Source organism: Medicago sativa, chromosome 4, assembly GCF_051527215.1.
Source record: "Medicago sativa cultivar Bolivia chromosome 4, Bolivia_mono, whole genome shotgun sequence".
Taxonomy (NCBI): Eukaryota; Viridiplantae; Streptophyta; class Magnoliopsida; order Fabales; family Fabaceae; genus Medicago; species Medicago sativa.
In genome coordinates, this window is record NC_140752.1 from 86,573,974 (window position 1) to 86,716,914 (window position 142,941).

Sequence of the window (142,941 nt, forward strand, 5' to 3'; positions counted from 1 at the left end):
TTTGATATTTTTAATGAACTTAAGACTATACAAAAAATACAAATCATATGAATCAACGAATGCTAGCATATTTTTTCCCTTTTGTTTCCGCCTTTTTCTTTTATTTGAGGCTGTTTGACAGGTGCTGCTGCTGTTTTTATTTTTCTGTACTGTGTTTTGGCCTTTGTTTGTGGGCGTGTTTCTTTAGGTGTGTTGAGTGCCTTGTTTTGTTTTAGGCGTTCTTGGTATTTCTAGTGTTGTAGCCTTTTTGGCCTCTCTATTCCTATAGTCCTTCCCACCTTGCTTTGTGGGATGGCTTTCTAATAATATTTTGATGTTAAAAAAAATATGCTAGCATAAATTTGATATTTTTTAGTCATTGCTCATCTAAAGCTTGTATTTTTTATATTTTTTTTCAGTTTATCTAATGCTAATGTATAACCTGTATATGATGCGAAGACAATGATGCAAATAGTGAAGATAGTGATGCAACCATGAAATCACATAGTGATGATGAAGATAGTGAATCAAAACCTGATTCACCAAAAAACCTATTTTCCAAAAATATTAACTAACTTTTGAAGAAAATTTGGTAACTGATTGTGTATCTTTTTGTGTATGTACATCTACATTTGTGTTCATTTTGTCATTTTGGTTTTGTCCTTTGTTTGTTGGTTCTTTCTTTGGTTGTGAGCGTGTTTCATACTCAATTGCTTATTATTCTCTCTGTGACAAACAACACAAGATAATGGTTGTAATGGAATCAATCTGAACTCACATAGAATTTCTCTAGTACAAACCATTCAGAGATCTCACTCACATTTTCACCTTTCAACAGTAAAGGAACATGTACACCATACATTAATTAATGTTCTAAAATACCATCTGTTTTAAAGTTAGCATATATTTTTTGTTGTTTCTCATTATCAACTATATTATTTTATGTTTTTTGGACAGATCATGGCTCCTAAAGAAAACTGCAAGAAGTTCAAAGGTTCACAGATGAAAAAGCGGATGATTATGCCACATAAATTGAAACAAGCTACTAAGCATCTACATTCATCTGCTGCAAAGTCGCCTTTCAGTGATGACGCTACAACACCATGGCAGCGAGATGCAGATCAGCTGAATGACGGGGAGCGAGATGTCGAGCAGCTGGATGCAGGGCATATGGATGCAGGGCAGTCAGATACAGGGCAGTTGGATCCAAGGGTGTAACTAGATGCAATACCCTCATCTTCCCCTACCATTGATCCTTCCCCATCAGCACAGGGGTCACGGCAGACACCAGATCCGAACAATCAATCAAGTTCAGTGCATGCACACAGCAATGATGATAGGACACAACTATCAAGACACACTAATCATGATCCTGATAAAGCACCTGAAGGAAGACCATATATTTTTCCAGATGGGAAAGGGTACGTAATTAATTATTGTTAACTTATCAATTATTTGATTATGTGTATATAAGGTATTTTAGTATTTTGTTTATAACTTGTTTGTAGGTGGAACCCGTGTAGGGTGGCTTCGAAGGCCCTAACCTCAGTGATTCGATCTCAGTTTCACAGTGCATGGTCTAGATGGGGAGAGATCCCACCTAAGAGGGTGGAGCGCATGTTCTTAAAACTTGGAGTAAGTTTGTCACTTTTATTAGCCATTCAAAGTCGTGTAAATTTTTCACTTTGCTTAGCTATTCAAAGTTGTGTGAAGTTTTTCACTTTTATGTTTTTTTTTTGTTTGTGTTGGTTCTTATTGCAGAAAAAAGTTGCATGGCGGCGTGAGGATGAGTTTGAGCTTAAGATGATCTTCAAGAGCAAGGGATCAAAGCGCCTTTCTGAGATGTTAATGGAGGCAAGGAACAAGAATGAACGCCCATCTTGGATTGGTCCGCGTTCTTGGAAAGGACTTGAAAAGAAATGGCAATCTACAGATTATAAGGTGAAATCTGCCTGAAATAAGAATAATCGTGCTTCTGCCAAGGGTGGATCCGTCCATACAGGTGGATCCATATCCACAAATGAGTATTCATACGAATGGTATGTTTTTTTTTATGTTAAACACTTGATCTCTTAAAATTCAATTTGTAGGTTCAATATTTAATGTTTCTAACATTCATAAGTAATTTTTTATCATGTATAAGCGTCAAGAGATGGGTAGAGAGCCCACAGTTGATGAGGTCTTCTTATGGACTCATACGAAGAAGGAGGACAGATCTTTATGGGTGGACGAAAGATCCAAGAGGACATATGTAAGTGTCTATTGATGTTCAGTAGATGTAGTTTTTATTTTGGTGTTGCTGTTTTTGGGTGAAGCCACAACTCATAATCACATGTTTTGTAGTGTCCATAATATTCACAACTAGTACTATTTTGTGCTTGTTGCTTGGGATGATTTCAGATATATGTATAATATAGCTTATCGGTTTTATTGGTGCAAAAATTCACTAGTTGTTTCTTAATAAGAAATGAGAGAAAAATAGAGACAAAAAATACATAGGAAAAAGGGCTAAATGTGATCTTGTGCATCTCTCAGCGAATTTCTACTTGCTATGTTTATTGTAGAAGTGTGGGAAACAACAATTACTGATTGAACAGTAGATCGGCAATATTTATTACATATTAGTGAACTAAGTTATTGAAGGCTATATACCTACTGCAGTATGATGGAAAGTTATTGAAGGTTATATACCTACTGCAGTATGTATGCTTCAGTCATCATATAAAAATGTGTATGTTATATACTTTTGATTGCTAAGTAATTTCATATATCGTGTGACAACTTAAATGTAATATGTATGTTATATTGTTCTGTTGAGCAGGAAACATATAAGGAGAAGATGAAGAAGGCATCTGATAATGGCACCAAGGAGGTTGATCCTACAACTCAATTGAACTTATGGGCTGAATCAGCTGGGGGAAAGACTCGGGGACGTCTTTATGGTACAGGTGATATGGCAAAGCACTACAAGCTAGGTGTATCCTCCCTGACCCAACAGTCACATGTTTCTCCATATAGTAGCCAAGTTTCTGTCGGGAAGCAATTGAAGAGAGGGCAAATGCAGCAGAGGATGATGCTCGAGTTGCACGTGAGGAATGTCTCAAGGCTAATAAGCGTACACAGGATTTGGAGAGACAACTAAAGGAATTGGCTGAAAGTGTTGCTTCAATCAAAGGTGGCCGACAACGTCGCCATCCAGACTATGATGATGACTCTGACACTGATGCTGACTCTGTTGACAGCGTAGAGGATTGAATTATGCTTTAGTATTACTTTGACATCCACACTATGTTTTATTGAAGACTTGTTTTATCTTTTGTTTAACTTCATGTCAAACTGATTGCTATATTAATGTTTATTTCATTCTGAGAATTATGGATTGATAATGATTAAGACTTGTTTATGTTAAAATCCATTGTAGTTATGAAAGTTATTAAATTTTGATTTTATTTTAGCTTTTGTTGATTACATAAAGGCCAATGTGATATCTCTCTCTCTGTGTGTGTGGTTCTAAAAATATAGCAATCTAGAAGGCTATATATGAAACAAAAGAACCATCAATTGAATAGGGAAAAAATATTACATTACTGAAGGCTTAGCCGTGGGTATTAATGATTGAAGCTCAAAGCATACAAAAGAATTATCGACGGCTTATGTAATATTACTGACGGCCAAGCCGTGGGTAATATTACTGATGGTTAAGCCGTGGGTAATGTTACATACGGCTAAGCCGTGGGTAATGCTACCGACGGCTAAGCCATGGGTAATATATGACCAAAAATTTATTGTTGAAACCACGATTCCCACAAATTATCCATGGTGTGGCCGACGGTAGATACAGAGGGCTTACATGGCCGTGGGTAACGTTACAGAAGAGGCATTTTCCCACGGCCTCGGAACCCTCGGTAAGCTGTGGGTAATTAAGATTACCCACGGCTTTTTGCCCCTATAGACGGATTTTGTCCCTGGGTAATAAGAGATTTTCTTGTAGTGGCGATCTCTCAGCCTATTAACCCAGGGTCTTAGGGCCTAAATCTCCTCTGACTTCGGTAAAGCATATCGTTTATAGGGTTGAAACTATTGTGCTTCAAGTAAGTACAAATATTTAGTTGAAACAAAAAAAATATTATATTAAATGGAAAAGCGACTTACATTTGATATCTAATGGACCATATCAAGTTGTTATTTTGGTTAGGGGTGTACATCGGTTGGGTCAACCCAAAAAATGCGTCAAACCCATTCAAAAAAGCCAAAAAAAGGGTTGGGTTGGGTGATTGGGTGGATATGGTTTTAGAAAATGAAAAACCCATAAAAAATAACGGGTTTTGGGTAAAATAAGAGCCAGAACCAATAAACCAACTTAACCAATAATATCCATATTTTTATTTTCATATTCATAGGAAGTAGAATAACAAAGATTTTGATCATAAATCAAGTCTAATCTCTAAAATTGACACAACACATGCTTTGTATTGAAAATCAAAACATGTTAAGAGATACAAATTATGATGTTGCATTTTATAGTTAATTTGATGTTAAAGAAATTTTACGTCATCTAATTTTAGTTTGTTGCAAGTATTTTACAATAAAATTTATTATTTAATATTAAAATTTATTATTTTACGACGCTAAAATATAACAAAAATAGGGTACACAATTTCTTTAAGAAAATAAAAAGTTGAGCAATTTTTATAAAAAAAAATATGAGGACTCGTCATTTAGTCAATTAATATTAACAAAAAAAAATCGAAAAATAATTTGGTTAGTCCACTATCCAACCCAAACCAGACCAAAAATTAGTAAGTTTACCCAAACCCACCCATTAATATAACGAATAGATATTTTATCTCACCCAAACCGAAATACCTCATATGTTTCAGGTTTTAGGTTTGGTCAAACCCAACCCAACCTAACCCACGTACACCCTTATTTTAGTCTTGATTTATACTTTATAGAGAGGAAAGGATGTAACAAATTTGCTTTTCAAATAGGTGTGGCCTTGTTCAATTTCTTGAATTTGAAATGTGTTAAAAGTATCTATTTGTAACAAGTTTTGTATACTCATCGTACTTTCATAAATAAATTTAGTTTTAAAAAGTTTGTATAAGTGATATACGGTCACGATTTTCTTTTTCAGTTACATGCATGTACGGTCACGGTTTGGTGGCTGCTACGTAATGTGAGTGTGTTCTTTTTGTGTTAAAGAAGATATGTATCTTATCCGCATTTTATCGAATCTGTCCCTTTTTATTTCCTTCTCTTTTTCTCGTTTCTGTTTTTGTCTTTCCTACTATGAAGAAAATGTTACCTATATTCTTCCTTTTCCTTTCAGTTTTTTTCTTATAAGCAAATATATTTATGTTACACGCATCATACGAGATACTCCAGCTCTTATATAATTACACTATTTATATTTGGCAAGAGAAATTCAAAGGAAAGAAAGTTATGATGATAATATACATAAATTTCAATTAAATATAAAATTCCTTTTATTTTATTGCAATGAAAATATCTCTTATTAAAGAATGATAAAATGGGAAGTTTGAAATGGAAATCGAGTGATGGATATTGGTACTATTGATTACCACAAGTGCCTAATCAATATAACTTGTTTGTTGGGAGAGATAGCAATATTGAAAAGGTAAGCTAAGGCTGCAATACAAGTAAAGTCAAAATCCAAAGAGTATGCAATTGCAAAATTGCATACTCTACCTTTTACACTCTTTCTCCTAAATTTTGAAACAGAATCTGAATTGCTAGTTAAGGAGAGTATTACGTAGGACCCATTTTTTGTTGGGAGGTTTCTGGACAGATAAGTTGTTCCCTATCAGTGATGCACGGCACTTGTCTAAATATGCCACGTGGAATCATTTTATTATATGGTGTCACTAGTCTCACATGCCACGCAAGACAAAAATTTTAAGACGAGTATGTGCTAAGTGTCGCAAACACCATGCTCAGTTTCCTTTGTTCCATCCCTTTGTTGTTATTTTTTTCTTTCTTAAATTCAAATTAAAGATAAAAACGTATGCTATAATATTAGTATATTACAGCTGCTATTGCTTTTATGTGTGACTATAGTACATTTTTCCATCTCAGGTAAGGAAGGAATTACAGTTTGCATTCTTGTTTGAGACGCATTGCACTTTTTCTTTTGGATTAAAGCAAAATTTACTGAGGTAGGATGGACAAGGAATATTTTCATAACAAAATATAGTTTGAGAGTCCCATTAATGAAATTCATATGGGAGAAAAGCTAGGTTGAAGCACCAATTTCAATCTATAATCTTTCACTTCTCAACATTGAACCTTATTTTTCACAAAAATAATTTTAATTGAATAGAAAGAAGTAAAAGATTAATATTTCTCTCTCTTAATAATTAAAAAATGCTAGTAACAAATATCAATAAAACATTTTTATAAAATATAAAACGATAATCTTTACATATAAAAGTGTGTAACTATAATACCGTGAGTTTCACTCAGTTGGTAGGGATATTGCAAATTATATGTAGCTGTCGGAATTCGAACCCCAAACACCACATTTCTGCACATTTAAATGTGTGAGTTTTAACCATTAAACTAGAAAAAAAAATGTCTAACTATAACTTTGGTTAATGTTCTTTAAACAACGTCCTTAAACATTCGTTATCATAAATTTATCCATTATTGACAAATTTAATAAAAGTTAGTTGTCGTGATTTTTGGTTAGTGAGATCTTACATACTACTCCTATATACGAATAATTTGATAAGGATAGCCATCAAAATAGCGACTTAATGGGGTTATTTTGGGCACACCAATATGTGGCTGATGAACCTTTTATCTGTTGAGGTTGAAAGAGAAATCACGGGCAATAGTGTGGATTTGGTTTGGTCACGATTTTCTGGGTGCAAAAGGATAACCCTTTCATCCGAAATAGATTTTCTATATAGGTAGGGTTGACTACGTGCCACTATAATTGCCATTCATGATGGAGGCGCACACATTTTGCCATGCATGCACATACTTTTCAAATTCTATTGTTTTGTCCCCCCCACATATTTTTATACTTAATTAATAAATAATATTTTTATTTTTCATTAAGAATTTATTTCTGATACAATAATTCTGTGGTAAATATTTAGGACAATTAACAAAACATAAAATTATTGTGTTGAAAAGTTTAGGGTTTAACATTTTAGAAGTTTAAAATCGTAATTTTCAATACAAAATTACTATCTTGTATTGGAAAGCATTTGACTCTTCAATCTATTAACAAAATTAAATAGTTTCGGATTCGCTATAGAACCGTGTTTTAGTGATTTATTGATTTGTTTTTTTTAGATGTGGTGACAAATACGAGCTAAAACTAACATACACTATTACGAAGTTTCAGATTTGAATTTAAACGAAGGTGTTTCAACCTTGTGATATCGATATTGTAAGTTGAGTTAATTTTTAGAGACAATTTATAAATTTATTTCATGGTTGATTATATAGTACTATATTAAAAAATATCTAGCAGCGGAAATTAAAGACAGAAAAATTAAAATTGGTTGCTAATTCTTTTGTCTCTAATACTTAACAACAAAAATGTAGAGATATTTTATTTTTTTCCGTCCCTTTTTAGATTTTGGCAGTGGAAAATGCTACTTTTCAAGAAAAAAAGCTTCAAGAATTTTTCAAGAAATAGTTGGCAAATTTTAATTGGATGATTTATTTGTCCACTTCCTATTTTTCAGCCACACCTCCTTGAATTGTGGCAAATAGTGCATTGTGATTGACTATTCTTTATTCTTGAAGAATTCTTGATGTTATTTTTCTAGAAATATAGCATTGCTCGTAGTACTTTGATAGAAGAATTATGTGTACCATCATTTTTAATCAATAAAAATATCAACAACATAGTTGTGTCTCATTAAAAGTAGAAGTTTACAGTTATCTTTAGTTCTCGGTGTAGTCGGTTTAACAAAACTAAAAAAAGAAACATGAGTTAAGTTTTGAGACACTCGTAATATTTCTCTCTTATTTTTGTAATCGGTATCAATTAGGGTCACTGCCTCACTCATTAAGAGGAAGTATCGTGGGATTTTACTTCAAGTAAGTGTAGTGAGGTTAAAATTTCAAGTGAATTTTAAGTGTTTTTTTTTTTGAAGGTAGTGAATTTTAAGTGTTGATCTTAGATACACCATCCGGTCACTATTATAAGCAAAAAACAATTTTGTAGGTTCATTCATTTAATGATGTATAGACCACATACATCATTAAATGAATGAATCCAAAATGTTGATTTTTGCTTATAATAGTGACCGGAGGGTGTACCTACCAAAATGATATACAATACAATTTGCCAATTGCCCTATTTAATTAATTTGAGTTATGATTGCGTCCACGAATGCGGATGAGAATTGCAATTTGAGAGGAGGTTAGGATATTTTTTGAGTATGTGTATTGAATGTGACCATATGGTTGACGTACAAATATGTCAATCTCTTTCCTCATTCCGTACGCTGATCGATTCATTAAGAAATTTAAAAAAGATTAAACCAACCAAGTGAAGCAACAAAGATCACTTCATTTTTAAACCACTTCACGGTGCATGCCTTCGTTCGTATATATCTCAATATCACTAATGAAGTGATCAAGAGTTTGAAGTTTGAACTAGATCACAAATGCAGATGATGTTGCTTAAAGCATTTGCCAAATGCCACTTGTTCTCGTTAGGGACCCTCGTGACTGGTGCGAGCATGTGCACGTGATGCCTCTAAATGTAAGTTAAACGATAGTTTTGAGTATTTGAGTATTGGCTAAGATACATATTGCTTGTTTAACTAGTATTACATAACTTGTACTATTGATTAGTGTCATCACGTTTCTTTTTTAAAAGAAAATCCTACCATCACTTCAAACTTGTAACTCTATCGATCTTTGAAACGTTAGTTTTTCGCTTCCGGTTTTGAATAAAATTCTCTTGTTTGATTATAATAAAAAAAAAGAATTAAATAAAGGGATTGGGAGTGGGACAGATTAATTGGACAAAAAAAAATCTTAGTATTTGTTAATTATTTTGTTTGATATAAAAAAATACGCAATGATATGAAATTGATCATTGTCATCTCCTCTTTCATTTTAAAGGCGATAAGATGTTTTGTTTTGGATAAGTGGGCAACATGTTGATTTATGATAGAATATTATGTCATAATTTGATCCATGTAGCCGACTTCATTTAATAGGATAATACTTGGTGGTTGTTGTTGTCGTCCTAGGCAGGCAACATGCATTTATTAATCACTAAATTTATATAGTACAAATATATGATATTAGTTATTTTTTAGCGCTCGTTAAACTTTGATGCATATTCTGACCTAAGTGAGATTTCAGAGTTGAATTCTTATAAACATTTTTTTCATATAAAAAAAAGGATTAAAAGCTATTTTTATTAGTAAAATTTATTGAAGGAACTACAAAGGGGTATTCCAACCCTAGGCAATGAAACCAAATGTTTCAACCTTTTGACATTATTTTCATCAGTGTTCATAGCAGTTCATCAAACAACAGTTATTAACTCCTTCAGTCGAATATGGTTTTATGAAGAATTTTGGCTTATATAATCACCTGATCAATGTATTAGCCATTTTGTATATAGATAATATTTTTAGCTGTTTTAACTAGTGTCCCCGTGACGCTAGTTAAGTTAAATTGAAGAACTATCGCCGTGAGATGTATGAATAACAATTGAGTTGAGTCTACAAGTACAATGATCAATCTGAGCTAGATTAACGCGTGAGGTTGATCACGATTGTCCGTCTACATAGCGTGCAAGCGAAGACTTGTCAGTTCGTCATTGTATTGTAACATTTGTATTCGGGAACCGACCGTTTTACCCGCCATATAAGAAAATCAAAATTTACAGTAGTGTTTTTTTTTCACAGGGTAAAAACTTATTTAATTTCCTCCAATATATACATGCCCGTACGTCAGTGTGTATAACGTACGTATATCATTAATAATGGATAGTATACTTTTACCTACTCAAACGTATTCGTGAGTTTAAATTTGCTTTAGATTGAGATGAGATCAAAAGTACTAAAATTTATTATTACTGGCCGGTACAGCATGTGCTTCTTTTTGGTTTGAAAAGTTGCTGGGATGAGTACGCCACCAGATATTTCAGATTCTACGTATTGGCATTTACTACTTGGCAACCAAAATAGATATTTATTGTTCATTTCTTGTCTTTACTAAAAAGCAACTCATTTTTGGCAGTAAAGTGGTGAAAATATAACAACGTCTAGTCTAGATAATAAATTATGACATTTAATTTTCATTGAGCACTAATATAACAATTAATATACTAATATTTGGCTACCTAAGACAATTTGATAATTTATCTTCCCATTCATTAATAATGGGGTTGAATTGATCAATGGGAGAATCTGAAGTTGGATAAAGCATAGAAAATGGGACTTTCAGTTTTCTTGCCAATTCAGCTGATCAATTCTCACGGCATGACCGTGTAAGGAAGAAGTAAGTTGCTTTATGCCTCCCATTCGTGGGACAAACTATGCTTCAATTTCTACTTTACGTGCATGGTAAGTGAATTAACTAGTCCGTTTGTAGTAACTATACGAACGTACATGCGCAGGCAAATATTAACAAAGAAAAGCACCCCAAAACTAAACAAAATAATACCAATCATAATAAAATGGAACTAATAAAACAAAGGCTTAATAGCAGTTTTCGCCCTTTAACTTTCATGAAGTTGCAATTTTGGCCCTTAAGAAAAAAAACTATAAAACTGTCCCCTAAGGTTTGTAACTGTAGCAGTTTTGGCCCTCCAAGGCCAAAAATAAAAAATAAAAAAAATAACACGTGGCACATCACTTAGGGTGCCACGTCAGCGTAGACCGAGTCAAAATTTGCTTGGGGGCCAAAACTGCCATTGGTGTAAAACTTAGGAGGCGATTTTGTAGTTTTTTTTCTTTTTAGAGGGCCAAAATCACAACTTTAAGAAATTTAGGTGGATAAAACTGCTATTAAACCTAAAACAAATTGAGGTCCGAATAATGAACTGATCATTTGGAATAATCTGCTGGCTTCTACTATAGCATCCAGTGTTCAAAATCATTTATTTTTACTTTCTTGATGTTAGTATTACTCCCAAATCTCATATAATAATATTATTTTTTTATGAGAAAAATGAACTAATACAAAGTATAAGGGGTACTCTAAAGTCTAAACCCTTCAATAAAATTAAGAATGAGACTGCAAGCAGGAAACATGGGTGGCTGCTGCTCCACCAATATGAGAAAACCAAACCCGCACCTTTAGTGTTTCTACAATTGAACAACCCCACACCAATTTTTTTACATATATGGCGTAATGATAAGTGACAAATTTACCTAATTTTCAATGTCATTTATTAACTTGAACTTAATGAAAACATGAGACTTTCCCTATTTTATTGTATATAATTAGTATATAGAGTTTGATACATGAGAATCATAATAATTGCAACTATCATTGTTCTTATAGGTTAAATGGGAAGGAAACATCAAAGAGGACAACCATCAAAGCATTTTAAAGAACAAAACTAATTTTTTCAGAGAAATGATATTTGTACGACCATTTTGTGATAATTTTTCTGACAATTTTCTCTCGCATACTTACATTATGTTTTTAATTTGTCTCTATTGCATTGGTTTTTCGTGACAATACCTAATTTTATTTGTAAAATTATTGTTGTCCCAAATGTTGTCACACAAATAATTGTTCAAATAACACACCTCAAAAAATTATATGCTGTCAAAATGGCAAAGTCCCCAGAAAAATCGCTAAAAGATTTCATAATCGAGAAAAATGGCTAAGCGCTAATAAACGATTTAAGAAAAAGGGAAAATAAAAAAGGGGAAAAAAAAAGGAGAAAATCGCTAAGCGCTAAGATCAATCACTTAGCGGTTTTTTTTTAACAACAAATATTGTTAGAGTAAATTACACTTTCCTCACTTGAAAGTAAAATTTATACTCCCCTCCTCTATAAGATACTTGAATTGCAACCCTCTCCCTTAATAATTAAATATGCACTACACTTTAATTTATTTTAACATATATAAATATTTCATTGATATTTAATAATTCTGAACCACCATTTAAGAAAAATAAATTCATTTTTTTTATAACTTAGATGTCAATGATAATTAAAATTGGCTTTGAAACTATATGTTAATAAAATTGTGAATAAAAAATAGCAAAAAATATGTATTCATATTTTGATCATATTAAATAGGCCCGTAATATTATTTTTTTTCGAAGTGTGTTAGATTATTATATTTTGCTAGATTATTAGAAATATAAAAAAAAATATTGAGGGAGTAAAGTGTAGATTTTAAAATAAGAGGGGAGGGGAATGTAATTCAAGCTTCTAGGGGAGGGGAATGAAATGTTTTCTAATATATGTTTTGAATAAGAGGGGATGGAAGTGTATATTTTAATATAAGTGGGGAGGAGAGTGTAATTTAAACATCTTTGACGGAATGAGAGTGTAATTTACTCATATTATTAATCAAACTTCCCACAAGCATTGACAAAAGCGATATAATACCAAGATTACAAACAAATATTCTACATTACCCTTTAATGAATTGAGGATAATTATCTGTATCAAAGAAAAATTCTCTTTTCTTCATTTTTATTCTTACAATGATCGTTACCATTTTCTTTTAAAAAATATCAAACTTCATCATCTCCTTCATTCAACACGTGATCTACATAGGTATGTGTTGAAGTATAGCTGATATATACAAGCAGACACATATGTACATATAGTACATTGGGGGCAATTTCCCCCACTACTTTTTCTACTTTACTTGTTAAATCTTTGGTGTTTTAGTTGTTGCCCCCTCTTAAAAAAATATATTGTCCCCATTAAATGAAAATTTATACTATAAAAAGAGTTTTTTTTTCATGAATTTTATCAAATCAAATGTGTAAATGCATTTGAGATGAAATTTTAAATGATTTTTACCATACTTTTTAAATATAAAGACACGTAAATAATAATTTTAATTTGTAGATGTTAATGAGTCTTTAATTTTTCCAATATATAACAGTATAGTGTTTATAATGTCAAATATTTTGCTCAATGATAATAATGTTATTATTTTATCACTTTTGCATTGCTAAAAAAAATTTGTATAAATATTTTTCATATAAAATCTTGCCCTCGCAAGTCAAAATTTTTGGATCCGTCACTGTATACAAGACACTGAAGAAGGCAATGTGTTAAGACATATTTTACATGAGCAATTTGATGTATGTTATGGTCTACATATGTATGTGTTGAAGTATAGTTCAATCCATAGTTGCCATGTCAACAACTGAAGCTGAGTATATGGCAGCAACTGAAGCTGACAAAGATGCCTTAAGGCTTACATGTTTGGTGAGAGAATTGGGTGTTGAGCAAGATGGAGTTCAGTTGCATTTTGATAGTCAGAGTGTAATTTATTTGGCAAATAATCAGGTGTATCATACAAGGACCGATCATATTGATGTGAAGTTTCACAACATCAGATACTTACTTGCATTTGAACCTATATTACTTGAAAATGTTCACACTTCAGAGAATGCAGCTGATATGTTGTCCAAAACAGTTATTAGTGACAAGTTCAAGTATTATCTGGACTTGTTGCATGTTTCTCGGTGTTAAGCAGAAGGGAGTACCCCCAGTTGCTAGGATGTGATCGTCATGCAGGAAGCTTCATAAATGTTTGATATTCGCTAAGGTGGAGATTGTTGAAGTATGACTCATATATACAAGACACTGAAGAAAGGCAAGTTACGGTTCAAGGATAATGTTGTAAACCAAATCATAGTAGTAGTACTATATATATTGCTTGTAACACTGAACCCCTAATTCATCACAATAATAAAAATAGAACTACTGTAGCTCTATATTCACATAGGTAGGCACAATTGGCCGAACTTCGTTATAAATATCATGTGTTCATTGTCTTTATTTTTCATTCTCTTATTTCATCTTTTGTTACTAATTGTTGTTGTGACAGTATGATCAAAGAGATGCATGGTTGATATATAGGAAAAAACTCAAACACAATAAAAACAATTTTTGTAGCACAAAAATTAAAGCGGCTAATTCATAAACTTTAACGATTGATAAGAAATTTAGTCCTTTTGGTCCAAACCAAAGAAAAAGATAATTAGTCCCTTTTAGAGATGCAAATAAGATGTTCATGCAAAATGAACCTAGCTAGTCATAATGTTCCCGCAATATTTACGCTTTTTTCTTTATAAAGCGACAAGCAATATTGTTTGACTGTTTGAGCCAGTTCTCTTGAGCCACGTAGAAACATACTAACCTTTGAATTTGGATCTTATAAATTTTGCGATTGAAGCGAGCTATATATAGCAACACTATTTCTCATATCTTTGAGAAAAATTAGCAGAACAAATTATAGATAAGGTTAAGATGGCGAGTGAGTGGAAGACAATAATTGCAATATCCAAACCTCATCACCAGCCAGACCAGTCCATTAATTTTTGGTAGTGGGAGGGAATATTCATGTAGGTATAGCTATACTAGGTTGCAAGTTGCAACACATTTCTTCAACTAGGTCAAGAAGAAGGAAAACAAGCAACTTAAATCCAAAATAAAAGACAATTATAATTAACATGTATCACAAGTTTTTTTGACTGAAGCATCATGCATCACCATAGTTGTGTGAATACAACGCACCACTATTTATGCAAGACAATTTTAATACTTAACCTCACAAGTTTCAAAACATGCATATACTACTATATTGGTTTCCTTAACCAGTGTCTTAAGGACACTAGTTAGTATTTTTCTTTAATTTTCGTAAAAAATAATACGCATGTTTAGTATGTATACATGTACATGTTTATCTGGATTTTCTATCCTTGCCCATCTTATGTTTCGGAGAAATTTTGGTTATTATTTTAGGATAGTGAAATTTTTTGTCAAGTCGCGCATATATGTTTCAGTTTCATGCAATGAAAAAAAAAAGTTCCTGTTTAATTATGACAGTTCTTCGCACAGCTGGGGTAAGATAAAGAAAAGTTTCAAATATATAAAAAAATGAATTAAAATGGACTGCACAGTAGACATGACAATAAAGTGGGATTCGATTAGGCAAAGCTGGTTTTAGTGAAAAAAACAAAAGCTAAACTTTCACGTTTTTATACAGGATAAACAGGTTTTATATTAATTAATTGTACTCTCTGAGTAAAATAAATAAGTATGACATTTGCAAAAAATGTTTTGCAACGCATATTCGGTGACTAACCCTACCAAAAATACCGGGATTGGCGTGGTTTTGTAGATGCACTTTGCATAAACTTTGGTTAGTTTTGTTTCCCTTTTTCTATATGAATTTTATTCCTTGATGTTATGTTTGATGGCATGCCATCCTCTAGTTAAATTTAAAGTCAAGATTCATTGAATAAAAAAGGTCCCATGCCTCCAAATTCATGTTGTCATCTCTAATTATCTATCATTTTTCTACGGATTCTAACTGATTTTTATCTTATTATTTACATTTCTATTAATTATATGGGGTTTAACGTCAGTTTCAATTAACAAATTATGAGAGACGGTTACCTGTCACACTAAATTAGTACTATATAAGTACATAAATTTTTGAAAGGTAAAGTACATTAATTTTTAATCTGTTTCTTGTAAATTTTTCTGATACTCTTTCATTTTATGGGTCTAAATAAAAAAGCATGAACCTCTCAAAAGTATAAAAAAGCATGAAGATAAAGCAAAGTTCTCCGGATGATTCTAGAAAAGCTATATTCCCTGTACGTATATATACCATTTCTCTCTTATTCAAAAAGAAAACATCTAGTAAAAAAAAGGTATCTTACTGCCAATCAACAAATTTTTTAGGTGATGTAATTGGATATTATAGGAAAAATATCACTCTATTTTTATAGGAAAAATATAACTCTATTATAGGAAAAATATAACTCTATTTTTATAGGAAAAATATAACTCTATTATAGGAAAAATATAACTCTATTTATTTGAATGGAGTGAAAAAATTGTTCATTCTTAAACTTTGTGACACTATTTTTATAAATTTTAAAAGTTTTGAGAAAAATATAATAAAAATGATAATTTTAAAAGATTTCCGTAAACTTTAAAATTTCTAAAAGTTAAGTGACTAAAATAAAAAAAGTGAGATCAATTACAAAATTTAAGGGACCAAAGTGTAATTTTTTGAAAATTTAAAAAGACCAATTTGCAATCTTTAAAAATTATAGGGATCAATTTACAAAATTTGAAAAATAAATAGGAACTGATGTGTCCATTTCCTAAAACACATGATATAATTTAGTATTCAACCCCTCAACCCCTAATAAACACCCATTAAAAAGAAGTTGTTCCTAAATATACCCCTCTTTTTAATTTCTTAGATGCGTTTATTAAAAAATTTCTAAACATAATCCTAATAACTAATACTACTAATTTTTCATTTAAACATAAAAAGTCAATATTGAATACATTATAAATAAATGACAATTTAGTAATATTCTCAGACAAAATAAACACACTAACTATATTGTAAACATTTCTTAATACGTGTAAACTTTGCAATGAGGACTTACATTTAGAGACATATGAGGACTTCATAATTACAGTAAAATTTGTAGTAGTTTATAAACAACAACACACTTTTATATCCACTCAAACGTCTTTTACAAATGACAAATATGCAAGAGTATATATATGATACATCCATAACAAAGCCACATAAATGAGATGATGTGAACTTGCGGTTGTAAGGACTGCGCACAAGGTTGAGCTCGAACCTATGCCACTCTTGAGGGTAAACAAACCCTTTAACCCCTTAATTAGCAAGCATTCTCCTACACTCTTGAGGGTAAACAAACCCTTTAACCCCTTAATTAGCAAGCATTCTCCTATACCGAAAAGTTTTATATTACTTACAAATTTAGGTTAATAGTAGTTTATAGACAACTCTCGCACTCCTTTAAATGTAGTACTTTTACAAAAGATAAAATCTTAAAAACTCGTTATGATCTAAAACAGATAATACCTCGAAGAGACATTAATGTGATCTTTAGCGATCAAAAACAGAAATATCATGCAAAAATGAAACCAAAGTCACCGCAAATTCAGCATGTGCAATCAAATGTGAAACAGCAACTGGATATATATACAAAATTTTGTTTGCTGGCAAGATTGGGATCAAATCTAAGTAAATAGGACAAATCAGGAAAGAACCCGTGAGAATAATTAAGCTATAGTGATTGAGATGATTACAAATTTAAAAGTTACGAAACACACAATGGTTATATTAATAAAACATTGTGTCGGCTTCAAGTAACGTAAATTCATGTCATTCTCATTCCTGAATATGCTCTTTAAACTACAGTGGTACATATGATAACTAATTGGGATTTGCGAGATTTTAGCGTAACGAACCATAAATGGGATTCATGAGAGGGAACCAATGTTTGAGTTATATGATGTTGTTGCTTAAACGCATTTAACTTCTCATTTTGGGTCCCTTTCCTTCCTCGTATACTGAACAAATATCTCACTCACGTGCTGGACTACTGGCCCATGTTTTTGAGTAAGTTTCAAGTCATCTATGTAACATTCTCTGTTTTTTTCACTTCTAAGAATTAATTATTATATTAATATTATCTTCTCTTCACTCAAAACATTTTATTAATTTTATTATATTTACAAAAACTATTGTCTAAGTGAAATTGAAGTTAGATCCTTATCAATAGAATCCTTAAACAAGTATTTAGAGGTTAGATACCTAACTTTTGCGCATGAAGAAAATTCCATTGAGAGAGACGAGTCTATCATGTGTGTGTCTAACGAGTTCTTTAACTGAAATTAATCACAGTTAAACAAGTCTATCAAATTAAACAACATTAAAGAAATAACATAATAACTAAAATAATATCCCTTAAATTTTGTCTTGGGATCGAGTCTCGTGATTTGTAGAAAGACCTCACTCAAGATTGAACAACTAAATTTTTATATGAAGATTAGTCTCTTCTATTTCACACCAATTATTGTACTCTAATAAACATAAAATGAGGAAAAAAAATACATATAAATTGATGAAAAAAGGTTTGTGTGAGTGAGTTAGTCAAAAAGTCAAATAGGCAAAATTGGGTGATGGCTAGCTACCTAAACGCACTAATGCTTTTCTTTTTAACTGTCATCATTGATGGTCAATAGAGAATACTCCCTCCGTCCCGAATTAATTGACCTCTTGGCTCATTTCACACTTATTAAGAAAAATGTATAAATAAAGGGGAAAGTGAAATATATTGTATTGGGAATGATAAAAGTAGTATTATTTAGTGTTATATTGTATTGGGAATGATGAAAGTTGTATTGAAAATTGAAATGGGTCAATTATTTTGGGACACTTTTTTTTAGAAAATGGGTCAGTTATTCCGGGACGGAGGGAGTAATTTGATAATCGATTAAATTTTTGTAAAAGAATGAAAATCATAAAGGTGGATGATAATGAAGTGGTAAAAAGCATTTCAAATTGGATTTCTCTTTGGTACTGTATGTTTTACTATTAATTCGGAGGCGTCAACCAATTATTTCCACGAGTATAAGCAAGACTTTGAAGTTCGAAGTGAGAAACCAATGTGATGTGTTGTAAAATAAATTGCTTATTGCCGGCAATTCTTCAGACACCCTTTACGTGAATGGTAAGTGAAGTTAACCTCAGTTCAATAATCTTATCAAGCAAGTGTTAACAGCTGTTTTCTTTAAAAATAAAAGTTTAATTTACTTTTAATTTGTGGTTCACATTCATACTTAACGTAAGAAAACTTATTAGGCCGGTAATCACAATAGGTTTACTTTCAATTTTCTTTTTGGTTGTTTCCATTTGTCTTTGACTCAACTGATCGAGATAGTGTATACACCATCAGACAAATAGGTTGATTTACATTCCATTTATTAATTTTTATATCTTGATTAGTTGGTTCATGTAATTACTACTTTTTTTTTTCTTTCTACAATATGAGTAATCACCCACTTTGGCTTGTTAGTGTTAGACACGATCTAGTAAAGGGGTTAAGTAGTTCGACTGATTTTAGCTAAAGGATTAAAGGAAATGGAGAGTTAAAGACATAAAATGTACTTGTTGAATATATGACCAAGTCACCAGCTAAGCTGAACGGACGCAACAGCAACATCAGCCCATGCAATGTTTGATTCAACACCCCGCACATGTTCATAGAGTGTAACATTGATGCGTCTTTCTCTGTTCAATTCTCAACCGACCCATTTTATTTTACATTTTGTATGGTTTATTCACTCATTTCATTTTTTATGCCACATTATATACTACAAAAATATAATTGTATGCAAGTGTAAATAGATAATTTTGAAAAACCAACATATCAAGTGACATAAAAATAAATCGAGTGAATGAATCATAAAAAATATAAAGAAAAAAAAAATAGATTGGTTGGCCCTCAATAATGTTTAGCTCAATAACAAACGGGACGGGCCAATCTAGTTCATCTATATAGATGAGTCCCTCAAGCCAAATTGGATAGGGTCGGTCTATTTGATCGTTATTTTTTTTAATTAGTTTATTGGTTAGAATTCACTTTTTAAGATGAATAAATGGGTTATCCGAGGTTTGAACTTCGGCCTACATATAACAATGCATCGATTCTGCCAACTGATCTATGATTACGAGGATAATCCTTCTATCCAAAATGACGAAGGAGAGTCATTTCCCTATTTAATAACATACAGAAAAAATACATGATTTCTTTTTTGTTATAATTTTATTTCAATATTAAAAAACGAAAAAAATTAAATAGTTTTTATTTATTGACTTTGAATTTTATTGAATTTTTTTCCTTTTCTAATTTTATTGATACTTTGAATTATTAAAAAAAAGTGTATTTCGTCCTGATAATGTCAACGATTAATCAAGAAATGAAGCTAAATTTAAAAGGAAAATTAATTAAATATTCCTTTTTTGAACAAACTAAAATGAGAGATATTTTCTAAACAACAATGATTCACCCTGCACAAGTCGTGCAAAAGGTAAACCAACCAAGAATATTTACAAAAACAAGGTACCAAAATTATGAAAGCACCAACAAAACAGACAAAAAAGATTACACGTGTACACCCATGCAAAGGAGTGAATGTTTCCACCAGTCATGATAACTATAGCTAAACGTCCCCTGTTTTGATGTCAGCTACAAGAATAAGTTCAATTTAACTTTATCGACTATAATAGAAGAATCAGAAGCCGTATTTTGGAAGACACGATTATTCATTTCCTTTCAAAGCACCCAATCAGAAGCAAACCAAATTATTCTCAGGAATGAATGAGTGAATCTAGGCAAACCCGCCATATTAGTAAACTGAAGGAAATGATGTCGAATGTCACTTGAAGAAACCGAAGAAATACCCAACCAGTGCCACACTTGAGACCAAAGAGAACTGAATATTTCGCATCCTAAAAACAAATGTGTTGCCGTTTCGGAATCCCCACACCCTGACACACACGCCGCCGCGCCAAATTGTCTTTAGTAGGAACTCTGTTTTGAAGGAGGCGCTACACAAACAGAGACACCTTTGAAGCAATATGCTTATGTCAGACGTCGTCAACAAGAGTCCTATCCAATGGCTCGCCGATATTAGTAAGAAAGTGATATGTTTCCCACACGGAATATTAATTAAATATTCCTAATTGAAACAATTATAAAATGGTAGACGAAACACCAATTTTTAAGAAATATTCTGTCAAAAAAAAATTACAATGCTTAATACAATTGTTTATCTCCTCCCATGTCTGATCAATATTTTTTAGAGCTATAAAATAAATGGAGGATTTTTTTTATATATTATTCTGTCATCCCAGTCACTCATCTTCAATAGAGTATATTTATCTATTTAAAAAAAAAAGTATATTTATCATTACTAGTATACTTAATTTCAAAAGTCAAATCCCAAACTTGTAATAAAATTAAGCCCATCCTAAGCCATGCTGCCCATACGAATATACGGCTGGAACCAGTCTCATTATTATTTCACCAAAAATTAAAAGCTTATATTAATCCTGCTTGCCATAGAAATGCATCTAGAATGGTTACAATCATTTTGTCAAAAAAAAAAAGAAAAACCAGAAGATTACAATCACAATATATTTATGAAAGAGTTTTGTTTCTGTCATTTTTCATGACAACATGGGAACCCACGTCAGTATATAAAATAATGGATGACAAAGAAAAGAAGGCTGTGGCATGCTTAATTTCCAACCTTAACAACAACAAAAGGATAAAACAAAAGAAAACTACCACAAAGCTAAGAAATATATGAAGGCCTTTTCATTTTCATGTACATCATTAATATTATCATCATTTTAAAAAACAAATTAATGTCTGATCTGTATTGTTGCGTTGAGGTTTCAGTTGTTGTACCGTATACATGCATGAATCTTAACATGTTATACGTCATCACTGAAACTTACTCTCTATCTAACTAATTGCAATTACAAATCATTAGTCATTGTGGGTAGAATATAAATAGATAAATACAACTAACTTGTCTGCGACTAATTTAATTATTAACCAAATCAAATGTCTAAGTATATGCTTTTAAATTGATAAAAAATAAATAAAGAATAGAAAATTATGTAACACAAAAAACATTCATTTCTTTTTTCAACCACATCATTTGGAAGAAAGAGGCAAAAAACATGTGATTTATTTTTATGTAGTCAACTATGTGTGTGTTTGGTTCAGCTTTGAATATAATTGATTCTGACAAAATTGATTCTGATAGAATTGATTCTGACAGAATTGATTCTGAGAGAATTGATTTATGTTTGGATACAATTATGCAGAATTGATTAAACAAACTGAATGTTGTTTGGATGATTTTGATCAAAATTGCTTTTGAATGTATAATTACTAAAATAGACATAGAATTTAAACATAGTTGAATGTGTATGTAGATCAAAACTAAATGTAGATATATTATTTAATTTAAATAAATAAATTTTCTATATATTAATTTAAAAAATAATAAATACGATCATTAAACAAATTTTTTTACAAAAATATTTGTTCATATATTTTATATTTTTTTACAAAAATATTTGTTCATATATTTTATTTTTTTTGATAAATATATTTAAGTTAAACAATACTAGAGTTTGTTGCCAAAAATAATAAAGTTTTTTGATTACCACTTTCAAAAAAAAAGTTTTGAAAAAATTCGTTAATTTTTTTGATTACCACTTTCAAAAAAAAAGTTTTTTGATTACCATAAACTTTTTTTTAAGTTACAAAAATAATAAAAAAATTTCAAGTTACAAAAATATTCGTTAACTTTTTTTTAAGTTTCAAAAAAAAATAAACTTTCAAAAATAATAAAGTTTTTTTAAGTTACAAAAATATTTGTTAATTTTTTTGATTACCACTTTAAAAAAAAAGTTTTTTGATTACCATAAACGTTTTTTTTTCTTGTAAAAAAAAGTTTTTTGATTAAATTTGGTTCATCAAATTAAATTACAAACAAAAAGAAGGAGAATTGATAAAGGGCAATAAAGGAAAATAATAGGTTGTAATAATAAAATATAAAATTTATTGGAGAATTGATTCTAGAAAAGCTAGAAGCTAGGATTTGTAGCTTCAAGGATAATTGTTTTTGAGGGATAGAAGCAATTTTGAAAAGCCAAACCAAACACCATTGAAAATCCAGTTTTTCACTTTTGAGGCTCTAGAATTGCTTCTGGTCTTGGAATAAGCTGAACCAAACAGGCAGTATATAAAGAAAAAAAAGACCCTAAAAAAACTATATAAATAATCATCAGATAAAACAAATTAAAATAAACAATACAATATTGAATGTTTTAATTATTCATAATCATTTCAAAACAATGTTTTTATTTTACGCATATCAACATTCAAGATATGATTATTTATTGGGTATAATCCTCCCAATTTTATAAAATAAATATTATATTATTATCATTAAGAGTTAAATATGTTTTTTTTTTTGACCAACAGTTAAATATGTTCATAATTGCCATAAATTATATTTATTTTTTCGCACAAGCAAAACGAGAATAATTTTATAATTATAAACACAAGGACAGAAGTATTTCAAAGATGTACCCAAATCTGCAAAATTCTGCAGGTTTATATTTAGCTCCAATCATTAATCAAAATTACTCTAATTAAGCTATAGATTATATATCTTTCAAGTTTATTTAGTCACTACATTTTATAAAAGAGAGAGAAAAAAAGTAAGGTGTTTTAGTCCATTCAAGCACATGCTAAAAATGTAGAGGAGAAATGATACATATGCAATAATTTGGTGATAATTTTTGGACAACTTGCTCTTATACTCTGATTGTGTTCTCACTCTCTATTTTCCTCTTTCTTTCTAGTGTTTTGAAGTGATTTTTCTTTTTCTTTTAAGAAAATGCCTCTATATATACATAAGGTTCTCAAAATAATTGTTGTAAAATAGATGTTCAAATATAATTTCTCAAAAATGTATATGAACTTGTCAAAAAATGCTAAAAATAGTTTAAAAAATATATAATTTGTCAAAAAATAATTGTATATTTTCTATCCGTTAAAATACAAAATGTTTCAATGTGTTTTAGAAGGTTTTTAAGGGGTGTTTATGCCGTTCGGATTCTATAATCCAAATTGCATAGGGTGCGCGAGAAACTTATGAGATGAGAAAAGAAATAATTTGTCCATTTTGAGAGAGAATTTTATTGAGTGGGTTTTATGAGCAAGCAATAGATAATTGATCCACTTATTCTTTCTTTGGACAGAATAAGTCACCTGAATAAAAGAAATTAAAAAAACTTAAAGGAATTTAACTATCATCTTGTTAGTTTTGTTTATAATTGTTTTTTTTTTTATCGTAATTAGTTTTGTTTATAACTGAGTTTAGATGAAATATCTAAGTTCTTTTTTATCCTTTTTAACTTTATTGGTCTCCTCAAGATTTGAATTGAACTAACATCCTCAAAATGAACATTGTATGTTGAGTAGAAACAAATGTCCACTAATAAGGCTACCAAGAATTGCACCCATATCCAAAGACAAACCACGATAGAGCCTCTGACATTTTAGGTATAGTTGCCTAGTTGGGGCCATCATCATAGCAAATATGGGTTTGTGACCACTAAATGAAGAACAATTTACAAAATTGATTTTAGGTACATTCTTGTATTGCACTCACAAACTTTAAACTTATTGTTTATTCTCATTTGAATTTATTTCACGATCACATCTTAATAAAAGCTAGAAATCTCATACTTATATCTTCAGAAGCAATTAAAACTGCTCCCTTTTAGCATGTGATCGGTTTAATGAACCTTGTGAATGAATTTGAACTCAAAAAAACATAGTGATAAATGTTTGGGGCCAACATACCAAGAATTCAGACAAAATAATGTCAGCTTTTTTGTGGTTTTCTAATTTGCATTGCAGTTGGACATAAATGAATCAAATTAAAAGTTGTATAATTCAGAACTTAAGAGCAAGGACGCATTAGTTACTGAGAGTGTTGTTCTTTTTCCCACACAACACAAGTCAATGATGCTCTTTACTAGGAATGAACTTTGCTTCTTGACTCCGCAACAACAAAGGAATCCAAAAGGACCATGCAAATTGCAATGCATGAATTGAATGGAAATATATGACTCAATTTTAAGTGGATTTTTAAAAATAAATAGAACTTTTTATATTGTTTTAAAGAGCTTTAGTGGCGAAACTCGCACACATTAAATGTTGAGAAGTAGATAAGTGCAAATTTGAGCATGTACTTCAACATATTAAATGTCTCTATAGCCTTTTATCATGGGAGTCTTACTTTTGGGAGAAAATAATAGTTTAATTTAAATGCTCATGTTTAAATTGTTACCTTCATTTCAAGGATGAATAGTTTTCTTTAGACAAGAATGAATAGTTTTCTCAATTAGTGTATACTCCTATATAGTATAGTGCTTGCTACTTTATTTTATAATTAAGGATATTTGTAGCCAAAATATATAAATTTTGATGGAATTATTTGCTTTTCCTATATTATCCATAACTATATACCATTTCAATATTCTACCTATTTATTTACCAGCAATAAATACTTAAAAGTATAATTGAAAAAATAATAATTAAATGTTGTATTGAATTTTGAAAACGACAAATAAATAAAAACATAAATTTTCTACAAAAGTGACAAATAAAGAGTAACATAGGTATTCGTTAAGTGCAACTCAGTTGATAGTTGCAAGAGTTCATATGTAGATGTATGGGTTCGTACCCGAGATTGTCCACTTTTCCAGTCTTAAAGCGTGCGAGTCTATCCATTAAATTATTTGACAAAGAAAAAGCTAAGGGAGCATAGCATATGGATGCAAGAGAAGTGTTCTAAAAATTCACTCAAAATGAAAAATGCATAACCCTTTAGAAGAAGGAAAAAATTTGCAGAACCCACTTCGCAACATCAAATAGATGTCTTAAATTCTAAATTAAAAGTGTGTTTGTATCACATTATCGGACATACGACATAATTCTGCAAGAATGCTGATCAGAGTTAAATTTCTAAAAGAGACATAATTTTGTTTTAGCTATAAGAGCAGCACTAATTGCTAGCACATGGCTGCATGAAAAAAGTAGATATTACAATGCAACAGATCGAGAAATCACAATCATGGTCCCTTTATAAGCAATGCTATATTGCTAACTCCTGTCTATTATTTATAAAGCATTCTTATGGTATAGGTAGACCTCAAACATTTATTGATTGCAATAGCATATCTATCATTCTAACCACCATTTGCTTCCTTAAAAGAACTAGTTTCATTTCCACTCACCAAACTACATCTCCTGGTCGGTGTTTAACATGTTGAAGCAATAATTTGAGGATGACACATCAAATCTAATTGGACTTAATGCTTGATTTGTTATCAACTGCTGGCATTTTAGATTTTCAATTAAACTTTTTTATGATTATGAATGAAACTTGTTGTCTTAGGGTTTATGATACACATTTTGCATCAACCACTTATGTTAGATCTTCATGGCTAAATATTCAATTAAAAGCCACATAAAGGTGCATCATTTATTAACTAGTAAAGACTTGTATTTCCAAGATAAAGTTCCCTCAAAAAAAAATAATTCCAAGACAATGTTTCTTTTAATGGAATCCTTAACCATTACCCTTAGGGCACTGGTTAGCAAGACCCAAATAAGTATCATTGAAATGTTATATAATATTCAATGCCATTCATTAACCTTTTAAGGTGTGTTTGGATAAAGTGATAGAGATTGTTTTTCTTTTCTAGATTATGAGAGCTATAAAAAAAATTAGAATAAAGTAAAGTGTGGTTGAAATGTTACGACTTTTTTTTTCTCATCAATTTTATAAATTACAAATATATGCTAAAATATAGTTTTAACCTTCTAAAATCCATCAAAATAATTCATCCAAATCTACCCTTACGAACTAAATCATAAAATTATAATCTTAATTATTAAAAACATTACCAATAATGGATATCTTCAAATATAAACTTAATTTAAGTTAATGCGGCGTGTGTGAACTTGCAAAGAAGGGAAAAGATGATAGTTTAATAGATTTCTTCGGTATGGCCCATTGCATGTAATATGTGGATATATATGGTTTAGCTTTTAGTCTACTTAAGAATGACGCAAATGGAGATTATGATTTTGCTTTGCCTCATACATGAAAGATAAGAATGAAGTTGTGGCAAATCTTAGCGACATATTAACATTCGAATAGGATGCATTGATTTTTGGTTACTCGAGCCAATCATTCTGAGTCACAAATTTAATATTTTAATTAAGATGGTGTTTTCATTCGAGTTTAAAGACTACTGTATAAAATAATTGAAAAATGCTAACATGTACTCTTATAGCACAAGTTAAGAAAGCAAAAATATAAATAAAATTAGATTGAAAAATAGCACTTACTATTTTAGTTCGAAAAACCTATTTAGAGAATTTTCAAATATATTAAAGGAAATGATACAGTAATTACATCTAAACATATCTCTCCTTTTTCTTAACAGCCCTCCTTATAACCTCTGTGTGATTAAAAAAAAGTCTTTGCTGCAACTTGTGCCCTATTATCTTTACCATTTTACAAAATTGATTCCTCTATTTTAATTTTTGATGTTTTTGTTATGTCTATTAAATATTTAGTGTAAAATGTGGTGATATAACTTATTTTAATGATGTTTCAAAGAAAATTATCTTACAATTTCACGCTGTTTAAAACATATCACATCAAAACTTTTTTGTTAAAAAATGTGATGGAAGAACCAAAACAGGGGGTCAAATCCTTAAAATAGTGAAAATATGGAGATAAAATTGCAATTAAGCCAAAAAAAAAACCGTGTAAAATTAATTTGGAGCACAAATTTTATTTTCTAATACATCATCCTAAGAGTTTAATATTAGTAAAATCATTTTAAAAGTTCTTGGGGCACTAAAATGAGTGTTAAACTTAACGTTTTTTTATATATTTTCTTTTATCAATATTGTATTTAACTTATTTATATTTACGATCATCGCCAAAATTTTGTTAGTTTCTGTTAATTTATCTTGCAAAAACATACCGAGTATTTTATCGCAGTTTCGTCAAATATATTAGTGATTTTGTTGTAGTTGTTGATGTCAATTTAAATATTCTTAGCCTTCTTTTTCTATCCTACTGATTTTTCATGCGCACTGCATATTACGAATTATATAGTCCAAAAACCCTATAATATGTTAAAAAGACCCTACAAAATCTGCCATTTTTTCGAATTTTATATCCCGAAATAAGGTACATGAGAAAATTGGAGGGTGGTAAAAGACGCATTCAATATCCTTTCAGATTTGCCCTCTCACTCAATCAGTTTATTACAGCCCATCTACAATAAAAGCACAAATTTTAGGCACTCATAGGTCACTCGAGAGGATTTTCGGTTTACTATTCACACCGTTGTTTTAGCTAATACTATTCACACCGTTGTTTTAGCTAATAGACTCATTATAAGGTTTTTCATATGGAGTGGTATGTAATATGTTTCTTCGTAAATGTCCTTATTCCGCAGAAGCTAAGAAATTTGTCGTATAAATGTTCACGTCTGTACATTTTACAACTTTCAAAAGTGAATTTCCAAATTATTTTCCTGGTTATGTAACTCATTGGATTTATCTACAACCCTTATCCATAAGATATATTTTTGGAATGATGTTAAATACACCATAGCTATATAGTTCATCCACCACATATTTTAAAAATTATAATCCTAGATTATATCACATTAATGAATATATACCACTACATTTGTTTTAATTGCAGCATTTCAAATTCAATCACAACTCGCATTCGCAAGATATGTCTTATTTCTCACATTAATTTTTCTTTCCAGCTTTCCCTAACAACTCACATGCTTCTTAATCCAATGTACCTGATTTATATTTTCAAGTACAAAATAAAAACATTAGAAAAATATGTTCTCTAAAATTATGATAATTAAGACAGATTATATACACATACAATGGAAATTAATTTAAGAAAGAAATGCTGCTTCTTACTGGTGAGTCATTTGGATTTTCATAATACATAGTATTTGTTCATGCATAGTTGACCAATAAATCATAAACATTTTATGTTGGTGATGATGATGGTGTAATTGGTGACTTAATCAACTATGCATGAAAAAAATACTATGTATATAATATAACCTTAAATTTTGTTTATCTAAAACCTTATTTACCTCAGCCATGGATCGAACTTTCCTTCTGAAGCTAGACATGTACACAGAAGGGATGTTGCTGAATTGGTTAACTCTAGACCTGCTAGAAATGGTGCTCATTGACATTGAGCTTGATATGATAGTTTGATAAGATGATACAGCCATTGATAATAATTCCTTAATGTTACATTGCAAAACTTAAGAACTAAATAGAACAGTATATATTCTGAGGACTAGATTTGTAAGTCTCACTGCAATCTTTCTTAAGTTTGGTGGTGTACGAAGTGCCCAAACATCAATCTGTGTATTTTATGACCAATTGTTATCATTGTTGGCCACAGTTGGAATTTAATAAAGAGCGCCTTTTTTTTCCTACGGTATATATTTTTGCAAAAAAAAGTCAAAATCAAATGCAAAATTGTGTAGCAATTGAATTACCACAAAAGTGCTGAATATTTTCGTAGAGAATATAATTCTTTCTTATTTTGATGTAGTGCTGAATGTCTTTTCAAATGCCAAAGAAGTAGTTATCCATTTTGAATGACTAGCTTGTACGGCCTCCGCGAAAGCCTCCAGACGAATTTCGAACAGCTTTGAAGGCTACCCTTCTTCAAGATCTGTGTTACTATCGTCCGCTGCCGGAAACTCCATGTGAACTTCTCGGTAGCTTGAGTTCTGCTTTATCTTTCGTGTGTTTGTTGTTGTTTTTGTGTGTCATTTATGTTGTACTGTGTTTTGTGCTTCATGTACTGTGTTTTAGTATAGTTGGTTTTAAGCTTTTGCATAAACGAAGCCTGGATCGTAGGTATCACAAAGGGTATGTTGGCCTTTATGAGGACGAATCCAGTTTCACTACCTTTGGCCTTTATCAACTGATTTGTGTCCAGCGAGACAAAGTGAAAAAATCCGAGACCATGTGTAGTCGAAATGTGCGTGATAAGGCAGAAGAAATGATCCGTAATTGGATAGGAAAAAAGACTCTGGATTCTCACATCTCCTTTGTCAGCATTAGAAGATGGAAGTTGATGAATGAGTTATTAGGTTATGGAATTTGGTTTAAGCTCTCATGTTTGTCTTCAAAGCTTATGTGTACTGCAAATCCTGTTTTAATAGGTGTTTTCCCTTGTATTAACTCTTCAAATTTGTTGGGGAATACCCCTTCAATGGCTCCTTGTAATTCTCTCTTTATTATGAATTGTTAAAGCTTTTGTTTACCGTCAAAAAAAAATAATGTAAAAAATTTCAAACCCTAACGCTAATTTGACAAAAAAGGATAAATAACTTATGTCTGTTTTTCAGAAGAAAAAAACTAAAGTGTGCTTCAATCTCTCAATACTCACGTTGACATCATACGTTTTGGACGAAGCTCCACTTGCAGGTTACTATACCACAACAATGACTCGTTGAGTTATCAAACATGCCCTAAATTGAATCATTCACATAATTATTTTGATGAACAACGTTAGCAATACACTTTTTGCGATACACTCTCTAATTAATTGGTTTCTAAATGAGTCCCATTAAATTTATGTGAAACCTATATAATACAGTAGAACTCATTTAAATTTCATCCAAGTAGAGATGATATATTGAAAAAACTAGGTTTGAGAATGTATTGTTAATACATAACACAAGACTTGGTCCCCACTTTGAGAGCTTGCTTTATTTTCGGGTTCTTTGGCCTAGCCAAATGCAGCATGTGGTTCAATTTGGACAATTCACCAAATTAGGCAAATGACCTAATTGAGATCGAGTAGCCCATTTTATCATTCTACGCTATAATTAATAGGAGTTTTAAGTGCTTCACGCTACATTCACCATTATCTTTCTCTTTTCTATATTTGTAAAAAATCAAATTCAGTGCTATAAAAAACTGAGATGCCACAAAAGTGTTGAATACTTTCTCTATATTGCCAAAATTAACAATGCCCACTAAGAGCACCCACATCCATGCCACTCTACATGGGTAGTATAAATGGGTCCCACGTAATACTTTATACTATTACTTCACACTTTTCAATTATTTAAACAACCCAACTACATTTTCCAAATATCCATACTACTCTTACAAAACTTACAACGGGTCCCACTAATCTTACAATATACTCCAAATTTTACATTAATATATAAAATGTATCTCACAATATACTCAAAATGAATTAAAATAAGTTATAAGAAAATACAATAAAAAACACATAAACGTTAAAATAAACTACTAGCACAAAATAAAAATAAAAAAATACATAAACGTTAAAAAAAAATACATGAACGTTTAAAATAATTTTTAGTTGTGAATATTCTCATGCCCAAAACGTTCCCATATATGTTCTATTAAGTCTTGTTGAAGTTGTCGATGAACTTGCTTATCGCGAACATTGTGTCTTCTACGCAAGAACTCTTGAAAATCATTATTAGAATCATTTGGTGGTGCAGTCGGGCCATTGCCTAGATGATCATAAGAATAATCAAAGGTTCCACCATATGTGGCACGTTCATCTTCAACAATCATGTTGTGTAATATGATGCACGTATCCATTATACGTTTTAGTGCATCTAAGTGCCAAGATCAAGCTGGGTTACGTATGATCGCAAATCGGGATTGGAGAACTCCAAACGCTCGTTCGATATCTTTTCGAGCACCTTCTTGATGTTGGGCAAACAATTTTCTCTTATCCCCCTGTGGCATTGGGATGCTTTTCACAAATGTTGCCCATTCGGGATAAATGCCATCTGATAGATAATACCCCATGTTGTATTCTGTACGATTAACTGAAAAATGGACTTCAGGAGCTCGCCCTTGCATAACATCATTGAAGACATTAGATTGGTTCAACACATTGATATCGTTGTTTGAACCCGCTACCCCAAAGAATGCGTGCCAAATCCACAAATCTTGTGAAGCAACTGCTTCAAGCATAACAGTGGGTTTACCATGATCACCTCGAACATATTGCCCTTTCCATGCAACTGGGCAATTTTTCCATTCCCAATGCATACAATCAATACTCCCAAGCATACCTGGAAAACCACGTGCCTCCCCCATCTGCAGTAGGCGTTCAATATCTTCGGCGGTTGGCTTTCTCAAGTATTGTGGCCCAAATACACTAATCACACCTCTTGTAAACTTATCAACACATTTTAGTGTCGTGGATTCACCAATTCTCAAATAGTCATCCACACTATCAGCAGATGTTCCATATGCCAACATACGAATAATAGCAGTGCATTTTTGTAGCGATGAAATACCTGATCTACCAGTTGCATCAACCCTCAGTTGAAAATACTCATCATGTTGACCAAGAGCTTCAACTATGCGAAGGAAGACATGTTTACTCATTCGGTACCTTCGACAGAATTGCTCATCTGTGTACACTGGAGCTTCTGAAAAATAATCATTGAATAACCGATCATGTCCTTCTTCACGATTCCTCTCTATATTTCTTCTTTGACGTCTGGGCTTACTTGAGCTCGCATGTTGCTCTTGACTTTCAAAGTAAAGTCGCACAAGTTCTTCATCCATGTCGTCATTCATGTAATCCATGAACATTTTTGCAATATGGGAAGGATTGGAAGGATCCATGTGAAGAGAAGTTTGGTATTGATTGCGAATAAAATGTGCAAAAGAAAAAAATTAAAGAGATAAAATTAATAGTTCAAATTTAGACAATATAGAGATGGAAAATTATAATAGATTGAAATTTAGACTATGGTGCATTTTATAAGAAGTAAAAACAAGAAAATTTATTGCTATTGCCGTTGCAATTTAGCCGTTGTTCAACGGTAAAAATATTTAGGCTTCAGTTTTGAAAAGCAAGGTGAGAAAATAGCCAAATCAATTTTCAATTCATTATAATATTATTTAGAGGTGTATGAATTCTGAATTGCTACCGTTGCCAAAGTATACCACGTATCCATTTTATACCACTCTTAGAGCATCCACAATGGAGACTCTCATCTTTAAGGTCTTAAATGGGTCCCACATTGACACATCACTTTTTAATAATTTTTTAATAATAATACCTAATAGGTACTCAACCACTCCAATGGAGATCCTCTAACAAAAGGTCTAATTGGGTCCCACCAATATTATTTATTTAATACACTATCTATTTTAATACACTTTTTAATTATTATTTTAATAAAAAAGTGATGTGGGCCCATTTAAGAATGAGGTCTTAATTTAGACCTTGCATCTTTTAAGACACTCACTTTTTTTTCCCACAATGGGGGTACCTATTAGGTACCAGGTCTTAAATGGTGAAGACCTCACCATTGTAGATGCTCTTATCACATCAAATAGTGGTGTCTTTACTGACAAGCACTGTGGCATGGTTGAAAAAGCAACTTAAGCACCCCGCGATATTTGTGCTCTAACCTATCACCATTTTTATTTGTACAAGCTATTCACGACTTCCGCTTTTCTTCTTACTAAAAGCAGTTCATTCTTTCTATCTCCAGAAACATCAACTAAACTAAACTAAGATTGCAGCTATTACAGCAAATGAAACATCAACTGAGTAGCAGTTTTGATATTCCTTTTAAAAAAAAAAAAAAAACAGTTTCCATATATTTTATAATAATCATTACTCCATTTGGTGAATCTTGACTTTTTCTTGACCACATAATTAGGCAAATGAAACTTTGACCATTTTTTAAGAAAAAACTGACTATTTTGTTTGACTTTTCCATCAACGACTTTCCACCCCCATTTTGTTTTAAAGCAAGTTATTTATTTGCCACATGATAGAAGGTACGTTATTGAATCTTTCCTTTTTGTATATGAAAAACAAACAAATTTCTCTAAACATAGTTCAATTGTTAAGAACATGACATTAGTGATCGGATACTATTTAAATTTCTCACTTATTCATATGTTTCAAGTTGGATTTCTAGCCAACTTGGGAAAAAACAACAAAAAATGAAATCCTCAAAACAAAAAATGGAATAGAGGAAAATCGGATTCCATCAAAATGGGTGAAGTGAATGAAAAGAGTGAAATAGAAAAGGACAGACCCTACCTATATTCGTTGCCGGCTATTCAAATGGAAAAGTCCAAAAATCATAAAAAATAAAAGTAAAATAAGAAATTCCTCAAGCAGCCTCGTGTCATGAAACGAACAGTTCAAATTAAACATACGATCACCACCGTCCACCTATAAAATCTGACTCCACCGACAATCATGAAACGACATAAACCAAATCTATAATCACTAATCACGCCAAAAGTAAACAACAAAATTCAAATATAAAATTGTACTACTCCAGTATTATTAAAAGCTGTAAAAATTTGTAAAGGTACGACCGATACAATATCACTATTCCCTACAACAACAATGTTTGTATCATCACCACCATTCATTTTAGATCAAACTCTATCAAAGTATTGAAAAATCCGAAGCCATAATCAAAATAATTAAGGCTTAATTAACACTAACAGAAACGAGAATCATGAGTGGTACGATTATTACCCAAAGCAGGAATTTCAAAGTGCCAAAGCCTACCAACACCTTTCACCAAATTCTTCCTACAAAGAAACTCTTCTGCATAAACTTTCTCAACCTTCCGATCCACATCATGCAAAAACACGTGCGTCACACCGGAACCTTTTCTATTTCTCGCCATCACCGTCATTGAAAATATCGCCGCCATTCTCCCCGGCGCCTCCGCGAAATAACCTCTCGGCGCATCGATCATTATCAAATCCCACTCCGTTTCGTAAACCTCATCGGGAAGATTATGCAAAGCAAGCTTACATTCTTCGTTTCCTTTTAGCGTCGCCTTCGCCGGAGAACAAGAAGGTTCAGATTTATACGATTTGAGAAGCTCGTCTGCTTCTTGAAGCTGTGTACGGTAATGAACCGTGAATGCTTGTAACTCCGGTGCGTCTTTAAGAACGGTTTGAACCCATTTTGGATCTTCTTCGAGAAAGAGTGTTTTTCCCTGTGGGTTGAACCCGGCCCACATGAGTGAATCGTGACCTAGACCGAATACGAGGAAGTTGAAGGGTCGGTTTAAGGATTTGATGACGTTTAAGGTTACGGAGATTTCAGAGAAGGATTGTTGTGGGACAACATGGGAGGTTGCGTAGTGAAGAATAGCACGAAGCTGGATCGGTGTTGGGTTTTGGTTTTGGTTTGAGGTTTGGAGTTTGGTTCGGGTGAGAGAACAGAACAAGGTGTTGTCTGAGGTTTGGAAAATTGTTGTTATGAAAAGTAATGCTCCGATTATTCCTAAGATTGATAAAAGAACTACGGACCAACGTTTTTCAGTAACGAAATGGTAACGGTTCCTCGTTCTTTCATTGGCTTGCATATTGTGTTTGTTTGTGTGTGTTTTTGGGTGTGGAATGAGAATGTGGATGAAAGGGGTGATGATAACGTTGTGAGGGTTGAGAATTGAAATGAGGGATGAGGTGTAATAATAAAAGAATAAAGGATGAGGTTGGGTAGTGGTATTAAATATATAGGGTATTTAGACTAACACATTTGCTAATGCGGTAGCACGACTGCAAAAATTGTCATTGTGTTGTGTTGGCATTGGCTTAGAGTGATACATTTTTGAAATTTTCAAAATGTTGTCGTGATCGACATGTGTGTGGACTGTAGATATGGGTATTTTTTTTTTTTGAAGAAAGATATGGGTATTTTTGTCACGTTACAATTAAAATCATTGTAAAATAAAAAATAAAAAAAATACAATTAAAATCATTGTAAAAGAAAAAAAAGAAAATACAATTCATACAGGTATTTGACTTATTTTAATTTTCATATATTTTTCTTTAATCAATGTAAAAGAAAAAAAAGAAAATACATCGGTAATGCTTAACGAAATATTTTTATTCTTGCATTGCAATAAAAATATATTTTTTTAATGACAAATGTTATGTTATTCTTCTCTTTACTATGGCTTGAACATATCTTATCTTGGCTAAAATATTACAAATTTTGGCTGAAACGTCCATTCAATATTTATTTACTTTTACATAGAAAAGCTATACATATATCTTAGTACATTGTGTTATTATTTTTTTTATACCTTGTTTGTACTTTATAAAACCAAATTGAAAAATGGGAAAAAAATCTCCATATTCATATTAATTATTATTCATCAAACCATATGTTAGTTTTATATATTAAACTATTAAAATCATTGTTCCCATGAGCTTAACTAAGTCGGTAAGGACAATAGATAATTGGATAATATATACAAGGTCTGAGGTTCGAACCCCGGACATAAAAAAAAAAAAATAATATTAAAATCATTATCTTTAGTGCAGATTACTACACTGATTATTTAAAAGTTTTTCATTGGCTTGGAAAAAATAATTTGATGTACATGTCTCTTTTTTATTTTACTCTTCCATTTAATTATTTATAAGAAATAAAATTATATTAAAAAATGAATTACCCTCGTCATTTATTGAATATTAACTTACGATGAATATTAATCATTGAATACGAAGAATTTATTCATTTTGACCACAAAAAAAATATAAAGTCAAAGAAATTGAGTCAACAAAAAATAAATTCAAACTTGACCAAAATAATTCAATAAATATATTTTTTGAGAAGAAAAACAATTAAATATTTTTAGTCATTAGTTTTTCTTTTCTTTTCTTTTGAAAGGTATTTTATTTTAGTCAATAGTTAAACAGGGAAATACTTACTTGGGTTTAACGTCCCTAAATTAAAATTATTTAGACACAAACGCACAAATAAAAAAAAGAATTAATTTAATCATATCATTCATATTTTTTTTATATGTCTTAAAATAGTTTTAATTAGGATTGTGTCCAAGTAATACTCTCACCTCTAAAAAAAAGAGATTTTCTCAATTGAATATTAAATTTTTCTATAATATCATTTTTGACATCAAAAGAATATATGCTCTTTCCTTCAAATCAATCAATTTTTCCCATTAAAGAAATCAATCCATATACGCTCTTTCATTTTTGCATTCAAATTCCAATGGCTTTGCCCCTTGTACTACTTTTCACTCTCCAAATTTTTCCATGTTTTTAAGAGTGTGACTATGCAAGTTTTGAGATATTTTTTTATTATATTTATTATATTAGTTTTTAACTAGTGTTTTAGGATAATTTGTTAGCATTTTTCATAAATAAAAGTATCAATCAACCAAATTTTATTCAACAGTGCAGCATTTGTTATAGAATAAATAAATAAATATGAAGACTTGTATGTCCAATTTAATATTTTTTTACAATAAAGTAAGATATAATTTTTTTGATCAAATAGTTTAGTAGATAGAAATTCATTTTTTAATGTAAATAAGTGATGTGTTTAAGATCTATATTAAAACTTTGAAATTATTGACACGGTTTAAAAACATCTATAGAAATTAGGGTTAATTATGTTTCTAGTCCCTATAAAATAGCGACCTTGTAAGTTTAGTCCCTACTTAATTTTAATAGCATTTTTAGTCCCTATAAAAAAAAATTTACTTATAATTTTAGTCCCTGCTAAAACAAAGTTTGATTAATTATCCTTAAACTCTTAAATTTTTGAACGATTTTTTTGAGACAAGATTAGAACACTATGAAAGGTTCGTTTACTAAAATTTAGAATTTTCTGACATGAAATGAATTAAATATGAATTTTTTAAAACGACAAAAGTTAAAGATAAAAAGTAATAAAATCTGGATGTAGAAATCAAATTTTGCGATAATTTTTTGCGGACGAACTTTTAGTAATGTTCTAAACATGTCTGCAAAAAATTGTTCAAAAATTTAAGAGTTTAAGCATAAATTAAACAAATTTGAATTGAGTAGGGACTAATACTCAGTGCAGAAAAACAAAATTAGGGACTAAAAATGCTATTAAAATTAAGTAGGGACTAAACTTACAAGATCGCTATTTTATAGGGACTAGAAACATAATTAACCCTAGAAATTATGACGAACTAGAAAGTCACTTAACTTTGTTTTTTATTAAGGCAGGCACAGTACTTCAATATAACGTGCCATGTCATGCCAATATAATAGGTTAATGTGATCCACTGAATTGTATTGGTATCCTTTTTGCATATAAAATGAGTTTGGTTTTTTTGCATAAAAAATGAATGTACGACTCCTAGTATATCTTTAATGCATATTTTTCTTTGGTGGAGTTTCTCTTTCGAATATAAAATGAATGTACTGTATGAGAACTAGTACATGCACAGGAAAAAACTTGTATCTAAATCCATTACTGGGCACGAAATTTCTGCTTCTTAAATTAAAGGAAACGGTGGTATTGCATTTCAATTTTTTGGGGTCAATTAAATGTGTTTCATAAATACGTGTCCAACAGTCCAACAACTGTACCAATACACATGCTTCTATACTCATCTTTTATAGTAAAATAGTAAAAAGGTTGAAGAAGGTCCATCCCACGGAAAATGTACAACTACATTGATCTATCCTATTTATTATTGTTAATAGAAATGGAAAGTTCTACTAATAAAGAGTTCTATTAATTGAACTCTATATTTCTTTTAATAAATGGGGAAGATCTTTACTCATACAAGTTCGATTGAGTTTGTGATAAAGAAGATAATCTAAAAAGAAATGGAAACGTTATATAGAAGAGTAAATTAAAAAATGAATTTTTACCTAATAATAATAATAAATAACCGATATTTTACATTAACAAATTTAAATTTATTAATTAATTTTCATATATCTTACGGTAATTGATTACTTTATTTAAATAATATTTATAAACGAATTCGTATTTAATTACTTATCAAAAGAAAAAAAATGTCATTTTATATTTATCAGATAATTTAAAATTTTTGTTCATTCCATCCGAAATTTTGTCTATAGCTCTACTACTTATTGTTGTGATGATTTACGATCCAAAAGTGTTTCATACTTCACGTTCAGAATTTTGCATTTCAAAATCTACTTGAATTCTATAGTATGTAGTACTTGTTATTAGTTTGGTTATAAATTTCGTTAACTATATTATGGATATCTCTCCATGTTTGTAGATGTCTCTCCATTATTAATGTTAATTTGAACATTGGACACATGAGCAACAAAAACGTTAAAAATATATATGAAAAATCAAAAGATCTACATATACCTATAAACCTACACAAATAAATAGATCTACACATACCAAGTGAAGAAAAACGAGTGAAGATAGATGACATAGAGATCTAGACATACAAAGTGAAGATAAGCGACAACGAGATTTATACATACCAAATGAAGAGAGAAATTAGATGATGGCTTCTATACCAAATAAAGAGAGAGGAGATAATGAATATATAAGTTTAAATAAAAATATAAGTTGAAGTTTAAGACGTGTACAAGAGTATAACATGCTTCTTTAAAAAAAAGAAGTATAGCATGCTTAAACAATAGATGTGTCAATAAATAAATGATACATTTTAAAAAAAAAATTATAAAAGTATAGATATCAAAATTGTGCGTTCTACTTCTTAAAAATTAACATACTATGTTTTTCAATGTAAAATTGTTATTTTAGATTGTTTAACATGTGTTCTTTGCGTACAAGTTGGCATGACCCAAATAATATTAAGCCTTGATAACTTCTAAATAAACGATAATTTGATTAGATTGATAACTATGAAATAAATAAAATTGGCCACACTTTTTTTTGGAAAGAACTTTTAAACCTAATTGACAATTATATCCGGTTTAAAGTTAATTTTTTGAAAAAGATTACTTTATAAGTTACGCCTTAACATTATATCTAGTTTGTTGCCCACTTTACTCTCATTCATGTCTAATTTTTTTCTCTCTCTATCTATATACACACACACTAAGACACTAAAAAAAAAAAAACCAAACATTTATTGTTTATTTGGTAGTTGAATGTGTTTAAACTCCGACACTGCAGATTAACCATTTGATTGCTCTCATGAATAATACTGTACTATTGAATTTTCTTAGGTGGTTATTGGATCTATATGTCATAAACACGTAGAGTGATGGGAGCTGATAGATGAGATTTATCCTTCTTAAATGTCATGAAGAGCCAGCCTTAACCACAATGAAAACATCTTATTCCAATTTTGAACAAATGATTTGGTGTTTTTTCATATAAAACATGCAAGTATACTTAAAGTAGTGAGAGTGGTCTTAAGAAAAGAAACTATTAATCCAATTAATTGCGGACCATGTGCTGATTTCAAAACTTGCTAAAGTGCCTTTTATCAGCTTAGGTACCTTGGATTTCCAAAAGATTTTGTGTTGAAGGGTGGTGATTTCTACGTTCTACATCTAGCAACTAGACAGTTTCAAGTTCAGTTTGCAAAGGGAACTAAAATTAGAGCAAACTAAGGTACATCTAGAATTGAATTGATAAGGGTCATTTTGATTTCAGAAAAAAATTCTTTTCTTTCAGTTGGAATTATAACTATATCATCTCATTATTTTTTTAAGTCCCGTTTGCTAAACTTAGAATACAAACCAACAAAAAACTGTCTTTACTGAACATAAAAAAGTTTGAAAATAGAAGTGATGTTTTTGTTATTAAAAATTACTGTCATAAATATAATGAAAAGGGGATCCAAAGGGGATCTAAAATGTTCATAATTTCCACTTCACTTTAATATATTACAAAGAAAATGACCTTTGGTATGATCAGATTAAGCTTAACTATTCTGAAAATGCAGCTAACCGAATAGCATGCATAACTATTTCCAGAACTGCTTTTTGTTTCGATATGATACTACAAGAAAAGAGAGATAATAAACAGTCATTACAACAAAAATTTAGGTCCTACAAATCAGAAATCATGAGATGGAATCTAGCTTGCCTGTAAATTTGTTAGGTTTAAACTATCTGGGGTGAGACATTCATGTTAGTCCAACTGGTGAAAACACGACTCAAGGTTCTCAGAACATTGAAATTCTTGAAAATGATCGCTTTCTTCACAGTCTGAGTTTGAGATCCACATGCTGGAATCGACATATTGATCAAGAACACTGTGCCAATATTCTGATGAGGCTAGAGGCATACACTGACTCGTTGTGTGTGCTATGGCTTGAGCGGTACTGGTTGTACAATCTAAATGTTCTAGAGAAACGGATTTGGTCGCATATGAATCCCACGGACTGGTTGACAGAAGAGAGGAAGCACAGGTGAAGTCTTGTGTAGCATCTGTATCAGAGAAGCTAATGAAATCTTCTACACCTGCAAAAGGTATTCTACCAAATGAATAACACTGTGCAAGGGATATTATTACATACTTCAATACCATATTACTCTAATCAATTACACCTGGCAATATTTGCATGGTGGTAGCAATCAATATGGCCAAAATAAATAGATTATGTTTACATGATAAATGTAACAATCTAAACTTAGTAGAAAATCATGAGGCTTAATTTTAAAGTAAGACGTGAACTGACCTGCATTGATCCTCTTGGTTTCAAGGACTTTGGATGTAAAATGGACATCGGAATCATCAGATAGCATAGTTACAGTACTTGGTGTGCCAATGTTGTCGTTTATAGGCTTCAAGAGAAAATCTTTTGTTTGGGGGAGCTCGCTGTTTTGTATGTTTTGCAAGGCTAAATTTATAGCAGTCTTTGAATAAGCAAATGGGTTCATCTGTTGCTTCTCATCTGCAGAACTAAAATAGATTAGAAGATAAAAGAGAATGGTAAAATTTGCATCATTATCGTGAAATGAATGATTTGAAAGTAACTATAATAAACATAAATGAACTAAAATTGGCTACTCTTCGGTATAAGTTTTGACTAACAGCTTGAAGTTGAATTTTTATTACATGAGGTTTTAATGAATTTCATACTCACACCAATCTAGTTTTAGGAACATCATACTCGCGTTCAAGTCCAAACAATCACGATAACTGTTTTCTTGTGCCTTTAAGTAAATCCACTATACAGCCCACAACTCTAATAGCAATCCCTTCTAGCAACTCTAATATGACCATTACTCTGCATGGTTATTATGAAATTGATACTGCTAGAACTCTTGAACATGCTTTATCTTATTCGTGTCACAAAGGATTAAGCATCTTTATCTTTAGGATGTATGACAATTGAAAATCCAAAAAGATCCATGAAATAAATGAAAAATGACCAGTATTTACAAGAAGTTAAAAAGATAGAAAATTGTAGAAAATTAAGAAGTTTTGTCACATGACATTAGTGTCTATTGTAACTTGCAAGGTTACCTATAAAGTTAGTAAGCAGGAAAGCAAAGAAAAGAAAAGTGATGTCAAGTATTTAAGTTTTTCAAACAATCTTCATTCAGCAATGTTAATACTCAACTATAGCCTGCATAGCATGGTCTTAGACTTCTAGATTTTTTTTCCAGGTTTAACAACCTAAATCAAATAACAAGCAGAAACGGATATAAACTGGAAAAATAAAGAAAAATAAGTATTACCACAGGGTGACGAAGACAAAGATGATTGACTTGATTGGGCAGTTTTACAATAATGATTACGGCGCAATGCATTGTGTTGTGAAAGACGTCGTCTGCAGCTTTTCTTCTTTCCATCAAACTCAAACAGATCATGGAACCTTCAGCATTTTAAGCAAAGTGATCAATTCTAGAGCAATTTATTCAACACCATCCAAAAAAAAAAGCAAGTTTAATCAGATTGAGTAGTAATATTAACTTCTAATGATGTGCTAGCAAGAATTCATCATTCCAAAATAATACTATTATTTCCTATGTCAATTAGATCCAAACAATCATACCGTTGTTAAGAAGCTTTACCTGCTACATTGCTGGCAAAATCGTCGTTCCAAACCATCTATAACTACCATAGGAGATTTGGAATGATCTACACAAACTCTTCGTTTGCGATAATAATGTTTTGCCGATGAAAGGTCAAGGCCACAACCTTCAACCTGGCAGAGAGGCGGACATTGTAAGTTCTGAGCATTGGACTTACATTTCCTTCCAACAACTAAAGATGACGCGTCCTCGAATTTCATCCTTTTACCGAGTTTTAGATTGAGCAATGGTTCACTAGATACACAAGAAAGCATTGGTGCATTAGAAGCTTCAATAGGCCCTTCTTTAGGTAATTCAATTTTACCATTGGAATCATCATGGGAACTTTCAAATGCAAATTTACTGGTTTTGCTAATATCCCTAGTTGGTGATGAACTGATTGAATCTGATTTCGAACTCCCTGATGTAGAACCAAAAATTAGCTCAGAGCCAGAATAACCACTTCCAGTTGGCGTATCGAACAACCAGACATTATTTTCTCGGTCTAATTCGATACTCCAGTTTGGTGGTTGTAATTTTTTATTTTCAGTAGCTTTTGTATCGGGTAATGGTAGGCTATCCCATTCCCACCGTGAAGAGGGAGATTTTGCATCCAAATCCATCAGAAAAGCTCAGAAGTTAGGGAATCTAATCTGCAAAGTTAAAATCAAATGAGATTGCTAATACTAATTCTGTTGCTTTTCAGGAAACAAGAAAAATTATAACAAGGTTTTATAGACATTTTAACAACTCAACTGAAATAAAACCACTTATAAACAGCATAAATTATTCATAAAATGCAAAAGGCATCAAGAATATATTACCTATATGTATACATTAAAGAAATCATAAAAACACACATATTAGAAATATTTGAAACTTCATTGTTTTTAAAAAAAAAAAAAAATCAACACTATTACTAATTGTCAAGGAAAAACATGGATTAATATTTAATACCATAAAACACAACATCAACTTAACAGTTATTTATTTTTGCTGAATCAAAGACAAAATTTCATATTTTCAGCATAGAGGGATAGAAAAAAAAAAAAAACTCATGGAAACTTATCTATCTCAGAACATGATAAATCAAAAAAGATACAAACACATTTGAACGACAAAATCAAACACAAAAAAAAAAAAATTAAATCTTTTTTCATAAAGGGTTTTTCTAACATGTGCAAATTTGCACATAATAAGAAGTTTAAAGTAGTAAGTTTGTATAGGAACTTGTGCATTTTATATTAGATATATAACTTTTTAATAAATAAATGTGTTTTTCAATAAAAAGTTGCTACTTTTAATATCCTTAATTTGCACATGTTAGACAAACCCTTTCATAAAAAATCTGATCTTTACTTTCATTATTATTATGATGATTATCAAAGTGTTTGGAAAAACAGAAAATAGTAACATAGAGTCTACAACCATAAATGGGAATAAATAGTGCAAAGGTAACACAACCAAACACAGCACTACCAGTTGTAATCATGATTTGATAGTAGAGTGAGATTCATAACGGTTAAACTTGTTCACTTATTATTTTATCAACAATGATGAAATGAAATGAAATTGAGAAAAGAAGAAAAGATAGAGGAAAAAGAGAGAAACAGAAACATACTGGAATGGAAGGGTGAAGAGTGAGGGAATGTGGAATGGGAAAAAAGTGTTTCAACTTTTAATCCATTTTTTGGAATAAACAGAGAGAGTGGAAGTGTGGAACAGTGACAGGTGGACGGATAAACGACAAACAGCTAACGTTGTTTGTTTGAATGGAGAAAAAGCGTTTCAACCATTTGGATTGAGCGAGCAGAGTAGCAGAGAGACAGAGGACAGGTGGCCCAGAAACGACAAAATGAAGCAGGTTTCTTCTTCTCTCTGTCTCCATTCTCCCCACAGCAAACAACATATATTATGTGCATTTTAATTACAGCTAAGATCGATTAACTATCATATGATTGATTTTATGTACTAATTTGAATGTTATCAGACAAAAATTTGAAATAGTTATCTTAATTATCATAAAAATAAATACTTCCTTTGTCTCTGAATAATAGTCGTTTATGCACGACTATTAAAGAAATGATTAATTGTGTTGATTTTGATGGTAAAATTAGTGTCATTTACTAAAACACCCTTATTAATTGTAGTTAGTGGAGTAGTTAAGTTGGATGTAATTCAATAAATAAGGGTATAATAATGGAAAAAATAATAAATATTGTATTTGTATTTTAAAGTGACAATTATTTTGAGAAAAAGAAAAAATAGTAAAGAGACAATTATTGTGAGACGGAGGGAGTAAGTTTGTTTATACTCCCTCCATCTCTAATTACAAGACTATTTACAAAAAGAGTTTGTCCTTAGATATAAGACCGTCCACAAATTTTTAGATGCATTCATTACTCCCTTTTAACTATACCCCTTGGTAACTAGGAAGGTGCTATGCTTCAACTTTTAACATTGCACATGTGCCAGACGTTTGGACTTGACCGAGAGATTTATTTGATAGTCGTGAAGTGAATTGGTCTTTTATTTTTGTGTAAACTGTGTATATTCTACGCGCTATTGTAAAAACTAATCCCTCAAATAGGGTAGAATCATAATTGGCAGCATAACTCTCCCTCAAGAGATTTATAAGGGTCATTTATAAAAAGTTCAATGAGCATATACTCCGACATCAGATGAGAAACCACCATTTATCTATATCATGCTACTAATCACAAGACATCCTTACAATAGTGAGGTGATTGACAAAACAATAGATTTTCATTGGATGTTAGTGTAAAACTATTTTACACGCATATTTAAATCCCTTATATAAGGGTACAAACATTTGGAAACGGAAATGATATTTTTGTAATTCAAACTTGTATCATAAAATGAAAATAAAATCCAAATGGCTCTAAAATGTTCAAAACTACAACTGCACTTTGATATATGACAAAGAAAATGATTTTTTGTATGATCAGATTAAGCTCCACTATTGTGAAAAAGCATTTAACCTAATAGCATACAAAACTCTTTCCAGAAGTGCTTCCTGTTTCAATAAGATACCAAGAAAAGTGAGATAATAAACGTAGTTATTACAACGAAAATTTAGGTCCTACAAATAAGAAATCGTGAGATGAATCTTTGTTGCTTGTAAATTTGTTAGGTTGTAACTATTTGGGGTAAGAACATTCATGTTAACCCAGCTGGTGAAAACCATACTCATAAGGTTCTTTGAACAGTTGAAATTTCTGAAAGTGATTGCTATCTGCAGAGTTTGAGATCCACATGTTGGAATTGACATATTGATCATGATCACTACACCATGGCTCTGATGAAGCAAGAGGAATGCGCTGATTCATTGCATGAGTTATGGCTTGAAAAGCACTGGTCGAGCGATTAGAATGTTCTTCAGAAATGGATTTAGTCGCATATGAATCCCACTGATTGGTTGACAGAAGAGAGAGAGCACAAGTAAAGTCTTGTGTAGCATTTGTATCAGAAAAGTTCATGAAATCTTCTACACCTGCAAGAGTAAAAAAAAATCAGCACAAAAATGTGGCAATAAACGTGAAATAACCTGGATTGATACTCTTGGTTGGAAGGACTTTGGATGTAAAATGGAAATTGGAATCATGAGAAAGCATATTGACAGTACTTGGTGTGTCAATGTTGTCTTTTGCAGGCTTCAAGGGAAAATCTTTTGCTTGGGGGAGCTTGCTGTTGTGCATGTTTTGCCAGGCTAAATTTGTAGCAGTCTTGGAATTAGAAAATGGACTCATCTGTTGCTTCTCATCTGCAGAACCAAAATATATTAGAAGATAGAAGACAACAGTAAAATTTGAATCATTGAGAAATGAATGACTTGCAATTAACTATAATAAACCTATGAAACAACCAAAAGTGGATGTTCTTTGGTCTAAGTTTTGACTAACAGCAATTTGAAGTTGTATTTTTACTAAACCAGGTATTAACGAATGGCATACTCATACAAATCTAGTTAGTAAATACTTCGGCTTAGGAATGTTATACTCGCGCTCATGTCCAAACTCTAACAATCAGGATAATGATTTGTGTAATTCTGTAATCAAGAGTACGCTATGCCTTTAACTAAATCAACTATCTAGTCCACAACTCAAAAGTTTAATCATGTTTACCATCCAGATGTATGACGATTGAAAATCCAATAAGATCTATGAAATAAATGAAAAATGAACAGAACTTACAAGAGGTTAAAAGATAGGCAATTGTAGAAAATTAAGAAGTTCTGTTGCATTACATTTAATGTCTCGTGTAACTTGCAAGGCAAACTCTTGAGTAAATAAGCAGGACAGCAAAGAAGAGTGGTGTTAAGCATTTCAATTTTTCAAACAGTTTTCATTCAGCAATGTTAATAGTCAACTAAGGCATGCATAACATGGTCTTAGCCTCTTAGATTTCTACATTTCATTTTTTCAGCTTTAACAATCAAAAACAGATAACAAGCATGAACTGAGATAAACTGCAAAATCAGAGAAAAATAAGTATTACCATTGCGTGAATAAGATAAAGCTGATTGGCTTGATTGGACAGCTTGACGATGATATATACGGCGCCTTGCATTGTGATTTGAAAGTTGTCGTCTGCAGCTTTTCTTCTTTCCATCAAACTCAAACAGATCATGGAACCTTCAGCATTTTAAGAAAAGTGATCAATTCTAGAGCAATTTATTCAACACCAACAGCAAGTAGAATTAGATTGAGTAGTAATATTAGCTTTTAATGATGTGCTAACAAGAATTCATCATTCGAAAAAAATACTATTATTTTCTATGTCAATTAGATCTAAACAATTATACAGTTGTTAAGAAGCTTTACCTGCTACATTGCTGGCAAAATCGACGCTCCAAACCATCTATAACCACCATGGGAGATTTGGCATGACTTTCACAAACTCTTCGTTTGCGATGATAATCTTTTGCGGATGAAAGATCAAGAGCACAACCTTCAACCTGGCAGCGTGGTGGACATTGTAAGTTCTGACCATTGGACTTGCATTTCTTTTCAAGAATTGAAGATGACATGAGATCCCTTGAAAAAGAAAGATTTTTGGAATCACTTTCTGGACAAACTTCCTCAAAATACATCCTTTTACCAAGTCTTAGATTGAGCAATGGTTCACCAGATACACAAGAAAGGTTTGGTGGATTAAATGCTGAACCATGAATTAACTCAGAGCCAGAAGAACCACCTCCACCGGGTGTATCATACAACCCGAAATTGATTTCTCGGTCAAGTTCCATACTCCAGTTTGGTGGTTGTAATTTTGGGTTTTCAGTTGCTTTTGTATTAAGTAATGGTAGGTGATCCCATTCCAACTCCAACTGTGAAGAGGGAGATATTGCATTCAAGTCCATCAGAAAAGCATAGAAATTAGGTAATCTAATCTGCAAAGTATAAACCAAATGAGATTATCAATGCTAATGTTGTAGCTTTTCTAATCTAGAAACAAGGAAAAGTATAACAGGGTTTTATAGACACTTTAACAAGTTAAAGAAATGAAACTGCTTATAAACTGCATCAATGATTCACAAAATGCACAAAGAATATACATATATGTACACAGTAGAGAAATCATAAAAAACATCTAAAAAGTGTGAACCTTTTCATTTTTTTTAAAATAATCAACACCATTAATATTTGCCAAGGCAAGAAAAATGGATTAATCATACAAAAACAACTTCTACTCAACAGTTAGTGATTGTTATTGAATCAACACTATTTCTAATTGCAAATGAAAAAATGGATTAATATCATAAAACACAACATCAACTAAACAGTTACTGGCTGTTACTGAATCAAAGACACGATTACATAGTTACAGCATAGAGATATAGATAAAAAAACTGATGAAAACTTAACTATCTCAGAAAATGATAAGCCAAAAAAAGAAGACAAACACAACAAAATCACTTCTTTTTCATAAAAATGGATTAATATCATAAAACACAACATCAACTAAACAGTTACTGGCTGTTACTGAATCAAAGACACGATTACATAGTTACAGCATAGAGATATAGATAAAAAAACTGATGAAAACTTAACTATCTCAGAAAATGATAAGCCAAAAAAAGAAGACAAACACAACAAAATCACTTCTTTTTCATAAAAGTCCAGTCTTTACTTAAACTATTATTATCAAAGTCTTTGAAAAAGAGAAAATAGGAACATGAGTTTACCATAAATAGTAATTAATAGAGTGGTATTCTTAACAGTTAAAGTTGTTTATTTTTATTTTAACTGCAAATATAAAATTCAAAAAAGAAGAGAGGATAAAGGAAAAACAGAGAAAGAGGAACGTACCACTAGAATGGAAGGGTGAAGGAAGAGTGGGAGTGAGGGAGCATTGTTTGTTTGTTATAAAAATGATGTTTTGAATAGTGACAGGTGGTGGCAGAAGCGACAAACAGCTAGCTAGCTATAACGTTGTTTGTTGTTTGAATGGACAAAGCAGTGTTCCAACCATTTGGAATGAGCAGAGAAGCACAGTGGACAGGTGGCCCACCAGAAAAGACAAAACCATCCAGCCTTCTTCTTTACTACCCTCAGTAAGCTACTTCGTCCTTAAGTAGGCTAGTTCAATGTTCAACATTGCACGTTAATTAACATATCGAATTGACGGAAGGACTCATTTGATAAACGTTGAAGAAATTGAGATGAGACGATTTGATTATTTTTAAAAAATTAGTTATTAAGTTGACCGTTGGTCGGCTACAGGGCCGGCCCATAGCCCGTCGGGGCTGGGCTATGGCACCGGGCCTCCAATTTTTTGGGGCCCAAAATTTTTTTTTAAAATATGTAAGACACTAAATAATGGTTATATATCTATTAAAAGCCAATAATTTCAATATGTTTAGCGTGCTTCAGTGGCTAGGATAGTTTTTGTTGAGTGAGAGGTAATGGGTTCAAATCCCACCCACCAAAGTGTAATTTTTAATAATATTTTTTTTTTTAAAATGACTTATTTAATTTTTTTGGGCCCATAATTTAATTTTTTTTGCATCCCTTATAAAACTAAAACCGGGCCTATGAATTTGTTAAGACGGCCCTGGTCGGCTACATGGATAGAATTACACTATAATGTTCTATCATAAACTATATTGAGATCAAAACATATCTATTTTGTTTGCATGGGTTACTTTTGTTTTTCCATATTGTTGTTACTAAATAATATAGATTTGTCAAAATATATATAGTTTTAGAATATGTATATAGATTTGTTCTTTAGGTTTTAGAAAAGTAAGCAAAGGAATATAAAAATGCAGCGAACTAAGGGTATGGCAACTGGAAAAGAAAAGAAGAAGAAGAAGAAAGTTGAAAAGGGGCTACAATTGGCATTAGAACAGGACAGATATTAGATTATATAAATAACAGATGACAAGGGTTATTTTGGATTCAGAAAACATTTTTTATTTTCAGTTGGAATTATAAAAAGAGTTCAATGAGCTTCTACTCCGACATCCAATGAGAAACTACAATTTATCCATGTTGTACTACTAATTAATTTCAAAATATCCTTATAATCGTGAGGTGGCCAACAAAACAATAGGTTTTCATTGGATATCAATGTAAAACTATTTTACACTGACAATGTATATCCTTTAAATCCTTTATTGAAGGTTACCAACGTCTGGAAACAGAAATGATATGAAAATAATTCCAAACGGGCTCTAAAATGTTCAAAATTACCACTGCACTTTGACATATGACAAATAAAATGACTTTTAGTATGATCAGATTAAGCTCCCCTTTTTTGAAAATGCAGTTAAGTGAGTTAACTAAATCACAAGTAAAAATATTCCCAGAATTGTTTCGTGTTTCTCGCTATGATACCACGAGAAGAGAGAGATAATAAAAATAGTCATTACAACAAAAATTTAGGTCCTATAAATTTATTAGGTTGAGACTATTTGGAGTAAGAACATTTATGTTAATCAAACTAGTTAAAACCAGAAAAATAAGGTTCTCTGAACAGTTGAAATTCTTCACATTATGAGATCCACATGCTGGAATTGACATGTTGACCATGATTCTGATTAAACAAGAGGCACGCGCTGACTCATTGCATGAGTTACGGCTTGAACAGCACTGGTTGGACGATTAGAATGTTCTAGAGACATGGATTTAGTCGCATATGAATCCCATGGATTAGTTGACAGAAGAGAGAGAGCACAAGTAAAGTCTTGTTTATCATTTGTATCAGAAACGGTAATGAAATCTTCTACACCTGCAAAGTTATAACAAATCAGCACAAAAAATGTGGCAATAAACGTGAAATAACCTCAATTGGATACTTTTGGTTGCAAGAACTTTGGATGTAAAATGGACAACGGAATCATCAGAAAGCATAGTGACAGTACCTTGTGTGTTAGTGTTGTCTTTTGTTTGGAAGAGCTTGCGGCCGTTCATGTTTTGCCAGGCTAAATTTGTAGCAGTCTCTGAATTAGCAAATGGACTCATCTGTTGCTTTCCATCTGCGGAACCAAAATATATTAGAAGTTAGAAGAGAGCAGTAAAATTTGAATCATTGAGAAATAAACGACTTGCAATTAACTACAATAAACCTATAAAAAAACTACAATAAACCTATAAAAAACTAAAAGTGAATGTTCTTTGGTCTATGTTTCAACTAACAGCAAAATTTAAAGTTGTTTTTTTTACAAAATCAGGTTTTAAAGAATGGCATACTCATACAAATCTAGTTAGTAAAGACTTCAGCTTAGGCATGTCATAATCACACTCAAGTCCAAACAATCATGATAATTATTTGTATCATATGCCTTAATAAGGAGTACGCTACCTTAATTCTCTAAAGACTTAGGCTCTTAAATCTGCCTTTAACTATATCCAGTCCTCATCCCACAACTCTAAATATAGCAATATCCTTTCTGACAATAAGTAATTATCAAGAATAACATGACTGTTACTTTGCATGGTTATTATAAAATTGTTACAGCTAGAACTCTTGAACATGCTTAACTTATTCATGTTACAGAAGATTAAGCCTCTTTACCATCGAAACGTATGACAGTTGACAATCCAATAAGATCTATGAAACTAAAGAAAAAATGAGCAGAACTAAAAAGATAGGAAATTGTAGCAAATTAAGAAGTTCTGTCACATCACATTTAATGTCCATTGTAACTTGCAAGGTAAACTCTTACGCAAATAAGCAGGACAGCAAAGAAATGTGACGTTAAGCATGTCAAGTTTTAAAACATCTTTCATTCAGCAATGTTTATTGTCAACTAAGGTATGCATAACATGGTCTTGTGTTTCCACATTTCATCTTTTCAGCTTTAACACCCAAACATAGATAACAAGCAGAAACTGAGATAAACTGCAAAACTATTGAAAAATAAGTATTACCACAGCGTGAAGACAAAACTGATTGACTTGATTGGAGTGCTTCAGGCTGATGCTTACGTCGCCTTGCATTGTGACGTGAAAGTTGTTCTCTGCAGCTTCTTTTCTTTTCATCGAACTCAAACAGATCGTGGAACCTTCAGCATTCGAAGCAAATAATTCAACACCATTCAAAAAAGACAGCAAGTTTAATCAGACTGAGTAGTGATATTAGCTTATAATGATGTGCTAACAACATTTCGTCACTACCAAAAAAAAAAAAAAAAATTATTTCCTATGTCAATTACATTGAAACAATCATACATTTGTTAAGAAGCTTTACCTGCCACATTGCTGGCAAAATCGACGTTCCATACCATCTATAACCACCATAGGAGATTTGGAATGACTTTCACAAACTCTTCGTTTGCGATGATAATCTTTCGCTGATGAAAGGTCAAGGCCACAACCTTCAACCTGGCAGCGCGGAAATTGCAAGTTCTGACTATTGAACTTACATTTCTTTCCAATACTTAAAGATGACGCAAGATCCCTTGAAAAAGATAGGTTTTTGGAATTACTTTTCGGACATACATCCTCAATGTACACTCGTTTTCCGAGTAGAGTGAGCAATGGTTCACCAGAGACAGAAGAAAGCTCTGGTGTATGAGAATTTCCACAAGCAAAAATACATGTTTTGCTATTATCCCTATTTGACGATGAACTATTTGAAGCTGATTTTGAACTCCTTGATGCAGAGCCAAAAATATCACTTCCACCAGGTGTATCGAACAACCCGGCATTGATTTCTCGGTCTTGTTTGATGCTCCAGCTTGGTGGTTGTAATTTTGGATTTTCAGTTGCTTTTGTGTGGAAGAATGATTGGTGCTCCCAGTCCCACTGGGAAGAGGGAGATATTGCATTCAAGTCCATCAGAAAAGCTTAGAAATTAGGTAATCTAATCTGCAAAGTATAAACCAAATGAGATTATCAATTCTAATGTTGTTGCTTTTCAAGAAACAAGGAAAGGTATAACAAGGTTTTATAGACATTTTAACAAGTCAGAAATGAGTGTGTGTTTGTTTTGCAGTAACAAAAATTGATTCTATGAAATTGATTTTAGCTATGAATAAGTTAAGTTGAAAGTGATTTAGGTTCGGATATATCCATGTAAAAGTGGCCTAAACGATAAACTCAAGGCCAAAAATCAAGTTTAGAGGAAATAACTTCAAATTATAATCATTTTGGAGGGAAAATCAATTCTACTAAAGAACATCGAAACATGTAAAAATCAATTTTGGTATCTCTAAAAGTAGAGCCAAACATACCCTAAAGTAACCACTTATAAACTGCACCAATGATTCACTAAATGCAAAAGGAATCAAGAATATCTATAGGCATGTATTCGGTTGAGAAATCATAAAAACACACATATTAGGAATATTTGAAACATCTAAAAAGTGTGAGCCTGCTAAGTTTTCAAAAAAATATAAATAAATGAACACCAGTACTTTGCCAAGGAAAAAAATGGATTAATCTTACAAAACACAACTCAACTCAACAGTTAGCGATTGTTATTGAATCAAAGCACAGTTGCAGCATAGAGGGATAGGAAAACATTCATGAAAACTTATCTATCTCAGAAAATGATTAGTCAAAAAAGACAGAAACACATTTGAATGACAAAATCACTTCTTTTTCTCGTAAAAGTTCAGTCTTTACTTAAATAATTATTATAAGAGTCTTTTGAAAAGAGAAAATAGTAGTAACATGAATCTAAAACGATAAATGAGAATAAATAAATAGTGCAAAAGTAACACAACCAAATACAGCACTAGCAGTTGTGAGCATCATTTGATAACAGTAGTAATAATAGAGTGAGATTCTTAACAGTTAAGCTTCTTGTTCATTTTTATCTACAAAAATGAAATTCAGAGAGGAAAAACAGAGAAAGAGAAACATACTAGAATGTTGAAAGAAAGAAGTGGGAGTGTTGTTTGTTTGAACGGAAAAAAACGTTCCTACCATTTGGAATGAGCAGAGCAGAGCAGAGCAGAGGAGAGTGTGGAAGTGGAACAGTCATAGTGGACGCATAAACGACAAACACAAGCAGAACAGAACACATACTATTATGGTACGTGCATTTCATTCTTTCTTTTACTACTTTTTTTGTTTGTCTTTTTTCATAATCTTTTTTTTTTTTTTTTTGTTTTTTTCTCAGCCACCTTAATAAAGATAAAATCAAACAAGTACCCCTATCTTATTCTTATGTACTATTTAAATTTAAAATTTGAATCTTTTAAAAAAAATAAACATTTGAAATAGTTTTCTTCATTTAATATAATTATTAATTATGATTCAAAAACTAAATTTGTTCATTATTTCGCATGGGTTACTTCTTCTATTTTTATCTATTTTCAAATAAATTTTTATACAAAATTCAATTTGTATATTGTTGGTTGATAATATATATAGTTCTGAGAAAACCAAAATATGTACATTAGACTAAAATAATTGCAGTTATGTTATCTCCCTCTTAAAAATAATAATTTAAATTAAATAATAAATATATCAATAAAAAAATATTGTATTTTTTTTTTGTTGATAGATAGATTGTTCTATACAATAATAATTCCATAATATAGAAAAACCAGAATCACATGATATTAAAGATGGGTAGTGCTGGTCTATGAAATGGTAGGGCAATATGGTTGAGCAACAGTGTTGCGATGGCTGTATGATGGGTGTTCTCAGTCGTCTCTCAATCGCAAATGGTTTAGGGTTTGTGGGAGGAAAGAAGAATGAGAAGCGAAATAATATAAGAGGAATTTATTTGATCCAAAATAATGAAAGACTATTTTAGATCTATTTTGGAAGTTTCAAAATTCAAGAAATCAATGTGGGAGGGACTAATGTGTCCTCCTATCAATTTTTTCATAAACAAATTTGAATATTATTGTCAATAGGATTATGTCCAAATTATTGGAGTCTAAATTGGATGTTTAGCCTTAAATTATACATTTTATAGATAGGGTTAGGCCAATATTATTTTTGTGCGGTGACTTGTGAGAATAGTCTTTTTTGAGGGGTTGTGAGAATAGTACTTTTTTCATTTTATACCTTTATAAATTAACTCTAAATCAACACCAAACGATACGTGGAAGCAGTTTTATCGTTTTATTATACAAACAACTATTTCCTCTGTCAGTTTTAGACTGATCTCTTATCCTATTAAACCAAAACATATTTTAAAAAAATTGGGCAAGTCTTGATCTCTAGCGCCATTAATTAACCCCCAACATCTTTTTTTTTGTTGAAATTGCAAAAGAGAGGAGCATAAAATGGACACAGCAAAAAATAGAGTCGTTGGAAGGTGGTGGCAAGAGGCAAGAAATAAGTGCAACAAGATCCTCATTTTTCTTTCAAGTATTTGGGCGTTATCATCTAACATAAACAAGAATATTTTTTAGTCGAAAAGAAACATAATACAAGCAAAGTTTGCATAAATAATGATAATATCTCAGTTTAGCTCCCACCATCTCAAAACACTCAACTCAAAGATTACAAAAGTTAGCACAAGCAGATAAGGAAATTAATAGAGGTAAAAAAAAAAAAAAAAATCAAAAAAGTACAAAAGCAAAATTTCTTTGGCATAACTTAGATTCAGGATGGTTGCACAGCGAAGCACCTTGTCCAAACTAAAATAGCAATACCTATAGCAGATACTGCCTTGTAAGGTGGTTGAAAACTGAACAGCGATGCGTGTATCATGCAGCTTCTGATGGCAAGGTGCTTTGAATATTTGAAGGCATGAGGACGTTGAATCCATCTGCTGCAGTACATACTATCATTCCAGGAATCTGTGTGTGCCAATGCAGTTCTTTGGGGTCTTTTTGTCCCTGTTTCAAGTTAAAGGAAATAAGAGGATAAATATTAAATATATCTAATCAAGGAGTTCTATCATGGTAAGCAGCTAACTTAAACACATATAAGCTTTTGTATAATGAAAGAAGGAATGTAGTAAAAATCTTTTCATAAAAGTTTTTTTTTAATCAGTTTTCATAACCTAGCTTATACTCAAATAGGCTGAAAATAGTTTATACAGATGAAATAAACTTACTTTTCATAACTTATTTCAAACACTTAAACATGTGTTTATGTCATAAGTTCAACTAAGCTGTATATAAGTGTTCCCAAACGTACTCATTGTTGAGCAAAGTGATTCAAATTACCTGGTGAATAAACAATAGTTGGGGAGGCAGATCTTCAGGAGCGTTTACTTGTTCTTGGGTTTTAGCTCTAAATTCAGCCTCCTCTTCCTCGTCCTTTTCCAAAGAAAGGTCCCATATTCTGTGGCAAAGGATTACTAAACTTGTTAAAATCCAAAGTAAGAAAAATAAGGCAGTTTGGTAAATATAAAGCTCAAGTTATTTGCAGAGTCCATGAAAGGGTAAAACCCAAAGATAATATGAGAGAAACAGAATAAATCCCTGAAATTTATTAGGAATTCGTCCAACAATTCTGTGGATGGTGTATTGCTTTCAATACCGTATTTACTTACGTAAGTTGATTATCAGCGGATGAAACAGCCAATGAAGAAGCTTCGTGTGGACTCCACTCAATGGATGTGATTGGATGCTTATGGTATTCAAAATGCGCTACCACGGAATCTCCTTCCTATTCAAAAAATAATGAACTTTCACATCATTAATAATAACAAAAACAAAATAGTCGGCGGAAGAAATTAGACAATAAGAAAGTTTCTTTTAAAATCTAGTTCATGTCATGATAGTTCTTCACCAAGTGCATCTAGAAGTTCCTTCAAAAATGCATTTCTGGGTACTTGATTCAAATGCACTAAATGAAAGATACAAGTATACAGTAATGAGATAATTGCAAAGAAAGTCTGCTCAGATAAATTTAAATTAATGATGTAATATGCTATTAGGACATAAGGAACTTTTTATCGGAAAATGGAAACCAGATAAGACAATTAAAGCATCATTGACATTATTCTACTAAAAAAAAAAAGCATCATTGACATTAGATAGCATTGTACCTATACAGTAATTTTGCTGTTATAAATGAAGAAAGTTTACAATTTTGTATGGTTTTTCTATATGGGCAAAGGGGAATATTCACCAACATACCTTAAGCAGTCTGAGATCACGAATAGATATAGTCCCATCATCACTACCCGACGCCAACATACAACTAGCCAACCTACTCAGTACAATGAAATACAACAGATATGAGGAGATATAGAATGAAAATTGAGTCGATGGAACACCAAAAGTCAATGCTGAATACCTGTTCCATGACAATACATTCACATCAGCCTTGTGTGCTTGAAAAGACGCAGCTGGTGACCTCCCCAAACGAGTATCCCATATTGCAATGCTTTTATCCACGGAGCAAGAAGCAAAAACATGAGGTTCTGTAGGGCTCCACTGCAAGGGTTCATTGAACAACAGAACGCTTATTATACATATAAGTAAAGTAAAAAAATAATTATGTTAGAGACTGAACACTGAAATGTTCCGAAAAAGGTATTGCTTGGCGGATGAGTACATACTTGCAGATCTTCAACACTGTCAGTATGTCCAGTAAAAGGAGTTTTTTCAATATTCCATGTTGCAGCAGATGTAGGCTCCCACAGATAAATACTATTATTGCAATCCCCTACAAACATGAAGATCAACATCAAGCCTTATATCTACTTTGACAATGAAACATGAAGAAATGCTAGAAACAAATATATCTAAAAAATAAGCCCAATGATTACCGGATACAAGCCTCCCTGGAACAAGAGGACTCCAGTCTATAGCATAGCCTTCATCTTTGTGCTTAAATTTTTGTAGTGGAGCCTGAACTGCATCAACTCCTTGGACACCTTCGGTTTCTGTCTCTGCTAGACCATTAAGATGAGAGCTCATGTCCCAGATCTACAAATTTATTACGCAGAATCAGATTTGAACAAAAATATACAACTCGGTGAGAATGAAGTAGAGTTTAACTTCTTTGATAGAAAGAGATGGTGCAGAGAAATATAAATTGCAACCCTTAACAACCTTAGCTGCCGCTAAAATTTAAGAACCTTAAAAAATTTCAATATGTTGCAATTGCAATACTTAGGACTGAGTAACCTCATTTGTACCCAAGGGCAAAAATTATACCTGGAACAGAATAATTTATCCTATCAAATCAAACGAGATACTAGCTTTGAACTTTGTCAAAATTTCAATATGTTGCAATTGCAATACTTAGGACTGAGTAACCTCATTTGTACCCAAGGGCAAAAATTATACCTGGAACAGAATAATTTATCCTATCAAATCAAACGAGATACTAGCTCTGAACTTTGTCGGAGGTATTATCTCCCGACCTGTTGTGGAACCGCAGAAATATTATCTATACTAATGTTGGTAGGTTCACAAGTCAGGTCGTGGGATAGCAACTTTGATCTATACAACTGTTATAGTACTAAACAAACTATGGGCCATATTTCAAAGATTAACTTATAAGGTTTTGTGATTCCATTTTATACATATGTTTCACAATTAATGTCTGCATGGTTTGTAAAAGCAAGACCATAACAAAAACAATAAAGTCCAACCACAATCATGTAGCTAAATTTATTAGTGCCACTTCAATCTTATACATTCTACCAGCAAACTTCAACTCATTAGAATCAAAATGACAAAATATGTGTGGCTTTTATGTCTTATCAATCAAAATACATCCAAATCGAGTCCTCAGTTACAATTCCAAGCTCTCAAATACTCACTTTACTAGAAAATTTTCAATCATTCAACTGTTAATGTGGGGGTCTCTGTCTTCACTCTTTACTTCTTAGTAGAACATTGTCAAAGGGATGCTTGGGTAATGACAAAATCTGGGACATCAGCCCATGGCAAAATAACAACATTCAAACCAAAACAATCAGTGCAATTTGCTGAAAAGAACTTGACAATTTTAATAGTATCTTCCCTCTATTCCCATTGTGAATCCTTTGTGCTATTCAGCCACAACATTGAAACAAGAAAAAACCCTCTGATCCAATAGAAATAACTTGGTTCAAGAGAAATCATAAAATCTAAAATGATAAAATAAAGTTAGTTAGTAGTTCGAGCCACTAATAGCATGTAGGAAAGATTTGATACGACAGAAAAGTTGAAGGGTGCCAAATAATGGCTCATTTACTACACCACTAACATAGTATGAAATATGAATTCATCACTGATTAAACTATGAGCAACTTTTTGGTTGCACAAATCAATAACTAAATATGATCCGTCGATTAAAAAAATTAACTCTGCACACTAGCTTGCTTTAACCAAACATTTACTTGGCTAAGGACCAGTCATAGGGTTTTTAAAACTAACCTGCACATGACCAGATTCTGCCCAAGATGCACATATATGGGGATTTTGTGCCATGGAGCGTATCCGGTTAATACAACCTTCGTGAGTTACCTTCCGCAACTGTAGGTGTGAACAGAACCAAAATGTCAGTAAGATCAACTTCAACACAGTCAAGAGGTGATTAAGTGAAAAAGTAAAAATTCATATGAAGAGGGTGTTACCTGCAAAGTAGGACCACCGGCACCACCTTCTTCTTCGTCTTCACTATCATCCTCGCTATCACTATCCTCACCATCCATTTCAGAGTCATCAGTTTCACGTTTAGGCACCAGCTCACGTCTCTTCCCAGAAATATTGGATACTTTAAAAATCCCAATAGAATTCCAAGAAGATTTCTCAGCCTGGGGCACATGCAACATATTATCAACGAGGTTGTTAATCAAAGCAAAAGACACAAGAAACAAAGCTAGTAAAACATGACTAGGAAATGCTAGATGTTATTCTTTAAAGTCATAGACTAAAAGTCACTAGTTATGATAGACTAATAGTCACTAGCAGATAGCATCACAAGGAGATTCTATGTGTTGCGTCACAAAATAAAGTGAATTAAAAACTCAAAAGTCCATTAAAGGACAAAAAATTCTACTAGATATTCGTCTACAAAGCCCAATATCAACTTTTCCGTTACCCCATTTGATCGGTAATGAACAGTAAACGCCTTCAAGATGATTCATGAGACATCCTATAAAAGAAAACACACAAGAAAGAAATAAAGCTAACCTGTGTCCCTGTAATGAAATACACTGTGTGTGGAAATTCTGTTCGAACTAAACCCATGGTGTCACGTAAAATATCGAAGCTGTCAAAATCCCCAAACAAAAAATAAATCATGACATGTAAATCTCAGATATACTAAATAGAAATTAAAGCAAACGCACAAAAATTGTGGCATAGATTCTCCTCTTGAACTCTAAATACCGACACTTCTGATTGAAGGTGTGTGCCAGTGTACTACACCGACACAAGTGACTACGGGTAGCACTTGAGTGACATAGAATTGGTAACATTGGCCAATCACAATGTCATAATTCTTGTGAAAGAGGAGAAAAAAGCCGCTTGTGACATTGTGATCGGCCAATGTTACCAATGTCACCAATTCTATGTCACCCAAGTGCTACCCAAGTGACTACATTGAATTATGTCATTTTCTCAAATTATTATCGATGTCAATGTGTCTGTCATGTGATTGTGTTTATGCTTCATAGCTCTTGAATTGCAATGGTGATGCAAAAATGAATTTAAGAACTGTATTGTGTAACTTTTACCATTTAACAGTGATAACTCCAGCAAAATAATGGGTTTTATTTATACTTTAAAAAAATATATATAGCAGAAAGCTTTGTTCTTTACCTAAGACAAGGCCATCCAATATGAAAAGCATGGAGAGAATTGTAAGCAGAAGGATCACACTGAAGCTCTTCATCTTCTTCCAACTTATCCACACCAGGTTGCCACACTTTTACCGGAACCTGTGGCGCCGCCGCCGCCGAAGATGATTCACTCCGTTTCTTCAATTTTTTCAAAAATACACAAAAATTAGAAGTGCCCACAGAAAATAAAAAGCAGAATAAAGTGCGAGATCAAAAGGGTTGTTGAATGAGCAATAAAAATGATACCTTGTTCTTGCTCTTTGCCTTTTGACGATGTTTTATGCCGCGAGTCATCTTCAATTAGTTCACAGTCTTCAGAAACTCAAAATACCAAATGAATCAGAAATATTATCAAACATAACTCATAATAATAACACGTTTATGAATGTTTATTAGTTAAGTTGTAATCTAAGCTTAACAGATTGAACCTTTGACAAACCTGTGAGTGGCTTGTTGTTGGTGACGGAGAAGAGAGAGAACTAGGTTACGCAGATTGTAGGGTTTTTACGTTTTAGGGGTTTTTGTTGTAAAATAAATTAATTAGAAAAATAGAAGAAAAAAATGTTTCAATTTTTATTAAAATTAAAATAAAAAAAATAGGAACTAAGTGTAAAAAAAAATTGTCTACAAAAAAAAAAAGTGCAAAATAATTTTAGAAAAGTCCACAAATCTTAACAAAAAAGCACAATTGTTGCTCAACAGATTTACTTGGATATGTATGTGAACTTTCAATGACTATTGTTTCCCAAGATAAAAATGTAATCCGAGGTTTGATCACGAAGTAAGTACAGTGTGGTCAAGAATCGTTCCACACACAAATTAAATTTGAGTTCTCTCGAACGATTTGTCATTTGATGAAGTTCATTAACCATTTGAGTTCAATCACTTAGCTCAATGAATTTTTTAATCACTTAGTCCGTTGGATTTTTTAATAAAAAATGTTAGTATGTTAATTGTCATTTTAATGTGTTCTTTTATTATTTTTTTTAAAGTAGTCTAGTGGTTAGAATTCACCCTTTTCAAGGTGAATAAGTGGGGTGTCCGGGGTTCGAACTTCGACCCATGCATATAACAATGCATGTCTCTGCTAATTGAGTTATGCTCACGGGGACTGTGTTCTCTATTACCATGATTCAAACTTTGAACATTTAACTATTTTATTCAAATTGATATATTTTATGTTATATGTCGATGATGCGATAAGAATATAGATAAAGGGGTTTGTTAGGATACACCCACTAGTTTTTATTAAGGTGTGTTTTAGCAAAGATATAACTAAAAAGTTGTTAAATACACCTCAAGGTGAATGTTGTTAAAACACTCATTCTGAAAAATAAGTGGGTGTACGTTAGCAACTCCTATAGGCATTTGCTATAATACACCCACTTATTTTTTAGAATGTGTGTTTTAGCAAGTTATAACTAAAAAGTAGTTAAATACACCTTAAGGTGTAGCTTGCTAAAACACTCTCACATAAAAATTAGTGGGGTGCGTTCTAGGAAATCCCATAGATAAATATGAGTTTATGTGAATGAAGTGTGTTTAAGCATCATTATTGATCCTGTTCAAAAAAAGCATCATTGTTGATAATATTACATTAAAAATGTGTATTTTGCCTAGGGATGTCAATTTCATCCAAAAAATGGTGTTCATGTAGGGATTGTCCCGTTTGAAGAAAGTCTCACCAAGAGTAGTTTAGAGATAGAGACGAACATCATATCCCCGCTTGTGGGGATCCCGTTCTCGAGCAATTTATTACTCCCTCCGTTTCAAAATACATGTCCAAGTCAATCACTTTACACATGCCAATGCACAATTTTGACTGTTAATATCTTTAATTATCTAAAGTAAAAAATTATAAAAATTTAATATTTTGAAAATATTTATCGAGACAAATCAAACAACATCTTACATGCTAATATTTGTATTTATAGATTACTTAAAAAATATGGTCAAAGTAAGTCAAGTGAATAGTGCACGTTGCAAAAAATGGACATGTATTTTGAAACGGAGGGAGTAAAATACGTTTCATATGGATATGTACAAATATTTAATGTTATACTTTTTTTATTGGGACGACATTATATTTTTCTTTTGAGAGAAAAGATTTCTTTTATATTTTTTGATGTGAACCGGGTATCCTCCGCGTGCAACTTTGGAGACTAATCCCTCGAACATTATGGAATTTAAATGGACGGCAAGCTCCGCCTAAGTGTATTAACATTGGTGCCTACCCAAGGTTGGATTTGAACCTAGGACCTTTGTTAAGTTAGAAGAGACTCGTTTCATTTCATCTAAGCGTTTTTGGGTAAAATTTCTTTTATATATAATGCTCACAATAATATAATTTCGTTTCCCTAAAAAATATATTTCCTTTGTATTATATTTGTTTAATAATTAATTAATTTATTTATTATTATTTGTTTGAATAATTAAATTTATTTTTTGTTTTCAACCTAATTGACTAAAATTAATAGAATTTTTTATTTTTATGTTTATACGGATCCGTGAGAACCGTGGAGACGGACGTAGATGACAAACTTCCCATTGCCAAGAAATGGAGACAAAGTTGGGATAAGTTGAGTGGCGGGATGGGAGACATACTTTCCGCTCACGTCCTTGCCCCCATTTACATCACTACTTCTGCCGAAGAGAAAATCTTGTGTGGTCCTGGTCCACACAAGTGGTCTTTGGTCACACAAAGAGAAAAAAGAGAAGAGAGAGAAGAGAGAGAAAATGGAGAAGAGAGAAGAGAAGAGAGAGAAGGAAAACACTTGTGTGTGTGACCAAACCAAAATTCTTTGGTCCTGGTCCACACAAGTGTTTCTCTCTGCCGAATCACTCGACTACATTTCCATTTGATATGACATGGAAAAATAATTAATTAATTAGATGTCAAAATTAATTTACACTTTGATAAAAAAGGATTATTGTGGTGGCGATGATGCATGATATTTGCTCTTTTGAACCTCCAAAATACGCAAAACATTCGGAAGATTACTCCTAAACAATATTTTTTGTGTTTTTTTTCCTTCAATTTTCTTTTTGTGTTTTTAAATATTTGGAACGAAGGTTATTAAATCTAACTTGTGTCCTTAAAACACATGAGTTAACTGTAAAAAAAAAATTATTAGAACCTGTATATTGAATTTAATATTTTAACTTTTAATTACTTTTTTTCACAAAACTTTTAATTACTTGAATGCATAAATATTAAAGAAATATTTTCTATTGTTGGGTTCCTTAACATGTTAGGATTTGGTCCGCTTTTCAAATTTAAGTAGGTGTGTATCTGTAATCAGAAAGAATGAAGTCGGTGAACGAGAGAAGAGGGACCGCATAGCAAAGGCGGAAGGCGGAGAGAGTTGCATAGGGTTGTTGAAGCTTCACCATCTTCTGTTCTGGTATTCTTTTTTTTTTTTTGACAAGTTTTGGTACCTTTCTTATTTTTCTCTTTTTTCAATGCAATTTTTAGGTTAATCCTTTTTTTTTTGGTACAAAGGTTAATCCTTTTTAAACATGTTTTCAGTCACAAACAGATGTTGTTGTGTTTTTTATCTGCACTCTAATATTATTATTTTTTGTTTCTTTGTCGTTTTCATACTCACAAACAAGAGTACTTCGATAAAAAAAATTAGTGTCTATCAATTTCAGTTTATTTTGTTATTAAGAATTTAATTGCGATGATCACGAAGAACGCGATCATTCTTATACATTAATTGTTCCGTTTAACAAACTCTTGTTTTATTTGAATATCTGTGACAATCAATATTGGATAAGCAACATTTTTTTTTTCTTCTGGATTTCTTGTTTTATTTGAATATCTGTGACAATCAATATTGGATAAGCAGCATTTTTTTTTCTTCTGGATTTTGTTCATTATTTTCTGTCATGCGTGTAATATGAAGCAACCTCTCTTTACTACCTTCCTTAACGTTCAAGTTATATAATCTTTAAAAAAAAAAATTGGGGAAGAAACTTTTTTAGTATTAGTTAAAGTGACACGATCATTTTGCAACCGTTTTTTGAGCGGATTTGAAGTTTGTACCTTGAGGTTACAAGGCTAGGTTCTAATCATTGAGCTAGCACCACAAGTGTACCACATAAAAAAATTGTCTCTAGTTATATAATTGAATATATATCTTCTTCATCCTTGAAATGTATGTTAATTCTTATTTTGGACTCGAATGTCAACTTGTGTATCATTATATGTCTATTAATTACGCCTTTTTCGATATGAAGTATGTCGGTCTTTCTATGCTTGTTATGTTCCATGTCTTCATAGTAGGGAGTATATGAAAATTTTGGTAATCTTTTCGCAGATAATAGTATTCGTTGACATTGATGTTAACACTTTTGTTGCCTTTTAATGGTAGCTGGAAAGTCTGGAGTTTTTAGTTTGATGGTCGACGAGATACGAAGATGGGAAAATCATTTAGAATGTCCTGTATTGCTGAATTTATGGAACCAGAAATTTGGGGGAAATTTCCTGAAGATCTATTTGAGTTTGTGCTCGCACGACTTCCAATTGCCATAATTTTTCGCTTTCGCATTGTATGTCGTCAGTGGAATAATTTGCTAACCACTCAAAGGTTTTATCAGCATTTTGATCAAGTCTCACAAGAAAATCCATGGTTTTATACAACTTTTGGAATTAACAATTATGGAGCTATCTATGACCCTTTTATGAAACGATGGCATTGTTCTACTGTAACAGAAGAAGTGCCTGTTTTACCAGTTTCTTCTGCAGGGGGTCTAGTTTGTTTTCGTGACAAGTCCTATCAAGATTTGTATGTTTGCAATCCACTAAATCAATCCTTCAAGAAGTTGCCGACTGGGTCAATTAAGATATGTTTTCATCTAGGGATGACAACAAATGAGAGTGCTGGCTACAAGGTACTACGATTAGGTTGTAATAGAGATTATGAAATTTATGATTCAATAACTAAGTTTTGGGGCCATCTAGGACAGATACCTGCAAGTATTGAGCTGCTAGGCTTTTCTAATTTCAACCCTATTGCCATCGGCAACACACTTTACTTCATGAATACAGTTCATGAAGGGATTGTTTCTTGCGACACGTCAACTGGGGTTTGGGCACACCACTTGATCCCAGCACCATTGCTATCATCTGACTTAAAATTGGTCCAGTGTGATGAGCGGATCATGCTTGTGGGGATGGTCAAGGAGAATGATGTTGCATATGTATGCATATGGGAGTTGGAGAAAATGACTTTCTTATTCAAGGAGGTTGATAGAATGCCGTGCTTAGAATTTCACAGGGGATCGGTTTATCTGACTTGCTTGGGAGACAAAGGTTTGATCATGTTATACTTGAAATCATGTTATAATGATATGCATCTTATGTTTACTTACAACATAGCAACTAGGGAATGGTTGAAGGTTCCTGTGCCATATGGAATAAAACTGCATAAGAAGAAACTATGTGGTACTGCATTTCAACCAAGTCTGACTGCAATGCCTTGATCTACATTATATGATACAAGAAATGGCCTGTAAAATTACCTCAAACCATGAGGTTCTTTACACCTTGCTAGTCGTTGGGACACTGATATTGTAATGATAATATCCTTTGTTGGGTTACCATTTAGGATGTCTCAACCTCAACCACTCATATTAGGACTATCAGGTCTGTTAAAGTTAATTATTCTATTCAATTAGTTATGCTACTTTCTACTTTGCTATTTGCTGTCAAAAAAAAAAAAAACTTTGCAATTTGTGTTTTTCTATTTCAATCACCAAAATAAGTTATGATGCATTGACGGTGTAAAATATATTTGCATTGACGGTGTATAGGTGTATATGAATTAAATTCGTTATAATTTTTTTTATTTTAGGTTTGAGGAAATCAATTGCTTAATTTATTTATTTTTGACGAAAAGAGGCTTATATTTCATTCAAAACAAAGTCATCAATATATTGTGGTGTGTAATTCTAATCTAATGGACTAGCATGATAATGAGATGTCTTTGGAGAGGAATAAACGACTCTATTAACTTGTCTCTTAATGTAATTCTCATGTGCTTAATTTTTTGCTATATGCTTCTTAATACATTTCCTTTGCAGAGTGTTACAAGGATCATTCCTCAAACACATAACCCTTGTGATACACTCATATTCCCACAATTGTTACCGGCACCTCTCATTCACACAACAAATTGCATACAACTTATAGTTATAGCCCGAACCTACAACCATTTGTTGCACAACATCAATTGTTCATGATTAATCGTGAGGGATTAATCGTCCCTCACGATTACACAACATCAATTGTCACATTCATAATTCATAGCTTTCATAACTAACTACTAAAATCAATTGGTCGCATTACGTAATATTAAATAGAAGAGGTGCAATCATGACCAAAAAAAATAGAAAAGGTGCAAAAATTTTAAAAATCCTTAAAATTTCATATAAACACGAACAGGAACTAAGTACTGTCCAAGTACATGTATAAAAGTATAGTCGTACTTTCTACAAGGCTAAGAAAGAGAAGATGTCACGGTCCAACTCAAAGCTCCATTGCATGCCTCTACTCGTTGCTGTTCTGATTATCTGAAAGAGAGCTGTGCAATAAAAGCATGGAAACATGCCAATGAAACTATACAATATAGGCTTTGAAAATGCTAATGGAACAAAGGTAATCACATACATCTAGTACACTCCAAATCATATATTATCTATGAAGCACGAATGCAAACTCCGCCAACATACACGACACGAACATGTTGACACTGATAATTTTTTTTAAAATGACATAATTCAATATAATCACATGTGTTAGTGTCTTGTTAATATCGAACAATACATATGTTGATAAGAAGGTACTTAAAACTTTAGCTCAACTGGCAACAGTTCCCTTTGACTTCCGGTTGAGTGCATATTTGTTCAACAACAAGACTTGCCATCCAAATGTTTTTCACTTCTTTTGGCAAAGGGAAATGAAAAATACAATTCAACTCAGAGAGAATTAGAGATGTGCAGTGTTCTTGTTAAACCACTAATGTGTTGGACATATGGGAATACAAAACGTACAACTATTCATCAAGCAATGATAACAAAATGAAATAAGGATTGCTTGCTTTCTCATGGCTGGTGAGTATTGCTCTCTTTATTGATCCTTGATTAGTCAAACATTTATGGTACCCAACCAAGTTCTCATAATGAAATAATGTTTGCAATTTTATTTCAAAAACTAAATTGAAAATCAGCCAAACGAAAAATCAAACAAAAAATGAAACGAGGGAGTGAGGAACGAGTTTGCAGAGGGCACAACAAATTTACACTAGAGGGAGAGGGCCGGTCTTAGGATTTATTATTACAAGTACTGATGTTTTGTGACTTTTAAATTGTAACAAATAATGTTTATCTTTTATCAATAATATATCAAATGTAATAAAAATTATTTCTTTGTCAATTACACCAACAATATAATAATGATATAGATTAGAGTTGTATCATACGAATTATTTAAAAAATAAAGATATATCATAAGATCAGTTTATTTTTTTTTGTGTTTAATGGTGGTGGGTTAACGGTCCAATCAAAACATTTTAAATCGTCACATTAATTAATTGGCTTTTAATTTATGTGGCAATTCGAAATGTTTTGATTGGTTGTGTGTGCAAAGTTGTTTTGGACTCTCAACCCATCATCATTAAAAAAAAAAATCTTTCCTAAATTTAAAGTAGGTATATTCCGTTAGATTTTTTTGGAAATTTAAGTGAGTATACTAATAGAGTGAAAAATAGGGTTCACTATTTTGCTGAGTTGTTGAGGAGCCTGCCCTCATCGCACGCACTCTTTCAGTGGCCTCTTCAGGTCCGTTTCTCCTATTTCTATTTTTTCATGCAATTTTTTTGAAAAAGCTTTTCTTTTCTTTCTTGGGTACAATTTCGGTTAAAACTTTTAAACATGGACATGTGCTGTTATTTTATACTCCCTCCGTCCCGTAATAATTGAGTCATTTGTAAAAAAAAATATTGTCCCATGAATCTTGACTCATTTCAGTTTTCAATACAACATTAATTACCTTTTTCCGATTATAACTCTAATTAATAATACTTTCACCACTCCCAATTCAATACATTCTACTTTACATTTATGATAAAGAAGAATGCACCAATACTTGTCAAAGACACTCAAAACCATTTTTCTCTTTCTTTCATTTATACACTTTTCTTAATCTGTGTGAAAAGCTAAACTAGCTCAGTTAAATTGGGACGGAGGGAGTATCTAAACTATATTTTTGTATCGACCGTAATCGTATCCTACAATTAAAAAGAAAACCACTTCAATATAGGTTTGGTTGCTTTGTTGTATGTTTCAAATTCCTTTTATTTCGTTATTAAAAAACTTATTGTGTCCCTATAATCTTAGCTCATTTGGTAAGGGACAATAGGTTAATTGAACCAAAAAAAAACTTATTGTGTTGATCAGCCATAACATTGTTCCGTCTTCTCTTCTGTTGTTGCCTTGCATAGAACTTTGGCCATTTAAAGTGCTTGCAAGGGGTGGCCTTGAGCATAGGCGAGATGGGCGGTCGTGCCATGTCACCAAATTTTTTATTATTACTTAGTAGTTTTTTTAAGTAATTTTTCTGAGCACACTACTTAAAAATCGGTTTGATTAGCTCTATTGTAAATATATTTTTAGAAAACCTCGATTATTGATAAATCTTTTACAACAAAGAATGTAAGAAAAAACACATTCGAAACCGCCCTAGGCAACAAAAATCTTAGAACCGATTGTGAGTGTATTAGGTTTTTTATAGCTAGTATAACTCATCTTTACAAAATTGGTTTGTAAGATGAGTGAAGTCGCTCTTTAAAACTCTAATCACGCCTTATTTTTTTTATTGAATGGGAGGCTTAAGTTTTTCTCAATAGGGGGAACCGTGATTTTTTATCCAACCCACCTCCATACCAAACATGTACATAACATTCTCAGTGTGTGATTTGAGTGGGTTTAAATTGAACTTTTTGTTTCCTTAAAAGAAAAGTTTAATTTTTTGTTACCTAAAAAAAAATTGAGAAAGGGAAACAATGGATTGGATTTAGACACAAAATAGAAAGTTTCACTTATTAACCATGATGATTTAGAATTACCATGTAGAAAAAAAGCTTGAAAGAAGGGATAATATAGTCACCTTTTATTCGATTTTATGCAATGCATAATCATATTTTAAATGTTTCTGACATGTATATATTGGATAAGCAACATTTTTCTGGATTTTGTGCATTATTTGTATGTCAGTGTGTAGTATGAAGGAAAAAATTTCTATTTGTTTGATTTTATGTAATGCATAATCATATTTTGAATGTTTCTGACACATAATATTGCCATTTTCCTCAACAACATTCCTTTAATCCTTTCTTTATGTGTTCAAGTTATATAAAAAGGACAACCCGGTGCATTAAAGCTCCCGCATACACAGAGTCCGGGAAGGGGTCCCATCATTTTTGGTGTATTGTACGCAACCTTACCCTGTTTGTTTTTTTTTATACAAGAGGCTGTTTTCAGGACTTGAACCCGTGGCCTTTCTTGATCCTCAAGTAACTCGGTCTAGATTTTAACTCGAATGTCAAATTGTATTATATGGTCTATTAATTATGCCTTTTTCGATTTGAATTATGTTGGTCTTTCTATGCTTGTTGTGTTCCGTGTCTTCATAGTACGAGGTATATGAATATTTTTGTTTCTTTTTGACATTGATGTTAAACACTTTTGTGGCCTTTTAATGGAAGCTGGAAAGTCTGAAGTTTTCTGTTTTATGGAGCCTTTATGCACTAAGAAGCCTCGACGAGGTAGGAGCATGGGAAAATCATCTAGAACGTCTTCTATGAATGAAGTTATGAAACCACAAATTTGGGAAAAAATTCCCGAAGATCTACTTCAGGAAGTGCTTGCAAGACTTCCCTTCACCATAATTCTTCGCTTTCGCACTGTATGTCGACAATGGAATAACTTGCTAAGCTCTATAAGTTTTTTTCAACATTGTACTCAAGTCCCACAAGCACATGAACATCCATGGTTTTACATAACTTTTGGAAATAATAATTACGAAGCCATGTATGACCCTTTAATGAAAAGATGGTATTGTTCTATTGCAAAACTGCCAAAACTGCCAATCTGTGGTTTACCGGTTTCTTCTGTAGGGGGTTTAGTTTGTTTACAAGACACTTTTCTAAATATGTATATTTGTAATCCACTTACTCAATCCTTCAAGATTTTACCGAAGTCAAATAAAAACTGGCTTCATTCGGGGATGACAATGAATGAGAGTGGAGGCTACAGAGTCCTACAATTTGGTGGTAGAGAATATGAAATCTATGATTCGGTAACAAAGTGTTGGAGCCATGTAAGAAAAATACCTGCTACGGTGACATGTCATTGTGTTTCCAATTCTATTTCCATTGACACAACACTTTACATCAGGCGTGTGTATCCGGATGGGATTGTTTCATGTGACACGTCAACTGGGGTTTTGGACTAATCGCTTATTCCCAAATCATTGAATATATATGAGAATGAGGTAACATTGGCCGAGTCTAATGGACGAATAATGTTTGTGGGTCTGCTAAGGAAGAATGATGCTACATGTGTGTGCATATGTGAGCTTCTGGAAACAAGTTTGTTATTGAAAGAGGTTGATCGAATATCGTGCTCAGAGTTCTACAAGAAGCGAGTTAAGCTTACTTGTTTGGTAAACAAAGGGTTGCTCATGTTGCACTTGAAATCAGATTATATTTATCATATTTTTACTTACAACAGAGCAACTAGGAAATGGCTGAAGGTTCCTGTGCCAATTGGAAGAAAACTACACGAGAGAAGAACCATGTATATGGTACTGCATTTCAACCATGCCTGAGCAATTTCTTGATCTAGTTTATATATAAGCTAGCAATGGTCTGTAGTATTTACCTCCAATCATGAGGTTCTTTACAACTTGCTAGTTGTTGGGACTGATACAATAATGATAATATCATTTTTTTAGGTTTCTATTTTGGATGTCTCACCCTTAGCCTATGAATCTATTATGATTCTATCAGATCTGTTAAAGTTATTCTATTTAGTTAGTTATGCTACTTTCTTCGTTATAATTTGAGATTGCTTATGCTTGTCTCTTTTCTATTTCCTCCACCAATGTAATTATAACTAAAATCTAATGTTTTTTATCTAACAATTATGATTAATTGACAATGCATATGAATTAAATTCATTATGATGTTCTTTTTTATTGTATGTTTTACAAAACTATTTTTATTTGGATAAAACTTACATGTAATTTCATACGAGCAACTCTTAATGTAACTTGCAACTTGCAGGTGCATAATTCAGTGTTGAGAGTGTTTGAACAGATCATTCCACTAACACAACGCCCTTGTGGCACGCTCGTATCCCCACAATTGCAACTGACAACTCTCACTCAAACAATAAATTGGATACAACGATAAAATCCAATTCCAACGTGATTCTTTTGCTTTTGTTCCTCCATCAGTAGTTTTGTGTGTGGTGGCCTAACCTAAAGTGTTTCACTACCATTCCCATTTTCTTAGAGACCACCTCCATAAACCAATTCGCCTCGTCCCAGAACCCCACCTATACCGTGGATATCCCTCCACCACATGACTCAAATTGAATTTCTATTGAAAACGTTTTTTCAAAGAAATGCCATTAGAGTTTATTATTAATTATTTCAAATAATTAATACTGTAGCATATAGTTTTCCGAGTTTGAATAGAGAATCCAAAATCTCATGAACAACTTGTTTCTGTTAGTCTTTGTGGGTTCTATGACATTATCTATAGTGACTCAATTGATGGCATGGTGATGAAACATGGAGAAGATGGTGTTTTCTATTATTTATACATGGATTTGGTTCAGAGGGAAAAAAAACACATCAGGGTGGGTGGGTTGGTCCGTATTGCCATCCCTAGTTTTATACACTTATAATCCCTTTAAATTTCTCTTAACTAGAACTATACAAGACTCGTTAACAACTTGCCATTTATACCATGACTAATCCCTCGTTACCATTTATACCATGACTAATCTCACGATTACACAATATCAATTGTCATATTCATAACTAACTACTAAAATCAATCTGTCGCATTATGTAAAATTAAACAAAAGAGGTGCAATAGTTGTATAATTAAAATTTTAAAATTCCTTAAAACTTCATCAAAACATGAACAGGAACTGGGTATAGTCCAAGTACATGTAGAAAAGTATAGTCATATTTTCTACAGGGCTAAGAAAGAGAAGATAATACAGTCCAACTCAAAGCTCCATTATGCCATGCCTCCACTCGTTGCTGTCCTGATTATATGAAAGAGAACTGTGCAATAAAAGCATGCAAACATGCCAATGAAATTATGAAAATATACAACATATCCCGTGAAAATGCTAATGGCAGAAAGGCAAACACATACAATCTAGTATACTCCAAATCACATATGATTTACGAAGCATGAATGCAAGCACCGACAATACACATGACACGAATATGTCGACACGGATAAATTGTTTGAGAAAATGACATAATTCAATGTAATCACATATGTCGTTGTGTGTCAGTATCGAACAATGACACATGTCAGATACTGAATACGTTGACAATCAAAAGTGTCAACGTAATATCATCCTAATCCATAAGGAGGTACATAAAATTTAGCTCAAGTGGCAACAGCTCCCTTTGACTTCCACTTGAGTGCATATTTTTTTTTTTGGTTACACTTGAGTGCATATTTGATTCAACATGGAGACTTGCAATCCAAATTTTTTTTTCACTTCTTTTTTAAAATATAATTCAACTTAGTGTAATAGACTATGTGCTCAAGTACTTTGTGTTGGAAGATTTTAATATTATTTAATTATATTTCAATGTCAATACGTGGACAAATATCTTTATAATAATTATATTAGATATTTATCATTTGAAGCCTTAATTGTTTAGTGAACAAAGTAAGTAATAAGGCTAATTAGATTTCTATTTCGATAATTAATTATTAATTATTTTATATATGGATTCAATATGAGTGGACGTCTCGATGACCTATTAACAAAATAACGGGAAACCCTAATGGCCATCACACTATAAGAGGTTGTGATCCCAAATACACCGTACATGACAATACTCTCTTTTATCCCCACCCGAAGAGAACTTGAGGCATACATGTACCGGTTGAGAAAGAACCAAATCAACCGTTGCTAACCGTTTATTGCGCGTTTTAATATTAGATCATCGTTTCATTGTTGTTGAGAGGGTGTCTTGAAAATTTTACCAGGTATTCTTAATACCTGATTATTAATATCCTTGATAAATCAAACATGTTATAGATCTGATCATGTTCATGCTCAAGGTTTTAATTGCTTCCGCTAAAGATTTCTATTTTTGTCTTGTATTGAGCATGTCTTGTGAAATTGATCTATTTAGAAATAATTCCAACAAGTGGTGTCATAGCCTAGTTAGGCTCGGTGGGGGAGCAGGAGTGGGATCCTAATGTGAATCTGACTAGAGATGTGGGTGACTGACTCACACCTGAGAGAGATGGTTGGAAACTTTTTTTTGTGTGTCCAGGTTGGAACCTCATACCTTGCATATTATGCATTGTCTGTTTTTTGGTGGTGGCCGGGGTTTGAACCCGGACCTTGCATATTTTATGCATTGTCCTACCAATTGAGCTAAGCTCACGAGGACATATTATGCATTGTCTTTACCAACTGAGCTAACTCTAACTAAATAAAAAGCAAATTGTTTTATGGTTTTGTTATTTTTATAAGATAAAATAAAATAAAACCTAAACAAATATTTTTATTTTTTTAGGATTAGAAAGAAAAGAAATAATGAAATGACACTGCTAAAAATAAAAACAATAACTACAAATACAAATCAGATCTTTTATTTATTTTTGAAACATACATGGATTATTATTTATTTTTGAAACATACAACGATTAGAAAGAAAAAAAAATAAAGAAATGACACTACTTCCCTCAAGAAAAAAAAAATGATACTACTAAAAAGTAAAAACAACTAACTACAAATAATCCCTAAAAAAAAAACTAACTACAAATAAAAATCAATTCTTATTTAAAAAAATCTTTTATTTATTTATTTTTTAGGGGAAAAATCAATTATTTTATTTATTTTTGAAATATACTATACAAAAATAAAATAAAATCAAATAAACTAAAAATAAAACAAATAAGTTAAGCAAATTGTTTCTGTGAAAGAAAAAAAAAAGGTTAAGCAAATTGTCTTGTTGTAACTAACTTGTAAAGATCAACATCAAGTGAGTATTTGTATTTAAAGAGTGGGGGAAAAAAAATCAAAAGGTAAATAAGGTTCGCAAATTTTCTGAGTTGTTGGCACGTTATCGCACTCTTTCTTACATTTGTTTTCTTCTTCAGGTCCCTTTCTCTTCCTCTATAACTATTTTTCAATGCAATTTTTCGTTTAATACTTTTTAAACATGATTTCAGTCATCGACATGTGCTTGTTATGTTTAATCTAAACCAATACTATATTTTGTTTTTTAGTCGTTTTCCTATAATAATCTATTGTAACTCGTAATTTTATTTTTTTTTAGAATAGAAGGGACGTAACTTTTATTTATTTTTTGACAAACGAAGGGGTATAACCTTGTTATTTAGGGTGTGTTTGATAAAAATAAGCTATAAGCTAGCTGATAGCTGATAGCTGAAAGCTTATAGCTGAAAAGCTTGCTGATTTAAATTAAAGTGTTTGGTATAATTACCTTTTGAAGTTGCTATTAAATATAAAATGACTTAAAAGTATATATATGTTTAATATATTATTAATTTAATTTATAAAAAAATTTAACTTTTTTTTACCCCTAAAAAATTTAACTTTTTTTTACCCCTAAATATTATAAAAAAATTTAACTTTTTTTTACCCCTAAAAAATTTAACTTTTTTTTACCCCTAAATATTTTAACTAAGAATTTATCTTTTTTTTTTTTGTCAGGTAGCCTCCTAATGGCTAGAATTCACCTTATAAGGTGAATAAGTAGGGTGTCCGGGGTTTGAACCCCGGCCCCTGCATATAATAATGCATTGTCCTACCAATCGAGCTAAGCTCACGGGACGACACTAAGAATTTATCTTAATAATTTTAATTTATTTCAAAATATTTTTATGGAAAATTATTTCTTTTGATTTATATTGGTAAATATGTTCAAAGAAAAAATAATGATAATATATTTTTTTGAAGGAATAGATAAATATTTAGATATGAATTTGATAGAAAGAGATCGTATAAACAAAATCAAATCTAGAAGAATATTTTAACCAACAGGAACAAAAAAAAAATCAAATAGAAATAACGTAAGGCAAAGTGCAAACCGTAAGAAATATTAAGCACCACGTGGGTAGTTTTTTCTTTTACGTGGGGTAGTTTTTTTTAATAAAAAAATAATATTAAAGGTTAAAAATGGAATAAAATGTGAAAAGCTACAAGCTATAAGCTCAAAAGCTATTTGGATTAGCTTCTTAAAAAACGTTATAAGCTAGTGAGAAAAGTTTTTTACCAAACACATCTCATTCTATCAAAACAAGTTTATATGCTAATTCAACAAGCTATAAGCTAGCTTATCTATGTTACCAAACACAGCCTTATTTTCTTTAAAAAAAAAAAAAAAAACTTGTGATTTATTTAATTTAGAATTACCATGCAGAGAAAGGCATGAAACATGGAATAATATAGCTATCTTTTATTATATTTAGGTTAAGGGTACACAAAATATTCATCATCAGAGAGGCAATATGTTATGTTTGTATTTACTCGGTCTCTAATTTCTATTTGTTTGAATTTATGTCATGCATAATCACTTATTCAAGCAACATATTTGTGGATTTTTTGTGCATTGTTTCTTTGTCATGGTGTGTATAGTATGAAGGGGAAAAATGTCATTAGCAACATAGCACCTTTCCTTACTTGCATATTCCTTGTGATTCAAGTTACATAATTGAATATATTTTCTTGATCCTTGAAATGTACAACAACTCAATCTAAGTTTAGAATTGAATGCCATTATGTCAACCGTGTGTATCGTTATATGGTCTGTTAAATATGCTCTTTTCGATATGAATTATGTAGTCTTTATTTGCATGTTCTGTTCATTGTCTTCATATTCATAGTAGGAAGCATATGAGTATTTTTGGTAATCTTTTCCTAGATAATAGTTCTTTAATTTGACATTGGTGTTAACACTTTTTTGGCCTTTTCATGGCAGCTAGAAAGTCCGGAGGTTTCAGTTTGATCGAGCATCCAAGAGTTAAGAGCATGAGAAAATCATCTAGAGTATCCTCAGAGTCTGAAGTTATGAAACCCCAAATTTGGGAAAAATTTCCTGAAGATCTATTTGAGATTGTGCTTGCCCGACTATCCCTTGCTTCAATTTTTTGCTTCCGAACTGCTGTATGTGGGCAATGGAATAACTTTCTAACCTCCCAAAGTTTTTTTCAGCATTTTGATCAAGTCACAAGTAAATCCATGGTTTTACACAACTTTTGGAAATAACAATTATGTAGCCGTCTACGACCCTTTTATGAAAAGATGGTATTGTCCTTCTGTAATACAAACACCGGAAAGGCCTGTTTTACCGGTTTCTTCTACAGGGGGTCTAGTTTGTTTTTATGATATCACGATCTGTGTGTTTGTAATCCACTAACTCGATCCTTCAAGATTTTGCCGACTGGATCAATCGCGAGCTAAGTTTTTTCGGGGATGACAATGAATGGAGGTGCAGGTTACAAGGTCCTATGATTGGGTATTGACGGTGAATATGAAATCTATGACTCAGTAACAAAGTACTGGAGCCTAGGACAAATACATGCAGGTATTATGATCCCGCAATTATTTCCTTCTTTTTCCAAACCTGTTGCCATAGGCACAACACTTTACATCAGGCATATGTATCCAGAAGGGATTCTTTCCTGCGACACGTCAACTGGCATTTGGACACAGCGCTTATTTCCAGCGCCACTGAATACTTCTTACATAACATTGGTTGAGTCTGATGGACAAATCATGTATGTGGGTTTGCTAACAGACAATGATGCTACATATATATGCATATGGGAGCTTTCAAAAACGAGTTTGTCATTGAAGGAGGTTGATAGAATGCATTGCTTAGAATTTCACAAGAAGCTGGTTGACCTGACTTGTTTCGAAAACAAAGGGTGGCTCATGTTGCACTTGCAATCACATAATATGTATCATATGTTTACTTACAACATAGCAACTAGGGAATGGCTGAAGGTTTTTGTGCCATTTGAAATAAAATTGCGCAGTTACAACCATGTTTGACTGCAATGCCTTGATCTTGTTTATATGTTACAAGCAATGGTCTGGTAATATTTACCTCAAATTATCTACTATTTCTTTACAACTTGCTAGCTGTTGGGACTGATGCAGTATATAATGTTAGGAAAATGCTAGATATCAAGAATGGATTTTCTTGATGAATTCAAGAATGACATGGCAGAATAATCACCCTTAGATTTTAATCTTATTTATTAAAGTTTCATAAAAAAAAAAATATATAACACCCATTCTTTGGTGAGTTTCCGTTTTGGATTTCGCACCCTTAACCACTCATATTAAATCTTAGTTATGAGTCAATTATGATTCTATTAGGTCTGTTAGACATTTAGAGTTAGTTATTCTATTCAGTTAGGTATGTTGCTTTTTTCATTGGAATTTGATCTTTCTTATTTATGCTTGTCCCTTTTTAGTTTCTTTCACCAAAGTAATTATCATTCAAATCAAATGTTTTTTTTATCATCTACCAGTTATGATTGATTGTCAGTGTAAAAAGTATTTACATTGACGCTCTATATGAATTGAATTGATTATGAAATTCTCTTTATTTATTTTTTACGAACAATAATGAGATGTACTCATAATCTAAGTAGCATGATAACGAGATGCTCTTGCAAGAGAATGATCCACTCAATTAGCTTGTCTCCTAATGTAAATCTAAGGTGCTTTATTTTTTGTTATCTACTTTTTAAAACATTTTCAGTGGAGAGTGTTACAACATATCATTCCTCTAACACGGCACCCTTGTGGTACGCTCATATCCCTACGATCGCCACCGAAACCTCTCATTCGCGTAACAAATTGCATACAACCCATAATTATAGACAAAACCTACAACATTTGTTGCAATTATTTAGCGGATTTTGGTTGCACCACATGGGTTAAGAATATATCCCAAACAACAACAACAACAACAACGCCTTATCCCACTAAGTGGGGTCGGCTACATGGATCAAATGCCGCCATAATGTTCTATCAAAGACCATATTTGGATCCAACTCATTGACCTCTAAATCTTTTCTAATGGTTGGCGATGCAGCGGCCCTTGCTCATTTGACACTGTACTCGAGCCATACAGCGCGTTGCTTCCGGGCAACGACCTAGCATTCACACTATTTCGTATTTGGTCCATGTCATAGAGATTCGACAAAGTTTTACGTTGGCTGTCGAGGCCTAACACAACCCTCTCCATTTTACCCGGGCTTGGGATCGGCCTTGGCAGGATTCAAATATATCCCAAACAAATTTAAAAAAATGGTGAATGTTTGAGGAGAATTGGATTGAATCTAATGTTTTTATCCCTCTATGAGCAGTGTTGTGCGTGGTGGCCTACGTCTAGAATTCTGCTCTTCTCTCCCAACAAAAATTGCTCGCTCCCAACTAAACTTTCGAAAATTCTCCTGCGTGACTTAACTCACACACTCATGCAGGGTTTATAAGTTAACTCACGCAAGGGTATTTTCGAAAGTTTGGTTGGGAGCGAGCAATTTTTGATGGAAGAAGAGCAGAATTCCTACCTCTATTTGATGCTACAATGATGCTTCTCCGGTACAAGGGCGATCCTGCTAGGTTTGATTGAATAGGGCCCTTTTTTCAGGGTATCAAAAATTTTGTTTGCCCTTTTATAATCACGTAAAAATTGTATTTTATTTGATAGTTGGATGTACTCCTTGGTTCTCCTTGTTTGCAACCTAGAAATTTGATTTTAAGGATATTATTTTATGTGGAATCTCGTTTTGAATCCAAGTCACCACATTCTCCCTCCTTGTGTGCATTGGCGGCCAATAGCAACAAAAAAAAATGTACTTAGTAGTCATAGGATACATTTTAAATAATTTGACTTTGTTTTCTACTGAAAATGAATTTTCAAAGGAATGTCGATGCATATTATTAATGATTTTGTAATGAAAAAAAAAGAATACTAATAAGTATGCTATTTATATAATTGTGTATTCAAATAGAGCACCGAAAAGCTCATTTACGACCTTCTTTAGGTTAGTGTTGGTTCTACGACATTGTCTACGGAGATATAAGGATGGGGAAGATGGTGCTTTCTATTATTCATGGGGAAAGTGCAAGGATTTGGTGTAGAGAGAACAAACTGATATCATAAAACTCTAGATCTACCATTCACCTATGAAGGAGATCCAGAGTAGCCTTCACCCCAAAAAATGGAAATAAAGACGACGTGTTATGGATTAAAAGAAGTCAAGTTGCGGCTTCTAGGTTTCAAGACAAATTGAACATTTTGGTATTTAAAAGCTCCCAACAAAATGGGTATATTTTGCTGGTGGGATTTAGTATGGGAAAGGGAAGTTGTTTCCCACCATGGGAAAGTTGATGTTTATGGTTAGATTAAAGAGGATCACTGGTCTTATTATAGTCTTGCACACACTATATCTTTCCACACTTTAGCACAAGTTGATGCTTGGGGTAAAAAATGGTTGAGTGGATACGTTCCATCTGTTTATTTCACTAAATCCTATTTCGAATTCTGTTTAACAAAAATACAGTTGAAATACATATCCCCATTCCATCGTATTTTAGATGCTATATATACAATATCAAATAATTTCTCATTGCTAATATCCTTTTACAAATGTTTTGCACTCAATGAAAAAACTAGTTTTATTAACCCTTATAGTCCTGGTCTTTAAAGTTCTCTTAACTAGAATTATGTAGGGTCCAAATTTGGCTGGGGCAGAAAAATCGCAGTGACTGGGTTTATTTCTCTCCTATATTACTCGTTCATCTTATTTATCATTTTTCTCTCGTCTTTTGGTCACAATAACTTTCCTACCACAAAATCACGGAATTCGAATCCAAATTATGTGAGACTCGTTACCATTTATACGATGACTAATCCCTCACGATTACACAGCATCAATTGTCATATTCATAACTAACTACTAAAATCAATCTGTCGCATTATGTAAAATTAAACAAAAGAGGTGCAATAGTTGTATAATTAAAATTTTAAAAATCCTTAAAACTTCATCAAAACATGAACAGGAACTGGGTATAGTCCAAGTACATGTAGAAAAGTATAGTCATATTTTCTACAGGGCTAAGAAAAAGATAATACAGTCCAACTCAAAGCTCCATTATGCCATGCCTCCACTCGTTGCTGTCCTGATTATCTGAAAGAGAGCTGTACAATAAAAGCATGCAAACATGTCAGATGAAACTGTACAACATAGATTATGAAAATGATAATGAAACTACAAAACATAGCTCATGAAAATGCTATCGAAGAAAAGTAAATATAGCTCATGAAAATGCTATGGAAGAAACAAAACATAGTTGTAAATATAGCTCATTATCCTTAAAATGATAATGAAACTACAAAACATAGCTCATGAACATGCTATGGAAGAAAGGTAAATATATCATCCTAATCCTTGAGAAGGTATATCAAACATTTGATCACGGAGCACCAATTCCATAGGGAATTGTTAAATCCCTTTGACCATTACCCATTACCCTTTCCCTCTCTGCACTATAATACGATTCTTAAATATAAAACGCACACAAAAAGAATATTTTAGTTGCGAATGCATATTTGATTCAACAAGAATTGCAATCTAAATAAATAATTTTCAATTCAATTCAAGGCCCGAGAATAAATTATGTACTCAGGTACTTGTTATACAGATGTGCAATGTTCTTGTTAACTATGTTAATGTGTTTCAAATTGGAATACAAAACATATTCATCAAGCAATGAAACATATTTTATTTTTCAAGAAATTTGTTTTTGTTTGGCCTATTAGGGGGTAAATCAAAACAAAAAATTTGTACAGGGGTAAATAAAAAAAAAATTACAGGGGGAAAACCATAAATGACCTATATTACAGAGGGTAAAGACTTATTAACCCCACAACAATATTTCAAAAATTGAATCGGACATTGAATCCACAAGACCTCAAATAGTTCAACAGCTTGAACCAAACAAAACAACGATTGAACCTCTCAAATATCCGAATTAACAATAGTTCAGCTCTGGCTCAACCGATTTTAACTATCGGTTCAGTTTTTAAAACATTAGTTAGCAATGCATACCAAATAAATCACACAAACAATAAACATTCCCAATTCATCACAAGAATTAGGAATATGATTCGAATGAAAACAAAAATTAGTAAAACACATAAGGAGGACAACATTGAAAGGGCAATCTTACATGATCCAATGACAACAAAGACGAAGAAACCAAGCAAAACGGGGCCAACAGGATAGTCATTTCCTTTCTTAACAGTTGTTTCTGGCACACTTCCTCTTTTTGTGATATTTTTCTCGAACTTCTCAACCTTCCTAACTGCAAGGCGCTTTGATGTAGTCTACACACACAAAAAAAAACCACCAAAATTCCAAATCTCAATTTCATTCAACATCACAAAACCAAATTCAATCAAAATTTAACAATTCAAAATCACATTGATCAGATCAGAACAAATTATTTCAGATCCATAAGCTGAAAATCAATGTAACACACATAGATCCATAAGCTACATAAAATTTGACCTAATTTTGATAAATTTCTGATTTCAATTATGAATTTGCATAAATACAACGAGATTTGCATCAATTCAATTTCAAAACAAAAATTCGGATTAATTTTTCAAAAAATTCAGTAGAATCATGACAAAAACAAGGTAAAAAAAACTAATAGATCTAAACGAAGAGTGAAAATTAACGAAACTGAAGAATGCAAGAAATAGAAGAGAGGAAAAAAAACGAACCATGATTGATTTGTAGGATAATGGATCGCCGGTGGAAAAACGAAGAGAACGCCGGAAAATTGAAAGACGGTGGTGATGTTCTTTTCCGGCAGTGACTCTCTCCGAGGTTTTATTTAGAGATTTCTGAATATCTGTGAACGGTGATCGTTGTTACCGGTTATTTATTTCCAACTTTTTTATTTATTTATTTATCCACTTACCTAATATGCCTAATTTTGTTGAATTTAATAATGGATACCCGAGGATACCGTCACGGCTTATTCGCGATTGGACAGAGGTGTTAAACGTGTACACGTGGTGTTTGGATATTGGATGAGAGTTAATTTACTACGTGAATAAGTCGTACGTAAAATTTATTGTCAAAAAACAAAAACAGTCTTACATAATTTGTTAGTTTTTTTATTTATTTTTTTATGTAAAAGTTGTTGGATAATTTATTTTTTAAGTATTTTAAGACAAGTGTATTGATGGCCCTTTGAATGATGAGTTGTCATTGTAAGGAGAAAACCATTTGTAATATAGCCCATAGAAAAATGATGATTTGTCATCATCGTAGAAATTAAAAAAGTGAATAATATGTGCACTTCATACCAAAATATAAATAAAAATAAGTTTAAAAAAATAGACTTAAATTCGAGCTTAACTCAGTTGGCAATTAGGGTGTAAAGGTTCGGCTTGGATCGGTTTTTGGTAAAAAAATGTCTGAACCAATGAAAAAAGAAACCGATCCAAACTAGTTTGGTTCAGTTTGGATCGGTTCGGTTTAGCGATTTGTTTATTTTCACAAATTTGTATTTCATGCATACGACATACTCAAATATTTCATGAAACTTTTTTTTTCCCATGTTCTTAGTTTTTCAAACAACTATGTGTAACTAACATGAAAAACTAACAGAGATGAACAATCACAACGGCAATGACGAACAATATGTTAGGTGTGGTTGGCGGCTAGTGTTCTTTCTTAGTAGAAATGAAATAGAGTCAAGGTGATGAGATGAGATGATGATAGGATAAAGTGATGGATTAAGGAATATTTTATGTTGGACTTTAATTTTGAGTTTAATAGTGTGTTTGGTGAGGGATAATATTAGTAAAACGGGGAGTGAGTTGACATCGGTTCAGTTCATCGGTTCACCAGATATCAAAATAAAAAACCAAGAACCAAACCAGATCGGTTTAGGTTGGTTCGGTTCAATTTTAAACCGAACCAAACAAGATCGGATACTTTTTTGGTTTGGATTTTCGGTTTCATCGGTTTTGTCTGAACCGCTTACACCTCTAGTTGGCAGAGATATTGTGTTGGAACAAAATGTGTTTAACAATAAACCTTAAAGAGTTTTGATGATAACAAGGTATTAAAAATTGTAAATTGGACTAGCTAATATTTGTTCAAGTGTACAGGACCACAATTAAAAAGGTTACATCATTTATTGGTTCTGAATGAGCAAATAAAGAGCAAAAGGAATCAACATAAAATGAAGCTTAGTGCTTCTGAAGGCAACTCGCTCCTGAAGAGAAAAGCGCTCCTGAAGTAAAGCCGCTCCTGAAGTTAGTAAAGTGCTCCTGAAGACAAGAGGTCCAGAAGCCACATCATCAGAAGCTGCGTTATCAGAAGCTGTATCATTCAAAAGCTGCATCATCAGAAGCTATGTTATCAAGCTGCCTCATCAGAAGTCATTTCACTAGAAGCTGAATATCAACTAGATTTGCAAAGATTCAAGAATTGAAGAATCATCACTGCAAAAGCTGTCTATTGGATTCGAAAACACAACAAAAGATTAGTGGAATTTTGCAACGGTCATTTCAAAGGTGTTTGAAGGCATGTGCTTGCAATTTGGACGAAAGCGTTGACATGTCAGTTTAACGTATTATGTTATCCACGTCAGGGGGATACGGGAGGTTCTCGACCTAAGGGGAACGGTTCAAACCGCAAGGGACCCGCACGACACCGAGGGAGTCTGATGTACGTACATCGGTCATGTATGGGATTGTTCTCGGGGTTACTCCACCCGGGGCTCTCCGTAAAATGAACCAAGATAAGAATGTTTGTTCAACGCTAACATAATGAATAATGAACTTAGACGCGATTATGTATGGTATGTTTATGATCACGAATGTACTCATGTATGTTTATGTTAAGTACAAGTCATGACTAGGACAAGTAAAGAATGATGTACCGATGGCGATCTTAGGATTCCCCTAATCGTCTGGTTTAGATTAGTGTCATGATATGTTATGTTTAGGCCTCGATACGTAGAGCGTAATCTTGGCAATGCGGTTTTAGATTCCCCCTCGACCGCCATGACACGTATAGGAAGTGAAGCCTATAACAAGTAAGATGATTTTTATGACGGTCCTAGTATGCACAACCGTCTAAGTATGCAAGCCTCCACACACGTATAATCAACCGTCAGGTTGTAAAGTAGACACGTGGCGACCGTAGGTTTCCCTTGAGGTTGCCTATAGCCTAGGATTAGGTGGAACTCACTGAGACATTATGTCTCATCCCAATCCTTATTTGTTTCAGATAAATAGGTTGGACGTCAAGTCAGTTGTCGGATGGATATTTCAGCAAATGCTCGTTCGTATACGCTGCGGAATGGACATGAATTTTCAAAGATGTATTGGTTATTATATTAAACAAAAGGTGTTGTATCTTTTTGTACGAGCGTGTATTGATGTATAATATTCATTCGAAGTTTTTATAGTTGTAAATTTTAATGTATCCAGTACTAAATTATCACACTTGCCAGACTTTCTAGATACGTCTAGTATGGGTGTTACATTTGGTATCAGAGCAGGTCGATTCAGACTGTGCCTTGGGTCATTAAGTTGCAACTAAGGTAGTGGGAACATTGGGTTCTGGGTAAATGTTTTAATTGTCGTTGTTAGTTGAGCCTGATCAACTCAATTTAGCATTCGACGATTAGGATGGATGCCTGAGAGCTGAATAGGACCCAGGAGGAACGAAGTATGTGATGAGGATGACTTGAGAAGGTAGAACTCGGAGTAAGAATGGTAAGAGTCTAACTGTGCCAGATGGTGGCCGGTGAACTAATCCGGTTAAGTTTGATTTCTCCGGGAATGCAAGGTCATGTTAAGATGGATTAATCCGACAACGTTTGGGAAGTTATTAAATATATTTTTGTATAACCGTAAATGAAGATTTTGGAAATTTCTAAAAGTGACCGGGAGATTCGGTAAGAGTCGTTGTTGGAGCAAGACTGTGTTATGGAAAGGAAATAAATATTTTGGAATGTAAGTACGAGATTGCAAGATAAGAAGAAGTCGACATATGTTGATGAAATGTGGAAGTTCTCAGGGTTAAAGGTATGTGAATGAAGCCAAAGATTTGAATGCCCAGATAGGATAAGGCTCTAATGTTGGAGTGCCGAGCGAGTCGACAGAGAAACAAGACAAACCGTTCGCAGCAGATTAAGTTAAAATTTTATGTGGATATTTTATGATATCAGGATTAAGGCGTTCATTTCTGATGAGCCGACAATCGTACCAAATGAAGTTAAAGTTTGTCATGCATATGTTATAGAGTATTTTAACGATGTTAAAGATGGATGATGTTCATTGGATTGCTTGAGAATATAAGGTTTTTATGAAAAACACGTTTTCCAGAAAACTAAGTTGAGGAAACTCGCCAATAGCAAAATTATCGCCATTAGCGGAATTACTCCAGAGGATTTCGCTGATAGCGAACCTGGGACGACATTTTTACTTTTCGAAAACTGTTAGTTCGTCTCAAGGGTCCGTAGTGACTATTGGAGAGTTGTCTTCATAACCTTTTTGCAATAAATACTTTTATAACATCAAGTGATGAATGCACATTACAACTTAAGGTTTTTAAAGGAAAAAAGAGCATGAACAACCATTAACGGAATCGATTCAGTTTAAGGTAACTTTGGAGATTAACGTGTCAAGAGTTTAAAGGAGTTTAGACCTAATGTTTAGAGATTCCTGTATATGGAACGGACATGAAGTAAGAAGTTAAGGTGGTGACGAGTTATGTTAGATCACAAGATTCTCAGATTTTGTGGAGTATTAATTACCCCTCGAATCTATGATTTGCTTAATTAATTTACTAAGGCTCATCCCCATGACGAATTTAATATTTGCAAAGTTTATAAGATTTTAGAAAAGATATATGCATATGAGTGATCGGAGTTGGTGTTCATAAATTTTAAATGGAATTATGTAGGTACCGGTCGGTTACGATTTATGTAAAATAATTTAAAACACTTGGAACAAGATTTGATGGCATTTTTGTGTTATCAACTCGTTCCATGAATTTTATGGTAACGACTGGGACCCAAAATTCAATATTTTATATATAATAAAGAAACATCAACACCAATGATTCGTGTGCAAATCTATGAAGTTTCACTCGAAGAAAATTAACGAGCTAGCATTGGTAAGATTAAGCAAAGCATGGTATGAGAGAAACGAAGATGCCAAGTAGGATGTTCAAGAAAAGTATGCACGATGAGCAATATGAGCAAGCTATGGAAATTTGAGATTTGCTCAGGGATTAATTAAAGAATGGTAAAGGTACGACAGAAGGTAAGTCTACTAGTGATTATGTAAAGTATAACCACAGGAAGGTAATATGAGAATATGGTAAGTCTATTATGAGATTCTATCAAACACGGCCTTATGAAGAGCAAGTTGCGGCATTGAATGCCACATGGATGGTCTTGAGAAGTTTCACTCGTCTCGATAGAATAGAGTATTAGTTAAAACCAACCGGTGGGAATCAGAGAAGCGCAACGGAAGTGGACCGGTTAAGTTGATAATTATAAAGAAGCCTAATGAGAAGCACTAAGAGACGAGCGAACAGTTCTTGAAACATTAATTAAGTAACCAGACTTATGCAGTCAGGGATGGATGAGGTAAAGATATATGGATGTGTTTTCATCTAATTAAATTGGAGAGGTTGGAGTCACTATAATGGAGTAATCAGGTTATTTAATGGTGATGTCGAGCACATACAAGAATTGCTAATCAGATAGAAAGGGTACGTGTTCTGACAAGAGAAAATACATGTAAGATTTAGAAAGTTCTTTCTTGTGATTCAAAGTGATGATCAAGGCATCATGTGATGTGATCGGTATCAGAAGAATAAGTGCCATACGGGTGAAGGTAACAATACCCAAGCAATGTTTGAATATGATGTTCTGAAGAATCCAGTTCAGTATTAGGGAAATAAGGGGGTTAAATATTGATATGTGGATCAAGGATCCTACATGGTATAAGTTATACATAAATATGTGTCTGAAGCATACATATAATTAAGAAGGAATAGAAAAGAATCCACTTTCGAAGTTTAAGAATTTTATCACGGAAGGAATTACGATTTATGAGTTATGTATGATGAGATTCATACTCTCCGATGCCATGATTGTTAAATGATGACGATACTTGCTTGAATGGTGCCAAACTAGGGTTTTTCAACTTTTAAAGTGAAAATGGGTATTAAGGGACTTGGAAACGAATTATTCTAAGAACATGATATTTTTATTTTCTGAAACTGATGACACACGCCATAAGTGAGTAAGTTCACTTAAGACGTGAGGACTTCCAGACCAACTCGTCAGTTGCGAGCTTGGGCGAGATTCAACCTTTTTCCAAACATAGAAACTCGTCCTATGGTTCTGCAGTACCGTTATCGGTTTGATTTCAAAATGTTTTCTTTAAAGGAAATACATATATTCATTCCAAGGATCCGTATACCAATGTTTATAAGATTTCTTAAAGCAAAATGATAGAACAAGTATCGTTATTATCTAACAGTATGTTGCATTTGAAAGTATGTAATGCACAATGGAAAATAAAGTTTGATGAAATGGATAACAATGTTTTTAATAAGGACATCTGAGACGTATAAGTATATGTTAAGGATATTCAAGTACAAATGGTTTTAGTCGGGAAGTTTAAGAGTGTATGAACCAGGAGACTGGCTATCGAATGTCAAGTATAAAGGCAAAATTTAACGTCGTTATCCATGCTAAGTTATATGAGTTACCAATGGATTTGGGTGCAATGAGATCATATTGAGGTCGGAAGATTTTCCTAAAACTCTGAAAGGAGATTCGTGGAATCGTTTGGTATGTAATGTAAGTAAGAGATAGGTGTCTCAAGTTGCATAAGATAGATTATGTATGAGCTAAGTGTCTACACAATGAGATGTTTATGATGCAATTGAGCGCTGTAGGGCAAACCTGGATTCTGGTGAGGCTCCAATTGAAAGGCAAGTCCTGAGTGTTCTAGTTAATGACAAGTTACCTATATGAATGATTCACCCCAAGCAGGTGAGCTATGGACCCGATGTATCTGGTCCAATATGTTGTAAGAATAAGTTTTGATCATGATGTTTTAGGTTAAGTTAAGACTATGAGAAGAATGATTCTGACGATGCAAGGATTATTTCAAGATGATAGGTTTGAACTCGTTACATGTTAAGTGATTTCTAAATTTCGAGGACGAATTTTTTTTTAAGGGGGGTAGAATGTAATATCCCGCCTGTCAGTATCGGAATATTATCAGTCGAACGTGTCTGAGGATTAAAGTTTATGCTCAATAAGCGTATTAGAAAATATTTATTATGTGATGTCAGCTCATTACGTAATTAATATCAGAGTCGGATTTAACACGTTTAAAGGCAAGGGCATAATGGTAATTTCATACAAAAGGATATTTATATGTTTTTGGGCCAAGATATTTTCATTATTTCTTGTCCTTTCTCTCTCTAGTTGGTTGGCAAAGATTTTCTCCTCCCTCTCTCTAGGAAGCTCTCGCCCCATCTCTCTTCTCTTCCACCAATCCTTCCTAAAGCTTCATCTTTTCTTGGTAAGCTTTTAGACTATGTTTCTTCATGGTCTCACAAGCTTAAGGAAGCTTAGATTTTGTTTAATTTCTCAACTTCTCCTCCCCTCCATTAAATTAGGGTTTGGTTCTTGATTAAGGAGCTAAGGTTTTGGTTGCTTGAACATGGAAGCTTGGTTTGGATTGTTATTGTTTCTCTTTCTCTTCACTAAGATAATCACAAGAAGTTAGGGTTTTGGTAAGATGGGAGTTGAAGCATGAAGTTGTGCAAGAAGTGGTTCCTTCATGATCAAAGAAGATGAATAGAGGTTGGGTTGAAGAACTAAAGTGAGGATTGTGATTCTTGAAACTTTGGAAGCAAGGAAGCAAGTTAGGGTTTTGTTATGTGAAATTATGTTGATGCTTGGAAGCTAGAGGATCAAGTGCTTATGTTAGGTGAGTTCCTAGTTAGATCCCACCTTTGGGAATTCATGTTTATGCTTGTGAGAAAATTATATTTCTAGGGTTATGTACATGGATATGATTCACCCCTTTTCATGCCAAGCTTATTATACTTGCAAATACTTGTGCTATGATTGTTTTACAGGTTTCCTATGATTACTAGAGACACTATATGCCTTGGGTTACTTTGTGATGGAGATTTTTGGCTTAAAACAGGTTTTGTGCATGTGCTGAACTGCACTAACTCGCCACTGCGAGTACAGAGCTCGCGAGGCGAGCATGAGGAGCCGAATGAGGGGGGTTGCTCGCCCCCAAGCTCGCCAAGGCGAGTAGCTACTCGCCACTGCGGGTAAGCTCACTCGCGAGGCGAGTGAATGGTGGCATTCTGCCCTGTTCGCTCGTCTCATCCCTTTTGTCTTACCTTGGTTCGGTTCTTCGCTCCTGCAAACTCTTATAAATGTGAACCCTTTATAACTAGTCCCCAAGGCATAGGTTTTCTTAAAATAGTCTTTAGTAAGGTGAAGCAAGTATTTGTTTGTATAGTAAAGCATGGCATGTTAGAGATATATCAAATCTTGAACGGGTAGCAAGTTATACTTCAAGTAAGGGAATGAACTAGAGCCTCGACTAGTTGTCGAGAATTAGATAGTTAATCATGTATGTTTATGTAAGTTAAAATGCGAAGAATATTTCTACGTCCACGAATAAGTATGATCAAGTATGAGTTTACCTTTAATCGGATCGATCAAGGTTCCGAGGTAACTCGCATGTATGATTAGGTTTAATCTTTCACGACGTTAAGACTAAGATTATAACCGCATGGCGGTGTTCGTGTCTCTTGTTATCCACGTCAGGGGGATACGGGAGGTTCTCGACCTAAGGGGAACGGTTCAAGCCGCAAGGGACCCGCACGACACCGAGGGAGTCCGATGTACGTACATCGGTCATGTATGGGATTGTTCTCGGGGTTACTCCACCCGGGGCTCTCCGTAAAATGAACCAAGATAAGAATGTTTGTTCAACGCTAACATAATGAATAATGAACTTAGACGCGATTATGTATGGTATGTTTATGATCACGAATGTACTCATGTATGTTTATGTTAAGTACAAGTCATGACTAGGACAAGTAAAGAATGATGTACCGATGACGATCTTAGGATTCCCCTAATCGTCCGGTTTAGATTAGTGTCATGATATGTTATGTTTAGGCCTCGATACGTAGAGCGTAATCTTGGCAATGCGGTTTTAGATTCCCCCTCGACCGCCATGACACGTATAGGAAGTGAAGCCTATAACAAGTAAGATGATTTTTATGACGGTCCTAGTATGCACAACCGTCTAAGTATGCAAGTCCCCACACACGTATAATCAACCGTCAAGTTGTAAAGTAGACACGTGGCGACAGTAGGTTTCCCTTGAGGTTGCCTATAGCCTAGGATTAGGTGGAACTCACTGAGACATTATGTCTCATCCCAATCCTTATTTGTTTCAGATAAACAGGTTGGACGTCAAGTCAGTTGCCGGATGGATATTTCAGCAAATGCTCGTTCGTATACGCTGCGGAATGGACATGAATTTTCAAAGATGTATTGGTTATTATATTAAACAAAAGGTGTTGTATCTTTTTGTACGAACGTGTATTGATGTATAATATTTATTCGAAGTTTTTATAGTTGTAAATTTTAATGTATCCAATACTAAATTATCACACTTGCTAGACTTTCTAGATACGTCTAGTATGAGTGTTACAGATATTATATGCAGGGTCCGAAGTTCTAACTCCGGTCACCCCACTTCTCCATATTTAATATGTGTGAGCTCTAATCACTAGAATACTTGATAAAAAAAATTGACTTAAATACAATTTTGATACTCTTATTTTTATTTTTCTAAAGTTTTGGTTTCTTATTTTAAAATTCAATTTTTTCGTTTATTCTTTCAATTTTAGCGACTTTTGATTTCCTATCTCATCTTGGGATCAAATTTGATAACGTGTCCAATTCATTAATGGCGTGATAAAACCCTTGCGAACAAGTCGTTAAATTTTGATATTTTCACATATGCTTTGTCATATCATCGGTGACTTGGATATGTCATGGAAGTTGACCTCAAAATAGAATGAGGCTCGAAAGTTATAAAAAATTGTAAGAAGGAGAAAAAAAAACTGAATTTTAAAATAATGATATCAAAACTTCAAGGAGAAGGAAAAGCATAGGTATTTAAAGTGCATTTAAGCAATTTTAGTTTTATAAAAAGATGAAAAACAGTTTGTGTAACGTGAATTTGAAGTCGTAACTGTCCTCTTTTTACACTTAATATGTGAAAGAACAATATTAGTTCAAAAATGCAAATAATCCCATGTTGTACTTTAAAATATTAGGGATTTTGTTCACTAATATGATGTTTATAAATGTTTTATACAATTATCATATTCTTTCCTGTGAAGGTTGGCTTAATTATAAAATCTATATAATATAAATTTACGGCCTATTCCATAGCCCTTTATGGAAATGTTTTTCTTCTCTTCTATTCTTGACATGTGTCACTAGATTTCAAGGTTTTAAAGTTTCATTCAACTAGCAACATGTGACATTCTAATGTTGCTCCATTCTCAAGCATTTGTGTATTAATTTTTCTATGGAACCATGTGTTTTTTATTTTTGGAAGACCAATTATATTGTATTATTATTTGATGGTGCAACACACACGCATTAACGTTAATTAACATCGTTGAAGTTAACTTAAATTCAGGTTAAGTAGGTACATGCAAACTTAGTTTACATGACCTACTTAAACTGAGTTTACAGTTTACACGTACATACTTAAAATAACATTACACAGAATCATTAAACAAGGTTGAAGAGTTTAAAGCAAAATTTAACTTTTAATATGCACACTTAAACTCAGTTTACATGACCTACTTAAACTGAGTTTAAGATTAAATTACAATAGAATCAAGTCTTCTCCATCGTTAACGCACGTCCTTTTTTTTTCCTTTAAGTTTTGTTTCACTCAATTTCAATTACAGTAGAATAAAGTCTTCTCCATCGAAGGGAGAAATCTTGCTTGGAGAAGTATGATTTTGGAAGAGGAAAGAAGGAAGAGGCATTTTCTGGATGTTGGAAGAAGAAAGAAGGAAGAGGCCTTAGTTTTTTTTTGGATGAATTTGAAAATTAAATTTTATTTAAAGGTAACTTTATCATGTTGGGGTGTAGCCATGAATATATGGGGTGTAATTAGAAATATTCTTAATTTAATTATGGTCTAATTACCATTAAACACTAACTAATAATGAGTTATTTGACTGTGCTCTATTTTTTAATGAATCATGATGAGTTCAAGCATTCAGTAAAACTCAACGAGAGATAACAACCGGTGGCGAATTAAAGGGGGTGCCAAAAATGTATATGATATATATATATATATATATATATATATATATATATATATATATATATTAAACCATTCCAAGCTGTATCTGTGAATAATCAATGATTCAGTGATTGTGTTATTTTGATCACAGTGTTGGGTAGTTGGTACAACTCTTCAAAGGAACATTTTTTTGAATAAAATACAGACTTGAATAAAATACATAAAAAATATTAAAATTAAGAGTGTTAGGAATCGAACCCATGTCATTTCATCTACAGATTGGCACCCTCTTCCATTGCAACCAAGGAAACCTTGTTGCTTATTTTTAAGCCTAATATGATATATATACCAATCTTAGGGGATACCATGGCCTCTGTCATTCCCCAAAGAGACCCGCCCCGGTAACGACCTTCAATTATTTAACTATTTAAACGTTATCTCATCCAACCTTACACATATGGTGAAAACCTAACATATGAATCTAAACAACGATTCAATCCTCTCATACTTGCTCTCTAATCAACTATCTCCATAATCCTAAATTCTAAAAATATGTCGTTCGTGATCTATCTTTTTTACTATAGATAGATATGCTATAATTTATATTTATGATTCATTAGATACATAGTTAAATTCCAAAAATCCAACATGTTTTCGAGGTTAAAACAAGGATGATTATTAACTTCAACTTTTGCGAGTCGACATCTATTGTTGTTTGATTTTCTTACAAATTCCAAGTGAAGATTGATGACGGATAAGGTCCACCACATAACTTGTCAATTTTAAATATAGAACTTTCAAGAATAAAATTGCTCAAATTTTTGACATGTGACAATCATTTTCATTATGTCCTAATCACTACGTGGCCACTTCTTGATTAAAGGGCCATATATTCTAGCTCCTGCTTGCTTTCCACCTAAAATAGCATTTTTTTTTCCCCCTCCTTATTTGGATGCTCCCCAACCACTTTGGCCCTTTCACTTGTTTAACCATCACAAATCACAATATTGTCCCTGAGCTCCTAGTCAATTTACGCCCACATACCCAAATCCTTGTCAAACTTTTGCTTCTTGTTGCCTCCTATGAGGTAAACATATCTACCCGGATTTCACTCCTTGGTTAGAAGAAGTGTTTGTTACGACATAGTTGTGATATTTATGTATTACTATGATAGCCTATTGATGAATTTACATACGACATAGTTGTGATATTTTTGACCTTTATTACTTTGGAGGCGTTTTAAACCTTCCTATTGGTGGGAATTGCTTTCAATTTCATATATAAAATAACATTCAAGACATGCTTATAAAAGCAACTTAATCAATTGTATAAAGAGTAGTGATATTTTGACAACCATTTTGGTACAACTTTGAGACAATTTTGTTGTTCTCTCTTCTCATTGGTCAAAAATAATAGAGAGAGAAAAATGAAGAGAGAGAATAAAAACATAATGTAAGTATAAGAGAGAAAGTTGTACAAAAGTTGTATCAAAATAATTGTACTAATATCATTTCTCTTGTATAAAATAGGTGTTTATCCCATAAGTTTTAAAAATAAAATAAAGTCAAATTATTATACAAGTTGATTTTCGTAGCCTATTGATTCGGATTTGAATCCAAGACTTCAAGCTCTGTATCCTTTAACACAGTTGAACTTACCAATCCCACTATATAATTCATCTTCTCAATTTAGTTTATCTTAATGGGACCCAACCATTCTTCTGCACATAAATAAACCGATCCAAGTAGACCTAAGTAGTTTTTTAGTGGTATATTAACATATCCTTCCATTTGCGTAGCTGGAAAGCTAAAACAATTACTAATAAAAAAAGAGAACATGTTCCAATTCCAATTAATAAATTAATAAAGTGGTGACAAATACATAAAAATCTCTCTCATTCTCCCTCGTGTTGGACCAGTTAAACTTAATATATATGTTAATTTATCAGTTAGATAGCTAAGTTTTGTGTCTGATTACAGTGTAAAGTTAAACAATGAAACTATAGAGAAGAAAAATAACACCTTGAGTCGAGAATTTCTCATCATGAATACTTTTTTGACCCTCGCTGTTATCCATGGCCAATGGCAATTTTGGTAAAGTATATACTGAGAGCATCTACTAAAAAGGTGATGCTTATTCTTGAAATTTTGGTTCCATGCAGGGGTACTTTTGGCAATAAAAAGTACAGCAAACCAAACATACGCACGTACGCACATAGCTAAGCGGGTGGCACTTTGGTGACATTAATGTCACCGTGCCATTGCATCTGGACCACACATTGTCATTGCCATTGCATCTGAACCACACAACACGTCTAATGTCACTCAATGTGTGGTCCAGATTTAATGTCACCGTGACATTAATGTCACACAAGTATTTCCCTAGCTAAGCAAGCTAACTAACGAGTAACGACTATGCGTGAAGAAGTTGTCTACTGAAGTGGACGAATACTAGGGATGTGAACAGTCACAAAGTAAAGAAAAGTTGCTGTTTTTGCTGAGTGGAACCATACCTTTCTCTTCTCTACATTATTAACTGTACCATGCTAAATATATAATATATAATACTATATAACAAACTTTTTCATGTCAATGATTATTTCGTTTTAAAACAATATAATATATTTTCTCAACTGGACATTTTGGACAGAGTCACAGAGACAATGGCTTATAATATTGAAAATATTTTTGCTTGCATATTCTTATCCTCTCTCTTTTGCAAATTCTCTCATCTCAATTCTCAACTACATGAACTCATTATAATTATCTTTTTGCAGTGTGTATAGCTTCTACTAGAAGAGAGAGACAGAGAGTCAAACCTTGAACACTCGCGTGGTTCTGTTGTTCTTATTTTTGGTATATAGAATACGACCCTGCAGTTAGTTCATGCTAGAGTTTCTGTGTAGAATGATGATATATTTCGAATCTTTTGTAGCTTTCCTATTGGCCCCTCCTTTTGGTAGCTGCTACCTGACAACATAATAACAAATAGTATCAATTTCTGTTGAGAGTTAGGAACCAGAATCTTATCATTCCTTTATTTTATTTTATAAGGGTGTGTTAGTTTCTTATTATTTGTCACAAATTCTAGTGTTGATTTGCATTTCTTAAATTTAATCTATTTGGTTGGATAAGACAGCATCTTATTATCAAGGTCACATCCTTAATTATTTCTCTTTTTCTTTTCATTTTTCACTTTAACTTGCTTAATAGTTACCAGTTAGTAGTAGAAAATTGGTAGATTTTGTGCAATTCATTTTTCACAACATTTTTTAGTGATTAGGTGTTGTAAGTATTCATTAAGTGGAGTCACATATACAAAGATGTGGCTGAAATGGTGGGAGAAGATTTTAGGGAATGGTTACAAAATCAATCAACAGTACTGTCAGTATATTGGGTCAAAGAGAGTGAAGAGAGAGTTGTGGAGAAAGCTTTTGTTGACATGGGTATTGGGTTGGACTGTAGTGTCTTTGTGGATCTTCTGCTTTATGAGTTTACAAGCTACTGAGAAGAGGAAAGAAACTCTTGCTAGCATGTGTGATGAAAGGGCTAGGATTGTTCAGGATCAGTTTAATGTTAGTATGAACCATATTCAAGCTATGTCTATTTTGATCTCAACTTTTCATCATGCTAAGAGTCCCTCAGCCATTGATCAGGTACTTATTTTCATTATGTGTAATATTTTTTTTTTTGTTCTAACCCTTTGATCAAAGATTGTTCTAGGCAAGGTTCGAAAGCCGGTACTCCCGATCAATTCGACTCTTGCAGATCAGGACTAATGATATCTCTAATCTTACAACTCTGTCACACATGGTTACATTCAATTAATTTATTTTCTCAAACTATTGCCCGTGTTGACGTGTCAGTGTCGTGTACGATGTCATATTGGTGCTACGTACTCTTATTATTAAAATCTTAATTGTTTGATTGGGATAGCAATCTGACTTGTAAAACATGCAGAGAACTTTTGCTAGCTACACAGAAAGAACAGCTTTTGAGAGGCCTCTAACAAGTGGTGTGGCATATGCTGTAAGAGTGCTTCATTATGAAAGGGAACAATTTGAGAAGCAACAAGGTTGGATTATTAAGAGAATGGATACTCTAGAGCAGAATCCAGTTCATAAGAACGACTATGCTGTAGAGGAATTGGAGCCATCCCCTCTTCAGGAAGAATATGCTCCTGTCATATTTGCACAAGATACAATTTCACATGTCATTTCTGTTGATATGCTTTCTGGAAAGGTAGGTTTATGTCGTAAGTTTCTTGTTAAATTTTTTAAGGACCAAAGTTTTCAGCTGAACTAGTATACCTAATGGATATTTAAACCATAGAATAGATAAATCATCTGCGAAAATGCTATACAATAGACTTAAATGTCCTGGTGATAATCTGAATCCGTTCACTCTTTGCTCAAGCTTTAGGGAAAAATGCTTTTTGTGTCTCTATATACATGTATCCTTGTGTACAACTGTAGAGACAAATTCATCGAGTCAGATAGGACTATATGGACGACAAAACTCTCTTTTAAGAATTAGACATTTGTTATATTCACTTGTTCATCAACAGGAAGACCGTGATAATGTGTTGCGTGCAAGAGAATCAGGCAAAGGGGTTTTAACTGCACCCTTCAGGCTTCTCAAATCAAATCGGTTAGGAGTTATCCTTACATTTGCCGTCTACAAGAGATATCTTCCATCAAATGCAACTCCAAATGAAAGGATTCAAGCAACTAATGGGTATGCATATATTTTTGAATTTGATTAATTTCTCATGCCATTAGTTTGTTCTTTGTTCATTGATATAGTTTAGCTTACGCCTCTGGTTTATCTAAAGTTCTGAAGTAATTAGTCTACCAAGCAACTAAACACTCCATTCACATTTGATGGGAAAAATTCACGAACAGTTGAACATAATTAGGCCATGTTTGGATTGACGTATTTGAGCTTATCTATTGACATAAGCACCTGTGAATCGTGATACTGTTTGGGAGAGCTTATGGGAACAACTTATGACATGGTCATAGATTGTTTTCACTTTATTTCCATGAGCTATCCAGGACAGCTTATAAAAAATAGCTTATAGCTTATATGAAAACAATTTAACTTTATTTTATCTTTTGTTATAGAAATAGGTTATGCATGAGCACTTATATCATTATATGATTAGCGCTTATGCTATAAGTGCTTAATTAAGTTGTTTACCCAAACTATACCATAATGTAAGAAGAGTGAACAATAATCTAGCTCTTCCCTTGTGATAGTTAAGGTCTTGAAGTTACTACTTATTAACCTACTCTGAAATTCAATAGTTCATGTAATTTTTGGAGAGAAAAAAATTCATGAATACAATCTAGTTTTTGAAGTAGCCTTTTAATTTCTTGTATATTGCTAAACAGGTATCTTGGTGGGGTATTTGATGTTGAGTCATTAGTGGAGAAATTACTTGAGCAACTTGCTAGCAAGCAAAGTGTAATTGTTAATGTATATGACACTACAAATCATACTCATCCAATTGCCATGTATGGCTCAAATATATCAGGGGATGTGTTCAATCATGTCAGCACTCTTAACTTTGGTGACCCTTTCAGGAAACATGAGATGCATTGCAGGTATTAGTAATGCTTCACACCTCTGTCCTTCTTAATGTTCAGCATAGTTTGTAATAAATGAATGACATTTAAGTCCGATTCTTACCCAGGTTCAAACAGAAACCGCCTTTGCCATGTGCTGCAATATTAACTTCAATTGGCATTCTTGTTATTGCTCTCCTTGTTGGACATATTTTCTATGCCACCGTGAATCGAATTGCAAAAGTAGAAGATGATTACCATGAAATGATGGAGCTTAAAAAACGTGCGGAGGCAGCAGATGTTGCAAAATCCCAGGTATGCATCTACCTTTTTAATTTGTTTAATAAATTGGCTTAACCTGCACTAATTACACGGACTTGACCAATTATAATTGCAGTTTCTTGCCACTGTTTCCCATGAAATCAGAACACCGATGAATGGTGTTTTAGGTGAGTTCTCTAATGTCTATGGTTTAGTATATAGTGTCTGATTTTCAACTATTTAGGAAAGATTCCCTAAACCATAACTTTGTTCTATAATGCATTTTCAGGGATGATGCATATGCTTATGGACACAGATTTAGATGTAACTCAACAGGAATATGTCAGAACAGCACAGGAAAGTGGAAAAGCTCTAGTGTCACTTATAAATGAGGTTTTGGATCAGGCAAAGATTGAATTTGGTAAGCTAGAGCTTGAGGCAGTGCTTTTTGACATACGTTCGATTTTGGATGATGTATTGTCACTATTTTCTGATAAGTCCCAAGGAAAAGGAGTCGAGGTAATATATTTTTCATTTCTTGGTGCCCTTTGATCATCGTGAAATTTTCAAAACATGCATGTCTAATTATAGTTCATTCCTTTTCATGATTTAATTGTTTGGCAATCACAGTTGGCAGCTTATGTGTCAGATCAAGTTCCTAAACTGCTAATAGGTGATCCTGGAAGGTTTCGGCAAATAATTACTAATCTCATGGGCAACTCAATTAAGGTAAGAACCTTATTAATCATGCATGTCACTTAGGCAATGTTTGGATAGATAACTTATTTAAGCATCTATAGCATGAGAGCCTATCATGTAAGTGCTTATGTAAAAACTATTGCCATTACAAAATATAAAATAAAGTCGAATTGTTTTCATTGAAGCTATAAGTTGTTTTCATAAGCTATCCTAGAGAGTTTATGGACATGTCATAAGCTGTTTTCATAAGATCTCTCAAACAATTTCACAAGTCCTTATGCTAGCAGATAAACTCAAGTAAGTCAAACCAAACAGGCTTTTAGTCAGATATCAGTGTTACAGCAAAGAATGACTAGTAGTATAGTAAAATTGATGTGTATTTTGTAAAGAATAAGTATCATGAAAATTGATTCCGTAATTGTTTTGCAGTTCACAGACAAAGGACACATTTTTGTGACTATCCATCTTGTTGAGGAGATTGTTCATTCTATAGAGGTTGACAATGAATCAAATCCAGAAAATACATTGAGTGGTTTCCCTGTTGTGAAAAGTTGCCTGAGTTGGAAAGGATTCAAGGCTTTCAGTCAAGATGGACCACTTGGTTCTTTCTCTTCCATCTCTAGTGATCTCATCAATTTGATTGTATCTGTTGAAGATACAGGTGACGGTATTCCTAGAGAATCTCAACCTCTCATCTTCACTCCATTCATGCAAGTAGGTTCGTCGATCTCCCGAAAACATGGAGGAACTGGTATTGGACTAAGCATTAGCAAGTGTTTGGTTGGCCTCATGAATGGCGAAATTGGATTTGCAAGTGAACCAAAAACTGGTTCCACTTTTACTTTTACTGCTGTCTTCGCCAATGGACTCCTCAGTTCTAATGAGTGTAAAATACGGCAAATCAACGACCAAACAAAACCTGCATATTCAGAATTTGAGGGTATGAATGCATTGGTTATTGATCCAAGACCTATTAGAGCAAAAGTGTCTCAATATCACATCCAACGCCTTGGCATTCACGTTGAAACGGTTTCAGATTTGAACCAAGGGGTGTCAACCATAAACAAAGGGAATGCAGTTATCAACATGGTCTTGATTGAGCAGGAAGTTTGGTATAGAGATTCAAGCATGTCGTCTCATTTTTTCGATAGCACAAGGAAAATCAGCCACGGTTTTCCTCCAAAGTTGTTCATTCTTGTTAATTCTAGCAACTCTTCTAAAACTAGCAGTGTAACGTCAGATGTTGATAATCCTACTATCATCACAAAACCACTCAGGGCAAGCATGCTTGCTGCGTCACTACAGCGAGAGATGAATGTTAGGAACAAGAGAACTCTAAATAGGGACCTTCAAAATTTGTCTCTTAGCCATCTTCTTGTTGGGAGGAAAATTCTAATTGTTGATGATAATGGCGTGAATCGTGCAGTAGCAGCTGGTGCTTTGAAAAAGTATGGAGCAGATGTGGTTTGTGTTAGCAGTGGAAAAGATGCTATCTCATCGCTGAAGCCACCTCATCAGTTCGACGCATGTTTCATGGATATTCAAATGCCAGAAATGGATGGGTATGCAATAAGATTTATTGTTTTTTCCAAAATTTGATGATTTATAGTTTGGAGTTAAATTTGAAATTTCCACATAAAAAATGTGGAGAAGATTTTCTTAGAAGTTTTTTGTCGACATAACAGAAAAATTGAAAACATTTTACTTAACAGTTTATATAAAAGGAAAAGCTTTGCATTAAGTTGATTAATTGTAAAAACAGTCTAATAGTAATCTACATAGAAGACACACAAGGTGTTCAAACTCTAACTTCTTGCCACAGAAATACCACAATTTATGTAATTATCAATTCTAAAAATACAATCATCATTGTGTTAGAAGTTGGTAATATCTGCTATTCTTTTTCAACAGTTTTGAAGCTACAGGTAGAATCAGAGAGATGGAACAGAATGTAAACACAGAAGTATCTATAAACTGGCATGTGCCGATTTTAGCGATGACTGCAGATGTAATTCAGGCTACACATGAGAAATGCCTAAGGTGTGGAATGGATGGGTATGTTTCAAAACCATTTGAAGCCGAACAACTTTATCGGGAAGTTTCTCGGTTTTTCCTGTCATCTTGAAAAGAAACAGAAAAGTTTTGGTATTTCTGTGAAGAATGTTATCTATCTCATCGTCTCACAAAAGGGAGGAAATATTGAACTGGTTCATTATTTACCTTTTTGACTCAAATCATTTTAAATTTTGTGCTGTTTATGAAAGATCCCTGGTTTAGAATATTGTTTTTGTGATAGGGAGTGTGCATAGTAGGATCCAAGTTGTAGTTGGTAGTAAAAGCATCTAAACCCATTGATTCTTCCATGTAAAGTCAGTCTCTCAGTTGTGTATGTTACATGTAAAGTTGTGTAGTCTAGGTATGTAATAGTTACTTATAGGTATGTATTAGGTTGATTGAAGTGAAATAAAGGAAAGTAGGTTCTTGGAAACAAAGGTACCATCAACCATGTATATATTATATGACTCAATAAAAGTAAGTACTACATTAGTTTCACTTCCTTGTGTTCTTAAAAGTGCCGGAATTTGGCTTTCAAATATTGTAACTGATATGTACTCCACATAGATAAATTATACTATAGTATAGTGTAAGAGTGGTCTACCATTTATTTGGCCAATCAGTAGATTTTTGAAGTTCTTGATTTATCGTTGCTTTGCCTTGTCATGCCAATGCAAATATTCTTTTAGTTGGGATCTCAAAAGCAGCCTAGTCCAGCAAAATTCATGTGCAGGGATGTAAACTTCCATCTCTACATGGGATTCCATCCAGCTGAGATTATGAAATGAATGTTTAGAAAGATGTGTTATGATTTGGTCAAGTGTACTTTTGCTAATATAAACCAAGCAGATCCAACCCAATTCACTAGTATGTAAACATAGGGGCAAGGTGAATTGATTGGTTTACTTTTGAATGATTAGGGAAATTGCTCATCAAAATTTTTAGATCGATCAAAATAGTCCTTTTATAAACTTTTGCCGTTATAGACTATGACCATGATACACTAATTGAATTTGCGACTCCTTCGTGTTGATCACACATCAATGCTACTACTACATCAAGTACTAATTTGTGTAGGAAGGGCTACTCACTAGTAATCAATCCTTGTGTTATTGGCATCACTAACAAATTTGTTTCCGAGATGCTAATTAGTTTTTCTAGTGAGGTGATATATAGGTGGGGTCAACATGCAATGTGAAATGTCAGTTTAACGTATTATATTATAGCCTCTAACGACATAGGTAGGGGTGTTAATAGAGCAGAATTGAAGCTGAGAGAGTATTTTTCCAACATACAAAAATGGTCTCCGTCCTCGTTTCAATTCACCGTCTCGGGGAGTATCCTCTCTCCATCCTTGATTTCAGTCGGGACCACATCAATATTAAAAAAAGTATCAAATATTTATTATTTTCAATCAAATTAGAACAAATTAGTAAAAAAATTAAAGTTTAATCATAAAATAAATAAAAAATTATGACATTATTGTGAGTCTTGTAACAACAATAAATACCACGTTATACATCTTGTGTGAGCCTTGGGGATTTTCTCCTCCATCCCCAACCTCACGAGGAATTTTTTTTCTATCTTCAATCCCTAAACAAGGTAGTCCTTCTTACATGGATCCTCATTTATGGATATAAATTGCATTCCTAGACCCAAGTTTACATAGAAACCATTTCAAATGATATTTTATAATTTTTATTTTAATTTTAAGAATGTGTTTATCAATTTGAAAAACTAATGAGACACTATTTTGGTCAATGCTTACCGTTTAAAGAGCCAAATTGCTAATTTACTAGTTTTTTTTTTGGCAAATGTTAACTTATGCCTTCAAGGGCACATGTTAAGGAACTTATTATAGAAATATATGTATCAAAAGTCGTGCAGTCAACTTCTTAAAAGTTAAATTATCATGTTTTCCAATGCAAAGTTACTCATTTTGTGTTCCTTAACATGTGCCCTTAGGGCACAAGTTAACATGACCCTTTTTTTATACGACCCAATTCAACCCAACCTAATATGTGTTTTTTTTTATTTATTTATGTTTTCCAATAAAAAAATGGAAATTGATTACTCCACTGTTATTTAGACAAAATAAAGATTCTATTAGGAAAAAAAAGACAAAAAGAAAGATTCTATGAATAAAAAATGATAAAGAAAAAAAATGATTGAAGAATCAAATTCCAAACAACATGATATAAAGAGAGTAATTAATACATATATAAAATTCCTCTAAAAACAAATACATATGTATGATTTTTGTCAAAAAAAAATACATATGTATATTGTAGTGTTAAGTGAAAAAAATATTGCCAAACATATATGAACATATGAAATTGTAAAGTGTTGGTCAAAATAGTTTTTTTCTATTATAAAATTTTACCTTGACAGTAATTGAATTTTTCATCCTTCCATTCCATGTTGATCACACATCAATGCTACTACAATAGAATCTAATTTGTTTATGTAGGGTTAAGTTGCTAGTAATAAATCCTTTGCACAAATGTAATTAGTGACAAATTTGTTTACGAGATGACATAAATTTTATAGAAAAGTTAGTCCTTTGTAAAGTGATATTAACAAGGGCTCAACACACAAGGTTAAATATGCACTTAATGTTCCCTAAAAAAAAATGCACTTAATGTGTCAGATCATAGTCTTCTAACAACACTAAGTTAACAAATCGATCATTTCAAATTATATTCATAATTTTAGAATTATATTTGACAATTTACAAAAATGATAGATTAATTTTATCAATATTTACAATTTTGTGAACATATATGCTAATTCACTATTTATTTTTGGATCCAATCCATTGTAAGTTTATGCATTCTCATTCTCATTAAAACAAATAAGAAACAATTTTATTATGGATGTTAAATACCATTAGATGGGTTACTTTTTATTGGCATTGGAAGCACATTACATTATGGCAGTGTAATGTTTCACAATGTAATGAATCTTCTACCTATTTGATGGGATGGTTAAGAGATTATCTATGGTTAAATTCTTCAGAACTTATCAATGGATATAACCCTTTTGGTATGAATAGTTTATCAGTCTGGGCGTGGATGTTCTTATTTGGACATCTTGTTTGGGCTGCTGGATTTATGTTCTTAATCTCATGGCGCGAATATTGGCAGGAATTCATACGAGATATTCTTGCATGAACTCTTACCTAAGAGATTATTCATACGAGATATTCTTGCATGAACTCTTACCTAAGAGATTATTCTTACACCCAACCAATAAAAATATGACACATGCTATTAACTTTAAAAAAAATGTGATTTTAATTAAGGAAATGGAAACATAAATGGTGGTGGGTAGTTTTTGTTGGTTAAAGAAAGTGGAAAAAGGAGAGAGAAATATTAAAAATAATGAGAAAAAATTATGATATTAATTATTTTTATTATTTTAATGAGATGTTTGATTTTAATTGGTTGGGTGTAAGAATGATCTCTTAGGTAAGAGTTCATGTAAGGATTTCTCATAGTAAAAATATAGATTTATCACTCGAATGATTCAAATTTGAGCCTACTTTAAAAAGATTTTTAAATACTTGGCTTAAATATATTTGTCATCACTTATCATTTCAAAAAGATTGTGTTTTAGTCTTTTTAATAAACCAAAATAAATGAAGTAAAGACTAAAATATCACTCTTTTAAAAAGATAATCGATTAAAACAATTTTAAAATAAAAAATAAATGATCAAAACAAATTTTAATATTAATAAAAATAAAAGACGAAAAATATATTTAAGTCTAGTACTTTTGCAAGTGTTGTTAAAAAAAATTGGGAATCAAATTCGAAAGACGATCGATATATAGAGGGGGCAGAAGAGAAGGGTAGCGTAGAGAGAGATGGATCCAGACGCGTTGGCAAAGGCATTCGTGGAGCACTACTACTCAACATTCGACAACAACCGTGGTGGACTCGCCACTCTTTACCAAGAAGGTTCCATGCTCACTTTCGAAGGTCAGAAGATTCAAGGTTCCCCCAACATCGTCGCCAAACTTACTTCCCTTCCTTTCCAGCAGTGTCATCACTCCATCACCACCGTTGATTGTCAACCTTCCGGTGCCAACGGCGGCATGCTCGTCTTCGTCAGCGGTAATCTCCAACTCGCTGGTGAACAACACGCCCTCAAATTCAGCCAGGTCAGATTTTTTGATGATTTTTATTATGATTATGAGATTATGTTAGGTTATTGCATGATAAGATTATAATTGTATTAATTTTTATTTGATCGAAACATTTGTTACCGTGATTGAAATTTAGGGTAATTTGCAACTAGAATTGCACAAGGGGATGAAGTTCTGATGAATATTCAATTCTCTATAAGCATCATGTATTAAATTATTATTACATGATTATAGATTTTTTTCATTTCAAATTGTATTTTCTAGTTCAAGATCAAGCTTCAAATCCTACATTTTTTTATTACCAAAATTATTGAGTGAAACAACAAATTCTCCCTCACTTTGTAGACCGCTCTCGAATAGGTCCTTAGATTTGAAAATGTCATTGATTATGTCAATTTTTACTCATTTTAGTCCTTTTGGGAGTCAGGGAGGGACTAAAGTGATTATAAGTTTAGGGACCAGACTGGTAGTAAGTGGTTGAAATCTATGAAGCACATACACTCCTCAAATTAGGTGTGTCCCGGTGTCGGACATGCATCGGCGTCCGACACCAACACGAAGCCAACACAAGTGATTACACTGAATTATGTCATTTTCTCAAATTATCGGTGCTGGTGTGTCGGTGTCCGTGTCATTGCTTCATAGGTTGAAATATAAGGACTAAATTGACAGTAAGTAGTAAAACATGGGGACCAACTTGATAGTTTAATAAAGTCTAGGAATTTTTTGAGATATCCTAATTTCAAGGACCTATTCAAGAGCCCGCAAAGTCAGAGACTAGTTTGGTGGTTTACTCCAAATTTATTTCTCTAAAAAGCGGCAATCCTTACTAGAACAAACAACCAGAACTTGGCAGCTAGGTTTGGATGTCGAAGTTAACATTGACGAGGTTGAGTAAGGAGAGATTGTAACCCACTTGGGTTTGCCTGGCGGTGTTGGCTTGAGACCTTGCAGTGTGCTCCTTTCAAGGTCTCAAGTTCGATTTTCCACGGTGCCAATTTCGGTGGGCCAGTTCATACAGAGCACTCTGGCTTTAAATGGGCCCTCCTGCAAGTGAACGGTGGGATTGAACCCCTTGGATTAGCCGGTCTATGGGCTGGATACCGAGTTTTTTAGAAAGAAAAAAAAAAAAAAGTAAGGAGAGATTGTGTGAGTGATAGTCCATTAGTTAGAGATAGAGAGGAAATGGAAAAGTTGTAGGTTAAACAATTGAGGATTTAGATAGTGATCTGTCATTAGACATGGTTTATGATGATCATTAGATCCATCTGATTGACCTCGTCTGTAAGGTAAAAGCTTTTGTTGTGTTAAATTGTTTAATGATGATTTATCTTTTACCCATCCATTATTGTCCAATCCATCCTTTCTTTATCGTTAGTTCAGAGGGGCTGTTCTCCAACTGAGAGATTTATGATATTGATTGATTGGTTTTCTTGATAACGAAACATCCAAAGATAAGGATCAAATTTGTGGTGATAAATGAAGGTGGTTTTGATTACAGATAACATAAAGAAATATTTTATGTGATTGTGACAATTTATGTCTTGATGGAACTTTAAAGAAGTGGTGTTTTATGTCTGCTTTCTGTAATAGTATGAAATATGGACTTGGTAATATTGAGAAGCTGGTATAGTAATTAACTATTGGTGTCATTTTTATTCTCAGAACGCTGCTTCAAATTACTTGAAGATAGTGTCTGTATATGGTTATTTGGTGAAATGATGGGATTTCCAAGTCGTATCATTTCACTGAAATGGTGCTTACATTTTGAAATTTTCTGGTGTACTTCTGTATGGTACATTTTTATTTCTGGTTGCTACGCAGATACATATACACGTGCTCTGATATTGTTGATAGTATAATTTTGTTTCCTGTATAGTTAAAATTATTTATGGCACTCTGTTGACCTTCCGATTTTTTTCACCTGGTCTCATTCATAGTTTCTTTTATTGACTAAATTATAACTTTCTGTTTTCAGATGTTCCATTTGATGCCAACACCGCAAGGAAGCTATTATGTGCTGAATGACATATTTCGTTTGAACTATGCCTAAAGATAGACCATCAAATATATGACCTGAAAGGCCACAAAAGATGTTTTGTAACTGTTTCAGATTTCAGATTTGAAAATTGATTCATTTTCGTTGGTTGTGTTGAATGCTTAATTGTGCATGTTGTGTTTAGAAGTTTCTGTTGTGATTTGTCAGAAAACGGCTTCAAGGATAAATTTCCTAAATATTTACTGGGTATGGGTGATTTAAAACCCAAATATATTTCTGATTGGGACCCGTTCATCTCTATTCAGTTTACCTCTCAACAAATTGGTTATGCAAGTTATCACAATATTTTCTGTGTTTGTTTCCTGAATGAAGGTTTGTTATTTTCAGCAGCAGGGCTAAGCTTGCAATCGACTGTTCTTAGCTGCACAAGGAAACCAAATTATCTTGGTTTTTCTTCCTTTAAAATGATAATCACGGTTTATATAAAAGAGTGTGGTTAAAATGATGGTTTTGCATAAGCAAAACAGTCTTGTACCATGCACAATTTTTTTTACCATTGGATTAATAAGTTCTATTATCTCATTTGATTGAATGACAAAATTTATTTATCACATGGTGAAAACTAGCCTATGCCAATGACTAGATTTGAGGAATATGTTGATATTACTCGTAACTATTTACTTTTTTATATCAGTGTGTTGGTTTATTACTATTTGTTGGTACTACGAGTGTGTAAACAATGGGTAGCACTTGGGTGACATTGTGGTTGGTGACATTGGCCAACCATAATGTCAGAAGTGTAAAAAAAAACAAAGGGTCATGTTAACTTGTGCCCTAAGGGCACAAATTAAGGATCTAAAAAAAGAATTAAAACATGTGTGTTGCATTGAAAAAATAAGTTTTTAACTTTCCAAAATATTGAATGCACAATCTTCAAAAATAAGTTTCTACATTTGGCTTCTAAACTTGTGCCTTAAGGGCACAAGTTAACATTTCCCAAAAACAAAACATCCTTGTGAAAGATAAAAAAAAATCCACAATGTTGAATGCTTCGATGCTTTTTGGAGCAAGCGGTATTATGGGTTGCTATTGTTTACGGATAGTACTTGTGAGACATTGTGGTTGGTGACATTGGCTAACCACAATGTCACAAGTGACTTTCTTCTTTCTCTTTCATAATGTCACAAGTGTACAAAAAAACAAAACATCCTTGTAAAAGGAAAGAAGAAAGTCACTTGTGACATCGTGGTTGGTCAATGTCATCAACTACAATGTCACCCAAGTGCTATCCACACATCCTCCACAACATGTCCTATTCAATTTGTCCACAAGCTAATTTCGAAGATATCATGAGCAAACGCAAGTCAAAAATAAACTTAGTCCGTTCAACTCGAAATCATGTCCCACTGCATTCAAGACCATTTTATACTTTACAAAGATTAATTTCACCATCACTTCCACCTCATGATCACCAATATACATACAATCTACTTTTTTAACAACTAACATGTCAGCTTGTTCTAAGCATCTAGATACAAATACAAAGACCAACAGAATGTTGATGCCGGAAACTAATAATGCAATAGAGTTGAAATTAGTAAGGCTAGCGTTGCTCCCCAGGGATATTAATAAAAATCATCATCCATGTTTAAAAAATCTTCTACAGAAGTTGTTACCGATTTTTCTTCACTTGTTTGTGCAAGTTCGGCCTGCAAAAGAGTTGCCAATTTATACATTGTAACAAAAAGCAATGAATGACAATGTAAAGTCAAAATGGTTTATAGATCTTCATGGTTACTTCCGACTCTCACAGTATAAAATGCCCTATGGAAGCATCATGCAAAACATTTGATTATGTGAGTGGCACATCATCAATTTTTATAGGATGGAAAACAATCAAATGCTAAAGAAAAGAGGTATTAACTGCCAAAATATAATCAAAAGATTTCATTTTGTTGCTTTGACGACCAACTTACCTTGGCTTGACGATACTTCTCAAGCATGCGATGATATTGCTCACGAGCATCAGGAGATTTGACCATGGACAGCACTCTTGAGACAGCCTTTTCAATTTCCACATCTACTTTCTGTTTTCGGAACACTTTGAGAATATCTTCATCTTCATTTTCGTTAACCTGCATCTCTGGTTTGAAACCCCGTAAACCGACTCCTTTTCTCCGCCATCTTAGCACAACCTTGTCCAAGATTCCAACTGCCCATAATACTTTGTAATGCTTCCTAACTTGGTAACCTCTCACATGAGCCTACACAAATAAATTAGAAATAACTGAAGTTTGATAATAATGCAGTTGAAGGTATACATGTGTATTTCCTATAATTGTTTCTCTCTTCATTTTTTTGAATGAAAAATGCTAGTATAGTTAGGATACATCTCTCTCTCTCTCTCTCTCTCTCTCTCTCATATATATATATATATATATATAACCTTATAGATCCTCTTAATTTCTGTTCACAAATCAATTTATATCTCTGTCATTGAATCATGAATGCTACTTAATATATAAAAATAAGAATAATATCCATATAGCTCTCATCATTTCAATTTTTCAGGTCAAATTGTTATGCTAACTTCCATTACCTGTATCTTCACTACTTTTTGGCGCAATGATAGGAAATCTTTGCGACCTTTCCAACCTCGATATTTCTTCTGAATTGATAATGCAGCTGAGTTATGTTCACGTGAGTTTCGAAAGGCAAGTCTTGACATAGCATAAAGCTCTGGCATGTCACCAACACTACTTGCACTTATATCATGTCCACTCATAACAGCATTTGTTTCTTTTGTTCTCCGTTTTCTAAATGAATGTGATCGAAAAGCAGCTTGTATCCGTGCAGCTGCCTGAGTTGTATTTCTGACAGCAGCTAAGGTATCTTTGAGTGAGGTCCGATCCTCACTGAAAGCAATATTTTCCTTGGAGACATTACTAACAGTTAAATCTGCTTGAAGCTCCGCAGAACTTTTAGATAGCTCATTCTCTTCCAGTGTAAGAGATGACAGATGGCTTGTTAGAGCTACCTCAGAAAGATACCCTGCCAGTCCCTTATGCCCGCTGCTAGCTGCAATGGATGCCGCAGTTTTACCAATTGGATCTTGTGCACTTGGATCTGTCACTGCTCCAGCAGATGCACCAGAAGCTATAAGTGATGCAACCATTTTTTCCCTGTATGGAATAACAAACACTTCAGTCAAAAAATATCAAGAATATTTTAAAAGGGATCGGCCAAATTATGAAAGTGTCTTTTAAATAATTCAGGCTTTTATTGATTATTCTTGATACGATCATCAGTCTTGGCAGATGGTGGATTAACCAACATTTTTGTTTACTGAAAAATAAAACTATGCATTTGAACCTTGAATGAAAATATCAACATCTATCCCCAAAAATAAATAAATAAACTAACATAATAGCAAGCAGTTTGAGTTTTACCTTCCAAAACGTGCAGCCCAATGAAGGGCAGTCCACCCATTGACATCACGGAAATTTATATTCACACCGCAACTGAGAATAGGGTTCAAGGCCCACTCAAAACCCAACCCAGCAACCATGTGAATAATCCCCTGCTCTTTCTTGGACAAAGAACAGCCCGTCTCTTCATCTACTTCCCGAGATCTGGAAGTAAGCCACGCCTGTAGCTTATCCTTTAGTAGCTCTTCAAGAAGCCAATTGATAGTACCAGAAGAATTTTCACTGCCAAATAGTAGAGCCTCTATAATATGGCTCCATGAATCATCATCAGCCTTCTGTTTTATGAAAATTCCCGATTCGTTGTTATCATTACTTACAGATGACTCAGAAAGCAGCATCTGCCCAAATCTAACAAGTAATAACAGCTCATCTGGAGTTCTGGTGGCTTCTCTTTCCAATGGAGCAGGGTCGGTGAAATTCTTGGTCTTATCACGATACTCAAACTCTCTGACTTCACTGCATGACTCCCGGTTTCCAGAAGTAATGCACAGAGTAACCTTTCCAGGAATGTGAGATGGAACTTCACAACACATTACACCATCCTGAATTAGCTCAACAGGAACTTCAACATCACCAAGCATACAGGCCCAGGCAGAATCAGAGGGATGACAGAGAAAAGACCCAATAATGAAAACCTGTGCATAGCACATCGAGCTTTAGGAATCAAATCAGGAAAGCATCTATGATACCAAATCATTTTAAGATAAGAAAGTTAGAGAGAGATATGCTCCAAACTAGTTGAGCTTAAATGTCCAAAGCCACAAAGCATGAGCAACATATCCTAACCTGATTATTTATGGATTTAATTTACTTTAAATACAGTGTTAGTGTAAAAATGTTTTATACATGCATTCGATTATTGATTCATTGTGCTACTTCGCTGTATTAAATTCCTAAATTGACTCCTCAAATATCTATGCGGTGAAATATAATTAGATGCGTGTGAAAAACTTTTTTTCACTGACAATGCATACCAATTAAACTCTTATTTATAAATAGCATGGGCTTTATATATAATTGCACAGTACCAAACCAATTTTATATAGATTTCCACTAGGTCATATATAGATTGTAAAGATTTTCAGGAACCTAGGTAACTCATAGGCACAAATAATGTTAATAACAAGAATGAACACTTTCATTTTCAGAGATACCACCAGTCAGAAATCATAGTGTAAGGCATGCAAGCAATCAGCCTAGAAAGGAACAAACCTTTGTAGTCTCAGAGGAATAACCCCATTCTGGGGAGACTGCCTTAATAGTAAATTTCTGTTTTTGTGAAACAGTTAAGCTTGAACCAGCATCATGAGATGCTCCAATTTGGCTTTGGTCAAACAATGTCGAATAGTAGCTAGAACGAATTTCTTGTGTTTCATCCATAGAAGAATATGGAGGAAGTGTGACTTCATCAACACCTTGAGGTAGTGAGAAAACAGCTGGTAACATGTGAGGTGCATCAGAGGTGGAAGGAACTCCAAAATAAGCCAAAAAAAACTGTTAAATTGATAAGGTGAAAATAAATCATACAGTTTCCAGCATTATCAGTGTTGAAATTTGTCCAGCAATAGTTTTCCGGGTTCGTAACTGGTTCCATTAATGAAGAAGATGGTGAACTCTCCTGCTTTAAGTATCAAATTTTAAGAATTGCAGAAACACAAGAAATTTTTTATATCAAGATCTGAATAAACGTAAATTGGCAAATGATACAAATTTTGTGAAATATGTTCTAGCAATACTTACATTTCCTGCTGGCATGTATACATTTTTCCATGATAGAGCCTTTTCATTTCCATCAGGGAAATCATGGTCTAGTAATTCATGATAACTTTCACCACTATCACCTACAAGAATATACACCACTTTCAGCATTTATAGTCTCCTCTCTTAGCAGTTGATGTTTAATTTTAACGAAGAGGAGAAAACAAGATCCGGACAGCGCTAAATTTCACTTGAAATTCAAATTATGAAAGAAGATATGGTTTACAGTGGATGAAAAAACTAACTAGCTTTAGGAGAAAATTGGAGTAGAGCCAAAACCACAACAATTTCATAAGCAAACCTTTGGCAACTAGTGTGGTGAAATGGTGCCTAGAGCAGGCTATGTGTCAGCAGCATAAACATGCAGTCCAATGATGTTGAATGGGCTTAAGTGAAGTTATACGGCCTATACAATATCAAGGTAAAGCTCCTTTCAAGCTTGTCACTGTCGCAACAGGAGTTTACATGATTGGGCTGATTTTGAGCCCAAAATCCATTTTTTAAGCCTTATTAGTGGCTTTTTTTGTATTTTCCTCGTTTAATCAGAGGTCCTAAGCAGAGTTACGGGGCTGGTACAATATAAATGAAAAGCTCCTTTCAATCCTGGCAATGTCACAGCTAGAGCTTACGTGATTGAGCCTTTTTTAAGCCTGAAATCCATTGCTTAAGCATGAGTCGTGGCTTCTTATTTGTATTTTTCTTGAACTTTTTCCTTAACCTTAGTATTTTTCTTGTTTAATTAGAGTCCTAATTCAGGTCAGATGTCACCACTTACCACCCTATAACCATGTAACACTGTTCTTTGCAACATCTTTTTCAATAATATCAAGCCTTTTCTCTCAAATTGAGTTTTATAGCTATCGTTCAAGACTTTGTCAAGTGCTAACCTAGTCTTCATATGACTCATCGGCCACATGAAATGTTTCAAGACAAGACTATTTATTTTACTTGTCAACCATGAAATAGGGAAAATAATCTTTCATACATTATGTAACAAGGAATTTCCTATGGAACCTTTAAAGACTGTTCCACTTTTTTACATGTAAATCTTGAGATCACTTGAGTTTCGATTAGAATAATGTGAAATACAAGTAACCTAGTTGTGAGAGAGTGGTTTCAAACCTTTTTTATTATTTTTTCCAACATTCCTTTTATTCACACAAAACAACCAGCATATAACAATTGGGGAATCAGGCTTGCACAAGAGAATTTTACCACAGAAGGCAGCAAATAAGAAGATTTATTATGGTATGATAGCTGTTAAAAACTTAATCTAAACAGTTCTGCTACAAATTCCAATCGACAATTACAGAATACTATCCGTGCGGGAAAAAGATGTGACAAGTATCAGTTAGATAAGTAAAAGAAAGTCGTCTATAAGGGAGCATACATACTAAAACACCCAGATATTTCACTGAGTAAATGCATGTATACATTCTCAACAGCTCAAGTTTTTTTTTTTATATTACCTTGCCTTCCATTATATCCATCATAAAATAGCCCCTGGTTATCTGGTCCAGAGAGAGCTGTGGATTCCTCTTGCTTGCACATCATCCCTTGATGATTCTGTGGTTTGGAATCACCGGTAGCTTCATGCTCGTTGTAGAAGGGAGCAATTTCTTCAATGTTGTCCTCATTCAAACTTAACTGCACCTCCAATCGGCGCAAAGCTTGAGTAACCTTAAAGTCAGCTGAGGTTTCTGATTCTGCTTCTGCTCCTTCTGAGTAAGTCATTCCATTGTTATAAGAGGTAACTTCTGCAGATCCAGGACTGGAGAAGCTCTGATTAGGTTCATAGGCGTCATAAACAACGGACGTTGACCCTGGATTCTGAGTACTATATGAGCTAGGACTCGGACTATACGCAGAAGAACCCGGTGACAATTGTGTGCCAGGTCCAGAACTGAGCCTTCCCTACAACACGTGAGTACAAATAAACACGGTGAAAAACGCAGTATTTTCATCACTTTTTTTTTTTTTTTGCCATACAAGAACAAGCTTAAGAAAAGATATAAACAGCTTATGGATGGATTATTAAAGGAGTCATTTACAAAATTTTAGTATATAAGAATATGGAAAATGATTACAATTTAACAAATCAGGAAAAATAACTATAATAATAATTTTATTTTAAAAGCGAACAGTGCAAAAGAAGGAAGTATTAAACTGTAAAGTAACTAATGAAGAACATGATAGGAAATTAAACCATATTACACAAATGGATTCCTTTCCGAAGTTTTTCTGTAGGGACATTATAGAAAATAACAAGTACTATTATTATGCTTATCTGGAATCATGTTCTGAAGACTCACCTCACTTGTGTCTCTGTAATGAACGAGAACAATGTGGTCAAATTCCCTGCCATGAAACAACAGCACAAGTGGTTATGACAACTGCTACAATAACACATGGATGATCAAATTATGTATGTTGATGGTGGAATTCATTTCAAAACCTAAAATCTTTGCAATTCATTTAATATTTAGCTACTTTTAGTATGTGCTTTTATAAAAAATGAATATTGTATGTTCGTTTTAAAGGATATACAACATATGGTAATAAGCTTGATAGTATGAAGGACGAGCAATTAGGCAGCAGCAGAAATTTACTCACGGATTCAACATCCAATAGCTCCGCCTCTGGAAAGTAGGGTTCTGCTCTCCATGTGCATAGTAACAATTTATGGCTTCAACATTTCCAACCTAGTCATGCAGATTAGTGTGATTGTTTAAAGTGTAATAAAAAATAAAAAAAATCAATATATGCAATACCATTGCAAAACAAATGTTGACCAAAAGTCATGAATATAGCCATAGAAAGTGAATTATGTTTTCAAAACAGGCTAAAAGTACTATAACTACAAAACAGGAATTGGTTTTGTCTAATGTATAAAAAGCGTAATTGCCAGATGGATAATTTATTATTTTTACAAAAGCATCTTGAAAGTTGAAAGGGTTAGAAAACTTTAAACATCAAGTTTCATGTTCACATAACATGAATCATTCATAGTAAGATCATAGATTCATGAATTATATTATCATTAGCACTGTTGTATTTTTCAGACATTTATCGAAGTTTTGAAAATGTATTTTTAATTTTAATAACCCAGGGGTGCTATGAATTTTATACCCTCTTTTACATGTATAATATGAACAACATTCCCATGACTGGGACTCTTAACATTAGTAGCCGCGGATAAATTTTCCTTTTTCATGAACAACGTATAAACATAGAACATAAACACTTATAATGCACCTTCAGCCGTTCGTGGGCTTCTCCTACAGCTCTTCCATCTCTTTTCTTCCGCCAGGCATGACCATCTTTCCGGAAGAAACGTAATACTCTTCTGTTAAACAGAAACAGCGAACCACCTGTTTAGAAGACCAATTGATAATGTTAACATGCAGCAGCAATTATAGTCACTCTAAGAAACAAAAAGGATCTTATGAAATGCAATTGAACAACAGAAAACTTAATCAAATGAATCTATTCCTCTCAACGGTTTGCTTAGACTAGCTTATTGAAGTTTATCTACTGACAGAAACACTTATGAGACTGTTTGAGACCTTATAGAAACTGCTTGTGACATGTCCATAAGCTGTTTTTCGGCTTATAGCTTATATGGAAACAGTTTGACTTAATTTTATCTTTGGTCATAAAAATAGCTTATACGTTGGCACTTATATGATAAGCGGTTATAATATAAACACTTAATTAAGTAGCTTATCCAAAACAGGGCGCAAATGTGAAGTCTCTGGTTTTTTCACCTTATATACAAGTATACAAGTAAAAAGCTACAAGGCTACAAGCTAACACCAAATAACTAACTAACTAACTAACTAGCTAACTACCGATCAGTTACTCCTAGCTAACATCTAACAGTTATAACTTTTAACACAGGAAGAGTTAAAGATGTTACTTGTTGGCTGTTGCGGGGGCTCTTGAGTGAACTGATACTTTTCATGATTCTGTAAAATGTACATCACTTCTGCAGGCTTCAACCATCTCCTTTGAGCTTCTTGATACAGATCATCGATATCATATTCATAACCTGAGGCAACAATAATAATTGTTAATTCAATTAGAATTCAAACCTTCCTATCATTTTTATTTTCCCACACCTTTCCAAGATTTTTTGTCATAGTAGCAGAAAAGAATTATTCCTCTTTTCTACACCCTAAGAAATAAACTTTTTCTACTATATACAGAAGCAATAAATTGTTGAAAATTCTAATGGTTTATGATAATAGTAGTTGGAAACAGAATGTGTAAAAGAGAGCAAAATAATTGAATAAAAATGAAATCAAAATGCATAAATAAACGTCTACTATAGAGAATATACTAAACACGTGATTTACAAAACCATGATGGTCCCCAATTCAAAGCAAAAAAACCAAGTCAAGTGATGTGGTTCACTTCAACTGAATTCAACGCCAAATTAAGTATAAAGAGTAAAAGAGAATGAATGATATTGATGATTAAACAGAAAAAGTAAAACATGTGTTACCAGATGTCATGGTAGAAGAAGAGTAATTGAATCTGGAGAATGAATGAAATGAAATCAAAAGGCAGAGAGCATTTTTGGTTGTGAAACAGTAGAATTGATTTGGTTAAACAAACACGCGTAGAGATGGAAGAAAGAGACAAGAGAGTTGGCGTTGTCTGAATTGAAAATTCGAAGGTTGAAGTTAACGTGCTTGGATAGATTAATTAATTAATACAAACAACCAAGTATGACCAACATCAACAAAAGTACTAGTAGCAGTAAGATATTTTATTGCAATTTGCTCTATGTTGTCCTTGTTATGGCTATTTTCTTTTCTTTCCTTTAAATGCAAAAGTATTATTATAAGATTGATTTGATTGATAGTTGAATTAAGAGAGTTATGGTGTGTTTGGTTTAGAAGAGATGTTGTGAAGAAAGAAATAGGTAAGAGAGAATATGAGAAAAGAGAAAGATGTGAAAAATAGACTAGATTAAGAGTAGGTGTCTGGTTTAAAAGAAAGAGGGGAGAAATAGAAGAGAGATGCGTGTTTAATTCATGAAAAGACAAAAATATCCTTGTGTCAAACGTTTATTTTTGACATTAGAGTAGGTGTAATTTGTTATTTACATTAGATTTTATTATTTTAATTACACTAGATTTTTTAAATTAATTACATTAGTCTAAAGATGATTATTTATTTAATTTAAAATGTATAGAATAATTAAATTAATCTAATTTAATTAGTGTGCAAATTTAATTTAATTGAATAAAATGTTGGAACATAAAAGACAATGACGTGTTATCATGAGTTAGTGGCATAACTAGAAAAGCAGCAAAATGGTGCACTTTCTTCGCATATCTGAAGAGAAAGGTTTTTGGGGTGGGTCCCATGTTTTAGACTTCCCTCGTTGTTATTTCTTTGCCTGCCAAACAAAAGAAATTAAGACTTTCTTCTTATAATATATCGCACCTAACTCTCTCGTCTCATCTTCTGCATAAACAAACATGCTTAGAGAATGGAGGAGTAACAATGGTGTTTTTTTTTACCTCCAATAAATTAACAATTTAACAATTAATATTAGTTGTTGAAAAATATCAAGTTATTTTTATTTTAAAGAGTATTCAGCCCAGGATCAATGCAAGTTTGGTTTTTCCAAAGAAGTTTAAGATGAGTAAAAAATAAACTCAGTTTAAAGCTTTTTTTTTTTAGATAGAGAGAGAGAGAGAGAGAGAGAGAGAGAGAGAGATTGCTTCATTTTAATAGCAATAAATGTAACACTTCAATTTTCACAAAATTATATTTATATAAATGTGTTCACCTTATGAATCAATTGTTATTTTAAATGATTTTACGTGTATATGTGTAACAGTGATTATTGTGATTAATTTTATTGTATGCGTGTTTGTCAAGATGTGATTGTGAAATTTTGATTTTATATTTATTTATTTTGCCATTTAATTATTTATAAAAAGTTATAGTATTTTAATGTGAATATTTTGAATAAACACAACTATTCAAAAAACACGAGTTTGAAAATGTATTATTGATTTGAAAAATTTACCATTGATTGAAAATACACGAGTTTGAAAGCCTACTATTGAGTTTGATAATAATGATAGTATTTTAATGTGAGTATTTTGATTTGAAGGTATTTATTTGTTATTAAAAAAAAAATAAACACAACTATTGATTTAAAAAAACTAATCACTTATGTATCCTTGGTGAAATGTTACTTTTCACTTGCGAATGGGCATGTCTTGCATGAAAAAACAGACGAGTTTGCCAATTGATTTTGAGACTTGCATGTCTGTTTCATTTCATTCTTTAAATCCTCATTTCTTCTCTAATGCTAAGAAAACATTTTTCCTGTGAACCACCATTGAATATAGACTTTAATATGTTGTGCAACTTTTTTCAAGGTTTTCAAAGGATTCTCCCGACCCGTTATCCTATTTGCATCCAATAATCAGTAATCACATAATGATGAGGTAAATCAAACATAAAACTTAGTCCGATATATACATTTTGAAATTTATTCGTGCAATACGATCATCTTCTTTTCAATTATTCTAGCTTTTTGCATCAACCCCCACAACACAAGTTCTATCATAATATTATAATAACATTAATTAGAGCAACCTTATTCCTTTGGTTTTATACACTGTTTCTTTGTTTACTAACAAAAAAACCTTTGTTTTGTAGGAAAAAAATTACTTTGTTATGGTAATAAAGTTGAGAAAATTGTGAGATGCCCTAATTATTTAATCATATCTTTCATAAAACTTAAATGAGAGTTCACATATTTGCTTATATTTTTCCATCTTGTCAAATTCTAAAACAAATTGGAGAACTAATATTATCATTGTCTTAGGGGTGAAAATAGGTTTAGCTGAACTAGACTTTACAAAGCCAAAGTGTAGTCTAGTAAAAAACTTCAAAGCACTCGTTAACATTTTCCTATATATAAATATAGCAGGCCAAATATATCTTGCTGTCCTGTTTTTTTTTCTTTTCATCCAAACTTGTTGTCTCTCATACACTTGGGCAAACTGAAGAAGGGTAAGGTGCATGTAATAACAGCACAATAATAGTCATTACTTCCTCCGTCCCGGAATAACTGACTCATTTTCTAAAAAAAAGTGTCCCAAAATAACTGACCCATTTCAATTTTCAATACAACTTTCATCATTCCCAATACAATATAACACTAAATAATACTACTTTTATCATTCTCAATACAATATATTCCACTTTCCCCTTTATTTATACATTTTTCTTAATATGCGTGAAAAACAAAATTGTGTCAATTAAATTGGGACGGAGGTAGTATTAAACACAAAAGACAGAGTGTACGATCTGCATGTGAATATAATGAGGGTTGAAATGAAGCCTGATGGTGGAAGGCAACTAGTACATCTTATTTGGCGTAGTCAATTTGCAAATGTGTTGATATTTTGACTCCATCCACATAATCTCAAAAGGGCACATGCAATTTGTAGCTTAGCTTCATAATCAAATGGCCACATCCATATGGAGATTTGCCCACCACATTTTCCATGATGAATAATATAATTAATGTTGTCCCTAAGAAAGTGTCCTTACTAGCTTTATCAATGTTAAGGACAACAATATACTCCCTCCGGTCCTTATTATAAGAAACAATTGACTTTTTTGGTTCATTGTATAAGTGATGTATCTAGTCTATATTTACAATAAGATACATTAATTATTCTATGAACCTAAAAAGTCAACTTTTTCTTATAATAAGGACCGGAGGGAGTATATATCAAAAGAAAATGTCAAGGACACACACGTGAAAAATATGTTCAATATGACTATGACCTTTTTGTTGGATTAATTATTTAATTAATCAATTATGGATTGACAATAATCAATTATTATAAGTTGATGTCATAATATAAATTATGGTCTATTGTGTTAAGCACTAGTTATATGATGAATTTGAGTGATTGGGCTTTTGTTACTAAATGGACCGTGATGGGTTGGACCATTTAGATAAGCCCAATGAGAGGTCCCTGCCCTCAGCCGTTTAGCTATTTAAACGTCATCCCATTAGACGGTTAATTATTCTGAAGATTGGTGAGAAAACCTAGAGCTAGACGGAATGAGGGTAGTTACCCCTCTCATAGTTGTCGGCGTTGTCTACGGTTATCCTTCATCAACCTAATTCAAAGGTACACAATCTCTTGTTCTTTTTTTTTTGTTATTGATGATATGCTATAATTTGTATCTAGTAATTCATGGCTAAACCCTAAAATTTTCATCAATTGGTATCAGAGCCAACTAGATACAATTTATGGCTATTGTTATTTGAATCGTAACTTTGATCAAGAAATTCTTGTGATTGTTTAGCCGTACAGTATAATCATGTTATTGTTAAATTAAGTAATCATAGCATGAATCTATACACTGATCGTCTATTATTTTTTATCATATGCATAAATTGATTCATAAATTGATGGTAAATATAATCTTGCTTTGTTGTTGTTTACATTGTAATATTCATATCCTACAACAAAGTTGATGAATGATCTCAATTGATTTATTTTGCCGTAAACAATTTTGTTTTGTGAAATTATGTGAAAAGCGTATCCTTCATTCTATACAGCATACGAAACTGTTTTCCAAAATTAAGATTTGCCAAGAACCTTAATTTCTCAGCCTCTGGTTGGATCAATAATTCTCAAAATTGATGTGTTCTCCCTTTTGTCTCTCAATCGCGATCAAAACGCCTTTTGAATCGTCGATTTCCGCTGCATAAATCACCAGATCGTATCGGGTTAAACACGGGTCGAAAACGACCCGTTTTCTTTGCTCTCCGGGTGTAGAAGAACCGGATTTTTTCTCATTAAAAAAAAAAAAAAAAAAACTCTCTCTTAAAACCCACACGCGTTAGGTGCTTTCTACTCTCTAAAATTCCAATTTTTGTTTTATGCCAAATAATAATAATTATTAGTATTATTATATTTGATTATTTTGGCATAAATTTTGGTATTATTTTGACAAATATAAATATTTTATATATTATTATTTGGGGAATAAATTGTTTCCTAAAATATTATATTCTCTTATAGTAAAATTTCTTACTTTTATTTGACACTCTGATAAATCTCACTCTCTCGTTTGAGATTAATGTGTCATTGAGAAATTTTTCATCCCCAATTAATTTGTAAATATTATACTATTTTGGGATATAAATATAATTTATCTTGTACCCAAAATATTCGGAAGATTTGATTTATTTTATACCCTTAAAATTTGGGATTTAAATTACTTTTGAAATCTCTAAATATTTGATTCAAATTGATATGAGTATCATATACTCTTTTAAGTCATATATTCATTAGATTTGAGTCTATAATATCCTATGAGAAAATATTCTTTTATGGTAATAACACTTATGTGAATTAGTTTTAAAGTGTTATGATTGTGAAAATTCTTAGACTCAGACTTATATTCTTGCATCAAATATTCTATATTAATATATATTTTGAGATTTGTTGATACCCTCAAAATTATTTGTCTTGTCAAGAATAACTTGACTATTATACTATATATATTCTTGATTTGTGGGTTTCAAAATTTTGTCAAATCTTGAAAAGATCATATATCAATTAAATTGAGAATAATTTATTTCAAATCATGTATTCTCAATATTTGAGCTTAAACTGTTTTGAAAATTCTCTCTTATATTTACTATTGTGAATTTATAGAAGGCTCAATTTTGTTAATTTTAATGCCAAGTATAATTAATTTATATTTTACGATTTTAAATATTCTTGGCATTATAAATATTCTAATGTAAGATATTCTTGAATTCATATTGTCTTAGCATAAAGATCCAAAGTTCACTAATTGATCATTCTTTTGGCAACATATTTAAACTAAGACACTTGTCTTTGATTTTTGTCACAAATTGTTTTGAAGGGTCCTCATAATATTTTGTTTTCAAAATGAGTATAGTGAGTTGTATATATATGTCATTTATATTAATTGAATATAATATTGACATATTTCTCTTTAATATACATTATGCTTTCTGCTATACTCTCTAATCTAGACCCGTAATTTATTACTCTAAATTTTGTGATAAATACTATTAGTGTGTCTTGTCGCAATTAAATATTTGGATCACAATTATGTTGAACTATGAATGAGGCGTGGTTGCATTTTTTTTATGCTAAAATTCTAATGATGAATTAAAATTTGTAAGCCTCTTTGTTGTTTATCTGTTAACTATTATCAGAACAACTTATTAAGAATTGAGGCAATTTTGAAAATATTTATCATCCTTACATCTGAATTCTTATATAAATCATATTCATTTATAATTAGAGTCTCACATATGTTTATTTACAATTGCTTATTCTCCATTGATGAATATTTTGAGATGACTATATTATAAGATATTCTCGTTAAGTCATCAACAGTCATTGGCTCTAAGTATAAGGATGAATGTCACACTCTTCGAGGTATGTTGTGATTTAATTATTTTATCCTCTTGTGACTTATTGCTTATTATTGCATATATGAAGAAATTTAGTCTTTCTTCTCTTTTGTTGAGCAATTATGATATTCTATATAGAAGTGAAATCCTTTTTCAGAATATTCTAAACAGAACTCTGTTGTTATATACTATTTTCTTACTATAATGCTCCATTTTGTATTTATGTTCTTTCTAATTTATAGTGGGAGTATTGAAAATTTTATTCTAAGAGTTCTATTCTGGATAAATTAGAAAACCATTTGACACACTTCTATTCCAAATAATAACTTTTGTTATTATACTACTTCATATAAAAGAAATTCTAAAGTCATATTTATGATGTGCTAATTTAAAATATTGTTAAGCACATTTTTTCTATCATTTGAATATGACCGAAGTTGAGTAAATTTAAGTATAATTGTTTATGCATGATATTATTGTATCATATTCTCTTAAGCATAAACATTATTTATTTGTATAATTGTAATCTCACCCATCGTGGGTACAATTATGCGAATTTTGTTAAATAGATTAGCATTATATTGGTAACAGTCATACCCTATCGGTGTGTTGTTATTAATATAATTGTTATTATTCAATGTACCTAAAATGTTTATACTTATGTCAATTATAATACTCTATCAATGTTTAAATTTTGAGACATAAGAATTGTACATTGTGATGATATAGTTCTTACTTATTATTATCCTTAAGGTTCTTGAATGAGATTACAATAAGTAAGTTACCCTATTAAAGACATGTAGAAAATTGTATAAATTTTTGCAATCCAATATTATTACATTTTGAATTAAATTTCTACCTAAATGTGATTTTTTTTTATATATATAAATATTTTGGATTGCTACTATCCCTTTGTTATGTGAGTGACGGACATACCCTATCGGTGTGGCGTTACTTAACATATCATTTTGTGATAGAGAAATAGTTGAATATTTTATTTAAAATATCTTTGAGACCTTTTAATTCAACTATCATTGTCTATTCTCTATCAAGTGGGAGAATCATTGCTATGTATTGTGTAACGTGATGGACATACCCTATCGGTATGACATTACTTAACATAATCATCCTTTTGTGGGTAAGATAGTTTAACTATCATTCTCCACCAAGTGGAGAAAATATCATTCTTCAACAAGTGAGAAAAATTCTACATGTCAACTAACTATATCTCATAAACAAATATATTTATTTGTTTTTCATATTTTAGATATGAAATTTTTGTTGAGACTTATATTGAGGATATTAGTTATGCTATTGCTATTCTTTAATACTTATGGAAGCTTATGACTATTTTCTCTTATATCCTCAATAATAATAAAATATAAGTTTTGTGTATTTCCGCTGCTTGTAACCTAATTGTTTCTCAAATTTGTGTAAGTATAAATTGTAGCATTTGAGTTTTGAGTGAGTTATTAAAATTGTGAACAGAGTCTTATATCCTATTTTTAGAGACTCATCTCACTCATATGATGATAAATTTTTTATATAATCATCATACTCTGTCATATAACGGTTACTATGTTTATAAAATTCTGTGGAATTTTAATTGTGAAAAGGAGATCTTATGTTATAAAATTCTTAAATGAAAATTTACGTTCTCCTTAATTCTAAATGCAGAATATGTGGTTAACTACGAAACCCAATTCTTGATAATATCTGCCATTGATAAAATATGTATTTATGGGGGTTTCATATTATTCTTGAGTTACCACTTGTGTTAATAATTCTGCTATGCTCATGTGCAAAATATGTGGTTGAGTTCATAAAACTCTATTGGCTAAAATTATATAACCACTTATGTTGATAATCTTGCACTAGTAATTGAGTATCCCACTGTTGAATATTACATTATTATAATATTTTGTATCAGTGATCACTAATGAGAATCCCACTTACTCTTGTTTATATATATATGTGGGATCAGTGGGAGTGTGTACACAATATTATATATTATGAGCTCAAATGAGAAATCTCACTCTTGTTTATATATATATATATATATATATATATATATATATATATATATATGTGAGATCAAGAGAAATGTGTACACAATATTATTGTTGTTATCGCCATATACTCTTGTGCACACTATAAAATATGGCATAGCTTAAGAGACTTTAAACTTTAGTCTCATTCTATTATATTGAGATATATGTTAAAATTCTATCGATCTCAATGAGCATCATAATTGGATGCTTAAGTCAATTTTGTTGGAATATGCACAATAACCTCGTAGCATGCAAATATATATTGTGCTTCTGTTTTACCAACATTCCACATTTTATGAGGTCATAAATAGTAAGTACAATGTATAATATCAATACTCCTATCGGGTATGATATTGTGTTCTTGTGGTACTTATAATTTGAGATAATCATAAATGTTCTTTTGTTATTGACATTCTAGTGGCCACATTAATCCACATATTTTTCTTTAAACTACGTGTCTATGTTAATCCAATTTGGGGATTATTGAATTTCCTATTTTGCTTTTATGGATTTTCATAGTCACATTTTTTTTGTAAAACTTGGATTAATTGAATGTCGTAGAACATTTATTGATTTTGACTATATGTAATTACACTCTTAATAGGCTATCCCTATAAGTAATTACTATTCGTGTACCTAGGTGGATATAGGACTTCTGTAATATTGAAAACTCATTGGCAGAACCACTAACCACAGACTTATATATATGAGTATTGTAACTCATAATGATTTGATCAAGTCTATGTTATTTTGGGTTAGTGGGAGTTTGTTATAGCATTTTTTAAAATGCTTGGGCTATTTTTTAGTGACATATTCTTTTTAATTCAAACGTGTCACTATAGATTCATCGTTTGTTAGAAAAGTGAGTCTTTGATCTGTATGATTTGTTTTCCCTATCGGATTCAATTTCTGCAGCATTAAAGCTTACTTCTCTTTTGAATGATTAGTGCTTTGACCATACATGTAATTTTAAATTTTTAAATTCTTTATGACAAGTGAATTTTTTTTTATTTTTCAGTAATTGAGTATTGTCATCCAAGTGGGAGATTGTTGGATTAATTATTTAATTAATCAATTATGGATTGACAATAATCAATTATTATAAGTTGATGTCATAATATAAATTATGGTCTATTGTGTTAAGCACTAGTTATATGATGAATTTGAGTGATTGGGCTTTTGTTACTAAATGGACCGTGATGGGTTGGACCATTTAGATAAGCCCAATGAGAGGTCCCTGCCCTCAGCCGTTTAGCTATTTAAACGTCATCCCATTAGACGGTTAATTATTCTGAAGATTGGTGAGAAAACCTAGAGCTAGACGGAATGAGGGTAGTTACCCCTCTCATAGTTGTCGGCGTTGTCTACGGTTATCCTTCATCAACCTAATTCAAAGGTACACAATCTCTTGTTCTTTTTTTTTTGTTATTGATGATATGCTATAATTTGTATCTAGTAATTCATGGCTAAACCCTAAAATTTTCATCACTTTTCTTTTAGTGGACAACTAGTTGTATACCACGCCGTTCATCATCATAGTATAGATGAGGAAGACGATATGTCTTATTAGGAGTTAAACTCTTCCATTATAAATTTTTTAGAAGGCGTTCATTATCTTAGAAGGCGTTTATAAAATTTTAAGGTATACTAATCGTCAACCAACTGTCTTAGAAAGTGTTAAACTCTTTCCTTATCTATCCAATATCATAATGCTTTAAACCAAAAAAAAAAGAAAAGAAGTAGGAAATTGATAGATGCAGCGAGAAATGTATCACGAAAAATTCGTGATGGTATAATTGTTCAACACCTTTCCTTAATCACACTCTGTTACCTCCCTTGATTTCTGGCCAATAACAAATTTAATTGGCTGAAACCTTTTCTTGATCAATTTTAGATAAAAACTCTCTAGATAAATAGTATTGCTCAAAAAAGTAAATATTAAAAAAAATGTTCAAAAGAGTATGTTGCTAGCACTCATCTTAAAATGAATTATCTCATACTTCTCATGATGGAAATAAAAGCCCTACCTCAAGGTTATGACCTTTTCAACACCAACGTAAGGGAACAATTTCCAATAGACGCACCAAACCAACAATCAAACTCTCTTTCCAAACAAAACAAAAAATTATCTTCTCTAATTAAGGTTCCACATTCATAATATCCCTGATCTAGTTTCACATCTCTGATATGGAAGAAGACTCATGTAACGACACTGCGAAAAACTCCTATGGTGCGGTCTACGTTACCCCTTATGAATTAAGGATAATTTAACTCTAATGACAAATAAGATTCAATTTTGAAACGAAGTAAATAAAAATCACATGTGAAATTAGATGAAAAAGTTTAATGTTCTTAAGTTGAAATTGGTAACTGATAGTAAGAAAAAACCAAATATGTGAGCCTATATTTTTTCTTGATGAATTCGGGGTAATTTACCTCTCATGACAAATATGATTCGATTTTGAAACGAAAAAAAATGTATATCACATGTTAAATAAAGGTGATAAATAAGTTTGATGTTTTTAAGATGAAAATGATAAATGACTGTAGAATAAAAATGAAGAAAATAAGATTTTTCTTTGATAGGGGTAAATTACTCCTAATTAATCGAAAGGTAACGTAGAAAAAACCAATAAAAGATTGAGTAAACTATAGGAGTTTTTGTAGTTAATTCACCGCATTGGCCTATTAAAACTTGAAAATATCAACTAAAGTCCTAGTCTTTACCTAACACTGTTGATTTATCAAACTTTTTGATAGAGAAACATTACTAGTAAAATTTCTTACAATTTGATCAATTCAATATATATGATTGGGAATCTTTTAATCTTATTTTTATCTATTAACATTTTCAACAATTTATTACTCATAGTATGTAATGTAAATGCATACAAATATTTGTCTCTTCCTGGACATCTAGATAGATGCATACAAATGTTTCTAAATTTTTATTTGTTTTTTATTTTGATTATTAAAATAATATTTAGAATTTATTAAATATTTATTTTTATTGTTATGGGAAAGATTTTATACTATTATTCTCTTAATTTTTATAAGGCAATTTTGATTAATTATAATAAAATATTTATTTAATTTATTTTTATTATATATATTTTTTTCATAAAGACATTTATGTCGTTTTTTAAAAATACATATTTCGTTTTCCATTTTTTCTAATGCCAAACTACTAAACAATAATCTTATTTTCTCTTCTTTTCACTTTATTTTCTCTCTTATATCCTTCATCCATCAACCAAACAAAAAATAAAGGTAGGGACTAATTTTTTATTTTATTATAAATTATTTTCTCTGTTTTAAAATACATGTCATGGTCAACCACTTCACAGATGCTATGCTAATACACAACTTTGATAGTTGATATCTTTAATTATCTATAATAAAAAATTATAAAAATTTAATATTTTGTAAATATTCATCGAGACAAATCGAACAACATCTTACATTGCTGACATTTATATTTGCATATAAGTTAAAACATAGGATCAAAGTAAGATGTGAATAGCGCACTTTGTAAAAATGTGACATTTATTTTGAAATAGAAGGAGTAAATTGGATCTTGCAATGTTTCGGTGGACATAAATCAATTGATATGAACATTGCAATACGCAGGATCGAGATTTGAACTTGGGACTAAATTGGATCTTAGATGGATCTTCCCTGGTAATTTAATTTGAAATTATTGTGCATGTTAATTTAGCATGTCCAGTAGTATATCTTATATCAAGGCCAAATGAATTAGTTAGCTTCTTAGAGAAGGCGAGTGAAGTGAGCCCAAGACCCAAAGCACAAGCACCTTGAGTTGAATTCCTTGCTTGGAAAGCACACAATTAACGTGGTTTGAAGAGAAAGTAGAAAACACCCAAATGTAAATAGCAGATGAAGCAAGTTATTCTTAATCCCAAACCCAACTCCTAAATCAAAGCATCTATCACATCACATGCACACGTACAAACTCATCCCATTTATAATCTCATTCGCAACAATTCTGTTTTGTGCTGTGACTATTTATATACAGTAAACACAACAATTACACGTACAAAAACAAAACATGTCGGACTGGGGCCCAGTGTTTGTGTCAATAGTGCTGTTTGTTTTGTTGACGCCAGGATTGTTGTTTCAAATACCTGGACGGTCAAGATGTGTGGAGTTTGGAAATTTTCAGACAAGTGGTGCTTCAATACTCATTCACTCTCTTCTCTATTTTGGTTTCGTTTGCATTTTCTTCCTTGCTATTAAGATTCACTTGTACATCGGCTAAAAATTCTTAATTCACTCATCATGTTTATGCAATGTTGTATTTTGTGTTCTGTTTTTTTTGTTATTCCCGTTCTTAATTATTTGGTGTAATAACTAATGACAATCAACGACCTTTGTATTTTTTTTTATCCTTACATGTATTCACTTTTCCTTTTGAATGAATCAATCTTAGCACTTGATTTTACTTGCTCCTAACTCCAGAATTGATGAATTGAGATATCTAAAGCTGAATTCAAATATGTTAATTATGAGTTACTCTCTCATTTCCTAAATATAACACTCATTTGACAAAAAAATTGTTTGTAGATATAATCTCATTTTCAAATTACTACGGTGCATTTATGACTTCGTTTCCAAAACAATATTTGTCAAAGTTGAATTCAAATATGTTAATTATGAGTAAAATATACGATAGATACTCATATCTAGGGACATGAGGATTATATTACAACTTGCAAGCAACACATTAGAAGGGGAAATCGGAAGCAAACGTAATGGCACTGTTTATTTTACTTTTTTAGGAAATCAAATCTAGATGACTAAGTTGGGTCTCAAAGTTCCCTGGTCAATGAAAGTCAATTTAAAGAATACTTATGCATTAACATATATCGTGGTAGTAGAATTCAAACTTGTGTTTTTGTGGAAAAGGAATCACATCCGTATAAATTGGACAAACCTTCACTAGCCATAAAATCACATTAACTAATACATTTATATGAGAATAATAATGATGTCATAAGATTAACATGACCCTAGAAATGTTAAAACTCTAAACTTTTACTTATGAGCTATTATGTTCCCTTCTCTGAAAATCTAAATTTAAGACAAAAACAAATAAAAAAACACATGTTTCGATCAACAAGAGTTGAATCGTAAGTTGAGCGAGTTGAATCAGCAAAGTTGAAGATCTTATGATCTAGAAATCTACCAAACAAATTCAACCAAGTCTGAATTGGTGACTCCTCTATTTTTAAAAGTTTTTTTTTTGGGAATTTTTTTAAAAGTTTAAAAATGTTAACGAATTATATGATTGAATAACAAAATAATTATTTTTAGAAAAACAGCATGAATTAAATAATAAAAGAAAAATAAACAAAAACAAATATAATTTTAAATTTTTTTTTTCTTATTACAAATGAACTGAGTGAATTGACTGAAGTCGATCGAGAGAAAATCCACTTTAACTCAAAAGGTTAGTGGACCGACTTACCGTGAATTGAGGTCTCTATGAGTCAAAATTTGTGCAATCAAACTCAAAAGTAAGTGCGGTGGTTTGATGGCTCTACCACCACATCACACAAACTCAAACCGACAAATTATAAAAGGATCATTAAAAAACAAACACAAATTGTGTTTGTAAGCCTCCCAAGACAAATACTAATGATACGTGGGAGGCTTGCAAACAACAATATGCAACATTTTTCCGCAAAACAATATATTTCGGTGGCATTTACCATGGGAAAGGTGAATCATTTCCCACCATGGGAAATGTGGCTTTTTGACCTTAGATATAATAAAAAATTTGAATGGTTGAGATTTTATACTTGCTACCCTTTTCTAACTTTTTGGTTTTGCAATTTTTTTTTTTTGATGTATATTTTGGTTTTGGTTTTGCAATTGAAACAATAATTCAGACCCCACATACAAAAATAATTTGAAATTTAAATAGGCCTTATTTTATGGGCTTATGGGAATTCAAAAATGTCTGATTGTATTATTTTACTGTTATTAATTAATAGTTATCCTTAAAAAAACTTAATTGATAAATACTAGTTTAAAATGAGTAAATGCGTACGCAACATAGTTTATGTTTTATTGTGTTATCGTAAGTTCATGGCATTTTTTACCCCCACCATATGCGTTAATGGTGTTGTAGAATTTTTTTCTTAGGAGAATATTACGAAACAAAAATGTTCCAATATGTTTGAAACGTTTTTTTTTAAACATGTAAAATAGTAAAAAGAAAACGAATAAATAATATTAAAAAGATTAAAAAACCAATGAATAATAGATTGATGCAATATTCCTTCAAAAAAAAAAAATAGATTGATGCAATATATCATACCAATAAAAAAAAAGTGTATTCTTGTCAAAAAAAAAAAAATAAGTGTTATAATATGCGTATGCTTATGGTTTGTCTTAGAAATGGTGGTTGGGCCTAACACAACCCCACAAAACCGGCTTGTGAGGTGAGGATTGCCCCCACTTATAAACAAATTGTCAGGCCAACTCCTAACCGATGTGAGACTCTTAACACACCCCCTCACGCTCAGGATTAGACATCTGAAGCGTGAACATAAATGACGGGTGGCCCGATAACGGAAACCTGACAACAGGTGGCCCATAATCGTGAAGAGGCTCTGATACCATGTTGAAATTTGGGGCCTAACTCAACCTTACAAAATTGGCTTGTGAGGTGAGGATTGCCCCCACTTATAAACAAATTGTCAGGCCAACTCCTAACCGATGTGGGACTCTTAACACACCCCCTCACGCTCAGGATTAGACATCTGAAGCGTGAACATAAATGACGGGTGGCCCGATAACGGAAACCTGGCAACAGGTGGCCCATAATCGTGAAGAGGCTCTGATACCATCTTAGAAATGGTGGTTGGGCCTAACACAACCCCACAAAACCGGCTTGTGAGGTGAGGATTGTCCCCACTTATAAACAAATTGTCAGGCCAACTCCTAACCGATGTGGGACTCTTAACACACCCCCTCACGCTCAGGATTAGACATCTGAAGCGTGAACATAAATGACGGGTGACCCGATAACGGAAACCTGACAACAAGTGGCCCATAATCGTGAAGAGGATCTGATACCATCTTAGAAATGGTGGTTGGGCCTAACACAACCCCACAAAACCGGCTTGTGAGGTGAGGATTGCCCCCACTTATAAACAAATTGTCAGGCCAACTCTTAATCGATGTGGGACTCTTAACTGTTTGATTTTGAAAAATCAATCCTAAATATAATCGGAGCCAAACGGTTTTTAGAAGAACAAATATAATCACATTCAATGATATTTGATTTTACACGGTTTTTTTAAATCAAATATACGATTTTTATTTGGATTGATTTGAATTTGAACATCGCTACTCTAACATATGGTCGAGTTTTTAATTTAACCATACATTATTTTTATTAAAAAAAAAATCCCACCACCGTAATATAATATTCACCTATTTTTTTATAAGATGATTCACCTATTTTACAATAAGAATAAGTGAAAAATGATAATGGGGTAGTTAATTGTCTGCTAGATAACATGATTTTGAAAAAGGGAGGTGTATTAGTAATACCCATTCAGTTATATTAATATTTTTTTTTATTTAAACATGTAAAGGAACAAAAACAACCTGCTCTACTGCCACGTGTAAGTCATAGTTCAAGTGCACCTGGTGGGAAAGGATTCTCCTTTCCCATGGTAAATGAACACAACATTCTTCCTTTTAGTCAAAAATAATGTTTGGAAATATACATAAAAAGATCTTCCTCAAAATATTTAATCATTTTTTTTTTATCAATTTCCTCCTTATTATTAAAAAAATACTTCTTTAAATGTGTGTGACCAAACACTATTTCTTTAGTCCGGTGACCGTATTAGAATTTTTCGTAGATTAAATTAAATCAAAGAACAAAAGCTTCAAGTCTGATTTGTCTTGGTTTTTTTAATTCATTGATGTTGTAGCCTTTTTTGGTTGTTGTTAGCCTTTGTGGCTTTCTTGTTCGTCGATTAGTGACTTTTTTTCCTTCTCTTTTCTAAGGACACCTTGTAAAAGTTTATCAATATCATATTTGTTTGGCTTTTTTAAAAAACAAAACGTAAAAAAAAAATTGGTTGTCTAAAAGTGTGGGGGAAAAGGTTAAACTTTATTTACGGAATTTACCGGAGCAGAATTAAAATTTGAGAGGTAAAGAGTAAAATTTTCGAAAGTGATCTTGACAAACCCAAGTAAAAAAGTAGTACTCCCTCCGTCCCTTATTAGATGACCTAGTTGACTCTGACACACGTACCAATGCACATTTTTTATCTTTAATATCTTTAATTATCTATTTAAAAAAATTATGAAAATTTAATATTTTAAAAATATTCATCGAGACGAATCCAACATCTTATATGATATTATTTATTTTTGTATATTAGTATAAAAATACGGTCAAAGTATGTCAGGTCAAAATTGTATATTGTCAAACAGGCCATCTAATAAGAGACGGAAGGAGTACAAAATAACTACAAAGTCCATCCAAGAACAACTCCAATAAGAGTAAAGTGAGATGACAAATTATATATGGATTTGTCTATTGGGTTTTTGTGTCATTGATGTTTTAGTATATTTTATATGAAAGAGAATGATAAATAAATGATTAAAATAAATTATTTAGATGGGAGAGTATAATTTGTTAAGAGAAAGATAAGAACAATGATACTAATGACATCAAAAGCCAACAACACCCAAGTAGAATAGAAATGATATTTGAACAACTATTTATGAGACAACTTTTGAAACAAGAACAATAGAGATAGAAAGACGAAGAGAGAATAAAAATATAATGTATGACTATGATAAAGAGTTGTTTAAAAATAATCGTACAAATATCATTTATGGTTTGGAGTATATTATGTGTAACATCAATGTGCAAGGCACCTCACGTTACAAACTACTTTTTATTTGTTTCTTCGAAGATGGGATTGTCATTCATTCCTTGCTTCCATCAGCCTCAATCAATTGCCTCACACATAGATCAGAATCACCTTTTCGTTCCTATTTAACAAGCTTACAATGGATCACACAGCAGATTGTGGATTATTGTATCAACAATTGATTTTATTTTGTTAGAAAAGAATAGCAATTTGGGCAAAGTGATGGCTGCTGATTGGGCTCCGGTGGTGGTATCTGTGGTGCTGTTTGTGCTACTAAGTCCAGGGCTACTGTTCCAGCTCCCGGCTAAGGGGAGGGTGGTAGCTTTTGGGAGCATGCAAACAAGTGGTCTCTCTATTTTGGTCCATACCATCATCTTCTTCGGACTCGTTACCATTTTTCTACTTGCCATTGGTGTCCATATCTACTCTGGATAATCAAACCATTCCCTAACAATGTGGCACTATTAATTTCTTTTCTTTGTCCTTGATGTTTTCATTTTTATTCTTGTTTAAATTGTGTGTTGTACTTTGACAATATGTAACAAAGGATGGGTAGCTTTCTTTTTCTATCCATTTTACCTATGGTATATTAATATTATTTATGTGCCTATCTCTTTACTCATCATTTTAGTGAAGAATAGGTTAGCATGCTTACATCTAAATCAGAGTCCATATTTATCATGTTTGATTGAGTAGAAATCATTCAAGTATTGTTTTTAAATTTAAACCTAGTAGATAGAAAAATATGATTGAGAGAGAAGTCGTGACAATTGTTTTGCGTTTTCAATTCACAATTTTTGTTTATTATATATATATATATACTTCTGGCTACTCCTAAGTTATTACTCCCTCCGGTCCTATTTACAAGAGAAAACTGACTTTTTAGATACATTGAATAATGTATGTATCAAGTCAAGAACCTAAACCAAATACATAAATTATTTAATGTATCTAAAAAGTAAATCGTTTCTTGTAAATAGGACCGGAGGGAGAATTATACTATAAATGTATGACAAATTATTAGGGTCCCTCTAATATGGACCTCTTTTTAAAGGATTCAGCATGGACCTCTCCAACACGACCTGTTATAGCCTGTTTCAATTTTGTTAACTTAGTTTTTTCTTATTCTACTCTTTTCCATTGCTTCTTCTCCATAAGTGTGTAATCTACTCATCTTCGATGTAATCACATATCCAAGCACTTTTCGGATTTTGGATAAGGAAAATGTTAACCGGTGCCCCTGGGGCACTGGTTAAGGAATCAAATGTAGAAAATATTATATTGAAACTTGTGTTGTCTAACTCCTAAAAAGCATAAAAAAGTGTTAGTTTTATTTTAAAATTTCCTTTTTTAGTTTCCTTAACCCGGGGCACTGGTTAACATGACCCTTTTGATAAACTGTTTCTTTGCTTAATCAGCTAATAATATACACCACATTATTAATCAGTTAATTACTATTAATCTGATTTCTGCTAAAAACTTTGTAAAATCAGATTTCGTAAAAATTCACAATACTGATTTAGTACCTTCTATCTTAAATTAAACATGCTAAAAACTGTTTCAACCATGTCAAAACAAGATGAAAACTCATTTTAACGCCTGTCGAGCTTTGACATGGTTGAGACATGAAAGCCTTTCTAAACAAGAAATAACTATTTCTGGGAACAAAGTGGTTTGGTGCCCAGCTCCTCCCACTCAAAGACGTGGCAATGTGGCATACCTACCATATAAAATTCTAAAAAAGCATAACTTTAAACCACATCAATACCTGTTATAACAATAATAACATCTCATATTACATGAAATAATTTCGGATGCTTTAATCTACAACAACCATCTGATCCGAAATTTGTTGGATCCAGTACATCCATGTTCTTCGAGACAAATCATGCATTGCCTCTCTATATATGTATATATGACATGTTTGGAAATGAGGAAAAAAGGAAATTCTAAAACCTATAATTAGCAATTTACAGATGTTATAACAGATATCAATAAAACAAAGGATAACAAAAGAAAGAAGCCAGGCGGGAACGACTCCTCAATTCTTAGTGCTTTAGAATCTTACTTTGCTATTGTAATTAAAAGAGAAGCCATGCCCACAAATTATGGTAACTTATATAAAAGTGTGTTATCCACGATTCCTGCTTCAAATATGAGTTATGTGGTCTTCATTGTTCTATAGAGTGCATGAGCAGGCACAAAACCAATATCGTACTGCTCAACGCCATATTTCCCTCATCTCTTCATAACAATTTCCACTCTGCAACAGCAAAAATCATGTAATGGTGTCAGGTTCATCATCCAACATAACAGAATGATGCTATCAAAGATATAAGCCACACATTCAAGTCAAAATAAACAGCAGAAATGAGGACTATGCCAATATCTTATTAGAGACATGCTTCAATGAGTTGAGGACAATTGAAGTTAGATTTTCAAATTGAAAGCTTTTACCTTGACCCTTATCTGGGTTATGAATCAAGGACAAACTAACTGGCCTAGCAAGGCTAGAATTTAGCTACTCTCTAGGCAGAATTCTCAAGCAACATCAACGCCCATGCATCAATCAGTTCACCATAATAATGTCAAACTCCACAAACAACAGTTGCAATTTTTATTTTATATCTTAATGTCTGATCTGAAAGCAAAAACTAATATTGCAGACCCAATCTTTGACTGAAAAAAGCATACAACAAATCAGTTCCCATCCTATGTATTTGATGTCTCTTCAACCACATTACGGCCCCATCAGCCGCAATTAACTACAATTATCTGCATTAACAATGATCACTTGGCGAGCATAATTTAAAACGATAACACACAGGGAAACAAATTTGTTCATAGATGAATTGTCCACTACTACTACTCTTAAATGTTACTTAGAAGTTAGAAACCATACATATAAATTTATCTCATATTTTTTTCTTTTTAAAAACTAAAATTTTAAAATCATACCCCATAACTAACTAAGAAACATAATCATTTTTTTTTACATTTCAAATTAAAAATTGCAACAAAACATAACCAATTCTAACCAGCAATATTTGAACCAAGAAAGCAACATAGATTATGATTTCTTACCGGGAGAATCTTTACGTGGCGAAGCAAAGCAAAGAATGGAGCGACCCAAAACAGAAAGAAAAGAAACAACACCAGCAACATAAAACACCATAACCAATCCAATAACCCACGGCATCAACATAAACCCAATCACGAAAGTAACCGATCCACACAGCATCAAAGCCACCGAAATCCCGAGAACAAACGACGCAAATCCCGCCGGAGTTATCTGACCTGCCGCCGACGAACGTCTCAACACCGACGGATTCACCGGCACGATCGGAGATCGATCGGAATAAGATAACGGCGTCGGTGAAGATTGTAGAAGAAGATTGAAAAGTAGAGATGATAATTCGCAAATCATCTTTGATTGTTGTTCTTGATCTTGATTTCTTCTCATCATTTTCTTGATTTTTGGAAATTCAGAGAAGAAATTATGAAAATTGAAAAATATTTATCTGCAAGAAAATTTATAATTATAATTTGAATAGTAATAACATAAGAAATAGAAAAAGAAGAAAGAAGAAGAAATTGGATAGAGGAAGATTCACTTTCACACGCTTTGTTGAATATTGAAATGGTTGACGACGACGTTTTGAGGAAAAAGACGAAGATTGAAAGAGAGGGAAAAGGGTATAAAGGGAAAAAGTGTTTGACAAGAGGGGTTTGGTTGGTTAATGAAAAAGAAAAACTGGGTTACGTGAGGAATGGATAAATTGGTATTAGAAATGGGTGCTTTTATTTTATGAATGAATGAATGAATGCACCTTGAAGCATTGACATGAGATGAGAGATTGAGATAGATAGGTATGGGACCTTATGACGTGTATTTTATGTTATGGCTCTTATCTTCTTTGAATTTTAATATTGTTTTTTTGACAGATTTTTGGTAGTATTTTAATTTCTGGTCATAACTGTTACAACAACACAACATATTGAACTTTACTCTTCCATTTATGCCATAGCAATCAAGCTATGTTTGGTTGGTAGGTGATCAAAAGACAGACAGTATACTACTATTAATTTTATTTCTTATTTTAATTGTTGAATTTTGAGTAGGAAGATAATTTATTTCTTCTTTTAGTTGTTAATTTTGAAAAGAAATAAATTGTGCATGAAATATTATTAATTTTTGGATAACTTATCCATCCTTTTTAATCAAGGATTATCATTCTATCCATGCGTGGCTGGATACCACTAGAAAAATCCAACCTGCTGTCGTTGCCTTGTTGGTTAAACGATTTTTACAAATAAATAAATAGGTTTGATTTTTTATTGAGGTGAAAATAAATGATTTTGATGCATTGTGATCAATTTTATAAAATTAATTTTAATCAAATGCCATTTCGTGTAAAAACCATGTTTACAAGTTGAATATTTGTTTTGGTGTTAACACTCTGATTTTTTTAAAAATGATTCGTAAGAGTTCGATTAATTAAAGTCATTAAAGAATTGTTCAATCTAAAAATCGAAATTAATTCTAATATTCTAGTCCATAACATGTAATCATATCGAAATCAATTTTGTATCAAAATCAATTTTGGTTCATATAAAATTGGAATGAAAAGTTAGTTGATAGGATATCGCATTTTATATGTTAGGTTTAGGTTTGAATCCGAGATCCTCACTTGTTTATTTTAAAAGTGAATTTTTAACCACTAAAAAAAATCTTTTTACCCCTTGTTCATCTTTTTGATACTAAATTCCAATCAATTAATTAACCTTGCAGATACTATTATTTCCAAAATATGGATTAAACTAAATTACATACAAAAGATGAATTTCATGGTCTCAACAAACCCCTCACTTTTTTTTTTTTTGGTCATTTTCTCTCTTGATCAATGATTCTATGAAATGTCATTCTATTCTATCACAAGTATATATCAATATACAACTGTCTTAACCAACAAGCTAAACAGTCCTATAATTAATTAATCCAGAAGATCCACTAGAACTAACACAAATGAAATTGTAAGAATCTATTCTTTTCGATAAAAATAATCCCTGTGAGTGGATTATTAAGAATGAAATATTTGGTGTTAAAAGTTATAAGTAATTTTAATTTATTCTAAATAAAAAATTAAATCCATATCATTCTGGTGTTAAAAGGTCAATTGGCTGTTTAAGCTGATTAGAAACATATTTTCATTAGTCTTCTTCAAAACTTTATTCACAAAACATAGAAGATAAATTAATAGATTAACAATGGTGAATCCCTTTACACACAATTTTATTTACCCGAGTTTTAAGCTAGATAATAATACTAGCATAGGAGAAGAGAGCGAAAGAGATCATCATAATTCATAGTTGATTTGAAATAGGGAATAAATTATGTGGAATCATACTTTCTTTTTCACAGTTGTCATTAGATTGTTCCAATTCCGCAATCTGCAACAGGTTAAAAAGTATAACTGATCATTAGAATATTTTCACTAAAAGTTCATTTTCTGTTCTTAGAGTAGTATATTAAATTATTAATTGTACCTGTTTCTCCAACAACTCATTTGCTGTTCTTAGAGTAAGTTCCTGTTTGAAGTGGCAAAGATCAAAAACAAAGAGTTAACAAACCATGTAGGTTGATTTTATTTTACCATGTTTGTACTTTGAGATATTTTAGTGTAAAATGCTATTGATGTTCATTGAAAATAGGTGCAGCACATACGATTAAGTGAGATCTATTTGAATTTCAATCAATACAATGTAATGTTTTCGAATATGTGTTGCTAGCAATTGTGTACCTTGTGTTTAAGGTCCGTTAACGACTCCATCATCAATTGCATCTGCATAAAAATTTCATGAATTATAATAACGCAAAAAGGTGAATATAAATATATAACGATAAGAACCGATGCATTCTAAATAGGGATTTAAAATATGCTGGCCTCGCCACAAATGAAATCGGTTAAAACTGAAAAAGACATTGAAATGGGAAGTCTTCATAAAGTACTCAAAACAATAGTCAACACAGCTAATAGCTATGCAGATGCAATACACCAGACCCCTGCACTTACTACGGATATGTTGGAATATTAAGTGTGAATAATAAAATATCGCAACTGATTAAAATATATTCGCTGATCAATATATAAGTGATAAGATCTATATATTCAATGTCTTAAAGTTTTGAGTGAAAAATGGTGCAAATTACCTGTGTAATTGCTTTTAACTTAATATAGAGATCTCTCCGGTATCTAACTAAACCACTTTCTTGTCTTGAAAGTCTATCTAGCAATGTGGAGCTAGGTGGTGTATTGTGATGATGTATGTGAGCCATTACAACAATGCACGTGTAGGTGGATGAAATAGTTTTGTATGAGGGGGATATGAATGAACTCACATTTGAAGGAAAGATTGAATTAATTAACTATGGTTATAGACTGAGTCAGTCCAAGCATAAGACGATTCAAGTCTTAACTTTTAAGTCTTAAAAAATAGTTTCCTTATTGAAAATACGTTTAAAATATTTACAGTAACGTGCAGGTAGAGAGTGTAGCAACAAATGTTTTGGTTATGATGAGTTCAAATCCTGTTTGTATCTAAGAGCACAATTAGTTAATTACTAATGTGTTCCTTGTTCCAAAATGTGTTTCCTCATGTTCCATGCTACTAGACATTCCGCTACTAGTTCTCATACTATATTTTTCAACCAGGTGCAATTTTTTTATGTCTTTATTAAATTCCTAATTATATTGACAAAACATAGATAGTTACCTATAAATTGATCAGTCATAAATCCAGTAAATGTACTATGCAGAATGCACAACACTTTTTCATTAATGAGCGTTTTATATTCAAAAAGATGTTTACCATATAACCTAAAGTACTATTTTGTTCTGAGAAATCAAATCCCAGACCCATAGAGAACTTCTAAGAGAAGATATGCATTGCATCACAGTTTTTTGGAAATATAGCCTGTTCTTTTCATTTCCACAGTCAAACCTGCATGATGTATTATACACTAAATGATGTAAGTTTTTCTCACTGAATTCAGTAAACAAACCTTTGATGATCGGATTTGCGAAAGTGCAGCAGGAATCAGTTTCTCTAGTTCCATAAGTTCAGTCATACTGAGGTGCTCAAGTTCAAAAACACCAAAGTGCCTTTAACATCAACAACTTATATCAGTGATTCCACTCAAACCTTTACACAGTTGCACGAAGTTGAATGCAAAGGATTAACGTACCTTTTGACAAATTCAGAAAACGCTTCACCCAACCCGGTATCTGCAATTTCAGTGTGGATTTCTTGCTGCAACAAAGCTTAAAAATGGTCACTAATCATCTTCCTAAGTATCAAATCTACATTTTGCATTTGTATCAGTTTTTTAAACAATTGTGTCATTTGATCATAGTTCTTAGACCAGTAGCTCCATTCCAAAATAAATATCAAAAGCAATAAATGCATGAATAATGTTCCTTAAAAAAATGCATGAATAATGTAACAAATTTACAAAATAATCCACGTTAACTATTGACTATTAAGGTGCTCGTGAATATAGCTCAATTAGTAATGACATTGCAATATGAACAGACCGAGATTCAGACCACAGGTTACCCACTTATTCACCTCAAAGGGTGAAATTCTAGCCACTAAATTATTTCCCAAAAAAAAAACTATAATTCTATGGTGAAGTCATGAGAATGACTTTTTCGGTGAAGTTAACCCTATGGACAATCATTGAGCATACTGTCTTGCTTAATCAAAATTCATCTTCTCCAAAATTCACATTCTTTAACCCTAAAACCGTTTCTCTCCAAAATTCATCTGCTTAATCAAATCTCTTTCTCTCCAAGATTCATCTTCTCCAAAATTCATTATGCTGTAATTCTGTATGTCATATGTTCCAAGCTGGTGTTATGCTGTAATGAACAAAAGCTATGTTGAGGCTTTTAACTATTGGTGCTAACCAAACAGTAACATAATCGTAGAAAACCCAATCAGGTTTTGATGTTTTGAGAATCTCAATAATAGCATCTTTAAGACCTTGATAAGCTAGTTCAAGGAATTTGTTCATGTTTAGTGGAATGTCA

The 142,941-nt window shown here is 32.4% G+C and overlaps 16 protein-coding genes, 1 long non-coding RNA gene and 2 pseudogenes across 24 annotated transcripts in view; 8 read left to right on the forward strand and 11 right to left on the reverse strand.

The window, feature by feature from the left end:
* Positions 1 to 3,351, forward strand: part of LOC146933156 (uncharacterized) — a 4,863-nt gene extending 1,512 nt beyond the window's left edge. For both annotated transcript variants that reach the window (XM_085704891.1, XM_085704890.1), the window contains 5 exons: positions 937 to 1,400; positions 1,488 to 1,614; positions 1,741 to 2,003; positions 2,123 to 2,230; positions 2,801 to 3,351. In XM_085704891.1, the coding sequence (XP_085561017.1) occupies positions 2,132 to 2,230; positions 2,801 to 3,121 (420 nt within the window). In that variant the 5' untranslated portion in view covers positions 937 to 1,400; positions 1,488 to 1,614; positions 1,741 to 2,003; positions 2,123 to 2,131 and the 3' untranslated portion in view covers positions 3,122 to 3,351. The remainder of the gene's footprint in view (positions 1 to 936; positions 1,401 to 1,487; positions 1,615 to 1,740; positions 2,004 to 2,122; positions 2,231 to 2,800) is intronic.
* A 24,828-nt stretch (positions 3,352 to 28,179) lies between these two features.
* On the reverse strand, positions 28,180 to 29,137 carry LOC146933157 (uncharacterized). Its single transcript, XR_015007385.1, has 2 exons — positions 28,800 to 29,137; positions 28,180 to 28,490 (listed from the first exon to the last, which is right to left on the reverse strand). It is a non-coding gene; the product is annotated as an uncharacterized LOC146933157 (long non-coding RNA).
* Positions 29,138 to 30,988: 1,851 nt separating this feature from the next.
* Positions 30,989 to 32,358, reverse strand: LOC146933158 (uncharacterized). Its single transcript, XM_085704892.1, has one exon. The coding sequence runs from the start codon at positions 32,356 to 32,358 to the stop codon at positions 31,345 to 31,347; it is 1,014 nt and encodes a 337-aa protein (XP_085561018.1). The 3' UTR covers positions 30,989 to 31,344.
* Positions 32,359 to 33,882: 1,524 nt separating this feature from the next.
* LOC146933159 (arabinogalactan O-methyltransferase 1-like) lies at positions 33,883 to 35,090 on the reverse strand. Its single transcript, XM_085704893.1, has one exon. The coding sequence runs from the start codon at positions 35,088 to 35,090 to the stop codon at positions 34,209 to 34,211; it is 882 nt and encodes a 293-aa protein (XP_085561019.1). The 3' UTR covers positions 33,883 to 34,208.
* A 5,238-nt stretch (positions 35,091 to 40,328) lies between these two features.
* LOC146933160 (squamosa promoter-binding-like protein 2) lies at positions 40,329 to 44,429 on the reverse strand. Its single transcript, XM_085704884.1, has 5 exons — positions 44,126 to 44,429; positions 42,505 to 43,157; positions 42,169 to 42,305; positions 41,163 to 41,378; positions 40,329 to 40,944 (listed from the first exon to the last, which is right to left on the reverse strand). Exons 2-5 carry the CDS (start codon positions 43,125 to 43,127, stop codon positions 40,613 to 40,615), a joined length of 1,308 nt encoding a protein of 435 aa, XP_085561010.1. The 5' UTR covers positions 43,128 to 43,157; positions 44,126 to 44,429; the 3' UTR covers positions 40,329 to 40,612.
* Positions 44,430 to 45,248: 819 nt separating this feature from the next.
* On the reverse strand, positions 45,249 to 48,972 carry LOC146933161 (squamosa promoter-binding-like protein 12). The gene is made up of 5 exons (XM_085704887.1): positions 48,837 to 48,972; positions 47,349 to 47,917; positions 47,023 to 47,159; positions 46,151 to 46,288; positions 45,249 to 46,018 (listed from the first exon to the last, which is right to left on the reverse strand). Exons 2-5 carry the CDS (start codon positions 47,885 to 47,887, stop codon positions 45,690 to 45,692), a joined length of 1,143 nt encoding a protein of 380 aa, XP_085561013.1. The 5' UTR covers positions 47,888 to 47,917; positions 48,837 to 48,972; the 3' UTR covers positions 45,249 to 45,689.
* A 1,368-nt stretch (positions 48,973 to 50,340) lies between these two features.
* LOC146933162 (squamosa promoter-binding-like protein 2) lies at positions 50,341 to 54,004 on the reverse strand. Of its 2 annotated transcripts, none has more exons than XM_085704889.1 (5): positions 53,904 to 54,004; positions 52,222 to 52,841; positions 51,903 to 52,036; positions 50,894 to 51,007; positions 50,341 to 50,760 (listed from the first exon to the last, which is right to left on the reverse strand). In XM_085704889.1, exons 2-5 carry the CDS (start codon positions 52,809 to 52,811, stop codon positions 50,570 to 50,572), a joined length of 1,029 nt encoding a protein of 342 aa, XP_085561015.1. In that variant the 5' UTR covers positions 52,812 to 52,841; positions 53,904 to 54,004; the 3' UTR covers positions 50,341 to 50,569. The 2 variants fall into 2 exon arrangements, with proteins under 2 accessions (XP_085561015.1, XP_085561014.1); XM_085704888.1 differs by having other exon boundaries at positions 53,843 to 53,953.
* Positions 54,005 to 55,507: 1,503 nt separating this feature from the next.
* LOC146933163 (Transducin family protein / WD-40 repeat family protein) lies at positions 55,508 to 61,167 on the reverse strand. Of its 2 annotated transcripts, none has more exons than XM_085704882.1 (13): positions 61,112 to 61,167; positions 60,919 to 60,984; positions 60,653 to 60,810; positions 60,023 to 60,101; positions 59,464 to 59,643; positions 59,264 to 59,362; positions 57,664 to 57,823; positions 57,454 to 57,560; positions 57,189 to 57,328; positions 57,029 to 57,101; positions 56,440 to 56,555; positions 56,111 to 56,228; positions 55,508 to 55,777 (listed from the first exon to the last, which is right to left on the reverse strand). In XM_085704882.1, exons 2-13 carry the CDS (start codon positions 60,964 to 60,966, stop codon positions 55,646 to 55,648), a joined length of 1,410 nt encoding a protein of 469 aa, XP_085561008.1. In that variant the 5' UTR covers positions 60,967 to 60,984; positions 61,112 to 61,167; the 3' UTR covers positions 55,508 to 55,645. The 2 variants fall into 2 exon arrangements, with proteins under 2 accessions (XP_085561008.1, XP_085561009.1); XM_085704883.1 differs by having other exon boundaries at positions 60,919 to 60,993.
* Positions 61,168 to 63,930: 2,763 nt separating this feature from the next.
* LOC146933164 (F-box only protein 6 pseudogene) lies at positions 63,931 to 66,408 on the forward strand (annotated as a pseudogene). 2 transcript variants are annotated; one of them, XR_015007386.1, is made up of 2 exons: positions 63,931 to 64,076; positions 65,049 to 66,408. The product of XR_015007386.1 is annotated as an F-box only protein 6 pseudogene, transcript variant X1 (transcript). The 2 variants fall into 2 exon arrangements; XR_015007387.1 differs by having other exon boundaries at positions 64,022 to 64,076; positions 64,995 to 66,408.
* A 4,024-nt stretch (positions 66,409 to 70,432) lies between these two features.
* Positions 70,433 to 71,188, forward strand: LOC146933165 (F-box only protein 6-like). Its single transcript, XM_085707815.1, has one exon. It carries the CDS (start codon positions 70,433 to 70,435, stop codon positions 71,186 to 71,188), a length of 756 nt encoding a protein of 251 aa, XP_085563941.1.
* Positions 71,189 to 76,655: 5,467 nt separating this feature from the next.
* LOC146933166 (F-box only protein 6 pseudogene) lies at positions 76,656 to 78,030 on the forward strand (annotated as a pseudogene).
* A 2,953-nt stretch (positions 78,031 to 80,983) lies between these two features.
* Positions 80,984 to 82,921, reverse strand: LOC146933167 (uncharacterized). The gene is made up of 3 exons (XM_085704895.1): positions 82,787 to 82,921; positions 82,228 to 82,384; positions 80,984 to 81,196 (listed from the first exon to the last, which is right to left on the reverse strand). The coding sequence occupies exons 1-3, from the start codon at positions 82,787 to 82,789 to the stop codon at positions 81,150 to 81,152; spliced, it is 207 nt and encodes a 68-aa protein (XP_085561021.1). The 5' UTR covers positions 82,790 to 82,921; the 3' UTR covers positions 80,984 to 81,149.
* Positions 82,922 to 96,139: 13,218 nt separating this feature from the next.
* Positions 96,140 to 102,518, forward strand: LOC146933168 (histidine kinase 3-like). The gene is made up of 10 exons (XM_085704906.1): positions 96,140 to 97,091; positions 97,396 to 97,677; positions 98,003 to 98,172; positions 98,832 to 99,044; positions 99,134 to 99,320; positions 99,403 to 99,454; positions 99,556 to 99,785; positions 99,897 to 99,995; positions 100,395 to 101,527; positions 101,877 to 102,518. The coding sequence occupies exons 1-10, from the start codon at positions 96,759 to 96,761 to the stop codon at positions 102,088 to 102,090; spliced, it is 2,913 nt and encodes a 970-aa protein (XP_085561032.1). The 5' UTR covers positions 96,140 to 96,758; the 3' UTR covers positions 102,091 to 102,518.
* Positions 102,519 to 105,814: 3,296 nt separating this feature from the next.
* LOC146933169 (nuclear transport factor 2A-like) lies at positions 105,815 to 108,472 on the forward strand. The gene is made up of 2 exons (XM_085704909.1): positions 105,815 to 106,184; positions 108,148 to 108,472. The coding sequence occupies exons 1-2, from the start codon at positions 105,888 to 105,890 to the stop codon at positions 108,220 to 108,222; spliced, it is 372 nt and encodes a 123-aa protein (XP_085561035.1). The 5' UTR covers positions 105,815 to 105,887; the 3' UTR covers positions 108,223 to 108,472.
* A 1,080-nt stretch (positions 108,473 to 109,552) lies between these two features.
* Positions 109,553 to 118,098, reverse strand: LOC146933170 (Calmodulin-binding transcription activator protein with CG-1 and Ankyrin domain). Of its 2 annotated transcripts, none has more exons than XM_085704908.1 (13): positions 117,922 to 118,098; positions 117,334 to 117,465; positions 116,670 to 116,785; positions 116,028 to 116,116; positions 115,727 to 115,772; positions 114,884 to 115,328; positions 113,397 to 113,497; positions 113,184 to 113,274; positions 112,869 to 113,092; positions 111,618 to 112,291; positions 110,768 to 111,350; positions 110,145 to 110,432; positions 109,553 to 109,877 (listed from the first exon to the last, which is right to left on the reverse strand). In XM_085704908.1, the coding sequence occupies exons 1-13, from the start codon at positions 117,929 to 117,931 to the stop codon at positions 109,794 to 109,796; spliced, it is 2,883 nt and encodes a 960-aa protein (XP_085561034.1). In that variant the 5' UTR covers positions 117,932 to 118,098; the 3' UTR covers positions 109,553 to 109,793. The 2 variants fall into 2 exon arrangements, with proteins under 2 accessions (XP_085561034.1, XP_085561033.1); XM_085704907.1 differs by having other exon boundaries at positions 113,184 to 113,277.
* An 11,816-nt stretch (positions 118,099 to 129,914) lies between these two features.
* On the forward strand, positions 129,915 to 130,380 carry LOC146933171 (uncharacterized). Its single transcript, XM_085704903.1, has one exon. It carries the CDS (start codon positions 129,991 to 129,993, stop codon positions 130,198 to 130,200), a length of 210 nt encoding a protein of 69 aa, XP_085561029.1. The 5' UTR covers positions 129,915 to 129,990; the 3' UTR covers positions 130,201 to 130,380.
* Positions 130,381 to 134,949: 4,569 nt separating this feature from the next.
* Positions 134,950 to 135,510, forward strand: LOC146933172 (uncharacterized). The gene has a single exon (XM_085704902.1). It carries the CDS (start codon positions 135,071 to 135,073, stop codon positions 135,281 to 135,283), a length of 213 nt encoding a protein of 70 aa, XP_085561028.1. The 5' UTR covers positions 134,950 to 135,070; the 3' UTR covers positions 135,284 to 135,510.
* A 1,088-nt stretch (positions 135,511 to 136,598) lies between these two features.
* Positions 136,599 to 138,356, reverse strand: LOC146933173 (uncharacterized). Of its 2 annotated transcripts, XM_085704901.1 has the most exons (3): positions 137,933 to 138,356; positions 137,070 to 137,111; positions 136,780 to 137,008 (listed from the first exon to the last, which is right to left on the reverse strand). In XM_085704901.1, the coding sequence occupies exons 1-2, from the start codon at positions 138,312 to 138,314 to the stop codon at positions 137,095 to 137,097; spliced, it is 399 nt and encodes a 132-aa protein (XP_085561027.1). In that variant the 5' UTR covers positions 138,315 to 138,356; the 3' UTR covers positions 136,780 to 137,008; positions 137,070 to 137,094. The 2 variants fall into 2 exon arrangements, with proteins under 2 accessions (XP_085561026.1, XP_085561027.1); XM_085704900.1 differs by having other exon boundaries at positions 136,599 to 137,111.
* Positions 138,357 to 140,025: 1,669 nt separating this feature from the next.
* The window catches only part of LOC146933174 (agamous-like MADS-box protein AP1), a 12,196-nt gene continuing 9,280 nt past the window's right edge, over positions 140,026 to 142,941 (reverse strand). Inside the window, exons 3-7 of the mRNA XM_085704904.1 lie at positions 142,095 to 142,159; positions 141,912 to 142,011; positions 140,650 to 140,691; positions 140,396 to 140,437; positions 140,026 to 140,299 (exon numbers count right to left, since the gene is read on the reverse strand). Of these exons, the coding sequence (XP_085561030.1) occupies positions 140,213 to 140,299; positions 140,396 to 140,437; positions 140,650 to 140,691; positions 141,912 to 142,011; positions 142,095 to 142,159 (336 nt within the window). The 3' untranslated portion in view covers positions 140,026 to 140,212. The remainder of the gene's footprint in view (positions 140,300 to 140,395; positions 140,438 to 140,649; positions 140,692 to 141,911; positions 142,012 to 142,094; positions 142,160 to 142,941) is intronic.

What these genes read in the sequence shown, in the direction of transcription:
- LOC146933167 (XM_085704895.1), bottom strand. An exon ending in CTTTGTTGTCATTGGATCAT is followed by an intron (nt 81,197 to 82,227) that starts GTAAGATTGCCC and finishes TTTATTGTACAG; the next exon opens with CTCTCTTTCAGATAATCAGG.
- LOC146933158 (XM_085704892.1), bottom strand. Translation starts at nt 32,358, where the DNA reads ATGGATCCTTCCAATCCTTCCCATATTGCAAAAATGTTCATGGATTAC.
- LOC146933169 (XM_085704909.1), top strand. Translation starts at nt 105,888, where the DNA reads ATGGATCCAGACGCGTTGGCAAAGGCATTCGTGGAGCACTACTACTCA. An exon ending in ACGCCCTCAAATTCAGCCAG is followed by an intron (nt 106,185 to 108,147) that starts GTCAGATTTTTT and finishes TTCTGTTTTCAG; the next exon opens with ATGTTCCATTTGATGCCAAC.
- LOC146933172 (XM_085704902.1), top strand. Translation starts at nt 135,071, where the DNA reads ATGGCTGCTGATTGGGCTCCGGTGGTGGTATCTGTGGTGCTGTTTGTG.
- LOC146933171 (XM_085704903.1), top strand. Translation starts at nt 129,991, where the DNA reads ATGTCGGACTGGGGCCCAGTGTTTGTGTCAATAGTGCTGTTTGTTTTG.
- LOC146933170 (XM_085704907.1), bottom strand. An exon ending in AGCTATTGGATGTTGAATCC is followed by an intron (nt 115,773 to 116,027) that starts GTGAGTAAATTT and finishes GTTTCATGGCAG; the next exon opens with GGAATTTGACCACATTGTTC. An exon ending in TATACATGCCAGCAGGAAAT is followed by an intron (nt 113,278 to 113,396) that starts GTAAGTATTGCT and finishes TGATACTTAAAG; the next exon opens with CAGGAGAGTTCACCATCTTC.
- LOC146933163 (XM_085704882.1), bottom strand. Translation starts at nt 60,966, where the DNA reads ATGACTCGCGGCATAAAACATCGTCAAAAGGCAAAGAGCAAGAACAAG. An exon ending in AGGCAAAGAGCAAGAACAAG is followed by an intron (nt 60,811 to 60,918) that starts GTATCATTTTTA and finishes AAAAAATTGAAG; the next exon opens with AAACGGAGTGAATCATCTTC. An exon ending in AATGTATTGTCATGGAACAG is followed by an intron (nt 57,102 to 57,188) that starts GTATTCAGCATT and finishes TGTACTGAGTAG; the next exon opens with GTTGGCTAGTTGTATGTTGG.
- LOC146933160 (XM_085704884.1), bottom strand. Translation starts at nt 43,127, where the DNA reads ATGGATTTGGATGCAAAATCTCCCTCTTCACGGTGGGAATGGGATAGC. An exon ending in TTTGTCTTCGTCACCCTGTG is followed by an intron (nt 41,379 to 42,168) that starts GTAATACTTATT and finishes TTAGTTCTGCAG; the next exon opens with ATGAGAAGCAACAGATGAAC. An exon ending in AACCAAGAGGATCAATGCAG is followed by an intron (nt 40,945 to 41,162) that starts GTCAGTTCACGT and finishes TACCTTTTGCAG; the next exon opens with GTGTAGAAGATTTCATTAGC.
- LOC146933162 (XM_085704889.1), bottom strand. Translation starts at nt 52,811, where the DNA reads ATGGACTTGAATGCAATATCTCCCTCTTCCCAGTGGGACTGGGAGCAC. An exon ending in TTTTGCCAGCAATGTGGCAG is followed by an intron (nt 52,037 to 52,221) that starts GTAAAGCTTCTT and finishes CGAATGCTGAAG; the next exon opens with GTTCCACGATCTGTTTGAGT. An exon ending in AGTTTTGTCTTCACGCTGTG is followed by an intron (nt 51,008 to 51,902) that starts GTAATACTTATT and finishes TTGGTTCCGCAG; the next exon opens with ATGGAAAGCAACAGATGAGT.
- LOC146933168 (XM_085704906.1), top strand. Translation starts at nt 96,759, where the DNA reads ATGTGGCTGAAATGGTGGGAGAAGATTTTAGGGAATGGTTACAAAATC. An exon ending in GTCCCTCAGCCATTGATCAG is followed by an intron (nt 97,092 to 97,395) that starts GTACTTATTTTC and finishes TAAAACATGCAG; the next exon opens with AGAACTTTTGCTAGCTACAC. An exon ending in CAGATGTTGCAAAATCCCAG is followed by an intron (nt 99,321 to 99,402) that starts GTATGCATCTAC and finishes TTATAATTGCAG; the next exon opens with TTTCTTGCCACTGTTTCCCA.
- LOC146933161 (XM_085704887.1), bottom strand. Translation starts at nt 47,887, where the DNA reads ATGGACTTGAATGCAATATCTCCCTCTTCACAGTTGGAGTTGGAATGG. An exon ending in TTTTGCCAGCAATGTAGCAG is followed by an intron (nt 47,160 to 47,348) that starts GTAAAGCTTCTT and finishes AAAATGCTGAAG; the next exon opens with GTTCCATGATCTGTTTGAGT. An exon ending in AGACAACATTGACACACCAA is followed by an intron (nt 46,019 to 46,150) that starts GTACTGTCAATA and finishes TTACTCTTGCAG; the next exon opens with GTGTAGAAGATTTCATGAAC.
- LOC146933159 (XM_085704893.1), bottom strand. Translation starts at nt 35,090, where the DNA reads ATGCAAGCCAATGAAAGAACGAGGAACCGTTACCATTTCGTTACTGAA.
- LOC146933165 (XM_085707815.1), top strand. Translation starts at nt 70,433, where the DNA reads ATGGAAGCTGGAAAGTCTGAAGTTTTCTGTTTTATGGAGCCTTTATGC.
- LOC146933173 (XM_085704900.1), bottom strand. Translation starts at nt 138,314, where the DNA reads ATGATGAGAAGAAATCAAGATCAAGAACAACAATCAAAGATGATTTGC.